Source organism: Myxocyprinus asiaticus, chromosome 24, assembly GCF_019703515.2.
Source record: "Myxocyprinus asiaticus isolate MX2 ecotype Aquarium Trade chromosome 24, UBuf_Myxa_2, whole genome shotgun sequence".
Classification (NCBI taxonomy): Eukaryota; Metazoa; Chordata; class Actinopteri; order Cypriniformes; family Catostomidae; genus Myxocyprinus; species Myxocyprinus asiaticus.
This window is the reverse complement of record NC_059367.1, coordinates 17,885,695-17,996,319: the sequence shown is the minus strand read 5'-3', so window position 1 is coordinate 17,996,319 and position 110,625 is coordinate 17,885,695. Positions and strand designations below refer to the sequence as shown.

Below are 110,625 nucleotides of genomic sequence, written 5' to 3'. Positions count from 1 at the left end.
AATCACAACCAGAAATTAATTGTTGTAGGATGCTGATAGTGAAAATGTATTAAACACAAACTTTACATTTAAATAATAAAAAGTGCTTTATACAAAGTGAATAACACTGAAAGCTTTATAGAATATACTTAATGTAAATAAGTAAACTTTCATTTGTATTTACAATGCACTTTACAGATGTACATAAAGATTATATTCAAATGTAGGGAATTTCATAGTCGTATATTATGTTGCTACAAATATCTGAAGATGTACATAGTGCAAAACTCTCAGGCAGATTATATGTTTTACAAAAACATTTGTCTTAAGTCAATTATTTTATATCTTCTGCTTTCGTGTGTCAGAAAAAAAATTATTTAAGATTTCTAAACATTACTTTTGCAAATAGAATAGAACCGCCCAGATATCAACATCACTGAGTCAGTATAGGACTGCATGAAGATACAGAAACAATTGAGACAGCCTAAACACATAGAATTGTGGCAAGTTCTCCCTAACCTTGAGAAACTGTGCACAAGTGTACCTTAAAGAATTGGTGCTGCATTCAAGGTATATTATGTGGTCACACCAAATATTGATTGGTTTTTTTTATGTTTATTGAAATTTGTATGAAGTTAAATCATAAATAAAAATTATTCATGGCAATATTTCTGAAAACATAGTCACTATACAACATTTTTCACATCTGCCTAAAATATTTGCACAGTACTGAAAATATTACCAACTTTATTTGAGGCCTGGCACACACATTATAATGTAATTTTCTAATTTCCAGTTCATTCAGATTCTCTTGTCTGACTTGGTCCTCTGAACTCAAGTGGTATGACTCATTTACCGTGCCTCCAACATCTGGAAAAATGGTGAAGAAAATCATTACTTTTCAAGTAGCATGAACATTAGTGTCTTGCATGGTTTTCCTAGTCAGCCATAGGAGAACAAAGTGTTAACACATTAAAATCTAATACTTTATATAAGCCATTCAAGTTTCTCATCATAAATGATTAACTCTACATACAAAATAACATTATTCTTACCTGTTAAACTGCTTTTTTCTTGGGATTCCTTTCTTAATTCCTTTAAACTAAACAAATAAATCCATTTTTTGCTATTTAAAACATACATATTTGTTTCCTTTATTACTTTCATGTCGAAAAGTTTTCATTACATAGAAATTAAGTTTCTGTATACCTGTATTATTTCAGTAAGCCCCATGTACTCACATCTGTGAATGTTATCCAGGATCAGAGTTTTTGAAAAATGATAAACAGTAAACCACACAATCAGCTCTAGTGAACACTCACTTTGTGTGCAGTAAGCAGGATGAGAAAGATCCATTTGAATATTTTTCACCTGAACAGTTCACATACACGGTATCTAATGAGCCAGTAGCTGCAGAGACAGTAAACATATAGATTATGAGTTGTGGATGTTTAGATATAATGCATAAAATTCAAATAACAACTCAATGAACAGATGCACAGTGCAGGGCCTCTTCATTTTAATCATTTCAAAGTGCAGCAATAAGAAAGTCATTGCTTTTAAGCAGTTAGACTTAACAAATACCTTCATATTTAACCAATAAAAATAAACAATGTTTCATGCACCGTATGTGTATTTTTATATAATAGTATGATCATTTACCTGTCTGTTTGATGTATTGTCCAGTGCTGCATTTAGAGTGTTCCACAGCAAAAGTGCAGCTGCCTTTATTTGTGTCAGTGCCATAGAATCCCTCCAGTGGTCCACAAACAGTATCTAAAGACTGAGTGCATGCTTTATTGACTCTTAAGCCTTGGCCTAAGATCGACATGAGTCAGTAAAGGTTTGTAAAGCATTCTGATATATATATATATATATATATATATATATATATATATATATATATATATATATATATATATATATATATATATATATATATATATATATATATATATATATATATATATATATATATATATATATATATATATATATATATATATATATATATATATATATATATATATATATATATATATATATATATATATATATATATATATATATATATATATATATATATATATATATATATATCTATATATATCTATATATATCTATCATGCATCAAATTAACTACTTTTCTTTTCACAGATATGTTTATAGTTGTATCTGAATGAGCTAATAGTACACTGTAAAAATTATTCTTAGATCAAGTAAATAATGTTGCAAAAGACACCAACGATTTACTTGACTATTATAATATAATTTTTTTCAAGTTAAAAAAACAAGTATAGCAGAATAGTAAATTTCTTACTGAAAGCATGAGATGAAGCACTTAACAATGTAAAACAATGTATAAAGTACATACATGGTTACATAGAACTTCTTTTTCTTTTTTTTTTTTTTTTTTTTTTTTTTTTGTCATTAACTGCATAAAAAAACAAGTAAAATGTTGACTACGAACACCTTTTTTGTTGTTAATATTTGCAGGGACATTTTGTTTGGAGCAACCTAAGTTAAGTATCTTGCAACTCTTCCTAAATACTTGCATTAACAGACAGTTCTTTACTATTAAGCTACAGCTTCCACAAATTGTTGCTGAACAACATCTAAAACTTTAACATTTTTTTAAATTCCTGATGAACAGATATAAAGACACTATCAAAGTGCAGGGAAAGCATTTTGTAAGGCCATTGGGTTCATCAATGAAAGTGAACTCAAGGCATGAACATATTGTAATGGTTATCATCTGTGCAGTGCTGATGAACCAGGGGCGGACTGGGACTAAAAAGTGGCCCTGGACTTTCTGGCCCAGAGTGGCCCACCAAACCCGGCCTGCAACACACCACACCATAACACACCGACTCGATTTAATTTTCTGGCTCAATTTCAAATTTTTGTGTTGAGAAAAAAATAAAAATAAAACAAAAATAAAAGACATTTCTATTGACTGCTAGTCATGACAACTGGCACCACAGTGCAAATATTGTCATAACTTTAAAACATATAAAACTTCTGTAAATGTGACGAGTGGAGTTTTTAGAGAAAGCACTAAAATAAGCACTTTATAGCTGAAAACTTTTTTCCCAACATACAGATGTTAGGTTATAATGTACATGAAAGTACAAGGGAAAGTGTGTATTTAAGGTGTTTTGACAAGTCAGCATTTCTTCAAAGTTTTGTAAAGATCTTAATCACCTTTCAACTTTTTTCTAGAAGTGCAAATAAACTGACTCCAGCCAGGTCTCCTAAGCAACCAAACTGGCCCGGTTGCTAGGGAGGGTAGAGTCACATAGGGTAACCTCCTCGTGGTCACGATTAGTGGTTCTCGCCCTCAATGGGGCGCGTGGTAAGTTGTGTGTGGATTGCGGAGAATAGCATGAGCCTCCACATGCGGAGTCTCCGCGGTGTCATGCACAATGAGCCACATGATAAGATGCACGAATTGATGGTCTCAGAAGCAGAGGCAACTGAGACTTGTCCTCCGCCACCTGGATTGAGGTGAGTAACCACACCACCACGAGGATCTACTAAGTACTGGGAATTGGGCATTCCAAATTGGGGAGAAAAGGGGATAAAAAAATAAGTGCAAATAAACTATTGTCTTAGTTAATATGAGGTTGTGGAAACAAAAAGTATAATAATAATATATTATATACTGTATGTATCTATAGCTATACAAGATCATACAATGTTGTTTAAAATAGTGAGATGACGAAAGTGTCACACAGCAGGAGACTGATGACAGTGCTTAATTTCATTACAATTACTCACATAAATGTGTAAATATTTATATCTAAAAAAAAATTAAAACAAAGTTGGCCAGAATATATACATTTATCAATATAAACAAATATAAATATATGTAAAAAATAAAATAAAATCTCTCACAGGGGGAGGGGAGAGAGAGTGGGAGGGCTCTTCTGCCCTCTGATATGCCGACATATGGTCCTCTGCCAGTTGGACAGCCTCCTCCAGTGACGTTGGGCGGTGGCACTGGACCCACTCTGCCATTCCTTTCAGTAGACAACGGACAAGCTGTTCCAGTACCTCAAGATTGATGATTCCCTCTGCGTCGCGGTCCTCAGCCAGCAGCCACTTCCGGCAGGCATCCCGGAGCTATTGAGTGAAGGCAAACGGGCGGCCGCGCACATCCATCTTCATCGACCGCAAGAGCTGTCGGTATTGCTCAGGGCTGCGACTGACCCGCTGCAGGATGGTCTTCCTCAGATCGTCATACACCAGGAGACTTGTCACTGGTAGTTGTATGCGCCACGAGCTTAGCTTCCCCGGACAACAGTGTGATAAGTCTGGCCGCCCCCTGAGCACGTGGCCAGCCCCAGATCTCGGCCGTCCTCTCGAACAAATCCAAGAAGGCCTCGGGATCATCTTCTGCCCCCATCTTCATAAGGGCGACCGGAGGCATGGGGGCTGCTGGGTCCAGGGTCAAGGCCGGGGCGTTGTCCTGGTGCAGTAGGCTCCGGATCGCATGCCGGTCCTCTGCTTGAGCTCCCAAAGCACTGCAAATGATGAAATCGAATTAAAAACGATGGACATAAAACTACTGATTTTAGTATAGAAACAATACAGGTGCTTCTCAATAAATTAGAATGTCGTGGAAAAGTTAATTTATTTCAGTAAATCAACTCAAATTGTGAAACTCGTGTATTAAATAAATTCAGTGCACACAGACTGAAGTAGTTTAAGTCTTTGGTTCTTTTAATTGTGATGATTTTGGCTCACATTTAACAAAAACCCACCAATTCACTATCTCAACAAATTAGAATACATCATAAGACCAATAAAAAAAAAAACATTTTTAGTGACTTGTTGGCCTTCTGGAAAGTATGTTCATTTACTGTATATGTACTCAATACTTGGTAGGGGCTCCTTTTGCTTTAATTACTGCCTCAATTCGGCGTGGCATGGAGGTGATCAGTTTGTGGCACTGCTGAGGCGGTATGGAAGCCCAGGTTTCTTTGACAGCTCATCTGCATTTTTTGGTCTCTTGTTTCTCATTTTCCTCTTGACAATACCCCATAGATTCTCTATGGGGTTCAGGTCTGGTGAGTTTGCTGGCCAGTCAAGCACACCAACACCATGGTCATTTAACCAACTTTTGGTGCTTTTGGCAGTGTGGATAGGTGCCAAATCCTGCTGGGAAATGAAATCAGCATCTTTAAAAAGCTGGTCAGCAGAAGGAAGCATGAAGTGCTCCAAAATTTCTTGGTAAACGGGTGCAGTGACTTTGGTTTTCAAAAAACACAATGGACCAACACCAGCAGATGACATTGCACCCCAAATCATCACAGACTGTGGAAACTTAACACTGGACTTCAAGCAACTTGGGCTATGAGCTTCTCCACCCTTCCTCCAGACTCTAGGACCTTGGTTTCCAAATTAAATACAAAACTTGCTCTCATCTGAAAAGAGGACTTTGGACCACTGGGCAACAGTCCAGTTCTTCTTCTCCTTAGCCCAGGTAAGATGCCTCTGACGTTGTCTGTGGTTCAGGAGTGGCTTAACAAGAGGAATACGACAACTGTAGCCAAATTCCTTGACACGTCTGTGTGTGGTGGCTCTTGATGCCTTGACCCCAGCCTCAGTCCAATCCTTGTGAAGTTCACCCAAATTCTTGAATCGATTTTGCTTGACAATCCTCATAAGGCTGCGGTTCTCTCGGTTGGTTGTGCATCTTTTCTTCCACACTTTTTCCTTCCACTCAACTTTCTGTTAACATGCTTGGATACAGCACTCTGTGAACAGCCAGCTTCTTTGGCAATGAATGTTTGTGGCTTACCCTCCTTGTGAAGGGTGTCAATGATTGTCTTCTGGACAACTGTCAGATCAGCAGTCTTCCCCATGATTATGTAGCCTAGTGAACCAAACCGAGAGACCATTTTGAAGGCTCAGGAAACCTTTGCAGGTGTTTTGAGTTGATTAGCTGATTGGCATGTCACCATATTCTAATTTGTTGAGATAGTGAATTGGTGGGTTTTTGTTAAATGTGAGCCAAAATCATCACAATTAAAAGAACCAAAGACTTAAACTACTTCATTCTGTGTGCATTGAATTTATTTAATACACGAGTTTCACAATTTGAGTTGAATTACTGAAATAAATGAACTTTTCCACAACATTCTAATTTATTGAGATGCACCTGTATATTTTAGGATTATTGAAAAATCTTTAGATATTGGTGGATCTGATTGGTGTATTTTTACCCACAGGATCATGGGTAGTATCTTTCTTCACCAGAATTCTGATATTAAACAAATTTATTTTTTATTTTTATAAAGATGAAATAATGCTGACTGATGGCTTCAGCAAAAGCATATACCATTAATTAACAGAGCACACAGTATGTCTGTATTTAAAGGTTCATCAGTCTTTAATAAAAATCAATTCCCTATATAGAAAAAAATGAATGGGATTTTTACTTCTAAATCCGGAAATTGGCAATTACCTTCACTATGGAACTATATTTGTACAAACTAGAATGGTGATAAAAAAAAAAAAAAAAAACGTATATTAACAACTTTGTACAGAATTACATACATTTGCATTTGTGTATTCACTTTGCCTATTTTGGAGTCTTACCAGGTGCACACATGGGATAGCATTGTTTGTCTATCTCATGTTCAGTACAGCCACATCCACAATAGCAAACCTAGTTAAGAGGGACAATAATAGTTATAATAACAGTAATTCTTAAAGTAAACATGGTCACATAAATCTTAAATATGCTGAGGAGTTGAGTCAGTTAATGTGAATATAAAAGAAACATTTCTCTGATTTCATTAGTACTATGCTGCCCAGTGCAGACATTGGTTGCATGGTCGGATGTTTTTATGCCTTACATTTTAAACAAAGAGGGTATTTTATAGAAGAGATAAGATGACTGCTGTTCAGGATTATTCTAAAGATCTTCAATTGGTCATGTGGACCAATTTCTTGCAGGCACATTGACTCTTTGGGAAACAAATTGAAACAAAAAAAAAAAAAGACATTCTAAAAACAGTATTTTCTCAAATTAATAAATAAACAAATTTTAAAAGACAAATGAACTATAACCATACAATAAATTGTTAACTTGTTTACAGACAGTAATCTTAATCATTTAAAACCATATCAATGATATCAACCTATCCAGGTTGGAATTAAAAGAAAAACTCTGAGAATTCCCTGTCATTTGATAACTAGTCATGATGTTAAGGAGACATAGAAATAACACATAGATACATAGGATCAAAGTGAAAAAGCAAGACAATTATTGATCAATATTTTTCAACTGACTGTACAATACCGTCAACACATACAGTGCATTCAGAAAGTATTCAGTATTTTTTTTAACATTTTGTTATGGTGCAGCCTTATGCTAAAATGCTTTAAATTATTATTTTTTTTCACATCAATCTACATTCCATACCCCATAATGACAACGTGAAAACCAGATTTTTGATAACTTTGCAAAGTTATTAAAAAGAAAAACTGAAATATCACATTGACATTAATATTCAGACCCTTAACTCAGTACTTATTTGAAGCACCTTTGGCAGCGATTACAGCCTCAAGTCTTTTTAGGTATGATGCGACAAGCTTTGCACGACTGGATTTGGGGATTTTCTACCATTCTTCTCTGCGGATCCTCTCAAGCTCTGTCAGGTTGGATGGGGACCGTCGGTGGACAGCCATTTTCAGGTCCCTCCAGAGATGTCCAATTGGGTTCATGTCCGGGCTCTGGCTTGGCAACTCAAGGACATTCACAGAGTTGTCCCTAAGCCATTCTTGCATTGTCTTGGCTGTGTGCTTAGTCATTGTCAGTACTCTGGACCAGGTTTTCATTAAGATATATCTGTGTTTTGCTGCGTTCAGCTTTCCTTCAACCTTGACTAGTCTCCCAGTCTCTGCTGCTGAATAACACCCCCACAGCATGATGCTACCACCACCATGCTTCACTGTTGGGATGGTATTGCGCAGATAATGAGCGATGCCTGGTTTCCTCCAGACATGACATTTGGAATTGAGGCCAAACAGTTCAATCTTTGTTTCATCAGACCAGAGAATCTTGTTTCTCACAGTCTGAGAGTCTTTTAGGTGCTTTTTTATGTGTCTTGCACTGAGGAGAGGCTTCCATCTGGCCACTCTGCCATATAGCCCAGATCGGTGGAATGTTGCAGTGATAGTCGTCCTTCTGCAAGTGTTTCCCATTTCCAAACATGATCTCTGGAGCTCAACCAGAGTGACCATTGGGTTCTTGGTCACCTCGACTACCAAGGCCTTTCTCCCCTGATTTCTCAGTTTGGCCAGGTGGCCAGCTTCAGGAAGAGTCCTGGTTGTTCCAAACTTCTTCCATTTAAGAATTATGGAGGCCACTGTGCTCTTGGGAAACTTCAATGCAGCCAAAAAAAAAAAAAAAAAAATGTTGTAGCCTTCCCCAGATCTGTGCCTCGACACAATCCTGTCTCTGAGCTCCGCAGGCAGTTCCTTTGACTTCATGGCTTGGTTTAGCAAAATTTCAAGTTTCATACCAAAGGGTCTTAATACTTTGGCAATGTGATATTTCAGTTCACTTTCTAATAAATTAGTTATCATAAGTTATCAAAAATCTGGTTTTCACTTTGTCGTTATGGGGTATGGAGTGTAGATTGTTATGAAAAAAGTATTATTTAAAGTATTTTAGCATAAAGATGCAACATAAAATATGAAAAAAATTATGGGGGATGAATATGCTCTATATGCACTGTACAGGCGGGCAGTGCCGGTCCTACCCCATTTGGCACCCTAGGCGAGACCCTCCGGTCACCCCCCAGTAATGTGCTAAAAATGTATGTATTAATTTTTACACAGAAAAGTACAAATTAATGTATAATTAAATATATCAGAAATGGGTATAAACTGAATCTGGCAAACATAAATAAAAAATGTTTTGGGAAGAAACACGTCATGGCTTCTTAAGTAGGCATCATAAACTGGTATCACCATATATAGAAATAAATTTAATGTGCGGAGCCTGGGTAGCTCAGCAAGTAAAGACACTGACTACCACCCCTGGAGTCACGAGTTCGAATCCAGGGCGTGCAGAGTGACTCCAGCCAGGTTTCCTAAGCAACCAAATTGGCCTGGTTGCTAGGGAGGGTAGAGTCACATGGGGTAACCTCCTAGTGATTGCTATAATGTGGTTCTCGCTCTCAGTGGGGCACGTGGTGAGTTGTGTGTGGATGCCGCGGAGAACAGCGTGAAGCCTCCACATGTGCTAGGTCTATGTGGTAATGCGCTCAACAAGCCACGTTATGAGTAGACTGACATCTCAGACACGGAGGCAGTCTTTGCCTGCAGTAGACAATCGTTCACAGACTGCACTTGAACGTGACGACTGAATGCAGCTGCAGGTTTTGTTTCAATGAATTGTAAGTAAATATCCACTTTCAGTGTTGTTTTTGTCTTCTGTCTTCTAAAGCATGTTTTACTGTGTGACGAAGCACTACAAACGATTCAGCCCGCACTTCAGATAAATTAACTGAGAAGAACCGACTCAAAACAGAGATTATTTCACACGTCCATTGGGCATCGCTCCGATTCACGAGCCCCGTGCTAGTGAGTCTTCTCTCACTGTTTTAGTACACTGTCTATGTGTTCCTTGGGGGGCGCCACAACACACTATCGGAACGCACAGGGCGCAATTGGCACCCGCTGCGCCCCCAAAGCGATGCCGCCCTAAGCACATGCTATGTCGCCTAACGGGTTGACCGGCCCTGCAGGCGGGGATACATTATTCAATGCTGAATGTTTGCATCAATAAAAACACTACAATGAATAAAATGACCAGTGGATATAGTCTAATTTAATTTACATTTCATTCCCAATGAAGACTTTATTTTTGATATGGTCTCGAAAACTAGTAAATCAATTCTTTTCAGTTTCACATTTGAAATGGCGTTTTTGCATGCCTATTTCAGTGCGTATAGGGTTGGCTTACCAAATTCCCTTTCTGCTTATACCCTGGAGACTGGCCAGTTTATTAGGACTACTTATCAATTTTACTGATTTAAACGATGTGAACCCATTATTCTGCTTGAAAGCTTCACTTTATTTAGTTGACCAGCTACTGGAAAGCTTGTTTCTAAAACAACCAGGCCAATTTAACTGTTACACTTGTGTAAAATCACCATGCAACAACTGCTTTATGCAGCACAATGAGCTAGTAGCTAACAGCTAGCGGTCGTGTTACTGTTTATGGTCAGTAATGTTTGTGTCGAGTTTAAGATGATGTCACGGCAGTAGAGGCAGCGCAACTATGATGATCAGCATCTAATCCTACCCACGTTGAGGCGGCACTAAACTGCAGTGGAAAAGCAAGCTGAGAGAAGCAAACCGAGCAGAGTCGAGTCGAACTGTAACGTGCAGTGGAAAAGTGCCATAAAGGACTGTGGTTATTTATATAATAATTTTTATATTAGTAGATACCATGTGCCCCCTTTGTTTTTCTTTTATATTTTTAAAACATTATAAAGTACATCTGGACTTTATATGTGTCAAACGATCATGTCTTGTGCATGTGCTCTTTATATGTACAGCAAGGTTTAACCATGGATTTAACGAATAAAAAATATTTGCACAACATAAAGTGAGATTTTGTCCAGTATATATATTCAATGAAATCAAGTTTCCCTATCTGTCACTCACTCAACGTTGTGTCGATGTAGTGACACTAGGGGTCACTCTTGGGAGCCCGAGACACCTCTGGTCTTTGATAAAAGGCCAATGAAAATTGGCGAGTGGTATTTGCATGCCACTCCCCCAGACATTCGGGTATAAAAGGATCTGGTATACAACCACTCATTCAGATTTTCTCTTCGGAGCCTAACGGTCATGCTCACTGAGCTGAATTACTACTGTTCATTCACCTCTGCTGGATCTGACGGCGCATTTCAGCGGCTTCTCCCTCCTCTGCACTGGTGCACTGAAGAGAACGCCCCTGGGCGCTTCGGCAGAAAAAAGAGAGTATATTTTCTGAAAGAGTTAATTTCTCTAAAAGAGTATATTTCTCTAAAAGAGTGACACACGGAACGTCTTTTTAAAAACACGTCTTTTTAAAGATGACTTTTCGATTGCGTGTTGTTCCTGGTTGCGGTCGTTATCTCTCAGCTTCGGATGGTCATGATGGCTTTTTTTTGTGTGGGCAGACCCACACGGATGCAGCGTTCATGGATGGTTCATGTTCTCACTGCGAGAACATGACCATGGCAACGTTGCGGTCACGGCTTGCTTTCGTAAGGAAGGCTCCCCGCCTCGGTCCTTCTACCTAAGGGTTTGAGGCCAGCGCGGCTAGCACTGGGGGCGATTTGGGGACCCCAATGTGATCGCCTCCGCCGGGTATCCCCCCGCGGACCTCCCATTCCCCAGCATGCTCATCTGCCCTCTTATTCGGAGCCCGCGAAGATGATGAGCTCTCGAGCGCAGCATCGGAGAGCGGGCTTGTCCAGTCGGACGCAGAAGCCTCAGCTGGGCTCCCCCCCTCGGGGACGATTGCCAAGTCACAGGCTGATGCAGAGATGACGGACATGCTTTCCCGGGCGGCTGCGAGCGGCAGGTTAGAGTGGAACCCTCCGCTCTCCCCTGAACCCTCGCGGCTCGATGATTGGTTCCTGGGCTCGCGGCGCCGCTCAAAGCAGCCACACCCGCTTCAGTGCCTTTCTTCCCGGAGGTGCACAAGTAGCTGACGAAATCGTGGGGGGCACCATTTACTGCCCGGCCCTGATTCCTCAGTTCCCCCGCCCTCACTACCCTCGATGGCGGGGCAACCAGGGGCTATACGGCGATTCCCCTGGTGGATAAGGAGCTCGCGGTGCACCTGTGCCCGCAGAGCGCCGCCACCTGGCGCAGACGCCCTAAGCTCCCGTCCAAGCCCTGTAGGTTCACGTCATCCCTGATGGCTAAAGCCTACAGCGCTGCTGGACAAGCCGCATCTGCCCTGCACGCCATGGCTCTCCTGCAGGTCCACCAAGCCAAGGCGTTAAAGAACTGCACGAGGGTAGTTCCGCCCCAGATCTGATGCAGGAACTGTGCTTAGCGACCGACCTCGCTCTCCGAGCGACGAAGGTCAAGGCGCGGTCTCTCGGGCGGACGATGGCCACATTAGTGGTCCAGGAGTGCCACCTGTGGCTCAACCTGGTTGAGATGGGTGAGGCCGACAAGACACGGTTCCTTGCTGCCCCCATTTCCCAGGCTGGCCTATTCAGCGACACCGTCGAGGACTTTGCCCAGCAGTTCTCGGCGGTAGAGCAGCAGACGGAGGCTATCCGGCATATCCTACCCCGGCGCGGCTCAAGATCCCGCACCCCGTCTGCTCGTTGCCAAGGGCGTCCCCCTGCAGTGACTGCACCGGTTCCGCCGCAGCCCGCCCCTTCGGCCCGGCCCTGGCGTGGAGCCCACCGCAGGAAGCAGATGCCACCCGTCTCACAGTCGGCCGCTAAGAACCCTCGGAGGTCATCAAAACGCCCCTGAGATGGGCAACCCAGGGTCAAAGAAACCCACTCACCTGGAGCTGGTAAGAAGACCACTCCATCCCCCGGTGGAGGGCCGGGTGGAGAATCTTTTGTTGCCTTTTTGTTTATTTCGCCGCATGCCCAAGTGGCTGCAATACCCAACAGTTCAGCAAAAGAGCGGTTTCCTTCTTCCCTGGATCAAATACCCAGTGTGCACGGTCGTCATCACGACTACTGTCCACGGGTTTTTCCTTGTGGGATTGGCGCTCCAGCGGTGGTCTTCCCACCCATCTTCCCGCCCCTGAGCACCCAGCTGTGGCACACAGCCGCCCCCGATGTGACAGTCCTGAGACCCCGACCGGGCTATGTGCCCAAGGTTCCCACGACCCCTTTTAGGGACCAGGTGGTGAACCTGCAAGCGCTGCCCCAGGAGGAGACAGACCCAGCCCTGTCGTTGCTGTGTCCGGTGCGCGCTTTACACATCTATTTGGATCGCACGCAGAGCTTTAGGATCTCTGAGCAGCTCTTTGTCTGCTTTGGCGCACAGCGGAAAGGAAGTGCTGTCTCCAAGCAGAGGATCGCCCACTGGCTCATTGACGCCATAGCTATGGCATATCACACCCAGGACATGCCGCCCCCGGTAGGGCTACGAGCCCATTCTACCAGGGGTGTAGCGGCCTCCTGGGTCCTGGCCAGGGGTGCCTCTCTAACAGACATTTGCAGAGCAGCAGGCTGGGCAACACCCAACACCTTTGCAAGGTTCTACAACCCCCGGGTGGAACCGGTTTCGTCCCAGGTAGTGGCACGCTATACAAGCGGATAATCCCGGGATAGACGGCCGGGTGTATCGCTGGCACATAGCGCCTTCCACCTCTTTTGAGCTGAAGACGTGCGCCATTTAGTGTTCACAAACTATGTTCCCTGGTTGACTTCCTCCGAGCCCTGTGGCAGTCGAGGTTTCGGAGAGACTCACTGCTGGCCCAGTACACGTGCTAACTAAGAGCCCTGTTCTGGGGTAGGTGCTCCGCATGTGGCGGTTCCCTGTAAGGTCAAACCCCATGCAATGTATATCTTCCGCTAATTTATTTCCCAGTTGGCAAACTGCATCTTCCTTGGGCAGAGCCCCTCTGCCCCAGTCTCCATGTTTGTAGTAACTCCTCCCCCGTTGTGTAGGATCTACCTTGAAGACTCTCCAGCAAGACCATGTGACGTATTTTTCCACTGAAATATCCCCCCCTCTCTGGGTGAGGTGTGGTCTCTGCGGTGTCCTCCCCTTGGGAGGGACACCCCCTGACTAGACCTGGCGGCCCAGTCGGATAATCCCCTTTCTTTTTTAGGGAGTGGAAAAAACAATCAGTCTATCATCAGCCCAATCAATGTCTTTGTTGATCCATTGTTTAATTCAAAACATTTAATCATCATTTAATACAAAAACATGAAAACATTTTCGTACATAAAAATAGAAAGATAAAAACTGATAAATTTGTGTATTTCCTGTTAATTCGAGATGACTTCAAGGATTTAACACTAAAAATGATTGTTCATACAAAATCATTTTGTTTAATCATTGACCCACAACACTTACTTAGTTTACTAATTTAACCACTTTTAGTTCTAAACATAAATAACTAATATTGGCATTATAGTCACTCATTTTCTGTTATAGCGTAATTTCATGTACAGCTGATTTGAAAAAACACCTGTTGTGAAAATTGCTATACAAATAAATCTGACTTGACAAAAATGTGCAAGAACATTGTATCATTAAAAACAATTGTTAATGTAAAAACGGATCAATTTTTGGTAAACTTCTCTCTCCACTTGAAAAAACAGGTGAAATTCTTCCACCACTGTCATCTGCAAATTTAACAAAGAAATTAAAAAGGCAATGTAAGTTACATGGACATTAGATTAAACAATTAGATGAACAATTAAATAAATAATATTCTACTGTACAAAGGCCTTTAATATCATGAAGTGTGCGCATCCCAACGTCTTGTGATGTTACGCGCAACAGCAAAAACAAAAAACATAAAACTCCTTTTCAGTAAATATAAATCTTCTTAAAAAATATCAATTAAACATGCATTAGATATTAAGACTTGTTTTGTGTGCTTTGTCATAAATCTTGTCAATGGAAGATAAAATAGCCTACACTTAATCCTCAGCAGTTTGGTTCTCAAATTAATGTACTTATTTTTACGGATGTTTAGGCTATATGCAACGTAAGTAACAAAATAAGTTAAACACATCATCACACATGATATGGAGTGATGGATAAATTAATGGATAAATGAATTTCCATCTATTTTCTACACTCATGTAAGGTCGTGGGTTTACCTAGGGGCGAATTAAAGCAGGGAAACATCTTGGTTATGTACAAGAGGTTTCACACAACCTAGTTGAAACCTCTCTACAATAATGCCAATATTCTAATATATGTTATGGTGTTTGAGCCCCGCCCGTTTTAGCGTGAAGTTGTCTGCTATAAAAGCAGGTTCACAGACACCATTTCCTCAGAATTTCTGACCGAGAACAAGGAGTGCATTGCTCGTAACTCAAGAACTCTGAGTCTTTTAGTGCTCTAAACAGAGAGGACTTGTGAAGAGAGAGACGTTACGTAGGTGGTAAAACCTTGCAAAATGTGTTTTGAGAGTACCATCCTGCTGCAAAACATATGTCTTGTAAGGATACACCATTCGTCCATGCCCATGAGAAGGCCATGCCTCTAGTTGAGTGTGCTTTTACACCAATTGGGCAAGTCTTACTTTGTGACTCAAGTCAGGGCAATTGCATCGACAATCCAGTGAGAAAGTCTTTGCACTGAGATGGACATTCCATTTGTGCGTCCTCTATAGCATACAAAGATCTGATCAGACCATCTGAACTGGCGTGTATGCTCAATGTATGTGTTTAGTGCCTGCACAGGGCATTGCAAATGCAATGATTGTTCCTCATCCAAATTAAATGGAGGAGAGAAGAAGGCCTGAAGGTGAACCATCTGCGCCCTGAAGGGCATGGTTAGGACCTTAGGCACATAGCCTTTTCTGGGTTTGACAGTGGCTCTTGAAAGACCACGGCCAAAATCCAGACACGAATTGTTGATAGATAGTGCATGTTAGTCACCGACCTGTTTTACTGAGGCCAGAGCCAGCAGTAGTGTGGTCTTAACAGAGAGCATGCGCAAATCAACAGAATCCAAAGGCTCGAAGGGGGGCCCTGCGAGAGCTTTTAGGACTAAAGTTAAGTCCCAAGTCAGGACTGTAGCCGGCCGAGGTGGGTTTAATTGTCTTGTTCCTTTAAGGAACTTTATGATTAAATCATGCTTGCCTATAGAGGCGCCGGCTTCATGTGTGTGATACGCAGATATATACACCAATCAGTGAACAGCTTCCATTTTAGCGTATAGAGGCATCTCGTGGATGGCGCTCTGTCCTGTAAAATGGTGTTCATGACTGAATGTGTCAGTTCTGGTGCGTTTAGTGCGCTCTGTTCAGGGACCACACATGCAGGTTCCACAGCTAGGGCTGGGGATGCCAGATTGTGCCTTGTGCCTGAGAGGAGATCCCTCCTCAGCGGTATGTCCCATGGCAAGCTGTACAGCATCTCTATCATTTCCAGAAACCATGGCTGGTTGGCCATTTCGGCACAACCAATAGAATCGTTTCTTTGTCCTCTTGGACTTTGCATATGACAGAGTGAATCAGGCATACCGGGGGAAACGCATATTTGTGTTTCAAAGGCCATTTGTCTGCCATTTCGTCTGCTCCCAGTGACTTTGAGTACCAGAGGGGACAGTGGTTATTCCCCACTGAGGCAAATAGATTGATTTCTGCTTTGCCTAATATTTCTCAAATCCTCAATACAGTTTGAAGATGAAGTCTCCATTCACCCGGTATCACCCCTTAGCGTGACAGTAGGTCCATGCCATAATTCAGGCGACCTAGGACATATGTTGCTATCAGGAAGATGAGATGACGCTCGCTCCATAGGAGGAGGCGACGCGTTAGTCTCAACAGTGGAGTGAATGAATTATGCCTTGGCGGTTTTATATGCCACAACTGTCATGATGTCGGAGCAAACCAGGACATGACAGTTCGCTATTTCTGACTGAAAAGACTTTAAGACCAGAAATAGTCTAATTTTTACTGCATTTATTTGAGTGCAAGACACAGAAACAACATTTTGAACAATATTGTGAACAACAATATTCCTTTCCCGACAAACAGTAGTGGGGAGATGGGGAACAGTATTTTGTGTCTCCAATTAAAACTTTTTTGGAGCAGACCCGGAGGGAACCACGGGCTCTGCTTTCCGCTTCAAAGGGTTGTGCCCATCAGTAGCACTTTTGCTGCGTGTGCTGATATGCAGGTGCCGGTGAGGCAGCAGGTATGGGGCTTTTAGTTGGGCGCTGGCTCAAAACAGAAGCGAGGACGAACCAGCTGTGATGTATTTGGTTTGGGCATAAAGTGTCCCATAGCCTATGACTACTGCTGAGTCGCGACGTAACACTAAGCAAACGTATTCACAGAGCTGCCAAAGAGGCCGGCTGGAGACACTGGAGCATCCAACAAAGTGGCTTTTTTCTTATCACTCATTTCTGTGAGGGTCAGACATATATGTTGATCCAGAACTGCCAGGTTGCCCATGGACTTGCCGATGGCCAGCGCAGTGACTTTCGTGGCATGTAACGCTAAGTCTGTAACAGTGATGAGCTCTTTGAATGTCTCTGGATCGAAGCCATGCTCATCTGAGACTCTTCAGTTTCCTCTGGGGGAGACCACTCAAGGTGAAGCCCTTCGACCTCCCTTGTAAGCATGCAGAGCATCTCCCTGTCAGTGGCACGTGCACATTCCTCGCTGTATAACTGTATTGTGAAATGAACGTCTCCTGAACAGACATTCAAAAATCATAATTTTTCATATGAATCTACCAAGGAGGTCTATAATACTTGGAAAAATCTTACTAATAACATTTGTGATTTAAATGTTGCTTGCAATAAATTTTGTTCCGTCAGGGAACACGGTTATGCTGCGTTCCATTCAAGTTGGATGTGGGATTTTCCTACTTGATATCGCCGAATATAAATGCATTCCATTCCCTGATATTCGGAACTGCAACGCTACTGTTAGCTAAGCAGGGGTTTGACTCTCATTAGAGATGTCTCCTAGCAACCCAACTGATAAACAATGCTGCAGCTAGCATTTGTGCTTCAGGTGTACGATTATCAAAAGAGATTATGTTTTATACACCTGTTTCTGCAGGCGTTTGTTAAACAAGCTTTAATATGTGGAATAATGTGGAAACGAACTCGTTTATCAATATTACTTAATAAAGTGAATGTTTTTCACTTACTTTGTATATCTCACTGAGTGTCAACATGTTTGTGTGACATCATGCCCCTGCATCTCGGCGAAATCGGGGTTGAAAATTTCTACACGAGCCACAAATTGTAATTCTGATTTAAAGATGCATTCCACTGCACTTTTCCTAGTAGGAAGTTGTAAAATCCTACTTTCTGAGTTGAATGGAACTCAACACTACCTTTCAAAACTTGATCCGACACTGAATGCTCCAGCAGCCTAATTTACCCTAAACTCCTGATGTTGCTATAACAATGCAAAAAGCACTTACCAATTTACTTGAAGTGAAAATCAGTCCTCCTTTCCTGTTTAATAAATTAATCAATCACACGGTCATGCAGAACATCTCCTGTTTTTAAATCCATAAGGATCTCTTTCTCAACAGCAATACCAGCAGTTATGACAGCTGACTTGTCAGACAGATCTCGCGCTCTTCGCTTTCAAATGACTTACATCACTTAAAGCGTGATTGCGTCACTCAAGGCCAGCTAGAAGGCCTGGACCGGGACATATCCTAAAGATCACACCCACCAAGAACAAATAAATCAATCTGATTGGCTGATGAATCTGACAATCTGACTTTAGTTGCTCATTCATTTGCACTGTTGAGGGATTCTGAAGAAATTCTGAAGGCCTGAGGGGGTGGAGCTCAAACTCATGGGCTGCTTTGGACATGCAATTTGTGAAACAGCTGTCACACTTTGTTTGTAAGCATCAAGGAATAAATTCTGACTGGATAAACTTTTTGTTTTTCTCTATTTGTTTGTAGATTAATTAAGAGTGGAAAGCAATTAAAAATACATAGGCAAAAAGGTGACTGAGAATGAAAGGATGAAAAATATGTATTTATTAGGCCAGCAGAGAAGGCTTTGCTGGCTATATATATTCTTACTTTAATTTTGAATGACCTTTCGAATAGCATCCTCTTCTCACAGTGCAAGGATGCAAAAAAGCAATTTGGCTGGCGCCCAAATAAAGCGTGTGCAAACCAAATGCACGCTCAAGTATTCACCTCATTTTTCAGCGAAAACTAGGGTGCCGCCATTATCAACCTTGAATGTGGACCACTTCCGGTATCAGCCACTTCTAGCTGTTTTAGCCATACAAAATACTACATTATGCTGCTTTATATTATAGGCTGGCATTATATGTCGTCATATTATTATCATTCATTATTATTTTCATAATCTCATTAGTTTTGAACGCATATAGTTTTACCGTATATCGCATTTTGCCATCGTTTTATCACACTGTTGCACAGTTCAGAATGAATGAGAGATCAGGTGCTGACAGGACAGTCCTCAACAAACTTTACACAACCAGCAGAGAGAAAACAGCCACTGGGCAAATGCTGCTTTACCTTTCTTTGCACCAAAATTGCAACTTGTTTCATCTTGGCAAATAAATGCATTTTACAATCCGTTCTTGTCAGAGAGCATTCTCTCTTTCTTAGCAATGCATAGTAAACTGATATGCAGATCTCGCATTCAGCATGAAACATCGCCTTTGGAAATAAAGGCATCATCGGAGGTTATGTAGGCAAATATAAATGGAGGTTTACATGGAGGCAAGAAACACAGCGTCTCGGTTAAGTAAGATGCAGATTTTATTACTGTCTCTTCAATACAACAACACAAAGCAACAAGTGAATGATTTACTTTTATTAAACTCAGCAAAAAGAGAAATTTGTATTTTAAAAATAATTTTGTAAAAATAAAAATAACTTTACAGATCTATATTGTAAAGGTTTTAAACAATGTTTTCCATATTTGTTCAATGAACCATAAACAATTACTGAACATGTACCTGGGGAACGGTCATTAAGACACTAGCAGCATACAGACAGTAGGCAATTAAGGTCACAGTTATAAAAACTTAGGACACTAAAGAGACCTTTCTACTCACTCTGAAAAATACCAAAAGAAAGATGCCCAGGGTCCCTGCTCATCTGCGTGAACATGCCTTAAGCATGCTGCATGGAGGCATGAGGACTGCAGATGTGGCCAGGGCAATAAATTGCAATGTCCGTACTGTCAGACGCCTAAGACAGCACTACACGGAGACAGGAAGGACAGCTGATCATCCTCGCAGTGGCAGACCACGCGTAACAACACCTGCACAGGATCAGTACATCTGAATATCACACCTGCGGGACAGACAGGACTGGCAAAAAGTGCTCTTCACTAACGAGTCGCGGTTTTGTCTCACCAAGTGTGATGGTTGGACTTGCGTTTATTGTAGAAGGAATGAGCGTTACACTGAGGCCTATACTCTGGAGCGGGATCGATGGAGGGTCCGTCATGGTCTGGGGCGGTGTGTCACAGCATCATCGAACTGATCTTGTTGTCATTGCAGGCAATCTCAACGCTGTGCGTTACAGGGAAGACATCTTCCTCCCTCATGTGGTACCCTTCCTGCAGGCTCATCCTGATATGACCCTCCAGCATGACAATGCCACCAGCCATACTGTTTGTTCTGTGTGTGATTTCCTGCAAGACAGGAATGTCAGTGTTCTGCCATGCCCAGCGAAGAGCCCGGATCTCAATCCCATTGAGCACGTCTGAGACCTGTTGGATTGGAGGGTGAGGGCTAGGGCCATTTCCCCCCAGAAATGTCCGGGAACTTGCAAGTATAAGGTGGATTAGATGCAGATATTGCATATATTATATGCTTTCCACATCTGTTCATTTTAATGTGTTCAATTCCCATATTCCATGATACTTTATACGAAATATAAAACCTAAAAATAACGATTAGAGAATGTTCTATATAAATAATTTTTAGGTTATCCCACAAAAACCACCCTGCAACATTCTGGGAATGTTAGTTTATGGTTATAAAATAAATAACCTTCTCAATTATGTGCTGGAAACTGGTTTAAGTTTACAGGATTGTGGGAATAAGTAACTTGGTTTGCTTGATGATACACCTTTTTTTTCTTTACAATAATCACAACTGTGACAGACACCACCGCCAGAAAGACTCCACACACACTGAAAATAAGAGGCAATATGTACAAATTTTTCCCATCACTGCACTCAGCATCAGCTGTGTCTGTTCCTGACTTGACTGTTATTTTCCCAAGAGACTCACACCTGTTAAAGAGAGAAGTACTCATGTTTAAATGAAATGGAGCCCTTTTCTCACAAGAGATATCGTTGTGTCTGTGAGAAGCTCTGACATACAAAGATATCTCTTGTGAGAAAAGGGCTCCATTTAATTTCAAATCTATTTAGGCAGAATTTAAACAACCAATGAACAAGTTTCATTTTAACAACTGGTGAAATGTCAATGTTGTAGGATACATAAGACTAACTTTGTATATAATTTGCAGAGAGTACCATCTGAATATGAACCAGCAGGACAGTCCCCACACACTGTATCTCTAAATTCTGTTCCTATAGAAACATAGGCAGAAATATACAGCATACACATTTAGTATATATTTCTTTGAAAAACATTACGATTTCAAAGTGATTCCAAACTTTTGAACAGAAGTGTACATCTTGTTCACATCTTGACTCACCGGTTTGGTTGATGTATTGTCCAGGTAAGCAAGTTGAATGTTTTCTGGCCTTTGAACAGGGCGGACCATGTGAGTCTACACAGTAATAACCTGGCAGAGGCTCACATACTGCATTTGATGTCTGTTTACATGCCTGGTTTACTTTCAGCCCATTACCTGCAAGTATAGCAAAAAAAAAAAAAAACATTCAGGCATTCTATATACAGTGGTGTGAAAAAGTGTTTGCCCCCTTCCTGATTTCTTATTTTTTTTTGCATGTTTGTCACACTTAAATGTTTCAGATCATCAAACAAGTTTAAATATTAGTCAAAGATAACACAAGTAAACACAAAATGCAGTTTTTAAATGAAGGTTGTTATTATTAAGGGAAAACAAAATCCAAACCTACATGGCCCTGTGTGAAAAAGTGTTTGCCCCACCTGTTAAAACATAACTTAACTGTGGTTTATCACACCTGAGTTCAATTTCTCTAGACACACCCAGGCCTGATTACTGCCACACCTGTTCTCAATCAAGAAATCACTTAAATAGGACCTGCCTGACAAAGTGAAGCAGACCAAAAGATCTTCAAAAGCTAGACATCATGCCGAGATCCAAAGAAATTCAGGAACAAATGAGAAAGAAAGTAATTGAGATCTATCAGTCTGGAAAAGGTTATAAAGCCATTTCTAAAGCTTTGGGACTCCAGAGAACCACAGTGAGAGCCATTATCCACAAATGGCGAAAACATGAAACAGTGGTTAACCTTCCCAGGAGTGGCCGGCCGACCAAAATTACCCCAAGAGCGCAGCGACGACTCATCCAAGAGGTCACAAAAGACCCCACAACAACATCCAAAGAACTGCAGGCCTCACTTGCCTCAGTTAAGGTCAGTGTTCATGACTCCACCATAAGAAAGAGACTGGGCAAAAATGGCCTGCATGGCAGAGTTCCAAGACGAAAACCACTGCTAAGCAAAAAGAACATTAAGGCTCGTCTCATTTTTGCCAGAAAACATCTTGATGATCCCCAAGACTTTTGGGAAAATACTCTGTGGACTGATGAGACAAAAGTTGAACTTTTTGGAAGGTGTTTGTCCCATTACATCTGGCATAAAAGTTAACACTGCATTTCAGAAAAAGAACATCATACCAACAGTAAAATATGGTGGTGGTAGTGTGATGGTCTGGGGCTGTTTTGCTGCTTCAGGACCTGGAAGACTTGCTGTGATAAATGGAACCATGAATTCTGCTGTCTACCAAAAAATCCTGAAGGAGAAAATCCGGCCATCTGTTTGTGACCTCAAGCTGAAGCGAAATTGGGTTCTGCAGCAGGACAATGATCCAAAACACACCTGCAAGTCCACCTCTGAATGGCTGAAGAAAAACAAAATGAAGACTTTGGAGTGGCCTAGTCAAAGTCCTGACCTGAATCCTATTGAGATGCTGTGGCATGACCTTAAAAAGGCAGTTCATGCTCGAAAACCCTCCAATGTGGCTGAATTACAACAATTCTGCAAAGATGAGTGGGCCAAAATTCCTCCACAGCGCTGTAAAAGACTCACTGCAAGTTATCGCAAATGCTTGATTGCAGTTGTTGCTGCTAAGGGTGGCCCAACCAGTTATTAGGTTTAGGGGGCAATCACTTTTTCCACACAGGGCCATGTAGGTTTGGATTTTGTTTTCCCTTAATAATAACAACCTTCATTTAAAAACTGCATTTTGTGTTTACTTGTGTTATCTTTGACTAATATTTAAACTTGTTTGATGATCTGAAACATTTAAGTGTGACAAACATGCAAAAAAATAAGAAATCAGGAAGGGGGCAAACACTTTTTCACACCACTGTATCTTGGCAGTTTTTCTAAAAACTTAGACAACCGCAATAATGTGTCTCAAAATAGGGATTGACAGTAGTCCTAAACCATTTGTCTGTCTAATAGAGCTGAAGATGAAACAGATAACAGTTTTACGCACTTGCATCACACACAAAACAGGGAAGACACTCTGTTAATCCATTGGGAGCATCTGTGAACCTCATCTCAGTGCATGACACACATGTTGTGCTTGTGCTGTCATCACAGTGCTTATAAACTCGCTTTCCTAGAAAACAAGTCAGACTGGAGTCAAATTGTATGGGGTAAACATTTTGTATAATGCAATTAGGGCTGACAAACCCAAATCACATCTAACTTTTAACTCTGATGAGTGTCACTGAATAACTAATAATAAGACTGTCAAAAAAAGTGACGTCAAGTGAAACATGTACTCGTCTTTTGGGACACAGTAGACTTTGGGACTTACTGTATCTAGGTATATGCACTGCAGTTACCTGGCTTGATATTAATGTAGCAAATGTATTTAATTTTAGGTCTTGTCAAATGTGCAGTTGTTGGGAGCTCCTCATTGGTGATTAAGTGCTTAAGTTTATCATGTATTCTCAGCTGCTTGACTTGGTATTTGCCAGTAAGGTGATTTGTGCATTATTTTGTTTTATTGCTTTAGTAAAATGTGACAAATATAAATGTATCCATCCATCTAGCGTGATGTTTGAGCCATCTGAATTTGCTATAGAGTGGGGAGTGGTCTCACCTGAATCACACATTGGACAACATTGTCCATTAATATCATATTCTGCATTGTTACAAACTGCCATACAGAACACAATGTCCATGAGGAGGAGAATTAGAGTTGATATTGGAAGAACATATTTGCCATAAATCCACATATCAGGTGATGAGTCACCACACAGGTAGAACTGATAAGTCAGGGAGTCATCGGTCTCATTGAGCTGAAAAAAAAAGAGACACTTTGATTTTTTTAAAAGCATACATGCTTTGATATGTGCATGCCTGAAAAGTATAATAGTTTTGCAGTGTTACTGGATCAAATTAAAGCGGTCATAGCAAGGGATCCCCATGTTCACATGGGTTTCCTCCGGATGCTCCGGAGAGGCGAGGAGCAAAGGAAAGCTTTCTTGGAAGAATCACAGCATTTTCTTGTTCCCAGACTTTGCGAAATCAACAAGAGAGAAACGTGATCAATTCAAGGAATGCAAGAAACTCTTACATCAATGGAAGGTCACTTTTGCACTGATGTTTCCGGCCAAACAGAGAATAGATAGCAAGGATGGCCGGAAAATATTTACATGCCCACAGCAAGCGATGTCTTTCATAGAGACAGTGGGGTGAGTACACTTTCATATGGCCCCAGTGAGTTTGACTCACTGAGGATACACTCGACTGTCTGAGGAAGCTGGGTGCCTTTTTTGTTTCTTTTTGTGTTGGTTCCACCTAGTGGCTGGAGTTTGTTTTATGGAATAACATTCCTTCAAGAGACTTTTGCATTGACGAAGGGTCGTTTTTACACTGAAGTTCTTGGCCAAATTGAGAATAGATACTAAGGATGGCTGCAAATTATTTACATGCCCACAACAAGCGATGTCTTTCATAAAATCAATGGACTGAGGAAGTCATGGTGTGTTTCTCACGTGCCTCCAAGTGAGCTTGTCTCACTGAACATACACTTGACCATCCAAGGAAACTGGGTGCCTTTTTTTGTTTATTTTTGTGCTGGTTCCGCCTAGCGGCTGGAGTTTGTTTTGTAGAGTGGAGTGGCACCCCTTCGGGACAGTTGTGGATGAATCTGCTCATTCTTTGTGCTTATGCCTCCTATTGGCTGGAGTTTGTTTCGTGGAGTATTTTTTGCAGGACATTGGAAGGATTAGGGCATATGCTGCACTTATGAAACAGCCGGCTCACTGAAGATTAATTTGACTGTCCGAGGAATCTGAAAGGATTATTATTTTTTTTGTGGGTGTGTGCTGGTTCCGCTAGCGGCTGGAATTTGTTTTGTGGAGGAACACATCTTCGAGACAGTTTTACGAATGAATCTACACATTCTTTGTGTTTATTCTGCTTATTGGCTGGAGTTTATTTTATAGATTATTTTCTGTTATGTAATTCTGTCTCACAAAATTTGTACAGAAGCACCAGACTTGAGCAATCCAACGGCAAAGCTGTCGCAGGGGCTCTCGTAGGCGTACATGGACTTTGAGTTTAGAAGGATGGACGCCGGTTGGCGCTGCTGTGCGCAGGGTTAATGCGCACATTTTTCTTTTTTCTGTTTGTTTGGTTCTGGGGGAAGTTCGGGGTCTGACTGTGGAACTAATGTTGGAATGTGGTTTTTATAATTTTATTTTTGACACACAAACTATTTTTTCTTACATGTCAAAATGTCAAATGTTAATATGAGTGGATTGTCTCTCTCCACATGGAATGTGAATGGGCTGGGGCGCCCCATAAAAAGAAGGAAGGTCCACCCCTGGAGTTTGCTAGTTCGAATCCCAGGGCGTGCTGAGTGACTCCAGCCAGGTCTCCTAAGCAACCAAATTGGCCCGGTTGCTAGGGAGGGTACAGTCATATGGGGTAACCTCCTCGTGATCATTATAATGTGCTTCGTTCTCGGTGGGGCGCTTGGTGAGTTGAGCGTGGTTGTCGCGGTGGATGGCGTGAAGCCTCCACACGCGTTGTGTCTCCGTGGCAACGCGCTCAACAAGCCAAGTGATAAAATGCACGGGTTGACGATCTCAGACGCGGAGGCAACTGTGATTCGTCCAGACTGAGGTGAATCACTACGCGACCACGAGGACTTAAAAGCACATTGGGAATTGGGCATTCCAAATTGGGAGAAAAAGGGTTTCTTCAAGAAACACATCTTTCCCCGCAGGAACCTGAAAAAATTGGAAAGATTTGGGATGGGCATGTTTTCTAGCTCAAGTAAGAGCAGGGAGTCATTACATTGATAAGTAAACATCTACAATTCAAATCTCTCAAACAGATTAAAGATAAATTAGGAGGAGTCTCAAGAAATTTATTGTTTAAGCAGAAATTCAGGGGCAAATGTTGATTTTTGCTAATATTTACGCACCTAACGTTGATAATCAGGGCTTTTTTATAGATCATGAAGGGATGTTTCAAGCCGCTGGCACCCCTTATGACATAATAATGAGAGGAGACTTTAATCTTTTGATGGACTCAGTCCTTGATCATAGTGAAGCAAAAGTGTGTAAGCCCCCTAGAGCAACATTGACACGTCACAGGATGTGTAAAAATCTTGGTCTTGCAGATATTTGGCGACTTTTGAACCCATCGGGTAGGGACTATACATTCTTTTCATCAATCCTTAAGATTTATTCTAGAATAGATTTTTTTTTTATATATCTAAGTCCCTCATTTCTTCTGTCGTTGATTGCTTAATTGAAAACATCTTAATCTCAGATCATGCCCTGGTGAATTTAAAGATGTTGCCACATATGGAGAAAAAGAAATCATATACTTGGCGCTTTAATATATCCCTGTTGCAAAATCCTGATTTCCAACAAATGTTAAAGACTGAAGTCAATGTTTATATGGAGACCAACTGGTCCTCAGTATCTTCTGTGGGCGTGGCTTGGAGGCACTTAAGGTGGTTCTTAGGGGTTGGATCATACAGTATGCCTCATTTACCAAAAAACCCAAAGCCCGAGAACTCGTGGAGTTGGAAGGGAACATTAAAAGTGCCGAGGCAGAGATGAAGCGCCAAATGTGGAGCTCCCTGTCTGTCACTCACTCGATGTTGTGTCGATGTAGTAACACTAGGGGTTCAATCTTGAGAGCCCCTATCACCTTTGCTTAAAATAGAAAAGGCCAATGAGAACTGGCGAGTGGAATTTGCATGCCCCGGACATACAGGTATAAAAGGAGATGGTGTGCACCACTCATTCAGATTTTTTTCTTCGGAGCTGAATTCATGATTGTGTTCGTCCTCTCACCTTTCGCTTACACTGCTGGATATTATGGCGCATATCAGCGGTCACCCTCACACGGTCGAGTGTTGTGCTTCCCGTGCTTTAGTCTATGGGTGCTAAAAGAGTATATTCAAAAGAGTATATTCCTTCTAAAAGAGCTCGCGCAAACGCTTACCATCTTTTTAAAGATGTTCTTCTGCATTTACGCTACTGGATGTGGCCATTATCTCTCCCCTCCAGACAGCCATGAAATCTGTCTCGAGTGCTTGGGGCGTCAGCACGCCAAGGCAGCTTTCATGGAAGGGTCATGTTCTCATTGCAAGAACATGCCCATGAGAACGTTGCGGTCGCGGCTCACTTCCTTCTTCATGAAGCAAGGAGCCACCGCGGATGCTCCCCAACCTGGTCCGTTCTGGGCTAATGCTAAGCCGGCCGGGTCGGCGAGCACCGCGTGTGATCTGGATGTGGACATGGGAGCCTTTCCGCCGGCTCAGCCCCCGCGGACCTCCCATCCCCCAGCATGCTCGTTCAACCAAGAGCTGATGAGCGATGCATGCAGCCCGCCTCAGGGCAGGTTTAAGTTGTCGTTCGTGGCTCGCGATGAGGATGAGCTTTCGGTCGCAGCATCAGAGGGTGGGCTTCTGCTATCGGAAGCAGACGAATCTTCCGAGCTTTTGCCCATGGGCGGCAGAACACAGGATGAGACGGACGCTGAGATGGCAACCGTGCTTGCCCGGGCAGCTGCGAACATCGGGCTCAAGTGGAACCCCATGATCATCCTGCAGGTCCACCAGGCCAAGGCGCTGAAAGATCTGCACGAGGGTAGGACCGACCTGAGGCTGATGCAGGAACTGCGTACTGCGACCAAGCTCGCCTTATGTGCGACAAAGTTCACGGCGTGCGCACTGGGCCTGACGATGTCCACTCTTGTGGTCCAAGAGCGGCACCTATGGCTCAACCTTGCGGAGACGCGTGACGCCAAGAAAATCTGCTTTCTCGATGCACCCATCTCCCAAGGGGGGCTTTTTGGCAACACCGTCGAGGATTTCGTCCATCAGTTCTCAACGGTGAGGAAGCAGACCGAGGCGATTAAGCACATTCTGCCGTGCAGCGACCCAGCCGCCTTCAGGCCTCCGCAGTCCCGCACCCCGTCTGCTTCTCCCCAGAGCCGTTCCCCTGCGATGCCGGCCCCTGTACCATCGAAGCCCATACGCTGGCCTCAGAGAAAGAGATCCTCCCGCAGGAAGTCGGCTCCACCTGCCCATCAGCCGGCCCCCAAGAACCCCAGACGGGCTTCGAGGCGGTCCTGATACGGGCAGCCCAAGGATGAGGCAACTACATCTGAACGGTCTGGCCCGGGTGATCTCTCCAGCCCCACCATCGCCCTTGGGCCAGCACGTGGTGAGTATTCCATCGCAGAGTGCCCGCTGGGCCTCGGCACCCACATGGTCAATAAAAGAGCAGTTTCCTCATTCCCTGGGCCAGCACACTCGTGACGGCCAGGCGCTGTAAGTCATCCGGTCAATCAGGCGAATGCGAGTACCTCCCGTTCCTTCGTTATCCATCGAGAGACAGCCAGCGAACAGGTAAGTGTGCTGGTCTCTGGGGTTGCTCACCCGCCCCAGTCACTGGCCACCGTTGCGGGATTGCGGAGCAGCACGTCCCCCCTGGGCTGTCTTCCAGGTGGGGCGCCTGCTCTGCCTTGCCGCGGACCACCCTTCCCGGGTATGGTAAGTCTAGTCATCCCCTTGGTGCCGCTGTCGTGGAGGCTGGAGGCCTGGTTAGCACTCTCCAGCCCCTCGCGGTGGCTCATCAGGATGATTCACCTCAGCTACACGATCCAGTTCGCCAGACGCCTGCCCAGGTTCAGTGGCATCCTCTCCACTACGGTGCGGGGCGAGGGTGCCTCCGTCCTCCAGGCGGAGGTTGCCACCCTTTTGGCGAAAGAAGTAATAGAGCCCGTCCCCATAGCCGAGTTGCGCAAGGGCTTTTACAGCCCTTATTTTATCGTGCCCAAGAGAGGGGGAGGGTCGTGCCCAATCTTGGATCTGCGTGTCTTGAACAAAGCCTTACACAGGCTTCCGTTCAGGATGTTAACGCAGAAGCGCATCCTGGCGTCAGCACAACATCAGGATTGGTTCGCAGCCATCGACCTGAAGGACACGTACTTTCACGTACCGATACTTCCTCAACACAGACCCTTTCTTCGGTTTGCCGTTGAGGGACGAGCATACCAGTACAAGGTCCTCCCCTTCGGTCTGTCCCTGTCCCCTCGTGTCTTTACCAAAGTCGCAGAGGCTGCCCTGGCCCCGCTAATTTCAAGAGGTTGAGGTGGTATCTTTGAGTATGATGAGTTTCCCCGTAGGTAAACCCTGTGTTTCCCCTCACCAGAGCTTTCTCTGCCTTGGCCACTGTTGCTGCGTACCCCCTCTGTAGATAGGGTCCTCTGGTGGTATCATTCCATATGTGAACTTCCTTGTTGATAAGTCCATGTGAGGTATTCTCCACATTAACCTCCCTCTGGTAGGATGTGGTCTCCGTAGTGCCCTCCCTCCTGGAAGTAGCCACTTCCCAGTGCTATTCTATAAAGTGCTCAGCGGGAAATTGCTTAAAAGCAAATCAGGAAAGGCTCCGCCGGTAGCCTCCTTGGGTAAGTGCCTCCTCCCCCCTTAAAGGGACTAGGGAGACGCCTTACCTAACTTACTGGAAGGTCACGACGTGGTTGAGTGCTCATGTCCACTCTTCCGTACCTCGTGACACGGATCAGCACCTGTGCCGTTTCCTATAGGAACCCTAGTGTCACTACATCGACACAACGTTGAGTGAGTGACAGACAGGGAACATCTTGGTTGCTGATTAGTGCCCAACCGATATATCGGTCAGCCGATATTAGCCTTTCACCGATATATTGTCGTATATTTTACCGAAAACTTTTTCAGAACATATAATGCAGAAAAGAATGCTTTAGAATTAGTGCTCCGACTCCATTGTTTACAGAGCTGACTCTGAGCTGAGATCAGCGGTGTCTTCTTGTTAAATTGCTAACTAGTTTGTGAAATACATACTGGAAAGTTAATAAAAAATTACCCCATCATTTTATATAACTAATATAATGTTAACCCTGTCCCTGACAACCATGTCACTCATGTTTATCACATCTGTTTGCGGTTAGCCAGCTATATTTTGTCAGTGCAGTCAGTAATGTAGCAGATTGAAAGGTAAACATCAGAGCATCTTTTTGCAGCTCAGCAGACAACAGTGCGGTGGTGGATTGTGTGTGGTGAGTGTTGATTTCACGCTTCACTGTTACCTAGTTGGTGAGACACGATGCTGGAAAGTAAATAAAGTCCATCTTTTACTCTCCGTGGCAACGAGCTTACAGCAAACTAGCTAATCACGTAGCTACTTTCATTGCTTGTCAGCGTGTAAACATGTATTCACCAAACTGTTTTGTTCAGGATTCACAGTTTGGTACCCACTTCAACCGAACAATTCCAGTCGTTGCATTTATAAAATGTTATATTTAAAAGTATGGTTTTCCAGACATTAAAATAGGATACGTAATAAAAGTAGATTTAATAAATAGTATATTTGCCCTGTGTAAATAATCATATATAGGAATAAATAAGGGGTGATAAATACTAATACAACAGGCTGGAAAAATAGACATTTATTCATTTTAATATCCTATACATATATTTTGAATGTGTTGAAACTTGATACCGGGCACCGTTAGAACGGTTTCATGCCAAAGAGCCGCTTAAAAGTAAGTTTTTTTTCTCTCTCTCTCGTAAATGTAAACGAGTGTAAATGCCAACATCATCATATGGACTGACTCGAAAGGATTGATGCCTGTCACGCAAAACATGAGCTCATTGATGTCATTAAATGAGTTTGCTTATTCCATCAGTTGCTCCTGGTCAGAGTCTTCCGTATATATTTAGTTTATATGCAGGGTTATGTCAATTTAATGGTGCAACGCTCAAATATTCAGTAGAGCGTAAACTGTGACTTAGTGCCCATTTACGCCACAACTAGGCTAAGTTGTAACGTACGTATAGCTGGTGCAACTGGCCCCAGATGTTTATTTAGCTTTATTTTAATGGTCAGCATTTGACTGATACTAAACAGTAATACCAATGTTTATTTAGCTATTTATTTTATTTTTATTTATTCTTTATTTAAATGGTCAGCAATCGACTTACACTAAACATACAGTACTGATGTTTATTTAGCTATTTATTTATTTATTTATTTTAATGGTCAGCATTTGACTGATACTAAACATACAATACTGATTTATATTTTATTTTATTTATTCTTTATTTAAATGGTCAGCAATTGACTTATACTAACAGTACTGATGATTATTAAGCTATTTATTGTATTTTTATTTATTCTTTATTTTCTCAGTGTTCATTTCTAGAATTTGTAATAATATATAATAGTAATAATGTCAAATGTTCTTTGATATAAATATTTGTTTAAGAAAGCAGCCTTCTGAGTACCTTTGCATAGTCATATTGGTGCAAAATCGGTGCACAATCAACATAGAAAAGGTCTGTTTTCATTCCAGCTCAAAATTCACCATATCGGTAATCAGTGAATTTTCCCTCTCTAAAATTGGTATCGGTCTCAAAAATCCCATATAGGTCAGAATCTATTGCTGATGTAACCTCTGTTCCCTGATGGAGGGAACGAGACATTGTGTCCCTCCTGCCACGGCGCTGAACCAGCCGCTATCATGGCCAGGACTCTCTATTGGCTCCTCAGCATAAATCTGAATGAGTGGTGCATGTAATCTCCTTTTATACCTGTATGTCCGGGGCGGAGTGTGGCATACAAATTTCACTCACCAATTCTCATTGGCCTTTTCTATTTTAAGCAAAGGTGATTGGGGCTCTCAAGATCGAACCCCTAGTGTCACTACATCGACACAATGTCTCGTTCCCTCCATCAGGGAACAGATGTTACATCAGTAACCAAGACGTTTTGGTTATTCAAGGCAAGAAAGTCATACTTTGAGTCGGGGGACAAAGCAGGGAAGCTTTTGGCTAGATATATACAGTGCATCTGGAAAGTATTCACAGCGCTTCACTTTTTTCACATTTAGTTATGTTACAGCCTTATTCCAAAATGGATTAAATTCATTATTTTCCTCAAAATTTTACAAACAATACCCCATAATGACAATGTGAAAGAAGTTTGTTTGAAATCTTTGCAAATGTATTAAAAATAAAAAAATTTAAAAATAAATTAAAAAAAATCACGTACATAAGTATTCACAGCCTTTGCCATGACACTCAAGATTGAGCTCAGGTGCATCCTGTTTCCACTGATCATCCTTGAGATGTTTCTACAACTTGATTGGAGTCCACCTGTGGTAAATTCAGTTGATTGGATATGATTTGGAAAGGCACACACCTGTCTATATAAGGTCCCACAGTTAACAGTGCATGTCAGAGCACAAACCAAGCCATGAAGTCCAAGGAATTGTCTGTAGACCTCCGAGACAGGATTGTATAGAGGCACAGATCTGGGGAAGGGTACAGAAGAACAGCAGCATTGAAGGTCCCAATGAGCACAGTGGCCTCCATCATCCGTAAATGGAAGAAGTTTGGAACCACCAGGACTCTTCCTAGAGCTGGCCGCCTGGCCAAACTGAGCGATCGGGGGAGAAGGGCCTTAGTCAGGGAGGTGACCAAGAACCCGATGGTCACTCTGACAGAGCTCCAGCATTTCTCTGTGGAGAGAGGAGAACCTTCCAGAAGAACAACCATCTCTGCAGCACTCCACCAATCAGGCCTGTATGGTAGAGTGGCCAGACGGAAGCCACTCCTCTGTAAAAGGCACATGACAGCCCGCCTGGAGTTTGCCAAAAGGCACCTGAAGGACTCTCGGACCATGAGAAACAAAGATTGAACTCTTTGGCCTGAATGGCAAGCGTCATGTTTGGAGGAAACCAGGCACCTATCATCACCTGGGCAATACCATCCCTACAGTGAAGCATGGTGGTTGCAGCATCATGCTGTGGGGATGTTTTTCAGCAGCAGGAACTGGGAGACTAGTCAGGATCGAGGGAAAGATGAATGCAGCAATGTACAGAGACATCCTTGATGAAAACCTGCTCCAGAGCGCTCTTGACCTCAGACTGGGGTGAAGCTTCATCTTCCAACAGGACAACGACCCTAAGCACACAGCCAAGATAACAAAGGAGTGGCTACGGGACAACTCTGTAAATGTCCTTGAGTGGCCCAGCCAGAGCCCAGACTTGAACCCGATTGAACATCTCTGGAGAGATCTGAAAATGGCTGTGCACCAATGCTCCCCATTCAACCTGATGGAGCTTGAGAGGTCCTGCAAAGAAGAATGGGAGAAACTGCCCAAAAATAGGTGTGCCAAGCTTGTACCATCATACTCAAAAAGACTTGAGGCTGTAAAAAGATTTCAAACAAACTTCTTTCACATTGACATTATGGGGTATTGTTTGTAGAATTTTGAGGAAAATAATTATAATAATCAATTTTGGAATAAGGCTGTAACATAACAAAATGTGGAAAAAGTGAAGCGCTGTGAATAATTTCCGGATGCACTGTAAAGCAGAGAGAGTCTTTTTCTACCATTCCCTCAGTGAAATCTGCTGGGGGTGAAATGTTTACCTCAACCATTGATATTAATAATGCCTTTAAAGAGTTCTATCTTGATCTCTATAGTTCCACGTCTTCGTCTACTGATGAAGCTATTAGAAAATTTGTGGAACCATTAGAACTCCCTAAATTGACGACTGAGAAAAAAAATTAGCTTGATTCGGAGATAACCTTGGAGGAGCTTGAAGAAGTAATTAAGGCCTTACCTGCAGGTAAGGCTCCGGGGCCAGATGGTTTTGCCGCTGAATTTTTTAGATCTTATGCTACAGAATTGGCTCCACTTTTGTTAGAAGTTTATATGGAATCATTAAAGGGGACCTATTATGCAAAATTCACTTTTACGTGGTTTTTGAACATAAATGTGAGTCGGCAGTGTGTGTACACAACCACCCTACAATGTTAAAAGTCCACCCACTCCTCTTTCTTATATTTCTATTAATCTAAAACAGTGTCTCAAAGTGATTGGTTTTCGTTTCGTAACGTGACGTCACGTTAGAGCAGGCCCCACCCACGACTGGTGAAGGACTCCACCCTATTATCATAGATCCTCCCCTGAGTGATCTACACACAGTCCGCCAATTTTTTCCACACTGGGGCAGCTACGGTGAGAAGAATAATGTCTCAGCTTCGTAAGCATCATAAGTGTTCTGTTGTTGGCTGTAAAAGTGAACATAAGGGTCTTCATGTACTCCTGGCATAAGAGCCACTGAAGACGCAGTGGACAAGTTTTGTTTTTGAAGCAAATGTGCCCCAAAACATACCAAAATTCGTGTATGTTTGTGCAAATCATTTTACACCGGACCGCTTTGTGAATGAGGGTCAATATAAAGCAGGATTTTCCAAAAATTTGATTCTCAAGCATGGATCAGTACCAACTGTTCATGTTCCAGATTTATATCCTGAAGATGTAAGTATTGCACTTTATATTTTGTGAATGTTTGCAAATCGCCTTTCCGAATGTGCTTGTTAGCTGATTCCATGGCTAACGCAGCTAAAGTTACCATTGTCTCTGATTATATTCACGGAGACCAGAGCTATGTCCTTATTTTTACGCTTACTGTCTGTATAATTCATAACCGCACCTTTATTATACACAATACAGTAAGGTGATTGTCTTTTTGAAAACTATTTATGTTTTCTGTGAACATAAGAGAGTTGTACTAAAAGTGGAATGTTTGCACAGACTGTAGTCTGATTTGTTGTTGCTGTACTATCTGAAGCACCAGCTGTAAAGGCACAGCCCTTTTCTGGAAAGGCGGCGGGAAGCAGCAGCTCATTTGCATTTAAAGAGACACACACGAAAACAGCGTGTTTTTGATTCCACCCAAAAAGAGTCATTTACAACATGGTATAATACATGATCCGTGGGGTATTTTGAGCTGAAACTTCACAGACACATTCTGGGGACACCTGAGATTTATATTACATCTTGTAAAAAGGGCAATAATAAGTCTCTTTTAAAGAATGGAAAGCTTCCCTCATCCATGACACAAGCCCGGATCAGTCTGATTCTTTAAATGGACAAAGATTCAAGCGAGTGTAAAAGTTACCGTCCAAATTCCCTGATCCAGCTAGATGTAAAAATTGTGTCAAAAATGTTGGCTAACCGGTTAAGTAATGTTATGATATCTCTTATACATATAGATCAGGTGGGGTTTATTCGGGGCTGTAGCTCTTCTGATAACATTTGGCATTTCATCAATATCATGTGGTCAGTAGTGAATGATCAGACTCAGGTCGCTGCCATCTTACTTGATGCTGAAAAGGCGTTTGATATGGTAGAATGGAATTATCTTTTTAAGATTTTGGAAATGTATGGGTTCAGGAGTACATTTATTTGTATTAAGTTACTTTATAGACACCCTGTAGCAGTGGTACTAACAAATGGATTAATTTCAGATTATTTTACTCTGAATAGGGGCACTCAGCTGGGTTGCCCTTTTTCCCCATTATTGTTCTGTCTTGCCCTGGAACTATCAGCAGCCACGATAAGAAAGGAGGATGATTTTCCAGGGGTGATGGCGGGAGGTGTGGCGCATAAGCTTCTGCTTTACGCAGATGATATTTTATTATTCGTCTCTGACCCCACTAGATCTATGCCTTGCCTCCACAGAATTATTAACTCCTTTTCAAAGTTCTCAGGATACAAAGTCAATTGGTCTAAATCTGAAGCTTTGGCTCTGACAGCGTACTGTCCAGTAACGGCCTTCCAGCTGGGTGCCTTACAGGTCATTAAGTATTTGGGTATTTTATTCCCAGCAAATTTGTCTGATTTAGTTAGAGTTAATTTTGACACTTTAATAAAAAGCTTTTTGACAGGTGGGCTTCATTACATTTATTGATGACTGGAAAGGTTAATGTTATTAAAATGAACTGTATTCCAAAATTCAACTACCTGCTACAGTCACTTCCTATAGATGTCCCCCTCTCTTATTTCAAGCAATCTGAGAGAATAGTGAAGTCCTTCATTTGGAATGGTAAACGTCCCAGACTACATTTCAACAAATTACATAGGCCGATTGACAAAGGTGGGCTAGGCCTACCCAAGATCTTGTTTTATTATTATGCATTTGGTCTCAGGCATTTGGCTCATTGGTCGCTTCCACCTGAAAGAGCCGATCTGTGGTTTTCTATTGAACAGGAAGTCCTTGTCCCATTTCGCCATTGTAAAGCCTTTCTAACAAACAAACCGGAGAAGTCACACCCCGTTATCTCACATTTGCACATGGTTTGGACAAGAGTGGCCAGAGTATTTAATTCGGACATTTATTTAAATGTTGCCTCAAGCATATGGCTGAACCCCAAATTATGAATCAATAAGTCCCCTCTCTGTTGGTCAGAGTGGATTGTGTGGGGGGTTACTACTCTCAGTGACCTGTATGAGAGTGGCGTGTTGAGATCTTTTGAGAATTTGGGTCATCATTTTGGGATTCCCAGATCTCAGTTTTATAGGTAATTACAGCTGCGCCACATGCTCTGTACTGTTTTTGGGAGTGGCACACACCCCCCTAGAGCGGCAGATGCTTTGGGAGAGCTGATTACCGCTTTAGGGAAAAGGTCATAAGGCATCAGTGTATCACTCCCTGCTAATTCAGAGTCTGGGGGATGGAGCTTTAACTTCTATCAAGAGATTATGGGAGAAAGATTTGAACTTGGTATTGGAGGAAGGAGTGTGGGCTAGGATTCTAAAAATATGTCAAGTCTGCATCTAGAGATGCAAGGGTTCGCCTTAAGCAACTTAAGATTTTACCTGGATTTTATTGGACCCCCTCTAGATTATATAGGCTTGGTCTTAAAGACACACCCACCTGCTGGTGATGCCAATCAGAAGTTGGAGACACAACCCATGTCTTTTGGGGATGTGTTAAGATCCAAGACTTTTGGTTAAAGGTTCAGAATTATTTGTGTGACATTTTCGGCACTCAAATTTTACTTTACCCCAACTTTGTATTTTGGGCGATGTTGCAGTTATAAATTTGGGGGACAAATATATAAAAAATTGGGTTCTGACTAGCATGATGATTGGCAGACAAATTATTTTAAGGGGTTGCAATTCGGACGGAGTGCCACCATTTCCGGAGTAGTGTGCGGAGATGGGGAGGGTGGCGGCTTTTGAGGAGATGACAGATAGAAGGCTGGGGTTGGGGGACTTGTCTTTCAGGAAGTGGGGTAGGTATTTGGCGGTTTTGGGGACTCTCGGGGAAGGGATGAGGAGAGAGAAGTTTAGTTTAATTACAGATGTTTATTATTAGGGATGCACCGATCCAATACCTGGATCGTATCGGCTCCGATACTGAAGCTTTTAGACGGCTTGTGTATCGGTCCGACGTACCCGATCCAAATCCGATACTGTGTGTGTCATGTTCATTACTGTCAAGCTCAGAAAATGGCATAAAAGAACCATAAAAACACAATTAAAGTAGTTCATATGACTCGTGCATTTTATGCTCTGTTAGCTCTGTGAATCACAAAAGGCTGCGTTTAATAAGTAAATACATAAAATGCATGCGCAACTCCAGCACGTCAGTGAATGGCGTTGCTCTGTTTTCACACGCGGTGCAATATTTGAGCACTACTCACGTACAACATGCATTTAGAATGGCACTGGAGGTGCTTTTTTTTATTTTTTTATTTTACCAGAATTCGAATAAGAAGCTAACTAAACTACTGTGAACTTGCCTACAAACAGACACACTTACAGGACTTTCTGGAGAGTTCAGAATGTCACAATAAAAGCATGAGGGTTTAAAAGTTAAAGGTGCACGATTGAGATATATTACTATATATCATTTGTTTATAAATTATAATAATATTTAAGTTGAATGGGTTCCAAAAAATAACTGTGTGAATGAAAAGTGAGCTGATATCTTACAAATAAATTGAACAAAAGAGAGATCTGAATCCTTTAAAGTCCAGATACAAGTTGAAAAAATTTTGCAAAAAAAAACAAAAAAAAAACAAAAAGGCTTCTTTTCTACTGATGACTTATACTGGAATTACTGTAAATTTTGCTGCTACATTATCCAGTATACTAGTTAACAATAAAGTTTCTTAATAAGCTATACATTTATATTGAAATAATGTGTAGTTAGAGGTTTATGTTTTTTTACATATTAAAGAGCACACCCAATTAGTTCCACACAATAATGTAAAGATATACAAAACTGATTATGCAAAAAAACAACAACACTGGTATCGGATCGGCCGATACTGAGATTTCTGATACTGGAATCAGATCGGAAGAGAAAAAGTGGTATTGGTGCATCCCTATTTATTATATATTTTATTTGTATCTATTTTATTTTGTGTGTGTGTGTGTGTGTGTGTGTGTTATTTTATGTGTCCACAGGGGTGCTCTTTGTGGTAGGGTGGGGTTGGTGTTTGGGAAGGGATATAGTGAGGGTCAAAAGTTAAATGATGATTAGGTGTGTATGTGTTGTGTTTTTCTCTGTTGTGTTATTTTCTTTGAATCAATAAAAAAATTTAATTGAAAAAAAAAAAAAACATTTAATGTGTGTAGAATTACTGCAAAAATGATCACAACGCACAGATTTAAGTTAAATTTAACTGATTGACTTTTATTTCCCCTGCAGTAATAGCGAAACCACTTTCCCATCCATTTTTTTGGGGTGGGGGTCGTGGAAGATGAAATATGCTGTTAAATATTAATTTGTTCACTCGATCTGAATTCCAGATAATCATCCAACATGCCATGCAGGTAAAATTTAGTGCTGAAGCCATTTTTAAAATCTGATCTATAACCGTTTTTAGATTACATTAGATTAAGACAATGAACTTTGTGACAGGATTCACTTATGAGGGTATTTTTGGAGCAAAACAACTGAGCGCCTGTGACACTGGAATTTGTCGTTGTAGCGATTAGCCACACGTGTGTATCAGTAAATTTGAAGTCACAGAGAAAAATGTTTTAAGAGTTGCAAACTTGCAGATTTTTTTTTCTCTCTCCCACAAACACAACACAACAGTTACACCTTCTCAAATTCTTCATTGCAGGTGCACAAATCCTATTCTACGAATCACAATTTAAGAAACCGCGACTTCAAATTTACTGATACACACGTGTGGCTAATCTCTACAACTACAAATTCCAGTGTCACAGGTGCTCAGTTGTTTTGCTCCAAAAATACCCTCATATTCACTCTACATGTAAAATAAAAACAATGATAAAATATGATAGTGTATGAGAGTTTTTAGTAAAACACCCGGCCACACCCTATACCTGTATTATAAAGATACCAATTTAGAGTAACCAAGTAGTAAAAGAGCATGCACACTTTTTTTTTTTTTTTCAAATATTTGACAATTTCAGCACGATGAAACATCAACAGAAAAATCTGAAGAAAAAAATATTATATATAAATGTTCATTACTTACTTATTAACAAGCTGCAGATTTTACTTTGTGCAGTCGTAGTTCTCATGTGTCGAAGCAGCAGTTCCCTTTTCCGGCAGCTAAACTTTAAAGGTTACATACACCCACCTCACGCCAACAGAAACTTTATAAAACATCCAATATGAGTCTCCATCATTCTTGAGTCTTTGTGCCCAAAGTACATATAGCTATAAAGTAAAACAAATGTATCATTCTTATTTGACAAGGAATCATTTGTTTTGCCTCTAATAATGAACACTGCAGTGGAGAGTGATTTTGTATAAACTACAACAGTGCTCAATGCATCCTATCATGAACAAGACGAACAGTCTATTAATGTATGCATTAAACTCACTCACAATGTCGACAATTTCTGGAAGCTTATCTAATTTGATAAGAAATCAGTTTACTTGCCCCTAAAAATGAGCATTCTGGACGGCAAAGTGTTATAAACTGCATCAAAACTCAATGCATTTTATCAACACAAAGATCGATCTTTAAATGTATTAATCAAACTCACTTAGAATGCTGACCGTTTCTGACACAGTTTTCCACGCATAATTGTTTTATTATATCCATGTAAGTTGTTACAGAAACATGAAATAGAACAGTGAAATCGATGACAACTCCACCGTCTTTCATCCAATCGTCTCCACTATCTCACAGGAGACAGATGACGTGAGCTCCACTGTCTTTTCTCATTGGCTGTCGCTGCGCGATATATTGCTCTGCATTTGCATCAAGTTCAACTTTTAAAAAAACAGATAGTCAATGTAAAAGTAATCCATCCTGTCTCCAGTGGTGACATTAATGTTGTCTAAAGCAAAATGATCAATTTAAGCACTATTAACTATAAAAGATCACTTCCAGTCAGGTGTTGACGAATAGCCGAATTTCCCCGAGTGCTCCCGTGACCTATGTGCGATTGCAGGTAAACTGACGCATGAGGAACGTGCCAACAGGCTTGTCACAGGTGTACTGGGGTAAATTCGGCTATTCATCAACACCTGAATGGAAGCGATCTTTTATAGTTAAAATGTGCTTAAATATAGTTACTTTTCACACACAAAGTGATCGAGTCACTTTAGAAGACATTATTGTCACCGCTGGAGACAGGATGGATTACTTTTATGCTGACTATGTGTGCTTTTTGGACCTACAAATGTCTAATCACTATCCTCTCCCATTCTAAGGACCTGTTGAGCCTGGATCTTTTTCTACAAATCTTCAAAAGTGTTTTGCAGAAGAAAGAAAGTCATACACATCTCAGATGGCATGAGGGTGACTAAATTATCAGGGAATTTTCATTTTTGGGCAAACTATCCCTTTAAGGACTGCCTTTGACTTTCTCAATGCTTCACTGTCACACCCCATTTTTGCAGCCAATCAACCTGAAGCTTTTGAATACACAGGTATTTTTCAATATTACTCCAAGTGTCTGCAGCATCTGCTATGTTAGGTTGTTTGTTAAAAACATGTTCTATTGTGAATGCATAGCAGAAAGAAATAGCATCCTTTAATTTCACGTATTTATTGTCACTGTGAGTCATTTGGTAGAAAGTGAACTATTCAAAAGTATATTAAAGTACCATGAACTAAAATAAAACAAAAGTGCAAACAGCCAGTGATAATTTCAAGCACACCGGATGTGTTTTTTTTTCAGTTCTTGAAAACATTAACTCAGCAGGGAGTCCCAATGGTCAAGTGATTAACACCTCCTGCTGAGAAACACTAATGTGTGCTCCATGCTCTCTGCCTGGCTGGTGATTTTTAATGAGGCTAACACCTGAAAATCATTGGAAAAATCGGCTAGTGAGATGCAGGCTTTACAACACTGGACAAAATACAGGTTCTCAACTTGAGGATTTACATTTGACTGCTTGATACACATTTTTTTCTTTACAATAAGCACGACAGACACCGCTGCCACAAAGACTCCAAATACACACAGAATCAGAGGCAGTATATAGGAATGTTTCCCATCACTGCACTCAGCATCAGCTGTCTCTGTTCCTGGCTTGACGGTTATTTTCCCAAGAGACTCCCAACTGTTAAAGAGAGAAGTAGTACTTAAACTAAACTCCAATATTCCCTCTTGTCTTTGTGATAAGCTGTTATTACTCTCTCATGATAAAGTAGCTCCTTTCAGCCACAGAATTCCTCAAACTGATGGTTAAAAAACATGCATTTTGTTTTAACAATCTGTGGAAAGACAATGTTGTAGAATAAATGATAATTACTTTGTATGTAATTTGCAGAGAGTACCATCTGAATGCCAACCAGCAGGACAGTCCCCACACACTGTACCTCTAAATTCTGTTCCTTAAGAAACACAGGCAGAAAGACACAATTAGTTATATATACAAAATTAAGGTGTGATCCCTTTAATTACAACTGAACTCCTTCACTTAGGATACCTGAATGCTGGTTGTTGCATTTCCACTTCACAAGTGTGTTAGAGTTTGACAGGTTTGTCATTAGCTATTCAAATCATTATTCAGTGCATCTAACTGAAACAATTACTCAATATTATGCTCAATAATTACTGTTTTTATTCGAATGGTTTATATAATATACCTGATAAGCAAAAGTAACTTTTGTTGTGCATAAAGTTTTCTGTTTTAATGCTACAACAGTGTTCTTTACGGAAACACTTATACAGTATATAAATATTAATTCTTCATCTATTCAGCAAAAATGTGCAGACTGATCCAACCCACCTGTTTGTTTGATATATTGTCCAAAGCTGCATTTAGTGTGTTCTACAGCTAATGCACAGCTGCCGTTATGTAGATTAATGCAGTAGAATTCCTGCAGTGGCACACAAACAGTATCTGAAGACAGACTACACACTTTCTTTATTCTTAATCCTTGGCCTGTAAAAAAATCTAATTAAATCAGCCTGTAAAAATTTAGTGAATTGACTGGGTTTATCCATGTAAGTTGATGTCGGACATGGAACACACATTGTATTGGCATCCACAGCACAATGCCAAAAAACATGGCTTCCTATAATTGAAAGATTCTCTTAAAGGCACTAGTTTTAATAATTTTTTTACTTAATTTTACAACATATGGGGCTAAATCACTCGTTATCCTGAGGTAAACTACAATACTGTATCAACTTGCTAAATCAGAAATAGACTTTGCTTATCACTCATAAACATGTAATTACACCCATAAAAATGTGAACATATTTTACCAAAAATATTCACTTCATTAAATAGTCTGCAACCTTTGAATGTATAATGCAGCTTTTAAAAATTTATTAAAAAGCCTGTGTTGGTGAAATATGTAAAAAAAATAAAAAGTACTGTGAAAAATACAGTGCATCCAGAAAGTATTCACAGCGCTTCATTTTTTCCACAATTTGTTATGTTACAGCCTTATTCCAAAATGGATTAAATTAATTATTTTCCTCAATTCTACAAACAATGTCATTATGGGGTAATGTGAAAGAAGTTTGTTTGAAATCTTTGCAAATTTATTAAAAATAATAAAAAAAAAACATTGTACATAAGTATTCACAGCCTTTGCTCAATACTTTGTTGAAGCACCTTTGGCACCAATTACAGCCTCAAGTCTTTTTGAGTATGATGCTACAAGCTTGGCACACCTATTTTTGGGCAGTTTCTCCCATTCTTCTTTGCAGGACCTCTCAAGCTCCATCAGGTTGCATGGGGAGTGTCGGTGCACAGCCATTTTCAGATCTCTCCAGAGATGTTCAATCGGGTACAAGTCTGGGCTCTGGCTGGGCCACTCAAGGACATTCACAGAGTTGTCCCGTAGCCACTCCTTTGTTATCTTGGCTGTGTGCTTAGGGTCGTTGCCCTGTTGGAAGATGAACCTTCACCCCAGTCTGAGGTCCAGAGTGCTCTGGAGCAGGTTTTCGTCAAGGATGTCTCTGTACATTGCTGCATTCATCTTTCCTTCGATCCTGACTAGTCTCCCAGTACCTGCCGCTGAAAAACATCCCTACAGCATGATGCTTCCACCACCATGCTTCACTGTAGGGATGGTATTGGCCAGGTGATGAGCGGTGCCTGGTTTCCTCCAGACATGACGCTTGCCATTCAGGCCAAAGTGTTCAATCTTTGTTTCTCATGGTCTGAGTGTACTTCAGGTGCCTTTTGGCAAACTCCAGGTGGGCTGTCATGTGCCTTTTACTGAGGAGTGGCTTCCGTCTGGCCACTGTACCATACAGGCCTGATTGGTGGAGTGTTGCAGAGATGGTTCTTCTGGAAGGTTCTCCTCTCTCCACAGAGAAATGCTGGAGCTCTGTCAGAGTGACCATTGGGTTCTTGGTCACCTCCCTGACTAAGGCCCTTCTCCCCCGATCACTCAGTTTGGCCAGGCGACCAGCTCTAGGAAGAGTCCTGGTGGTTCCAAACTTCTTCCATTTACGGATGATGGAGGCCACTGTGCTCATTGGGACCTTCAATGCTGCAGAAATCTTTCTGTACCCTTCCCCAGATCTGTGCCTCAATACAATCCTGTCTCGGAGGTCTACAGACAATTCCTTGGACTTCATGGCTTGGTTTGTGCTTTGACATGCACTGTTAACTGTGGGACCTTATATAGACAGGTGTGTGCCTTTCCAAATCATGTCCAATCAACTGAATTTACCACAGGTGGACTCCAATCAAGTTGTAGAAACATCTCAAGGATGATCAGTGGAAACAGGATGCACCTGAGCTCAATTTTGAGTGTCATGGCAAAGGCTGTGAATACTTATGTACATGTGATTTTTTTCGTTTTTTATTTTTAATAAATTTGCAAAGATTTCAAACAAACTTCTTTCACGTTGTCATTATGGGGTATTGTTTGTAGAATTTTTAGGAAAATAATGAATTTAATCCATTTTGGAATAAGGCTGTAACATAACAAAATGTGGAAAAAGTGAAGCGCTGTGAATACTTTACGGATGCACTGTATACTTACCAGGTGCGCACAAGGGGCAGCATTCTCCATTTATTTCATATTTAGTGCCAACACACCCACTGAAACATTGTTTACAGGTGCATATGAAAATATCAGCAATGGAAATAATCCATAATGTAACCATATTTATGTAAAGTGCAAAAGATTTTATTCAGTCAAACAATCCATGTAACCCTTTCACATACTGTGCTGTCTTCAACAAATTATGTAGATTACCAATCATTAGTCAAGCTGCATAATGATGATTTCAATCCAACTGATGGTTATCATTTGTGGTTTCAAACCCAGAGCTTTTGTCAGCTTAAAAAAGATGATTAAGCACATGCATTCTGTAAAGAGTTGAAATGAAAAAGTTATGGAAAAACGGGTAATTTTCTAGTCTAATTTAAAACTGTCTTTGGTTAAAATAATTTTCAAAAGATATTTGATAAGTAAGAAATGCTGAAAATCAATGATCTGGTCCTAGAAGACTCAGAATGTAGATCAAAGCTTGATCACAAAATATATTGTATATTATTTTAGGTTAAAAGTTAGGATTATGGTATTTGGGTCATTACCTCTTAACAATCACTACAGAGTTAATAAACATTTCTAGACATGTTATAGTGTCAGTCCCATACACATTAAACCAAATTGTGAAAAAAGACAGATCAAATCAAGTGTTAATCATATTAGCTATCCATGAAAAAATAAACTCGGCTGTTAGAAACTCAGACCTACAAAGACAGAGGTTTGTGCTGCTGGGGGTTTAATTAATTATTAATAAATGATGCTGGTGAATTAATAAAATGCAACTTGCAGTCCATAAATATAGCTAACAACATGGCTGGATTTAAGGAGGGGGGGGTGTAAAGGGGCACTAAGTGGGGCATCCTGATGCCTCCACCCCACTTGCGCCTAGACTTAGTGCATGCTTGCACAAATATAAAAAAACGTCATGGCCATGCCAACTGTCTTTGCATATATGATATGTCACATAGCGCTGTGCTTAAGACTTAGCGCTCTTAAAATAGGACCCATCATATCTGCTCTATAATAAAAAAAATCTTGTCAAGCTCTGATTAAAAAAAAAAAAAAAAAAAAAAAAGACAAACTCTCACTGTGACTTTTCAATTTATTTACAATTCCTTTTCATATTTTTAAATCTTTGACATTTTTTAAGATGCATCGCATACATGCACATTGTGTTGGTAGGACATCCTGCGAGTTCATCAGTTTTTCTGAACTACAGAATCTGGAGTGGAATTTTTTTTATTTAGATGAATAAGAGTTAAATAAAAGCTGTCTACACATTGCAGCTAATGAAAAACATTCCCTAAAACCAAGTTAGTGGCTAAAGATAAAAAAAAAAAAAAAAAGCCTTTCAGTTTAAGTTGGATTGAACTTTGCAGAAAGTGTCTCTACTTAAAAACAACTGGAAATATGATATTTAGAACTCTGTTTGTGCTCCCAACCACACCCAATCCTAACGTATTAAACAAATAGATTAGATAAATTATCAGAGAAAGGTTCACAGAATTGTATGAAAAAAGCACAATGAAAAATTGAGCATAAACTTGCAAAAAAAGAGCACAGGCAAAAGAAATGGATCTCACTGGTAAACATTAGTTCTACCTAGTAAAATGCTGAAAAATGGCATTTTTCTCTTGCTGCACAATCCATTTTAATATGCATCTCCAGTTCATGTTCCTATGATGTTATTTAAAAATAAAACCTGCCATCAACACACAAAACACCACAAACCATTTCCTGTTTCACAACTCTTTAATGCAGTTTGACAACAGCAAAGTGTCAGGTTTTCTGCGCTTTCTCTTCTACATACAGCTGCATCTGTTTTAGGACGTGAAGAGAACATCACATGTTTTTATAATCTTCCAGGCATATATATACATTTCCACTTGAAGTGACTAAGTACTTAAAAAAAAAAAAAAAAAAAAAAAACATATATTAAATAGAAGAATGTTACTTCCATTATTTTTTATATAATAAAAAATTTCTTAACAAGAAAATGGTGCCCTGCCTATGATTCTGGAATGTGTATTTTTTTTCACTTCCCTGTATTAGAAAATATTACATTCTGTATTATTGTTAAAATATGCAGTGTTACATGTGGATATCTCACCTTGAGAATATCAGAAGTCATAGTTTTTAGAGGAATTAGTTTTGCCTCTTCCATGTGAACTTCCTGTTCATCTGCTACAATCCATGGAAAATCCTGTAATATATATAATCAGATGAGACAAGGGATGTGCTGTAAAAGTTTTAGAACCATAACAAAAACTGAGATTTGGCTCAGAATACTTTTGTATCTATTTGAGACAACTGGTCTGGTCATCCCATCATTAGGGTTGCAATGGTATGAGATTTTCACGGTATGATAACTGTCTCAGAAAATACCACGGTTTCAAGCTATTACACACATTTTTGAACAAGGCTGAACAAACACTATTATAATTGAAACTTGAAACCATTTTTTTAAATTTAATTGATGTATAAAAAAAAAAGTCTCCCTTTTGAAAATAAAATAAGAATGCTAACAGAACTATAATAATAAACCGAATTATAAACATGATAAAAAAATAGCATGTAAATTTAACATGTTATATAACTAAAGCATGTTAGTTTACATGTTAGCATAGCATGTTAAATTAACTACTAAATGAAAAATAACATCAGCTGTGTGAGCTTTTAAAGTAATGTCCTACGATTATTAACAATTAACATATACTGTCTGTACCTTTAACTCAGTGGTTCTCTTCAGGACCCAGAATTTACTATGGGACACACCATAGTAAAAACGTAACCTGTATTTAATGTATCCTGGGTTGCATTTCCTTTTATGTTGCATAGTTTTATTCATGGTTTTCAAGTACAAGGAAATGCATCAAGTGACATTATTTTTGTTGTTGATGTCAACAACAAAAGCGCAAGGAAGTTTTCTCTCCCCCCTTTTAAAAATCGAAGAGCATTTTTACGTATATGAGCCCATTATTATCTTTGTTTCCTAATTTCAAACATAATTCAAACAGAACATACATATTACACAGGAGGAAAGGCTCCTCATTACCATTGGTTAGGTAGAAACTAGAAAAGTCTCACTAGAATTGAAACTGGTCATAACAGTTTTGAGGTCTGCGCTCCGCAATATCGAGGGAAGCCCGGTTGTTGCATGCGGGTGCCAGAGAGAATGGCAGATAATTAGCGCTAGCTTGTTCCGTTACACTCGTGCAAAAGTGCAGATGAGAAGCCTTTAGCTGATTGCGAGGTTATCTTTAAATCTGCCTTGGCAGTCCTAAATAGGCTATCACTTGGGCGGCCGCCGAAATATATTAAACGGGAGAACCATGGCATTGTTCTTTCCCTGCTGTCTGCGACCCAGTCCGAATAGACCTGCGACCACCAACTGAGAAACACTGCTTTAACTCACACACTCACTTATGTCAGACCACCTCGCCTCGCTTCTCTCTGACATTTTCTCTGCTGCATGTGTGTGTGGCGCAAGTTGACGAGTCTGACTGGCGGACGAGGAGGAAATGAGATGCGCACGCGCAGGTGAGATTCTCCGTCCGGTTGCATTTTTTGCTCAATACCATAGATAAGCAAATGTACATGTATGATAACCGTCAATTTTCATACTGTGGTATACCATGAAACCGGTAAACCGCTGCAACCCTACCCATCATGTAACCAAAACAGTTTCTATAATGGTTTCTAAAAACACTGTTCTAGAGAACTCTCTAAATCAAAAGTTGAAGTGAGATATGAACTCCTCACTTATAAACAGAACAGAAACAGAGTTTTGCCATTTGTAATGGTAACTTTAGTTCCTTGTTCCTGAAACACATTGGGTGCCTTTAATTTCTGCAATAGTGCATCCTTGTTTCCTCTCTTTTTTCATCCACAAGCCTTTTGAAACAGACCATAGTCTGCCATCATGAAGGACGTATCAATCTTCTAAAACCACCGCGAAGAGGCGAGGACCGATGAAGGAGGAAGCTTCCCGAGGATGCTTGAGCAAAAAAGCAAAAGAGCATCCTATGCGGAAGACTTTTTGGTCAAAGCACCTAACACACATATTAATTCTCCTCCACCTTCACATCTGACACAACAGTTTTAATTCATTACTTTAATAAATTTTACAAATACATCTTGTTTTGATTCCTCCATCTTCGTTTCCTTTCCTGGTATCCTAAAAGGGTGGAGCTAGGAAACAATGAAAGGAAGCAAGGAAAAGGAAACACGGATGCACAATTTTAGAAATGAGAAGTACCCATTAACAAGCCTCACCTTGATGACCTGAACCTTCTCCATGTTTCTTGTGGCAGCTTCCCTGGTGTGTACAAGCACTGTGAATGTGCATCCTAAAATAAGCAAAAAGAGACAAAAGTCTTTTAAAACTGGGAGATTTTTCCCCAAATCTGCTCAAACTATAAGTTTAATAAATGAGAGGTAATTATCAGGATAGTTTTGGTTCTGTTTAATTGCAAATATTTCGCTCTTACCAGAAGGATTGTTGTCTAGAACTGCATCACACACACTAATCTTCAGGATCACAGCTCTCAGCAGCTGTTCCACATGGGACAGCAGAGTATCTGAGCTAACAAAAACCCAACACACACACATATTCTAGCAAGACACAAGACATTCATACATTTCGCTTTGCTTTGCGAACTGATTCCTTATTCACCTGATGGAGAGCAGTGGAGGTTGTGAGATCTCAAACACAAATCTCTCCACTGGGTGGTGCTCTTTATCCATGATCACCACTACCACCTTCTCAGCCTCATTCTGCAGAGACAACAGTTGATATGTTTTATCAATTCACTTATCCTGCTCAGTCTAGACAGAGAGTCTTGTGACAGATTGTGATTACACTCTTTACCCTGTTTCATTTAAAAATACACAAATTAGTCAAACATAATGATACAACTCACCTTCTCTATTAGTGGCTTGACACAATGGAGAGTGTCCTGAATGTACTGGTTCAACTCAGGGTGGCATGACATCTGTTATATTAAATATAAGTGGTCACGTTATCACTTTATTAGGCTTTTTAGAGCTTTAGTACTATGCACTTGGACCAGATGAGATAATTTTCATTTTTGGGCGAACTATCCCTTTAATAAGTTCAGGATGCCCGAAAAGCAGTGTAAACATTTTGAAGTATTACCTGGACAGGCACGTTGTATTTCTTCCTCTTCTGAAATATGCCAGAAGGATAAACTTCTCTGACATAAAGAATGAGGTGAATCGCCACTTCCAAAAATTCACACAGAATGTCGGCAACAACTGCAAAATAAATTAATTAATATTACCAGAATATTTACAAAAATGTTATTTCGAATCAATCCTGTGCAGTACATTTGTAATTGAATTACTTTTTACCTTGACCAAAATTAAGGTCCTGCCTCGTCAGGGTGGTCATAGTGAGGTACTCTAAATAAATAGTATGCAATAACCTTTTAATGAATCGAAAAGCGTCTCACACATACGTTTGTAACATTTCAGCGATCATACATGGCTGCAGATTCCCTGTGATAGTATCTTACTGTCATACACCCAATGCGCTGATTAGAATAATATTTGTCTTTAGCCAACAAAGTAAATAAAGGTACATTAAATAAAATAGTGAAGTAACCCCTGAATTTAATCGCACTGGTACGCAACACACGCTATATGATCCTCAAAGGATGTTTCCAAATTTCTTCTGTTGTGAGGCATTAAGCGGTAATATGGTCTCAGGGTGATTGCTGCCACCTACCGGATTGGTGGAACGTAATATAGCGGTGGGGTTGTTGATTCATCCTAGTGACTCGAGTATTTTGAATCCCTTCACAAAAAGAGATTTGTTCAGATTCGTTCAATGATTCGTTCATTCGCCATTTCTGTACATATGACTGTATCAGAAAGCAGTTGAAACCAGGGGTTTTCAAACTTTTTTATGCCAAGGACCCCCAAATTTGGTGATCCCCTTGTGAGGGACCCCTTGTGTGACAAAAGTAGTAAACATAATATTATAAAGACTTCTTGTTTGCAAAATTAAATAATTGGCTTTTATATTGTCATTGAACTAAAGCGAGATTATCTGGAAAATATTTACTTCTTATTAAGTTGACAGTGTATTTTCTTTTGAAGTAGTACTGGATGTATAAACCCAAAGAGAAGCATTTTCAATTAAATTAAATTAAAATTTTAAAATAATACAATAAAAAAAATCAAATTTAGTGATAATAATAGTTATCATTATTACAAAATAATAATTATTATTATTGTGAAAAGCACTACATATATTTTTAAAGTATTCAATAACACAATAACTATTATTTCAAAGCTGCTTTACATAGTGAATTACAACCCTTATTTCTCACAAATAAGATTTATTTTTCATAATAAATTACATTATATGTGACTTATTTGTATTTCTTACTATGGCTGTCAAAACAATAAAATAAAAACAATTAATCAATGGTAATGGTAATACTGTCAAACAGTGTCAACATTTTTTACAGTTTCTTTATTTTATCTTGCGGTCCTCAGTTTGAAAACCCCTGGCTTAACCAACAGCATTTTTGAATGAATTCCATTTTTCGGATGCAGCATTCGTCTTTAATAGGTGGCGAAATATGTCTTTTATGGGCGCGTACGCTCAAGCAGCTCCCTAGTTCAGAAGTCAGGCACTGACCAGGGAGTCAGCCCTTTCTAGAGCTGTAATATTTTCAAATTTCGTTCCAGTGCACTAAAACGTTCGCTCCCTAAAAATGTATATTGTTGATTAATACCAGCTGCTCTTGAGTGCTCGATCTGCTAATCGTGCTGCTAAGGGAGTTAGGGAGCGAGATCAGCTAGAGGTTTTAACCACCACGCAATTGCGTAGGGCCCCGCCCCTGTAGGAAAGCTCCACAAAAACCGCTTGAGGGGTGACGCGTTGTTCTGTGTACACGCGCGAATACTCTGTTTTCTGCGCTCTAAGAGAGGTCCACCAGGTTGGATCAATTTTTTAAGTAAGACTTCTAGATCGGGTTTGAAATTTATAAAAAAAATATACAGGCCTTCCGAACTTGTTTCGCCCACGCGCTCTCACTCACAGATACGCGCGAACGGATGAGTTAGAGGCCGTTCATACCGAACGTTTTTTGCCCACGTCTGCACAGTTTTTCCGTTGTTTTTCTATGTAAACTCGCGCTGGACGAACGTCCATATCTGCTGCATCGCGTCTAGCTGTTTCTTCATTGTCTCACAGGACCGGCACATTTTTAGAAGGTGTCAACTTAAAAGAACTTAAGGTCTCAAAAACGCACTTCTGCGTTCCGTTTCATTCGTGGCGTTGTGTTTCATTTTTACGTCTACTGTAAAAATACTGTAAGGAATGTTGCCTACGATGTTTACCTAAAATACAGCCTTTTGCAACATGGTGAACAGTACACTGCAGCGTCAGAATATAAGTACCAGGTGAAAGTAAATTAAATAAAACAGACATATATTACTATTTTATACAACAAATCCTCAAAGCAATAATAATAACACTGTATAATGTTATAATGACAAACTGGACAACAATAAATAATTGTTGAATTTTAATAATAAGAAATAAAAACTGAATTCCAAAATGTTAGCAAGTATAATAGGTTTTGCACACCCTGTTCATAAAAAAAGAGTGTTTTGTAAAAATATGTGTAGGTAAATATTGTTGTTGTTTTTTATCACTGTATTGTGGAAAACATGCATTAATTATCTTTAACTAGATTTGTATGTCTATTTTGAATGTACTTGGCTACATGGGTTAATAGGATACATTTTAAATTATGATTTAAAATAAATTTTATGTTATTTTTTAAGCAAAATTTTTCGAAATGTTGGTCGGTTGCTTGGGGCCTCAGAAAACGTAAACCCGCCCCTGAACCAGATAAGATGCATCATATGTGTTATGAATGAGTCATTGATTCAACTGATTCGTTCTAAAGAACGAATCGTTCATGACTAAAACAATGGAAGTGAACAAGAAAAAATCATCCACTTCAAAGATTTGTTTACGAACGACAAACTACTATTATAATAACAATTTAACCTGCAAACAAGAGCAGAAAGCCTAATTTTGAGACCTGGATGTAGTTTTTATTGTACGCTTAATCGGAAGGCTGTGCATCAAATTAGTGTATTTGTGTAATGGTTAAATATTGAATCTTATAGTGTTCATGAGCTGTAAGGCAAACTGTACCTGTAAGACAAAAAGTTAAAGAATTTATTTTTTGATACTTTTAGGTAAATGGTGTTTTCTTACACTAAATTCAACTTTGTTAGTTAACTATGACTGGACTCAATTAACAGACTGCTGTTTTGAGTTGTTTATTGAGAAGTATTACAATTAATGGAGCACAATAAAGTTAACTGACTGAGGGTTGTGGTTCACCCTATTATTACACCTTGTAACAAGTTTTTTTGTTTTTTTGGTTCTTGATGTTATTTCCTAATTGCTTATCCCTCAAAAGTATAGAAAATGGCTATTATTCCCCACAAACTTTGCATTTGTGACCAGGACAGTGATATATTCAAATGTACCTATTTTCCAGAACATTCCAGATAGATTCAGTGCTGAGTAAACTTGGAAAAATTAGGAAATAACACCTACTACCCAGGAACAAAAATTGTGTTAAATAGTGTTATCGTAGCACATGCAAATGTTGGTATTTTTTTAAAAGTTTTGTTCCTCTGTTCTCCTTTGCCACTCTTTGCTAGCAGTATTTTTTGCTTTTTGTTACTGCACTGTTATAATGTTCATGTCACATCCACACCAGCTGATACATCCATTCACCACTAGAAGTCCTCATATCTCATATATATATATATATATATATATATATATATATATATATATATATATATATATATATATAAGAGCTGCTTACGTGTTTGCTTCTTTTTAAATATGTCATTCCGTAAACACCCCTTGTGCGAGGGACACATCCCGCTGTCAGATCAGCGTGAGAGCTGTGTTCGCTGTCAGGGCCACGCCCACGCAGAGACAGCTCTCATTGAGACAGACTGCCCTCACTGTGAGGGCATGAGTCTCAAGACACTTTGCTTGCGAATCGCCCTCGTTCGGAGACTCAGCCTCCTGTGCCCTCCCACCTACCTCTTCTGTGACTCCCAAGGGATCACACGAGGAGGCACGGCAGGGTCGCAAGGTTGAGCAGGATGAATTTGAAGTGGATCTCATGCCGGCACACGCCCCGCGAGCCCCTCAATCTCCATGTACTGCGTCTATGCCGATACAGTATGTATGTGACGAGCTTCGGCCCTCTGCAGGAGCGCACAGCCTCGTCATGTTCGGCAGTTCTGACGCTGGGTATGATGTTATGTCTCTCGCTGCATCTGGTGAGTGGTCAATGAATAACGTTGCTGCCCCTTCTCCCAGTGAGGGCGAGGAGCATGCACACAACACTGACAAGGAGATGCTTCACGACCTTTCAAGGGCGGTCGCAGAGCTCGGTCTCGAGTGGACTCCTCCAGAGGAACCTGAAAAATCTCGCCTTGTTGAATGGTTCCTACAGTCCTGACGTCGTCAAGCAACCACGTTCCGCAGATCTACCCTGTTCTTCCCGGAAGTTCATTACGAACTGACAAAATCTGGGCGGGCACCCTATTCAGCTCGCTCGCACAGCGATTCATCTCGCCTCAATAAAGTGGATCACGGGGAAGACAAAGGTTATGCCCAACTACCCCCTGTCGAAGAGGCGGTAGTGGCACATCTCTGCCCAGTGAGTAGCAGGGCGAGGAAATCACGCCCCGTTCATCCTTCCAAGCCGTGTCGACTGACGTCCGCACTGGGTGAAAGCATACTCAGCGGCGAACCAAGCTGGTTCAGCACTCCACGCGATGGTGGTGCTCCTAGTTTTCCGAGCAAAGCTCCTCAAGCAAATGGACGAGCAAGGCTATGATCCCGAGACATTCAAAGAGCTCTGCACTGCTATGGACTTAGTGCTGCGAGCCACGAAAGTCACTGCACAGGCCATTGGCAAGTGAATGGGCAACCTAGTGGTTGTGGATTGTCACATCTGGCTGACCCTCACAGAAATGCGTGATGCGGAAAAAGCTGCTCTCTTTGATGATCCAGTGTCTCCAGCTGACATTTTTGGTGGCTCTGTGGATAAATTTGCTGAGCGCTACGTCACGACTCAGCAACACTTGCAGGCTATGAGACATTTCATGCCAAAATTAAGCAATATTTAATACAACCGGCTCGAGCCAGCGCCTGGCTTTAAAACCCCATGCCTGCTGCCTCAGCATCGGCGTAAGTCGGTGGTAAAGCCATGCAAACAGTGGCCAAATGAAGGCAGCTGCATTAGCGCGAGGGGTAAAAACCCCCCTGCACAGTGAAGCACGCCTCACTAGCACAGTTCTATGAAGTGGAATGCAGAGCTTGCCGTTCGTTCCAGACCCGTCCCAAAGAAGTCCTGATTGGAGATGCACAATGCTGTTCCCCTCTTCCCCACTGCTGTTTGTCGGGAAAGGAATATTGTTGTTCAAAATATTGTTCAAAATGTTGTTTTTGTGTCTCACATTCAAACACTTGCAATTAAGAATGCAAAATAGAGTACAGCGCTTGTTGCTCAAGACACTTACACTTTTTCAATAAAGAGCTCTTTTCCACTTCGAAGCCCACTCATTATGCACAACCGCTTCCCAATGGTGAGCGATGCATTATATATTATAATGAACGAAATAAAATGCCCTCTGTCCCATTCGTGGACACGTGACAAGACCTTATGGGCATTTCCGATTTGGATCTAAAACAATCGAACATGGTTATATGATCCATTTGCACGTCGGTCGCCCCATTTCAATGGCATTCTTTCTTCCACGGTTCTGTCCGAACATGCGTCTGTGTTACAAGTCGAAATACACAATCTTCTTGCAAAAAAACGCAATAGAGATTGTTTCAGATTAATTAATAAGCCTACTGCGCAAATGCGTGACAAGCCCTCATGAACGTGTCAGACTGGGTGTTAAAAATGATCAATACATTTCAATTCATCCACCTCGCTTCACTAGCACTTTGCAATCTGTGGTCTGACCACAGGACCACAGACTGCAACACACACAGTGGGTTTCACAACTGTTATTCCTCATTCTGGAGAAGGACGGCGGGCTTCAGCCCATTCTTGTTCTGAGATGCTTGAATCGTGCACTCGCCACCACCCATTCAAAATGTTAACTCAGAAACAGATCTTATCGCACATCCGTCCTCAGGACTGGTTTGCGTCAATAGACGATGCATAATTCATGGACCAATTGCACTGTGTCACAGGCGATTTTTGAAATTCATGTTCGAGGGACTGCATATCAATTTAAAGTCCTAGCTTTCAGTCTGTCTCTGGCTCCCTGCATGTTCACAAAATGTATCGATGCGGGACTCGCCCCATTAAAAATGAATGGTGTGCGTGTTTGAATTACCTGGGCGATTGGTTATTACTAGCAAATCGGAGGCACTACTGAGCGAACACAGACTTCCTGCTTTGCCATCTGAAAAATCTGGGTCTGAATGTTAACTGGGCGAAAAGCACTCTTTTCCCCAGCCAGTAAATCTCCTTTTTAGGAGCTCGTCTGGATTCCGTGGGCATGCGTGCACCTTACGAATGAGTGAGTACAGACCATTCTTCGGTGTCTGTCTCAGTTTAAACTGGGAGAACATTACCACTGAAGTCATTTCAGAGAATACTGGGTTTTATGGCGGCTGTAACTGCCGTCATACCATTAGGTCTGTTACACATGAGACCTCTCCAGTACTGGCTCAAGCAATGTTCCACATTGCACCTGGAGCCCCGGGCGCATACGCATTGTGGTGACTCGCTGCTGTCTGGTTTCACTAGCACCATGGACAACGCCGGACTTCTACCAACAGGGTGTTATGCTTGGTCAAATTTTCAGTAAAAAAATTGCTGACCACGGATGCATCCAACACAGGTTTGTGATGTGTGATGAATGCCCGACTTTTGGCACCTGAACAGGTACGAAAATGGGTGTGGCACATTAACTGTCTAGAGCTACTGGCTGTCTTTCTAGCTTTGAGAACTTTTCATTCCGACATCATGAATCACCACATTCTGATTCGTTGGACAACAAAACAGTAGTGGCATATACAAATCGCAAGTATGCATTTCCCCAGTGCGCCTCCTTCATGCAAAGTCCGAGTGGACTTGGAAACAGTTCTATTAATTGCGCCAAAATGGCCCAATAAGTCCTGGTTTCCGGAGATGGTAGAAATACTGGACGGGCCTCCATGGGAAATACCGCTGAGGAGAGACCAGCTAGAGCTGTGAAGCCTACATGTGTGGCCTTTGAACAGAGTGCAGCGAACAAGCCAGAATTGGTCGGTTATGAGCACAATTTTACAGGATAGAGCACCGTCCATGAGATGCCTTTATACACTGAAATGAAATGTGTTCACTAATTGGTGCTTTTCACTAGGCAAAGACCCAGTAAACTGCCCCATACCCTAAATTCTTACATTTATTTAGAGCAATTGGACACAGGGCTCACTCCGTCAACACTCAGAGTTTATGTGGCGACTATAATCTGTGTTCCTCTGGATTATGTTGAATTGCATGCGCTTTCTCTTAAGACCGCATTACTGCTGGCTTTGGCCTCAGTAAAACGGGTCGGTGATTTACAAGCACTGTCAGTCGATAATTCATGTCTGCAGTTTGGTCCGGATCTTTCAAGCCACTGTCAAACCCAGGGAAGGCTATGTGCCTAAGGTTCTAACCACGCCCTTCAAAACGCAGGTGGTTCACCTTCAAGCCTTTTTCCCTCCTCCATTTAATTTGGATGAGGTACAGTCCTTGCATTTGTTATGCCCTGTGTGAGCGCTACACACATATGTTGAGCGCACCCGCTAATTCTGACTGTCTGACCAGCTCTGTGTGTGCTATGGAGGACTCACAAAAGAATGTCCATCTCCAAGCAAATACTTTTCAATGGATCGTTGATGAGATCGCCCTGGCTTACGAGTCGCAGGGTATGAATTGCCCAATTGGTGTTAAAGCACATTCAACTAGAGGCATGGCCTCTTCATAGGCATGGACGAACGGTGTGTCCTTACAAGACATACGTCTTCTCAAAACATATTTGCAAGGTTTAACAGCCTAAATGTAACATCTCTCTCTTTGCAAGTCCTCTCTGTCTAGAGGGCTTGCTATTTAGTTGGCCAAACATATACTTATACCCCTCTTTTTAAGTACGGGCTCCCTGTCATTTTACACATCGCCTGCATTCAGACCGTTGTATTTTCTGAAAGTCACAAGTACTTTCATTATAAATAAACTTCCTTCTCGACTGGGTTTGTGAAGGGGTTAATTCATACTATGTGACTATAGTTCATATTCCATTCTGAGCGTTCCCTTCCTGGCTCACCATGAGGGTCATTCACTTGCGGCATACTCATGTCGGTCATAGTCTCGTGGGACTGCAGCATCATGCTTCCTCTCTTTTGTGTTGTGTAGTGCGGCATGATGGGACTCTGTTCCCCATATGCATCAGCAGGACGCAATGTCAAGTGTACTGAATCTTAAGGGAACGTGAGATGAAGGGAACAAGACATTGTCAAAGCTGGCCACACTACAGACTTGTACAGAGATCTTTGAGGTGCGAGCTATGCACTCTTTGTCCCTCAGTCAGAAATTTCTGAGGAATGGTGTTTGCACGCCCGCTTTTCTACCGGTCAGCTTCGCGCCTAAAAGGGCGGGGCTCAAACACCATAGCCAATATTATAATTGCCGTTATTGTAGAAGGGTTTCAACTAGGTCATTTAGAAGGACACCCCCATATGCGTCAGCAGGACGCAATGTCTTGTTCCCTTCATCTCAGGGAATCGAGTTTACATACATAACCAAGACGTTTCTCTTGAACATTGCCTGTCCAGTTATCTTGACCACTTGCTCTCTCTTTGGACCTTGATATCTGGCTTGCCCATTGGATTTGTTCTGCCTAGAGCATATTTGCCTCCTGTGTTTCTGACCCTTGCCTGCCTTGACTGTGAGTTTGAGTTTGCTCCTTCCAAAAATATTATCTGCACATGGACCCTACCCGATCTCCAGTGTCTTCTGATTTATAGTTCATTTGCAATGGAGGTTTTATTTACTGGTAAGATGTTCAAAACAATATGATTGTGGTTGTTGATAAAAGACCATATAAAGCTACTGATAGTGTAAGATGCCTCCAGACTGAGTACATGATTGTACTTCAGAGGCCACTTGTGAAACGTCAAAAATGTAAAAAAAAATATTTTAATGTTACACCTAGATATAATAGGCATACTTAACTCAGGGAATCTGACTGGCAGTTTATCTCACTATTCAGCACAGCAGGAAGTTAAGGGACCTATTTCATTTATGACAGGCTGTGAGTAAAGGTTTACCAGACTGACCTCATGGACCCTGCTTTTCAGGAATGACATACTTAAGACAGTGTCAGAGACAAAGAGTTTTACTTACTTCCAAGTCAATGAGTCCTAAGAACCTGTGAGTATTACAATTACAATTAGATTTGCTGATAAAGCTGGGAAATGTGATAACCGTTATTTTATTGATAACATTAAATGGTCTGTAGATCTTTACTGGCATTCTGTTTAACGCTTGTATAGATCAAAGGTTCCTTACCATGAATAAATGTGTAACTCTATTAATGTGGTGAGTACAAACTTAAGGGACTTCAGGAAAACTCCTCAAGAGTGAAACATTTAAATGTGAATATGAGATCCAGCAGCTGTAGATAACTACATAACACACAGAATTTTTGCCAAAACATGTACATACAGTATATTGATCAATACAACCTTCTCCTCTTTTATATATTTATTTTTTTTCTTATCTACAGCTGACATTGAGAAGCAGTGAGTTGGACAGAAATGGGAGTCCAATGAGGCAAGTGTTCAGTACAACCGCTGGAATGAAGACAACATAAACATGCAAGTACCAAACAAGTCCAGACTGACTGGGTGAGAATTTACTTTCTGCTAATTTAGATCTTAGATCATTAATGTTTAAGAAATGTTCATGAATATTTTTTAGTTTTGAAGTCAGGTGCCATAACTGTTCGTAAAAAAAAAAAAAAAAAAAAAAAAAAAAAAATATATATATATATATATATATATATATATTTATTTTTTTATTTTTATTTTTTTTACTTGCAAACAAAATAAGCCAAAGAGGATCATCCTACAGCTCATGCACCTGTTCTGAACAAATCAGAGATTTTAACACACTTTGCTACAGTATGTATATTGTTGTTTATATTTCAGTTTATGTGACCACAATTACGTTTACCAAAGCCATTTATGGATCTCAAAATCTGTGTTAAATCTCTTTGATTGACATGAGTAGTAATTGATGTACATCAAATGACTCATCAATCACAGAAGCAATTCAAATGAGTTGATATTAAATACTGAAGTAACTGTCTTCGTACTGTTGTAGGCTATATAACAGATTTTGCACTGGATGGCTCGGGATTGCGGTGAAAGTGGTTGCATCTTTGTCTGTGATGGCAGTTATATACGTTATTGGATACATTACAGGATACTACATTCACAAATGCTGACATAGACACTTTACATATCTTCAACAGAAAACAAACTGGATATTGAATGAACTGAGCTGTTATACCTATGCTGTAACTTTCTATTGCTGTTCATTATAGTACCAGAATTCATAGAAAATTATGGAAATAGAACATTAACATAATATAAACATTTTTTTAAATGGTTTTACCTTACCTATCAAAAGTTTGCATATTGATGTATTTATGTTTCTCATTATCTTAAAAACCTTTTTAGCTAAAGGCTTATGCATAAATGATTCAGTTAGTCTTATAGGCAAATGTAAATTGTGCCTATGTACTAATTGCTATACAACTTTGAAATTCTTTTTTTTTTAACCCTTTAAGCTCTGAAGGTGTTTTTAAAGATTTCATGTTTCAGTGTCATACCCAAAATTAAAGGCTTATTACTGGACAAAAAAAAAAAAAAAAAAAAAAAACAAGGAGGGTCAAGTGTTTGGTGTCATTGTAAAGAAAACTTTCCAATTTTTTTTATAAATTCTGATACTCTCAGCCTAAGAAACTACTGAGAAAAAAAAGAAAAGGCAAAAATGTACTTTATTTTTCTTATTTGACATTATATATATATATATATCTGAGTGTAAATAAGGTGGCTCCGGAAAACTGCTTTTGTTTTGTTTCTATTCATGTCAACTGTATCTGAGAATAATTTTGTGTTGATACAACAAAGCAATCAAAAGTTATATCATTACAAAAATAATTTATCATAGTGTCCAAAAATGTCTCCATGTGTCCAAATCCTCTCCAAACAAATAAAACATAATAATTGTACATAAAAAACTAATTACACATGCAAAAACAACGACTATAGGTATGCATAGCATGCAGACATTATTTTAGTAATGGTATGTGATATTTTATGTTCCGATTATTGTTCATGAAGTTATAAGTGAAAACACGGCATACGAGCAACATGAACATAATTGTCAAAGACATATACTTAGCTATTACTCGTTATATTTTTTTTGTCTGCGAGTCAAACAAATAGGCTGGTTGTATTCTACTCTTTGAGAGCTTTACAACATATGACACATGGCTATTCGATCAGCTTGTTGTTTTTACTGATTGCTATAATGTGTACAGTGCATTTTATTTTTATTTGTATTATATGAACGTATAAACGGTACACTTCTGATTTGTCTGCATATTTCAAAGCACTTTTTCAGTTTTGGTCATAATGCCTGCATGCATTGTAATGTTGAGCTTCTAAGCTTTCAAACGATACATATTTTGTGTTGGTCAAGACTGTAGTTATTCATATTTTGACGATTTGTTTTTTTCTCGTGGGCCATCCGAGCTTAAAGTTAATTTAATTACATTTTAAAGTTTACTTAATACATTTGGACTACATTAATACTTTTTTGTAGCATTGATGAAACTGGGCAGGGGATTTTCATTTCCCATCATACTTAGACTGGATGGGGTGAACAAATACTGAAATTCCACTTACACGTGCTCACCTGGCATATACTAAAGATTAATAAAATAAATTAAGTTAGACCAACATTAAATTAAACATTACTAAATTTAATTTGACACACCTAATAGTTGAGTTAAACTACTTCAGTACATTGATTTGACCTAATCCAACTAAATAATATTGTCTGAATGAAACAGACTAAATTTGAATGAAATAAATTAAATTGCTTGTAAAAAATCTCAAATTCCATTATGTAAGGGCAATGACTTCATTTAGGCAGACAAAAAGTGCTCAGCATATATGGGAACATCTTCAGTACTGTTTAAGACACATGCAGGTGGCATCTCATGAAGTTGGTTAAGAGAGGGAAAGCACAGAGTGTGCAGAGTTGTATTTTAGGAAAAGGGTGGCTACTTTGAGAAGCTAACATTTTTTAAATGTATATTTAAAAACATGATTTGTTTAATGTTATGGTCAGCCTACTGTTATTCTAAAGTGTGGAAAATGCTAATAATAACACTGTGTAAAAAAATTGTTTTGCCTCAAAAGTATAGAAAATGGCTATTATTCCCCACAAACTTTTCTCATTTCCAATGAGAAAACGGGCAAATGTGTGTCTTTTCGTTCACATAAAGTCAGAAAAAACAACATATGAATCCAAATTAACATACTAAAGTAATATTCAAAGCTGTGCTGGTCCATAATGGTAACAAGTACCTGTCTCTTCCCCTGGCTCACTCGGTGCACCTCAAAGAGGATTATAACAGCATCAAGACCTTGCTGGACGCCTTGAAGTATGATGAGTATGGCTGGGAGATCATAGGAGACTTCAAAATGATGGCATTCCTGATGGGCCTCCAAGGCGGTTTTACCAAGTTTCCCTGCTATCTTTGCCTTTGGGACAGCAGGGACACCAAGGTGCACTACCACAGGTGGGACTGGCCAAAGCAGACTGAGTTCTCGGTGGGGAGGAACAACGTCAAGTGGGAGCCACTGGTGGACCCCCAGAAGGTGCTGATGCCACCACTGCACATCAAATTGGGCGTTATGAAACAATTGGTCAGAGCTCTAATTAAAGAGTCGGCAGCCTTCAAGTACCTTCAAGACTTCTTTCCTAAGCTGTCTTGAGGCAAAGGTCAAAGCCGGCATCTTTGTCGGACCACAGATAAAGAAGGATTTTGGATTCATACGTTGTTTTTTCTGACTTTCTGTGAACGAAAAGACACAAATTCGCCTTTTTTCTCATTGGAAATAGGTACATTTTAATCTATCACTGTCCTGGTCACAAAAGCAAAGTTTGTGGGGAACAGCCATTTTCTATACTTTTGAGGCATAAGCAATTAGGAAATAACACTTACTTCCCAGGAACAAAAATTGTGTTACATAGTGTAAACAATAAGTAGGTGTAAACTTTTTAAAGAGGAAATAGTCTTCCTGTAGTGACAGTCACCCTGGGGCAAAATCCATGCAATTTCATTCATTCTAAAGCTCATACAGAGATTCAGTGAAAACAAGGGAAATTAATACATTTATTTTATTGACAAGGATGAAGTGACTAATTAATATTAAATTATATTAGAAGTGAGGCAAAAACTTTTTGTTTCACAGGCACCCAATGTCCATGCTATTTGGTATATGATATTATGTTTATTTTTTTCCATAAAATACAATTAAACTCGTTGTTAATGAGTGTAAATGAGAACCATTAAATATGTTTTCACAGCCTTTGTGCTAACAGATAAAACTTTATGGAAAGAGTTTGGATTCAGTACATTTTGCTATTAGACAGGAAGAAAGAAATCATAATTTGAATATGGTTATCGGATGACTGTTAGATTGCTGATGTCGGACATCAGGTCAGTTTTTGATGGGTAGACCACTTTAAGGTTTCCCTCCACATCCATGACCTTCACTTGCAGAATGGTCAGTTCAGGGGAGGTCGGGTCCTCTACAGAATGACCTGAAATTGCATCCGTCTCTTCGTCTGAGCCAGCATCCTCCTTACGGTCAAAGGTCAACTTATTCAGTTCAGCCATTTTCTGAAACAGAAGGAAAATATTTAAAAGACATTCAAAATGTCTTCTTGATTTGTTCTGGATTTGATAGATGGAGTCAGGACTGTAGTGTATGAAATGTTGTTTCACCAGGTCTGTAGTACAATTTTTCAAAAATGAATAAAAGTGAACAATACACTTAATCACATAATAATAAGTACCAAACAGTGGGTGTACAATACAATACAATAATACAAAGTGACATATCAATAGTTGCAGGTGATTATGGTAGCAGCAGTGCAATATGAGATAAATGAGGTATTAAAGTGCTGGTAATAATTATTGTTCTAGAATAATTCACCGATACAGTAATGGTGTGTTAATGACAATTTTATGTTGTCAGTTATCTCAGTGCAACATTCCTCTTGTGATGGAAGTAGGTGCCAGGGCATTGAGGAGCCTGACAGCTTGAGGAAAGAAACTGTTGTACACTGTTAGACCGTACCGTGGTTTTTCTACAGTAACATACTGGCAACACTGTTGCCAGCTAGTTACTGTAAAAACCTGATAACGGTAAGGTACTGCAATTGTTGTGTACAGTAATTTCCTGATTACTGTAATTGGTAGCTGAGGTATATTACTGTAAAAATAGAATTTGTACAATAACTGTAAATAATCGCATATTTATTATTTCTTTATATTTTATTATTATATACAATTTATTATTAATTTAAATAAAACACATTCGTTTGCCTTTTTAAAAAAAACAATTATTGGAGCACGACAAGAATAGGGGAACTGGATAATGGCATATAGAATTACTGTATAGTAAAACATTAAAGGGATAGTTCCCCAAAAATGACAATTCTCATCTTTTACTCACCCTCATGCCATCCCAGATGTGTATGACTTTCTTTCTTCTGCAGAACACAAACGAAAATTTTTAGAAGAATATCTCAGCTCTGTAGGTCCATACAATGCAAGTGAATGGTGACCAGAAGTTTAAATCTCCAAAAAGTACATAAAGGCAGCATAAAAGTAATACAGACAACTCCAGTGGTTTAATCCATGTCTTCAGAAGTAATATGATAGGTGTGGTTGAGAAACATCAACATGTCCTTTTTTTTTCTATAAATCTCCACCTTTGACCAGCTCCAACCAGTAGGTGATGATATGCACAAAATAATAATAATAATAATAATTTGGAAGTGAAAGTGAAGATTTATAGTCAAATTGACTTAAATATTGATCTGTTTCTCACCCACACCTATCATCGCTTCTGAAGATATGGATTTAACCACTGGAGTCATCTGGATTAATTTTATGCTGCATTTGTGCTTTTTGGACCTTCAAAGTTATGACCACCATTCACTTGCATTGTATGGACCTACAGAGCTGAAATATTTTTCTACAAATCTTTATTTGTGTTCAGCAGAAGAAAGTAATACACATCTAGGATGACACGAGGGTGAGTAAATGATGGGAGTATTTTCATTTCTGGGTGAACTATCCCTTTAAGTAAAATACATCAATTAAAAAAGGTATCAAGGATAAAAATGTATACAGATTGAAGAAGTCACCGTCAGTCAGAGCAGGGCCACAAGGATCAAGTGAACACTCAAAGAAAATAATATATGATCAGTGTTAAAGTCATGAAGTCATCACATCCAATACTTCCCCAAATCTCCTTTAACTGTGTGGCTGTTCACACAAGACGTGTTCTTGTGCCCAAAACAGCAAGATGGAGCGCAACACAATAGTGAACACGTGGGTCTCAAACGTTGAACCGCTTTCAACGTTACATATAGTCTAAAAAACGCGACGCAAATAATAAAGCCGTATCAACACTTACAAATAACGCAGATGGAAAGCAAGAACGCGTCCTCTGCGAACAGCCCCAAAGAAAAGTAAACTTTATAATTACAATAACATTCAAATTCTATTCTTTATAATAATTTTTCTTGAATTACCTTCTAATTACTGCTTTTACTTAATTTTATGTTTTCCACTCGAATTCAGTGGGACTCTGCTCAGCTCAAATCTACAGCGTTTCGGGGTGTCGGGGCTTGTACTTGAGGTAAAGTTTGTCTCCCACCGTCGGGGTTGGAGGGAGGCCGAGAGAGAGACAAAGCCAAGACTACAATTATCGTTACAAATATACAGTTTATCTTATTACCAATACCGAACGTTAGAATTTCGAATATTATAGAGGCAAGTTTCATCTTTAACTTTACCTGCAGTTGTCTCTGTGTCATCCATTATAACTTGAGCGTAACACCAGGCGCTGATGGCGCATTTTCCTCTAGAAATGCTCCGAGATCAAACGGAGTCTGCCAGTGTGCGTGTTAATGCAAATAATTACCGGGATTTATGCATAAAAAAAAAGAAAAATAATTATATATAAATATGAACACAGAACGATGTACCTCAGGAAAAGACGTTGTGGGATTTGCACCGATATACATCTAGAGTAATTTGCTGTATTTAGTTACAGTTTGGGACTGTATTAATTTGATAAAAAGTAATTTACTGTTATTAATGAGTGACTTCACACCAAAATTACCCATGATGCAATGCATATTACAGTAAATACTGTATTATTATAGTAATTTACTGGTCATTTTACAGTTATTTACCCTATAAACTACAGTAAGGGTTAACAGTGTACAGACTTTTTGTATTGGCCCATATGCTACGGAACCTCCTATGAGATGACAGCAGAGTAAATAGTTCATGGGGGGGTGGGGTCTTTTGTGATGCTGAGGGCCTTGTTCACACAGCGTGTTTGATAGATGTTTGATAGATGTCTGATATGGGAGGGAGAGATCTTCCAATAATTCTCAGCAGTTTATACAATTTGTTGCAGGGCCTTGCAATCTTAATGTAAAGCAGCTGCCAAACCAGACAGTGATGCACGAGGGTATGATGCTCATGGGCGCCTGCAGGATTTCATCTGAGGGTACGCACAGAAATCTACCTTGTACAACCTTATATCTAGGGGAGTCTGGGGGCATGCTCCCCCAGAAGAATTTTTTTGCAAAAACTACACCAAACAAAGCATTCAATTCTGCATTTTGTTTCTCGAGTACGAGTAGCGTTCATGTAACTATTGGCTAAAACATTTCTTCCAGTAACCGTTCAGAACAGACATGTTCTCGTGCTAAAAAAGCAAAATGCACCACAACGAATAGAGCAGATCGCAGGTGTCTCGAGACGCATTTTTATCAGTTGAAGCTCTTTTTAACTTAAAGCAGCTTCTAAAAATGCAGCGCTCCCGTGAGAAATCCTAAAAACATAATGAAACATGACGCAGTTGTCAAAAGACATCCATCTAGTGAATGTTTACATGAAAAATGATTGAAAAATGGCATGAGCAGATGCAAAAACACGTTCAGTTTGAACAGCCCCTTGTTCACATGACACATCACTAGCTGAAGTTACCTCTCAGAAAGACAGACTTTTGTCTCAGTTGATTGTAGGTCACTGTATTCAGCGCTGTTTGTTCTCTGTATTCGTAAATATCCCGATGCTGTTTTACTGTGCGAGAAAACCGTTCCAAATGATTCTGTGAGAGAGCGGTCCGAAAATTATACTGAATCACGAATCGATTCAGACAGTTTCACATGCCCGTTTGGCCAATTCACTGAAAAGAACCGACTCAAAAGAATTATTCATTCGCAAACTGGTCATCGCTATTTCTTTTAAACTGCCATGGGACACACTCTTCATGATTGATTAAATATTCTGAGAGTAAATATTTCTCATGTCAGTCGGAGCGTTCATGGTACGCACCGTGCGTACGGCCATACAGCTTCAGGCGCCACTGATGATGCTCTAAATGGTTCCTCTGTAGAACATGGTGAGGATGAAAGGGATGAGGTTTGCCCTTCTCAGTCGCTGCAAAAAGTGGAGACACTGCTGTGCTTTTTTGGCCAGTGAGGTGGTACTGAGGGACCAAGTGAGATTGTTTGTGATGTGCAGACCCAGAAACTTGGTGCTCCTGACTGACTCTTCAGGGGACTCATTGATGTGCAGTGGGTGGTGGGCGGTGCAGGACTTCCTGAAATCAATGATTATCTCTTTTGTTTTGTCAACATTCAAAGACAGGTTGTTGTTGTTATTACACCTGTCCACTAGAAGCTCCAACTCCTCTCTGTATGATGACTCATCATTGTTGCCGATAAGTTCCACCACCGTGGTGTCGTCCGCAAACTTGATGATGTGGTTTGTACTGTTTTTGGCAGTACAGTCATGAGTCATCAGGGTGAACAACAGTGCGCTGAGCACGCATCCTTGCGGGGCTCCAGTGCTCAGTGTGATAGTGTTGGTCCAAATGTTGCCCATCCGGACTGCCTGAGGCCTCTCAGACAGGAAGTCCAGGATCCAGTTACAGAGCGAGGTGCTAATGTTGAGTGATCTCAGTTTCTCTGTGAGGTTTTGAGGGATGATTGTGCTGAATGCTGAACTACAGTCTATGAACAGCATTCTAACATGTGTGTCCTCCTTCTACAGATGGGACAACAGCAGATGAAGGGTACGGTATATGGCATCATCAATAGAGCACTTTGGTCAGTATGCAAACTGGAAAAGGGTCCAGAGAGGTGGGCAGCAAAGATCTGATGTGGCTCATAACTATTCTCTCAAAGCACTTCATAATAATTGGTGTGAGTGCCACAGATCGGAAGTCATTGAGGCAGGCCACAGTGGACTTTTTTGGTACTTGTATGATGGTAGTAGATTTGAAGCAGACAGGGATGACAGCCTGGCTCAGAGAGTTGTTAAATATGTCTGTAGAACATAAGCCAGCTGGTCTGGACATTCTCTGAGCATGTGACCAGGTATATTGTCAGGTCTGGCAGCTTTCTGTGGATTGAGTCTGATGAGTGTCCTTCTCACATCAGCTGTGGAAATGCAGAGTACCTGTTCCTCGGGGGGAGGTGTAGTTTTCACCTTGTTTATGAGTGTAAATGAGAACTATTAAATATAATGTTTTGACAGCCGTATTGCTTAGACAAAACTTTTTGGAAAGAGTTTGGATTCAGTACATTTTGCAATTAGACAGAAAAAAGAAATCATAATTTGAATACAGTTATCGGATGACTTAGACTATTAGAGGTGTAATTTTTAAGTTTATACTGTGTGCAGTTTAAGTTGTAGAACAAAACAGGAAAATCTGTTTGAGAAAGTTTAACCACAGAGTTTTTTTTTTTTTAACTTCAAAACAACAATCAAAACAATCAGCAACAGCTATTCTAAAAACCCATAAAAAATTCAAGAGAGAACCCAAGGCTAAAGTCAAAAATGTTAATTCTTGACAAGATTTTATGGGTAAAAACTGAACAGATCTATTAGCAGATGCAGATAAATGTCAATAAGCAGTGATTAAAACCCTGAGAACAGATTATCTTGGCATGCACTAGGTAATAGCATAATTGCTAATGAAAGTCAATAGAATGTGATGACACTGCTTGATAACTGGTTTTATAATTTTTTTTTTATAATTTTTTATAATTTTCTTTATTTATCACACATTATACATTTGCACATATACGGTGAAATTCTTCTTTTTCACATATCCCAGCTAGGCTGGGGTCAGAGTGCAGGGTCAGCCATGATACGGCGCCCCTGGAGCAGATAGGGTTAAGGGCCTTGCTCAAGGGCCCAACAGTGGCATCTTGGTGGTGCTGGGGCTTGAACCCCCGACCTTCTGATCAGTAACCCAGAGCCTTAACCGCTGAGCTACCACTGCCCACTGTTTAATGGCATTGAAAGTGTGATTATCCAGAGTGTCTTGAGAAGTCTTAATGTAAAATATGCAGTAGTTATTTGAGCTGTTGTAAAAGAAGAATATACAAAATTGGGACAGGTCATTTGTATCGTAAAGGAAATCTCGCTGCTGCAATCCATACCAAATCCTCAGTTTTATTTTCCATGTCACGTTTCACGGTTTTCCATTCAGCCAAGGTGCTTTGTCTTTTCTATTTTCTTTCTTTTCCACTCGTACCAAATCTAAGGTACCAAAATGTGTTCTAGATTCACCACACTATCTCACATATTAGTCTCATGTTCATACTGTACATAAATATGCTGCGTCACATAGTCTCATATATCTAAAACCACTTTTGCTATGATTTAGGATCATTCATTAAACTAAAAGGACAGCTCAACTTTTAAAATCTGTAGCACAGTCAGGGGCTCTTAAATTGCAGAAGTATTATGTGATGCTACATTGCCTCAGTGACACAGTACGCGTATGCATGTCTTTGCTGAAAGAGGAGTTAATTTCTTCCACAAGGGTATCAGCATTCAAAAGCTGTGCAGTCAAAGAGTAGAACGCTGTTAATCCGATCCTGCACTCTTTAAAACACACGCTCAAATCAGTGACCTCACTGTACAGCATGTCAGACCCACTCATACAAAATTATTATTTACAGCAAGTGGCGGTTCTAGCTTGTATGGTGCCCTGGGTGAACCCCCCCTTCACCCCCCTAAAACAAAAATTGTGGGCCCATACCTAAATCCGTCCATAGCAAGAATGTGAAAAAGAAAAAAAAAAAAAAAACACTGCTAGAATGACATAGTAATAGTATGTATTGTACAGATGCTTCTAAGATTTTGACAGCTTAGTGCCATTTAAGTTTTCTTGTTATACAGTTTCTTGTGTGATGTTGAATAAAATAAACCAAAAATAGACCAAACAAGTGAATCTGGTATATTAGTTCACACACAATCAGAGACACAAAATTAAGTGCTTGTTATTGGGTGATCTTACTATTATCAGTGCATCCATGACATCTTTACAGATCTGAAGACTAGTAGAGCTTGTCACTTCTATAAACAACTCACGTGTGGTCTTCTTTATCTACAGAAAGAAATGCATTTAAAAGCCTTCACAAGTTTTTATTCTACTTAAATGTGAAATATATGTCCAGAGCAATTATGGAAAATAATACTCTATACATTTGGAATTACTGCTTGTAATAATAATAACAATATTTATTACTACCCCCCACCACCACATTATTTGTATTACCTTTGTCCTGTCACTGTTTGTGATTGGTGGGAATGAAATTACATGATCCTCTGCATCAACCAGACAGGGGTAGAGATTTTTCCCTTCTAGTAGTTGGAGGTATCTGTGATGAGGAATGAAATAATACAGGAAGATGTCAATGAAATGCTGGAAAATGAATAATGTTCTGTGTCACAGATCAGTATTTGTACTTGCAGCCCATGCAATTACGTGGATGAAGTTACACTAATTAACCATGACAACAGGTTAGATGTCTGACAAATGAGGGGTATTTTTCAGTTCACTTAGCCAGGGTACACATGGTAAATAATGCAAATAGGGAGCACGATATGGTCCTTTTGCTTTCCATTTGGGTACAATTATAGTTTCACAGACTTTGCACAAAATCTGCAGCTCTTTGTTTTGACATACTATGCCCTTTTTGGTTTCAAGCTGTCGGTACACAACAATTGTCTTTTTTTTTTTAAACTAAATAATTGTCATTGGTAAAGGAATAAGTCACCCACAAATTTAAATTAAGTCATAATTTACCCACCATGTCTTCCAAATGTCTTCCTATATTGTATATTGGGAAAAATAATGAATATCCAGTTCCATCTTCTCAATACAATGGCAGTTGTTAGAAACTCGCTTTAAAGCTTTAAAAAAAACAAGAAGTACTTTATCATAAAAGTAGTCCATGCGGCTTGTGTGTCATATTGCATGTCACAGAAAGAAAGTCATAGGGGTATGGAAAGACATGAGCGTGAGTTAATTATGCAAAAAAAAAAAAAAAAATTGTTTTGGGTGAACTATTCCTTTAATATAATATAATCAGGCATATAATGTTTATTTATTATTCTCTCACTTGTGGAGTCCTGAAACATTTTGTCGTTTTTTCTGTTTTCTCTGTTCATCTGCTTCCTGCTGCAGTTGCCTCAAGAGTTCAGCTGCCTTTATCTCCTTACGGCCCAGAGGAACAATCTACACACACATTCAAAATACAACACAATTCATAAACATCATCATTTTCCAAGCTCTTAATGAGATATATATATATATATATATATATATATATATATATATATATATATATATATATATATATATATATATATATATATATATAGATATATAACAAGACAGGAAAAGCCTCAGCACAGTCACAATGATCTCTGCCAGGTGTTGAGTAGCTTTGTACTGCACAGTCTATTCTCTTGAGTATAAAAGCAACAAGCAATTCTGAGAATATCACATTGTCCTATTGCCAGTGGCCTCTGAGACAGGTGCTGAATTCAAAGTAAACACAAAGGAAAACACCAAGAAAAAGGACCATTAATTTATTATTAATAATTGATGATTATGGGACTTCTCTGTGTCATTAATCAGCTGGTGGCTTTGAAACCAGATTCCTGCCATACATAAAAACCATGTTGACAACACTTATTAAATATTCATTGTTTGCAGTTCGACTGTTATGCAACCAGTGGAGGTGCTCTGATTCAAGAGTTACACAACAAAGTAGCGAGCCATTTTTTCTTTGCAGACTGCAAAGTGCTATTACTGTGTAATATAAAGACCGTTTAATTTAACCAAATTAAGGTTTGAATATGAATGTGTCTCATATTGCCATTTTAGTCTTGTATATTTGATTTTCTTTGGTTTTAGAATTAGCAAATTAATTGTAAGGCTTGAAACATTTACAGATAATGTGAGAATAAACACCGCATACCCAAAGAGCAATATCCATCATGTGTCTCAAGATGGAGCTTTGGGGAGAGAGATTTATGTTTGTACTAGGGATGGGCATTTTGGTCATTTTGTCTCCTCAAGTTCACGGAGCAATTACCGCACGAGTACTCAATGAAAGAATGCTCATAAAGAGCATTAAGAGCGTCTCTCTGCTCTTCCTTCAAGTTAACATAATTATCTTTGTAAGCGTGCAACAATGTTTTCATCACGGCTGTCTGAACAGTGCCCCAGTCAGCAAATTTCCTTTGGCCCAAATAAACAGCTGAAATGTGGCCCAGCTCAGAAAGTGAATGATGGCCAAAACCTGGTACAGATATTGTTTGTCAGAACTGAACCAAAACAGTGCCAAAACTGCACCAGTAGAGAACCAAATTAGTAAAGCTTGTGTGGCCAACACAAAACACATCATCTACACCTAACTCTTTTGGTCCTAATCTTAAAAAAAAAGAAACATGTTATTTTTTTAATTTTCTGAATATATCAGTAACAGGATTTTAAAATACCAAAACTCCACTTACTTGAAGCTACTTGATGGTGTTTCAGGATATGGCAGTTGTGAGGAGAGAAAAGAGCGGGAAAAATGGCCACTGTCCAGTATTTAAGTTGCAGCCGCAGTGACAGTTTCACTCCTCCACCAATAAGAATTGAAATAAGATGCTACAACAACGAGAGCAACCAATGACATTGTTGAACAGGCTGAGGTGTGGACTCCCACACCTGCCTAGTCTACATGTTGTGGCAGCGGGGGCGTGGTCAAGCGTCCGTCCGGCATGGGGAGAGCGGCACAAAAGCAGCCACGCCACCAGCAAGAGAAAATTCACACCAATTCTAAAGCTTTGGCAAAATATATATGGTGAAAGTTTGGCCCACATGTGTTTAGCCATGCCAGATCTAGGTCAGACGTGACAGCTAACTTCAACATTTGGCCCAAAAGTTCTTGCTATCTGGGATATTTGCAAACGTGAGGTTGGTTTGACCGGAGACGCCATAACCACTGCATTTTTAAAACGCAGGGTTAATGTGAAAATAGTTTTGAAGACCCTGTATTCTGTTAAATTCAGCTTTGTGTCCGCAACAAACGCTAGCATTGCAGCCAAGGGCGTAGATTTGGCTTGAACATTGGGGGGGGTGGGGGGGGGGGGTTGCAGAGTGAAGCATTTACATGTTTCCAATGATCATGATATAAATATTGGGGGGGTTGTACTTGCTTATGATTACTGGGGGGGGGGGGGGGTTACCTCACCCCCATCCCCCTGGAATCCACACACTTGATTGCAGCATTGTTTAACAGTTTTAAATGGAGACAGAATTTGTGAAATGGATCAAACAAGGAATGGAATAATAAGTCCAATATGGACTGAAGCATACAAGAAATGGAATGGATTGACAAACAAGCTGCCATTTTTTTTCTTTGAATCGAAGGTGCTGGAACGGCATTCTAGCCCAATTTAACCCCTGCTCCTTTCATACCTTCAGTGTATCTGGTGGCCTGACATCATACAAAAGAGGGGCCTTTAGCAAGTCCAGGTCATGAGTCGCAATGGTTGCAGTTGTCCTTTTGGCACAAATCTCATCATGAAGCTTGGTCTGCGAACAGGTTTGAGAGAGAAAAGCAATTATTTGTACTGCTTATTAAAATGGTAACATACTAACATTTATGTAAGCTTGAAACAAATAACCAAATGCAAATATGGTTGAGATATTTGTAGGTTGACCAATTCAAACCTTCCCCACCTGAGCAGCTAGAAACCTCTTTAGTGCATTTCCTTGTCTGAGGTTCATGCCTTTCACGATGCAGCACACTATGTAAGGCCGGACGTCTTTTGCGCCTGGGGAAACTTTCACTGTAACAGCTGTGGGTGCTTCTGACACGTGCAGAACTCTCACAACCATCCGATTAAGCTCATCCACTTCATCTGCCTCTTTTTTGCCCTTCTGCTTTGTAGCGCTTTTCTTCTTGGAGATGTTACGGCCACCATCTACCTTCTCGTTCACCTCGCCATCCTGCTGCTTGCCTTTCCCTTTCCCCCTCCCACCTGCCCTCAGGTAGTCCAGCACTGATTTGGTCTGGCAGCCATTCACCATCTTCTCAAGCCTTTTGTCCTTCAGCTTGTTGCCTTTAAAATTTATCTCTTTTAGCTTGGGGCAGTCGGCCAGCTCGGATGGAAGCTCCTGGAGCTTGTTGCTGGAGAGATCTAAAACCTGAGATAAGAGACAGCGAGGATGCATAAAAAAAGCTGATAATGCTGTAAGAAATAAGTAAATGAATATCCTACAACATTATCATAACATACCACCCACAATCATTGAAATTACTTCAAAAAGTCACAAATAATTTAATAGGGTGATTCTCACTAAACCCATCAAGGAAATGTCCTGGTCATATTTAAACCCAAATATTTAGGGGGCAGTGGTAGCTCAGCGGTTAGCTCAGCGGCTAAGGCTCTGGGTTACTGATCAGAAGGTCGGGGGTTCAAGCCCCAGCACCGCCAAGATGCCACTGTTGGGCCCTTGAGCAAGGCCCTTGAGCAAGGCCCTTGACCCTGTCTGCTCCAGGGGCGCCGTATCATGGCTGACCCTGCACTCTGACCCCAGCTTAGCTGGGATATGTGAAAAAGAAGAATTTCACTGTATATGTGCAAATGTATAATGTGTGATAAATAAAGAAAATTAAATTAAATTAAATTAAAATCATTACAACATATGAAATTATATTTTGCTTAAATAAAATTTAAGCATTATGACATTATTTTCAGGTCACTTAAGCATACATTTCCCACCAATTCTCATTACCGCAACGAGTACAGATGTTTTACTTTTACCATTACCATTGTTTTCAATGATGATTTTCATTACCGTTACTGTAACAAAGTCATTATTTACTGTATTACAGTAATTATAATGTAGTACAATGATTTTTGAAATTAAAATGAGCAAAGGCAGTACCAGTGGAGCACTACTATGATGTATAAATATATACAATATAAATAATACGCCTACAGCATTTTTTCCCATATTGCAGTTATGAGAATATCATAACATCTTTTTTGAATGTCCTACAAATAGACATTTTTTTTGCAATTCACGTCATCATTTAAAATATATAGCCTAATTTCTACTTTGTTTCTGTTGATTTTGGAGTAAAGTAGGACCAGGACATTTTCTTGACACAGTACTACACTTGTACTTCATTTTAGCACGAAAAATAGGTATAACGCACCTTCAGAGCTGTCAGGTTACGAACCTCACTGCTCAGCTCCTCAATCGCGTTTTCTGACGCGATGATGCTGCTGAGGAGCTCCAAACTGGAGGACCATAAGTCCTCAGGGAGCCGAGAGATCGCATTTTTGGACACATTAATGCTGGCGAGTTTCACACACCGACTCAGACCATCCGGCAGAGCTGTGATACTATTACAGCTGACATTTAAAGTGTTGAGCTCGCTCAGCGCACAGATCTCCTCAGGCAAAGCCTGCAGCTGGTTCACTGACAAATCCAAGACTTTGATCGCTTTCAGATCGCCGATGCTCTGCGGGACCGATGTGAGCTTGTTCCTGCAGAGAATCAGGCTCTGTAGATGAGACAGGTGTCTGATGTTCTCATTGATCTCATGTAGACTGGGACACTGGCTGATCTCCAGGTAGTTCAGGAGTGCGAGGGAATACAGTCGCGGGTGAATTCCGCCGTCGCTCTGGATCTTTTTGTCTACCGTTGAACCTTGAAGCACCAGCTCACGTCTGTTCTCCTTTTCTGCCTTTCCTATTTCAGGCCAAACACTCAGCGAGCTGTTTTCTAAAGCCATGCTGTCCAACGCAACCCGGAACTGGAATACAACCCGGAAGAGTTCAAGAAGATGCTCATTTTGCATAATTTTTCCTCTTGAATTTGAAATAAATTAGCAAACATTGGAATTGTTTTGAGGAGTTTCATATTACTATTGTTAAATTACTTTCCACGCTGAATTGGGCTAATATACGTCAGACTCTAACATGACTCATTCTAAAGAACTACAAATACCAGCATCGTTTTCGGTTTAGGAGAGCTGCGCATGCGCACAGGTCTCAGTTGTCAAACGGTGGTTATGGAGATGAACAGAGGCAGCTGCTGTTGTTGGGTAAACTAACTCCTTTAAAATTTCTTATGAATTCTGCCAAATACTGAGCATTAAGAGTATTATAACGGGTGGTTATTCTGAGCAGTATCTGGCTGACTTGGTTGGTCGATGTAGATATTTTGTGCTGTTTTGAAAGAGTTTTAGCGTTCTTGTAAACAGTGTGGTTAGCCAGATTACACGCTAACGCTAACTACTTAAAATACAAACGTTGTTATGATAAACACAGTTCATGATATGCAGCAAACCTCTGAAAATATACGTAAGCTTTAATTAGAGACTAATCTGTAATTATAACAGGTTGCTATCAATTTGGCAATTTATTAGAAATTATTGTCTAATCCCTCGCATGGTGTTAAAAATGTGTATAAATTACATTGATATTGTCTAATAACTGTTCTCTTGTAAAGAGTTACCTCAAGAATGTTATATTTTGCCTTAGTTCAAGGGTAGTGTGATCCCAGTTTAAAGAACTGAACTAAGCATACCTGAACACAACACATTTTCACATGTAAAGGAATGCTGCCCAAATTACAAGTTGTTTTTTTTTCAGTTTATATACGTTATATTGGAGTTTTGGGCATTGTGTCAGTGTGTCAGGAGGAGTGCTTTGTGATATTTCCTATAGTATTCTGTCCACATGCCCATCAGAGCTCAGGAACGGGATGCCTCATAAGATAGGCTTCACTGTGATCAGCTGGTCTGGTCATGAAGAAAACTACAATGCCAAAAAGCTGATGGTCCATGCACCCACCATCAATGGCTGGAGATCCACTAGGTTAGTGAATCCTAAGTACAAGGACCAGGATAATCCTTTTGTCTTTAAACAGGATAAAAATGACTTATCGGACTTAGAAGTTGGAGAAATTGCTTCCATTTTGATTAATAATAACTTATTGTCAAAGCTTCTCATTTGTATTCAAGGTGTATTCATGGTTTATTTGACCAAAGATCATAATGAAGGCCATTACTTATATTTTTGAATGTGTTATGGGAGAGATTGATACTGAGAACAATTAAACGATGACTCTCCTTTTAATAACAAAATATTTCTGTACTGAAAATGTACTTTAATGAATATCTAATAATTGGTGCTTACTTTATCAAAGCATCATTATTATTATATCAATTATTATTATTGAGGGATGCAAACTACTCACCTTTTCAACTTAAGTCAATTTTCTGAAGCTAATTTGGTAATTTTGTTTGGTAAAATGTTCTGCATTTTTCTTATTAAATCACTTGAAAGGGTTACTTTAAGCTTAAACACATAAAGCTTTAAATACAACAAACAGATCAACTGAAAATATACATCTGGAACACCTGCTGTGATTTTCTCACCTTTTTCAACTCTTATGAGTGCATCCCTCATTCATAATTATTATTATTGTATATAACACCACTCACATTTTCTTCAGAAAATGTACCTATCTAGTTCTTTGAATATTATTGTTGTCTGTAGGTTCTGTCCATTCCCTCAGGAAATTACTCTGCAGTTGGTGGAGAGATGTCGCATCAGGAAGCTGCAGCTGCTGGCCCATCAGTACATGATCTCATCCAAGATCGAGTTCCACATTGGAGACAGACTGCCAGAGCCCACTTCACCCCAGCAGGCTCACTGGCTCCACAGACTGGGGTGAGAAAAGACCTAAACATCCCTGCTCCACTCTGTGCACACTATTAACGCCTGCACACAGATTCTAGAATTGTTCTGGGAAGTGCATGTATTTTGTAACTGTAACAATTATGCATTTATTTAGACAAAAAAAAAAAAAAAAATCCTGGATCTGTAATTTTTTTTAATTCACTTGTACTTGTGAAGAATATGCTCATGCAGCGTTATATTCAGCTTGCAAATCTTACTTTATTGAATGTGATGTGTCGTCCAGGTATGTGTCTCTCTCGGACAATGAGAAGACCGGTTTCAGAGCAAGAGAGCTGAAGTCAGTTCATGTCGATGCAGTGGGGGCTTACCTGAAACTCATCTTCCACAGAAACCATGCAAATCAGTACAACATCTACAATCAGGTACAAACAGATTCATGTGGGAATGAGGGTTGGTTTGCTCATTTGAATCATGTCTGTGTCATTTTATATTCACCTTCTTTCTTAAATTCTAGGTTGCATTGGTGGCCCTAAATATTTTAGGGGACCCTGTGGATGCAAATGATGTTGGCACATCGGTAAGTGACCGTTTAGGGAACGGAGTGCTACTCCTCAAATCCACCAGGTGGCGATGGTATTCAGTTCCTAATGTTTTCTTGGAAGACGTATGGAAGAATTTCTGTTAGCTTTATACATTTTTTCATGAATTGTTATTCCATCCCAAAACTTCACCAAAAGTGAATTTCATACATCCCTAATTATAAAACATATTTTCAGCTCTTAAATCTGATTGGATGAGCCACATTGGAAGCTGTTGTAAAAAGCCAATAAACACACCAAGGACTCCACATTAGTTGGATTCTGCATTAATACTACATTGATTGCTAAATAAACAAACAGCCTACACTTAGGCTATATTTTCTTTCTTCTAATTATTATTATTAGTAAATATAATTATTAGAAATTTGTGTTTTATCATATTGCTGTTGCTGTCAACTTTGCGTCATGTCTAACTACAAACTTTGACTGAGGTAAAATCATTGTAAGGAAAAGCCCCTTTTAGATTAAAAGCTTTTTGTCTGTTTATATATATATATATATATATATATATATATATATACTGATCAACCACAATATTAAATCCACCTGCCTAATATTGTGTAGGTCCCCCTCGTGCTGTAAAACAGCGCCAACCCACATCTCAGAATAGCATTCTATTCAAGAACCAGCTCATCTGGCACCAACAATCATGCCACGCTCCAAATCACTGAGATCACATTTTTTTCCTATTCTGATGGCTGATGTGAACATTAACTGATGCTCCTGACCCATATCTGCATGATTTTATGCATTGCAATGCTGCCACACGATTGGCTGATTAGATAATTGCATGGATGATTGTTGGTGCCAGACAGGCTGGTTTGAGTATTTCTGAAACTGCTGATCTCCTGGGATTTTCATGCACAACAGTCTCTAGAATTTACACCGAATGGTGCCAAAAACATCCAGTGAGCAGCAGTTCTGTGGATGGAAATGCCTTGTTGATGAGAGAGGTCAACAGAGAATGGCCAGACTGCTTTGAACTGACAAAGTTTACGGTAACTCAGATAACGTTCTGTACAATTGTGGTGAGAAGAATAGCATCTCGGAATGGTTGGTGATGTTTTGGATGTACGAGGGGGACCTACACAATATTAGGCAGGCGGTTTTAATGTTGTGGCTGATCGGTGTATATGTGTGTGTCTGTGTGTCTGTATGTGTATGTGTGTGTGTGTGTGTATATATATATATATATATATATATATATATATATATATAATATACACAGTTGTGCTCAAAAGTTTGCATACCCTTGGAGAATTGGTAATATATGTACCATTTTTAAAGAAAACATGAGTGAGCAGGCAAAACACATTTCTTTCTTTCTTATGGGATTCATATTCAACTGTAGGTTATAACAGAATGGCACAATTATAAAACAAAACATTGACCCCTGTTCAAAAGTCTGCATACCCTTAGTTCTTAATACTGTGTATTGCCCCCTTTAGCATCAATGACAGCATGCAGTCTTTTGTAATAGTTGTCTATGAGGCCCCAAATTCTTGCAGGTGGTATAGCTGCCCATTCGTCTTGGCAAAATGCCTCCAGGTCATGCAAAGTCTTTGGTTGTCTTGGAAGAACTGCACATTTGAGATCTCCCTAGAGTGGCTTGATGATATTAAGGTCAGGAGACTGTGATGGCCACTCCAGAACCTTCACCTTTTTCTGCTGTAACCACTTGAGGGGCAACTTGGCCTTGTGCTTAGGGTCATTGTCATGCTGGAAAGTCCAAGAGCGTCCCATGCGCAGCTTTCGTGCAGAAGAATGCAAATTGTCTGCCAGTATTTTCTGATAACATGCTGCATTCATCTTGCCATCAATTTTCACAAGATTCCCCATGCCTTTAGAGCTCACACACCCCCAAAACATCAGTGAGCCACCACCATGCTTCACAGTGGGGATGGTATTCTTTTCACTATAGGCCTTGTTGACACCTCTCCAAACATAGCGCTTATGGTTGTGACCATAAAGCTCTATTTTGGTCTCGTCAATCCAAATTACAGTGTGCCAGAGGCTGTGAGGTGTGTCAAGGTGTTTTCAGGCATATTGTAACTGGGCTTTTTTGTGGTATTGGTGCAGTAAAGGCTTCTTTCTGGCAACTCGACCATGCAGCTCATTTTTGTTCAAGTATCGTCGTATTGTGCTCCTTGAAACAGCCACACCGTCTTTTTCCAGAGCAGCCTGTATTTCTCCTGAGGTTACCTGTGGGTTTTTCTTTGTATCCCGAACAATTCTTCTGGTAGTTGTGGCTGAAATCTTTCTTGGTCTACCTGACCTTGGCTTGGTATCAAGAGATCCCTGAATTTTCCACTTCTTAATAAGTGATTGAACAGTACTGACTGGCATTTTCAAGGCTTTGGATATCTTTTTATATTCTTTTCCATCTTTATAAAGTTCCATTACCTTGTTACACAGGTCTTTTGACAGTTCTTTTCTGCTCCCCATGGCTCAGTATCTAGCCTGGTCAGTGCATCCATGTGAGAGCTAACAAACTCATTGACTATTTATACACAGACACTAATTGCAATTTCAAAAGCCACAGGTGTGGGAAATTAACGTTAAATTGCCATTTAAACCTGTGTGTGTTACCTTGTGTGTCTGTAACAAGGCCAAACATTCAAGGGTATGTAAACTTTTGATCAGGGCCATTTGGGTGATTTCTGTTATCATTATGATTTAAAAAGGAGCCAAACAACTATGTGATAATAAATGACTTCATATGGTCACTGTCCTTAAATAAAAGACTTTTTTTTTTTGCATGATCAGTCATATTTTCAAAATCAATGCCAAAATTTCACAATTTCTGCCAGGGTATGCAAACTTTTGAGCACAACTGTATATATATATATATATATATATATATATATATATATATATATATATATATATAATAATTATTATTATTTTTCATACCTGTGGCTTGTTGAGTTGTTTTATTTAGCAGATAGATGCAAATGTCAGAAATGTTTCCACTGTTTCCAACTGCACTGGGATCCTCTTTTACAACAACATACCTTTTAGCTGTAATTCAGCGCTATAAGCACACCACAGCCTCAAATCGTATCACTCATCAATATATCCAGTCTCAGCCTCCCCCCATCTCCCATTATTTGCCCTCTCTTTCTCTCTCACTCCCCCTCTTTCTTTCTCATGCTCTCTTTCTCCTATTACACTCACCTTGTCTTCCCCCTGCTTTTTTTTTTCTCTCTCTCTAGTCCTCTCCAACCTGGCTAACAATCTCTGCATTGTTAATCTCTAATCCCTCTCTCTCTGTCCAGGCTGGAATCTCTTTGTGTTATCCAGGCCTCTGTCTCTGGTCATAATAACTCTCGATTCTCAGGTTGAAATTAATATTTTTTTTAACCTTTGTTTATTGGCCAGTTATTAATAGCCCAAAACATTTTATCAGGGATTTTGTTGTGAGTGATTCACATAATGTGATGCGTTATTGTGAGGGCATTGCATTTAGAATTGGTCTGTATAGGCTTGCTAGTGCACTTGTTTGTTTTCAGCAACATCTTTGTCTTTGTTCTTATTCCCCAGCTCAACCGAGATCAGCTGATTGATCAATATCTTAACAACAGCCAATACAGCTCAGCCTTGGATGGCACATACACAGGGTAAAAACTGAAATGCATTACATACATAGAACAGACGTTCACTCTCTGTTTCCCACATAAACACTTTGTGTATTATTGTTGTCTTTTAGGCTTTCGAGTTATAAATGTGAATCTATCTCGCCGCTTGATGACTTGGCATTCGACATGTATCAGGACCCTGAAGTGGCCCATGTCATTCGTTTACTGGACCAGAAAAAACAGGAGATGGTTCGGCAGGAGAGATTTGATCTAGTGAAAAAATTCAAACAAGCAATTGCAGACTTGCTAAAGGTTTGCCTTCATGACTTTCGTACTTTTTTTTTTTTTTTTTTTTTTTTTTTTGGATCCCTCTTTGTTTTAACGTCTAGTATATTAATGATATGTTAAGATGAGTTATGAATCTGGAGTTAGGGGAAGAGGGAGTTGAAATGTATACAGGTGCATTCCAGGAGTGTTGGCTGTTGCACTCTTTTAGTTTTATGGTAATTATAGAACCAAATTAAAAGTTTCCTCTTAAAGACATTAGATCAGTGTAAAACAAGCACTCGTTTCTCTCTTGTTTATTTTTTTCTGTTAAGGTGGGAGAGCGTTTGGGGCGGTATGATGTGGAGAAACACAGTGCCATAGAACGAGAGGACTATGACACAGCCAAGCAGAAGAAAGAGGAAATGGATGCTTACAGGCTCACAGTCTACCAGCAGCTGGAGCTCCACAACCTGCTGGACACCAGTCAGGTATACATCCATCCATCCATATTCCTGCTTGTCATCCATCCGTCCGTCCATCCATCCATCCATCCATCAAACCAACCACTTGTTTGACATTATTCAGTTTTATCCTCGAAGCCATGATTAATTTCTTGTGTTGTGAGGACCCTGGCTCCAGTGAGATTAGTATTTTGATATGACTTTGTCCCATCTGAAAAGTGATTCTGCTTGTTCTCCTGAGATCAGTTGCTTAATTCTTACATGTCTGAGACGAGGAGACATATTTGTACAAGAGACAATAAATGGCCAGGACAAAGCATCATAGAGCTCTATTCTTGACTGACTTAACCAGGACCATGTGCTGTGATCGGCCCCTGTGCTCCGACAAACCATTCTCTGCTCTGTGTGAAGGCTTTTGTTTATACTGTCAGTGTGGGAGAACATATCAGCATGTAGAGATCGTAATCTTTGTTGGGATTTTTCAGACTTAGTTTCATAACACTTCTCTTTCTGCCCCATTTTCCCTTCACTGGTTTATAATGCTAATGATTAGATATTTTGACTGTTTATCAATAGTAATGATAAATACTGAATAAAAATAAAGAATTTGAAATGTCGTTTTTCTATACTAATTTTATACTGTAGATCCAAAGAATTGCAGAGATTTTCGACGGTGAATTTCTCTCTCCAAAAGCTGGAATGCAAAAACCCACATCTCGTCCAGAGGACTCACCCAGGAAGAAGAAACAAAACCAAGATGTGAAGGAGACCGATGCGCAGGACACCCCAAAACCAGCTACCCTTAAACACACAGTTGTTCCAATACCGCTGACTCCTCCACACGTGCCCAAGATTGATGTAAGTCTTGATATACACTGTAAACTGAGCAAAATACTAGTTTCAAGACCACTCTCTGCTATAAGCCTCAGTTATCTGCCATAATGAAAGATTATTTGCCTGGCCAATGCTGTAAACATAATGTAGCTCATCTTCACTAGTGAAATAATCCAGCTCCATCTTTACTGACACAAGGTGAGTCTTTGAAGACTTAATATCTGTGCATATGTGTGGCTTATTGTGCTTGTCAGGGATTTGCATTAGCCAATGTAGCCCACAGAGGGTTTTATGTTTCAACATTTAATTAAAAGATTTAAAGGTGAATTGAGTAATTTCTGCACCCCTTCTGCCCTGCTCCTCAGGTGGTCCACCCCAAACTCTATAGCAATTGTTAAGAAAGAATTTGACACAGACTGCTCAAACAACACCCTGTTTTACATTTCTTTTAGAAACTAATTTTTACAAAAATTACAAATTAATGTATACTTGTTAATTATGACGTATGATACATTTAATTCTGTGCTGAATGAAGTGTGTCATTTTTGCACCACTGGTGTCACCAAACTTAATTGCAAAAATAATTCTGGATACTCTCTCCCCAAAGTTGCGGCATTTTTGCTGTTTTCGGTTTGTTGGGATGCTCAAACAAACAGAGTAAAGTTTTAATATCTCCAGAGATCCATATTCTTTACATTTTTGGGAGAAATAAACCTACGACTGGCTAACTTACAGGTCACTCTTCATTAAGATGGGGTAGGGGAAAGTATGTAAACAGTGTAAAAAATTACACACTTCAACTTTAACACGTGTTAAATGACAGTGTATCAGTATTGTAATATGAGGAGCGATCATATAAGTTTGTGTGTGTGTGTGTGTGTGTGTTTCCACAGATCAGTTCCCTTCCTTATGACGAGAGGCCTCTACCTTCTTTTAGGAAGAGATCGAGTGAGCCTCCAGTCAGTCAGGTCGATGAAATGCCCCCTCTGACAGACTCAGCCACCCCACGCAGCCCTGGGGTCACAGGACAGCCAGAACCCCTCACAGAGAAAGCCCAGAGAGAGGCCAGTCTGCCCATTGAGATCTATGGAGACAGTCTGGTGAGACACACAGAATATACAGTTTCCAATTGTTTGATTTTGTGGAGTTGGTGATCATTGTACCCTTATTAATTTGAATAAAATGTTTAAAGGTCAAACACATATTAAAGAACAGACTACGTCATATCCAGATCCCATTCCCCCTCTCTCCCCCCTCCATCTTTCTTCCTACCTCAATTTACATATGCGATTAAGGCAAAAATCCCATATATATATATATATATATATATATATATATATATATATATATATATATATATATATATATATATATTAGAATGGAGCCTTTTATATAGCTATTAAAGAGGTCATAAATCTTTTTTTTTTTTTTTTTCTGAAATACAGCAAGTGATGATTTAGTTTCCCATAACCTTTTCCCACCCTCTTCTGACCATTAAAATTGGGTCATTTTGAATGCTGTTCCTTTAATACTTTTAAGTAATGGCCCTCTTCGAAGGTGGAATGTGTTACAGCTCTTGATGTGTTAATATGGGCAATCATGGGCAAACATGCTGGCAGAGAATTGAGGAAGTTTGGAACAAGGCATCTTTGCAGCTTAATTTTAATAACTGATCTTTTTGTGCTGCGTGCAGAGGATTTAAATTAAGCCGTTGTCATTAATTTCCACCTCTGTGAACAAAAATTGCTTGCCGCAGTTTAGATTGCGCTACTACAGCCAGATGAAAGCAGGTGGTCAAATTAATTTTATTTAAAAAAGATGTTTGTGTACATTTTATATCGATCATATCAGCTGTAATTCATCAAATAATTATCAAATGATGGAGAAGTGTTATAACCTGGCATATATCCATATGCATGGTGTTGTCAAGCACATATTAAAGAGATGATTTAGGTGTCTGGATCATAATAGTCAGTTATGCTTATCAGTCCTGCCAAAGTGTTTTAGATAACGGTGGTCTGCTGCATCCACCGCTATATATTATGCAGAATCGGCCTGCAAGATCAGAATTGCGAATGCAAATTACGTTCATCAGCAATTTTGTGGCCGCGTTTGTGCTGTTGCATGATCTGCATAAATCCTTTAGTGAATCAGGCACTAAACCAACCGAGAAGGCACGTACAAATTTACAGGGCGCAATTCATTCTTAGTGAATTAGTCTTTTATTTCAAAAGAGCAAGGATTTTTCCCAAGTTGACCCATTTAGGCCAAAAGGTCCAGAAAACCTAGTTTGGAATTATATAAAATTTGCTGTAAGTGTTTAACACCTCCCCGAGATCACCATCTATAACTGTTGTTTATGGTCTCGCAGCCCTGGGCAAACTCTGCACGATAAAGGTCAAAAGGTCAGCTGTTGTATACAGTTTGTGTGCTGTTTTTGGAATGTGATCCTATATTTCAGTTCCTCTTTCTCTTTAAGGTGGCAGGTGCCTATTCAAAAACATGGACCTACAGGGAGGACGCCTTGCTGGGAGTCTACAAGAAACTGTTGGAGGTTTCACCCGGAACCCCAAAAGCAGAACTGCGGAGCATGACGCGAGCAGCTGTGTTCCTCTGCAAGAAAGCTCTCACTGATAAAGTTTCATCTGTATGAGATCTCTTACAGAATCATTTTAACCCAGTCTCTTTTTCTGTCTTTATCGTCCCCTTCTCTCTCTCTCTGTCAGTTTTTTTTTTTTTTTTTTTTTCTCCTCTCCCTCTCCTTCTAATTTCTCTCATGTTCCCTTCTTTTCAGTTTCATTTCAGGCCAAAGACAGAACGGCACCATCAGTGGGGCTGATAGTTTTGAGTGTTTAGCAGGTGTCATGTTCTGTCTAGTATTGTGGTTTATCTGTAGAAGTGATACAGCTACAAATGAAGGATAAAGCCTGGCTTATCTCTCCCACGAGTGAACTCAGTCATAGGTTCGAGGGAAATTGTGAGAGGGCTGACTTTTTTTTTTAACAGTGGGCTTCCTGAATTAGACACAAGAGGGTCTGTAGAATGATGATTATTCATCATTTGCTGCACAGTAAAACACTTGTGTACTGTCCAAGGTCTAGTTTAGAGTTTAGTTTAAAAAGGGCAATGCATTGAGTTCTCTTTTAAAAATGAATCTTACTGTTAATGACATAACTCTTAATTATTATAGTGACTCCTGTCCTAACACCAAAGTACTTGGGATATTATGTATAATTAGTGACTAGAGTGTATGCATAATATTGACTGCATAGACTTCAAAAGTGAATTATGTTTAACAACATAATGAACTCTTACATAACCACAATAAAGCTCAGTAAATCTTAATAATGCTTTGCTGTCGATCTGTTTCTGCCCCTCAGGCTTCCTTAAAGGGCATCCATGTTTGTGGTCATGACGTGACAGCTGTTTCTTTATTGTGTTGTCACTCTTCAGATTAATCACACAGTGAAAGTCTCTGGCCTCAGCGTTGCATCCATAAACTCTTTTAAATGTTTGTTCTGTGAGTCTGAGCAATGTGCTCACTCCTGGATACATTCCAGAGACCAAATTCTCCCCAATGTTATTTAGTTAAACAAACACAGCACAGCATTTAACTGTGTGTTTTAGCTGACCACTTGGCGATCGAGCACCATGTGTTGCAGGTTTTGTCCGGTTATTACAGCTTAAAATTGGAAAAATTGCCACATACGATACTTTAGTAAAGAGGCAATATTTATTTTAAATTATTTTGTTTGAAAATTCATTCACATTTCTTTGGTTAGATAATAATTTGTAATGGGTAAACAGAGGTTCTTATTTGAAATAAATAAATAAATAAAAGATCATAAGCACGATGGACCCAACTCTCATATGCCAACACAACTCATAAAAAATAAAAAAAATCATAAGAGGAAATGAATCCTCTTATTGAAACTAATAGTTATATAAATGGGAAACTTGATTAAATAAATCACAGCATGTGACATAAAAAATATGTACTGTATTTGAATGTGTTTTATATATTTATATATAATATATATATATATATATATATATATATATATATATACTGTATATATAAATTTGTTTATGGTCTCTGTGTCCTGTCTCAGGTGTTTCAGGCATCCCTTAAGCTGCTTCGGATGATTCTGAGTGAGTTTATTCCTGGCCATCAGCTGGGCAGATCTGAGATCAGTCACTGTGTGGAACAGACCTGGAATAATCTGCTCTCCAGGACTGGAGACTCTGCCCTGAGACTTAGAACACTGGCCATCACCTTCATACAGGTCAGTACAGGCTTTTCTGTCCTGAAAGACTTTTTCTAAAAAGTGTAGGAATACACAGCTGTAGACTGAACACCCGATGGCATCAACAAACCCTGTAGGCTGTTGAAATATGTGGGTGATTCTTCAATTAGGGTCACTATGTACTACAGTACTTGAAATTATGAAAAATGAAACCCATTTAAACTATTTTTCATCTATGTTTAAACATTTATCCTGGAATAAGAGTCTGATCATGACCTTGATCAATCACAAGTGGATTTTGGAGTAATGCGTGATAGTGTGGATTTTTGAAACAAACACTTATATTATGCAGTATTTACTCAAATTTGCATTAACTTGAATAGAAAAAAACTTTGAAAACAAAAAAGTGTTGACTATCCATTGACAAATCTATCAGTTTTCGATTTTGGAACTGACACAAGAGAATGTTAACGCTTCTGTTAATCAGTCAGGAAAACTGCAAAATGGAAGGATAATTGCAAAATAGCCAAATATCGGCTGATTAATCAGCATGACCTGTACATTCGCCTATCAATATCCATGATATCCAACTTAATTTATTTTTGTGGGAAATATCAATTGTTTTCTAAAATGCTTGGTGTGATGGCAATGACCACAATATTGGGCACAGTGAGTCTTTGTTACAAAAAATTACAAATTGTACACATACTGTACTTTCCAAATAAATTGAAAAATGTACATGTAAATACCACAAATAAATTGTTCCTGTAATTGAAGAGTCACCTATATACTACTGTCAATCAGGCCACTTGGAATGAGTGACAATTTCAACAAGTTCAGTTTACTAAAACAGCTCTACTTCAAAGGCATCCTATGATGACCTGAATATCTGAGAATCTTTACCAACAGTCGGGATTGAAGACTGTCTGAAGGTACTTTAAATGTGTGGGAAGCCCATAGACATGCACTCAAGTATGAAAAGCATGCCTGAAATTTCTCTTTTACAGTAATTGTTATGTCAGATGTCCTCATTTCAGTCTTATTTATCAGATAAAATTTCATAAACATACCTGTTCTGACAACGCCAAAAATGATAATGACTGTTTCCTCATTACATGCTTTCACAGTGGCTTATGTATTATCATGGTATAACAACCTCACTATCAACATGGTAAGGTTTAAATGTATAGTATTGTGGAATTAGTGTATAGCTGCCAACAGGTTTATAGATTATACAGTATATACACATAAAACCTGTTTTTCAAAATCACAGTTTACAATCTTTTTGCCAGGTTGCATGTAAGGAATATTCCAGGTTCAATACAAATTAAGCTCAATGGGGCCAGTCCATAAATATTAAAATACTGACTGTTTCAAAAGTAAAGCCTGAAGACGTTAATATGATTTTAGTGTGATAAAATCACATTCTAACCTTTGTCTTTGTCAAGTTATATCCAATATTACAACTTCGTTGCGAAACCCTAAAAGGGCAATATAAACAACTTTAAAGCTCATAATAAGTTTTAATGTAAGAATTAATGTAAGTGCTTTAAAAAAATTATAAGCTTCACATTTCTGCCTTTTAAACTACACAATTTGGCCCATATTCACTGCCATTGTAAGTGCCTCACTGTAACCTTGATTTCTGCTTTTTGTTTAAAGAAAAGGAGGGATGAGTCAAAATGATTTTTTGTGGTAATCAACATTACTTCAGCAAAGCTGTTGATTGAGCTTAACTTTTTTTAATTCTGGAACATTCCTTTAAACTAGTTGCCTGTAGAATGTTGGCCCACTTGTGCTCTGTCAAACAATGAAAATGCTGCCAATGAGGTTGATAGACTTGTTGTTCAGGAACAAAACCCTGTGATCATGTGAGGCAATGCTGAATTATTTCATAATCTGTATCACATATAGTAGGCTGTCTGATAATTTATTGTTCACTATTAAGATCAGCAGGGTACACATTCCAGTGTATTATGTGATAATGAGGTATCTGTAAATCTCACATGTATGTTCCACACTTTTTAGTTTACATTGGAAGGTTTTGTTGATAAAAAGGATGACATTTTTTTTATCACTTTCTTAGGATCCTATTAAAAAAGGTTTTTAAGTAGAAAAAAATTTATTAAAGTGGTTTTGTATTTTTTTTGACTAATCCTTTTACAATTTACGGACAAAGGTGCTTTCTTCACCTGGCAACATTAAAAATTATTCTAATATGACCACAATAAATACTTTGTCTCTTCATGACTTGCTTGGTATTTTATTGGGTGCAGGCTGCAAAAATCTATGGTCCAAAATGATAATAAATAATAAATCTTAATGATGGCCACTTTTCCATAATTCTCAAAGTTTTCCTGTTAAAAAATGTTTGTTCCACACAAGCTTTCCAGAGGTGTTGGTTGTTAATGGGAAGTCTGTTACTTTGTCAGCATCGTGGGGGAGGGCAAGGATCAACTCTGGCTTCACACATAGTACTGACGTACCTTGTAAACTAAAGCGGCAGTTTCAAACAAGGATGTCTCTTGTAAATTTAAAAGCTGGTTTTGTGTTTTAAACATGGACTAAAAACAAAAGGTTTTAATTTCGGCTTGTTCTGAGCAGAAAGGTTTTTTTTGCTTTCCGGTTCCAGCGTTCCGCTGCCTCCATTCCAGTTGGTAACTGGTTAGAAAGAAATTAAAGAATGGTTACCACATCTCTCAAGAAAAAAAATGGACCCGGTCTGGAAAAACACACTCAAAATAAGGGACTTGCCTTGACCAAAATAAGTGCTGATAATTTTTTTTTTCCTTATTTGGGAATTATCAGCATAGAAATCATATGCAAAGTATACAGTAGCCTATATAAAATAATGTCTTTTTCAATATATGTGTTCTTAATTTTACAAATATCATTAATATTAAACATGTCATTATTATTTAATACATATTTCATTATTTTATTTGTTTTAATTACAGATCTGCTTCTCATTCAGAACCCGGCAGCATCAAATCTTGTGTGATGCAGCAGTTTCCTTCAGAATCATGTTCAACTAAAATGAGAGAAGCCTAATTTTTTGGGCAACAGGAAGTGGTGTAATTCTGTAATAAACCTTCGTTCCCGTTTTCGGTTATATTCTGCAAAAATGTTAGTTTGTTTTCGGTTTCAATCCTTGGAATGTTTTTAGTCCCTGGTTTTTAAAGCTAGGTTGTAGAGTTGTTTGTGCCTAGGGCATTGTTGTTGTTTTAAGTATGTTTTAAAGATCCGATAAAAGGAATATTAGAGTTTTGTGTCTTTTGTCAATCTGTGTTTACCTTTGAGGTCATCTATATGCTAGTGTACTAAAAGCTGACACTTTTAGGAGATACACATTTCAAATTTACAGTCATTCTCTTCTGTGAAAACAGACCAATGAAATTAATGACTTGGCTTGCAATAAACAGATGTCCAATCAAATACTCTCTAGAACGAGTATGTCCCTCTTCCGATACATTTTTAACTGACTAGAAAGTAGCAAATCATGGTTCATGAGTTGACTATTATGAAACTAAAGCCTATTAGTTTTTATTTTATTTTTTTTAAAGGGGATGAGCCCTTGGATATGTCCCACCTACAAACTTTCTTTATGGAAATGGATTTCGCTCATCCAACAAATTCACAGTATATTTAATCTTATTTATTTTCTTTTTTTTGTTGTTGCAGGAAATGGCTTTATTTAATGAGGTGAGATCTCTGCAAAATGTGCCTTTGGAAATTGTCAGACCCATACAAAGCAATCTACCTATTAGGCTGGCTCTTAGCAGACTGGAACTGCTGGAAAAGCTTCTAGAACAGCTGGGCACCAAAGACTCTGGCTTCACACTCGACAACGTCATGCGGGTACTGACCAACTTCTCATCTCTTTGAGATGATCTCACCCAGAATGGGTGTCAACCCACTCTGCTCAGTCAAGCAGAAAGCTTGATGTTTAAAGAAGGTTTGGAGTCTTTAAGCTAAAGCTTTAAGATACAGTAGCCTAAAGGATTGGAAATGGCTGGTAAGATTTATATAACCACATGATTCGCATTGATTGTTGCAATCTGAGGCAAGACACCGAATAGCATTAGCTGCCCGTTTTTGCCATGACTATTTAGCAGAAATCTGCGGTTTGTAGTTGGATGTACTGTATGTGCTAACCTAGAATGTACTTGAGCCTTTAAGACCACACACAAAATATCTGAGATTTGAAATTCATGAAGAATCTGTTTGGCCAAAATATCATCTGACAGGGTCTGAAGTTTAATTTCTTTCTCACAGCTATCATTAAGATTTCTGAGGGATTCATTAGACTAAAACAAGGCAGCCTTTGTATGACAGAGTGGCTCTTGTCGATGCTGTGTAACGTCTGTTACCATTAGTTACTTAAAGGTGGCACAAGGGCTGGTTGGGCTGCCAACTCAAAGCCACAAAGTCAAAGAGTTTCACAGAGTTACATATCCATGGTACAGTTTATAAAAATTATCCAAGCATTCTCTTTTCTTCTCTGTCCCAGCACTGCTACTTCAATTGCAGAAAGCTGTTCATTCCTAATTCCTTTCAGGGTCTCAGACAGAGTTTGCTCTTTTTATTTAGTTTTTCTTTTGGCATCTGTGCAGCTTGAAGAATGTTTGCAGGACAAACCATCAGCCCTACTACAACAGAGACTGTCAAATTTCACAATGAACTGAAATGTGAGGTTTGTCTCTGCTTTCCTATTGGGCTTTGATGCATTAAGACAACAGCATCTACTGGTTTTTATCTAAGCTTGGATGGTTTAGTTTAGTTCGTCACAACTGGGTTTCATGAGTCTAATTTATTCCTCCACATGGTAATGCAACAGCTGTGTGTGTTTAGTTACTTTTACATTTCTGAAACTTTTGAAAAGCTGGGTTACGATTCTATATCTGGAAAAAGATTGCTGGAAAATAAATCGTATGGACAGGATATTTAAGGTTTTGTTCACCAAAAAATGAAAATTTTGTCTTCATTTACTCACCCTCATGTCATTCCAAACTAGTATTTATTTTGTTCCATGGAACATGAAAGCAGGAATTTTGAAGATCCACGCAGCTTTTCCGTACAATGAAAGCATATAGTGACAATGTCCAAAAAGGACAGAAATATTCAAATCTGGCATGATGTGTCTTGTAAGGTTTTTTTTTTTCTTTCATTTTATGTTTGGAGTGACATTAGAGTGAGTAAATGTTGACATAATTTGAATTTCTGGTTGAACTAGTCCTTTAAAAGACATTTTTGCTACAGTAGCAAATGGGCCTTTCTTTTAGTTTTGCTCTCTTGAATGGTGATTTCTCGCAAAATGGTTGCTGTAGGTTACACACAGCGATGGCTGCTAAATGTCTTCTGCCTGCTGTGGTTTCTTGGGAGATGAAATGGGCTTCAGGGCACAGCATAGAGGCGACTGGGTTTCCTGTAATTAAAATGAGAGAGGATCCAGAGCCTGGGGGAACATGAATAGGATCTGTGTATGGAGAGGGAGAGAAAAAGCAAGAATGTGAGAGACATTTGAAAAAAAATATTTATACTGACTAGAGTTTATATACAGCCTTTTTCTCACATCAAACAGCAAATAGAGGGAATTGTAGTTTTTTTTTTTTTACATTTCAAAATTCACTTTTTATCTTATTTTCTTGCTCTAATAGTTTTTTTATTTTTTATCTTGTCACATCTATTTTAAAATCACTAGATAGTATTATTATAGAATACTGGGATATAGATTATTAATTAAATATGTTTGTTTATTTATTTTTTTTTAGTTTTTGACAGTTGGGTTGGAGCACAACGCTGCCTCAGTGCGATTACTCTCGGTGCGAGTTGTCCAGGCCATGTACCATCTTCATGGTAAAGCGGTTCTACATTATCTGCCACCCAATGACACCAGCACATGTAAAAACATCCTCTACAAGAACCTCTTTGACTCTCTTTCAAAGTTGGATGGAAATACCATTGACACACAGGTAAAACCAGTTTGGAGAGCTTAGTCAGACTTGCGTGTTATAATCTAAATGTTTGGAACTTTTTTTCTTTTTTTTTTTTTTTTGCATCGGCTTAAAGAATGTTGGAATATCACTTTAAAAATCATCAGTTTAAAACGTAGTGAATGAAAACTTTGGAGAGGCCATTGATTAACAGAACCACTGTTACCAGTCCTAGATCTTTCATTGGCTGTAATGACGCCATGCCAGTCAGGATGACATAAAGGGTATGAGTGAACAGCCAACATGACTGTACTGTTCCACAATTCACTCTCTTACTCACATTCTCCAGAAGCCAAAAAAGGGAGCAGAACAGGAAAAAGGTGAACAAGAGAAAGAGGAAATCAGGAGCTTACAGGAGCAGCTTGCAGTACTGAAGGAGATCAGTGTAGGTTTGAGTTTTCACACAAACACAATGAGAGAACAGATGTAGCCAAACATATTATAACATGGTGTTGGCAGAGTTAATGTGAATGGCAGAGTTCATTAATGATGTAAGTCTTTGTTTTAGGATAAAGGGAAGGAAAATGCCTGGAAAGTACCTGAGAAAAAAGCTGAAAAGGCGACTAAATCAGGTGTGTGTGTGTGTGTGTGTGTGTGCGTGCGTGCGTGCGTGTACATGTTTGTCTGGATCATGTACATCGTAACTGTGTTTTTGTGACAGATTAAGAGTCTCAATACATCAGTAACAAATGGTGGAATCATACAGATAACATCAACCCCCTTTCCCAAAGGGGTGAGCAGGACCCCCATTTTTACTGAGTATTATTAATACTAGTAATTGATATACGTTAATGACCTTTTTGCTACATCTGCCAATGATGGGTGAAATCAGAACATTTATTAGGTATAATGTTTTTTACTGTCCATGAAACTGTATTTTGTAATATTTCCTTAAAGCAATAGTTCACACAAAAATAAAAAATTATCTCATCATTTACTCAAACGAAAAAAAGAAAAAAAAAAAGTTTTTAGAAGAATGTCTCAGCTCTCTAGGTCCATACAATGCAAGTGAATGGTGACCAAAATTTTGAAGCTCCGAAAAGCACAGAGGCTTCATAAAGGTAATCCGTAAGACTCCAGTGGTTAAATCAATGTCTTCTGAAGCATTCCAATCGGTTTAGGTGAGAACAGACCATAATACAACAAACTTTTTACTGTACATCTTGACATTGCAGTTTCTAGGCATGATCACGATTTCAAGCTCGATTGCACTTCTTAGTGCGTGACGCATGCACAGAGCGCTAAATGGTGCTAGGTAGTGTAATTGAGCTTAAAATTGTGATTGCTAAGGAGATGTGTAGTGAAATTTTTTTATATTTAGGTCTTTTTCACCCAAAACCGATAAGATCGCTTCAGAAGACAAAATTGGAAGTAAATGTTAAGATAATTTTCAGATTTGGGTGAGCTATTCCTCTAAAATATGTGTTTTCTCCTTATGACAATGAATAATTTAGCCTTTTTTTTTTTATGTATTTTTGCCACACACAGTGCAGATCTTTGTGTTCACAGCATCATACCCTTGCAAGTCTCTCTGTGAAATGGCACCTGCCAAAAAACGTTAAGACCCATCAAAAAACATGGCTTCATATCAAAATGTTTGATGGTAAATTTTAAAATGTAAAAGTTAAAATACTTGTGATGTCACTTGCCTTTTCTTTAGAAGACAGTTTGTAACTCTTGAATTTGATTATGTCAGGGAAGAAAAAAGGTTCATTGACATACTATCATTCTTACTTTGATTTACACAGCATTAATTTATTTAGCATTTCCTAAAATGTGGTCAGTATCTTTTTATTTATTTTGATAAGGGTTTATTTATTTGCTAAAGCCAAATTCCAGGTTAGTTTTGGACCTTGCTTGAATGTGCTTAACGTGACCTGTTTATGCATCATAAACACACATTAAACACCATGTTCCTCTCTGTTTCAGCAGGTGTTAAAAAGGGAACCCAGTCTGTCTCTGCTGATGTGAAAGGCAGCCAACAAGCTGCGGCTAATTACTTAGACAAGTAAGCTCTTATCTCTTTATCTCTCTAGATTCTTACCTGAGCAGTCTGTAATTCTCACAGTCTTCCTGGTAGACATGGCTGACTTACCATCATTGTGTGCTTCCAGTCAGTGAAGTCAGTGGAATGTCTATTTACCAAGAGTCCAACCATTTATTGTAACTGCAAATGTCGCTGTGTGTGAAGCTGTTATAAATTTGATCAGATCTCACCCAGACTTCTGGGCAGTGATACTGTAATGAACAGTGCTAATGGGGCCTCATTTAAGCAGTTTGTCTGATGTGTTGGGAAAGAGTGTAAATACATTCTTTAGACTGTTGAGTGGGAAATAAAAAAATCAGATGATGCTGGTTGTGTTTTGTGTTGCAGTCTATGTATTTTCTGTGGGGAGAGAGATGAGTCGTTTACGGAGGATGGACTTGACCTGCACTACTGGAAACATTGTCCAATGCTGCAGCGCTGCCTTCGGTGTAGACAGGTATACACACACACACACACACACACACACACACACAAAGTGGGGTTATGAAAATGCTTCTAGTTTCTAATTATATCTAAATATCTAATTTAATAACATTTTTCCATTATAAATTATACTACCAGCATAACAATCTGAGTAAAAAGTTGCATTGAAAAATTAACATGAATTTCCGAATTTCTACTTGGTATTTGGTATGTCCCCGTTTTTTGCTTTAATGACAGAATTTGTGTGCTTCTGTGGAAGCAAAAAAATCTGACCTTTTCTACAAAGGTGTTAAAATGGTCAGTGTCACAATTTGCTTATTTGATTAGTGACCTAGAAATAGATAATAAAATATTTCTTTGTTTGAATTTTTCAAAATCCTATAACTTTGTTTATTTTAATCCCAGATTGTCAGTGTGGACTCAGACTTTTGAACCCCACTCTACATACACACCGTTTCTCTCTGTCAAACACACACACACTAACAGAACTCCCTCTAACACATTGCCTTATTTTATACTCACAGAGAGTTTAAAGCCTGTATGTTAATTGAACTTAATTTAAATATTAACTAATAATTAATTTGGTTGACCTCCTCGTCACTCTTCATAGTTTTCTCTTTGTTAGTACATCTGTGTGTGTATGTGTGTGTGTTTATACTCTATAGGTCGTGGAAATTGCTAGTCTGACAGAACACTTGCTAACAGAGTGTGAGCGGAGGGCAGATTTTACCCAGTGTCCTCTCTGCTCTGAAGCCCTCCCTCAAGACAAGTTAACTGAGCATGCTCAGAGCACGGCTTGCAATCGTGAGTCCTTTCTGTGGTCACACAGTTGTTGTTTTTTTGTTTTTTTGCTTTATTTTATCAAGCTTGATCATCAAGAATTCACTCTCAGTGCTATTACAGATGTATCACACTCATTCATAAAATGCTGAGAGAGTTACAGCCACTCTTGTAACCTTAATCTGATTTATCAAACAAAAATTTTACACGGTCAGATTATGCTGCTGATGTATTATTTGTTAGATCAGTGTCCTGTGTTATCTTCATAAATGCCGTATTTCTGGATGGGCTGCATTTTTCCTGTGGGAAATGTTAAAAGTAGAGTTTTGTTTCCTGGTGATGGAGGTTTTTTTGTTGTATTTTTCATCAGCACCAGCTTCTGGAGAAAACTGTAATCACTGTCCTCTTTGCCATGAAAACCTTGCCTCAGGAGAGGAGGTGAGAACACACACACACATTTGTTTTTCTATCATGGCAGGGTCTTTCTATTGTTTTTAAACTGTGCTCATAAATGAACCCTTTTTGCTTTAAAAATGTAATTAATTTATTGCAACACGAAAAACATAAAAGACATTTCCAAATTCAAATTGCACTTTAAACTAAATGAAAAAAGCAATAAAATAACAGTGTGATAAAAAAATCGTATTTAACCACCTCCCCAAATCCAAACATTTACGGTCTCCAGCGGCTCCATTTGCCATCACGCAAGCATCCATCAATGACACCAGGTGGAAAATTACTAATAGCCTACAGATTAAGAACTAAAGACAATTATAAAAGACAACAATAATAATCATAATAAACAAGCCTAATAAATTCCCTTGTGTTCCCAAAATAATGCTGCCAAATGTGTGTTCTTATCGAATTTGTGTTTGTACTGTGTTTTGGTAATACAGTTAATGCTGCCTAAAGAAAAGAAAATAGAACTTAATTTTAGGTTCAAGGTGAACATGTCTTGTATTACTTTATGATTTAATCACTTTCGTCTTTGTTTCTTTAATACAAAGATATATATTACTGAACCTGCAGAGTTGCATTTTACAATGCATGCTAACCGAGTGGAAATAACGTGAACTAAACTTGCAGCACCTCCCGAGATAATTTGCAGCATTCTCACAGACGACATTATTCTTGTAAACAGTTTTCAGATGAATGAAAGAGAAAAAAAAGAGTGAAAATTCTTCACATGCACTTGTTCCACTAGACTGAACAAACAGTGAATCAGACACAAGCATTGACTTGTTTCTTCAAGCGCATATCTTTTTGACTAACAGCATTTCTTGTCATGTGTCACTCTGAGACGTCTTGCAGGTCATCCGGCTGTTGTGGGTAGATGAGCAAAATTACACACACATGAAATACATTTGGACGAGAAACTTGCAAACTGGATTCAGCCTCGTCGCATTTTGCGGGTGGCGGGTGCTAGTTTCACATCCTGGCCACTGTTTAATATATTTGGCAACTTCCCAGATCCATGGTTTTGCCATTTCACGATATTGTCGATCATCATCAGTTTGCAATCGGCATCGGGACCTTTGTAAGACATCGTCGATATCCGATTACGTCATATCGCCCAGCCCTACTATACAAAAGAAAAATAAGGGCAAACTGGTTCAGATACACTGAACAGTGTTTAACGATGATCAGTATTTTAAAGGAATTCAGTACTGACATTTAACAAACTATTACGTAGCAGGATACATGCAGTTATATTAAGTATTTTTAAAAGTCTTTAACACATCTAATTTTCATGGAAGCAACTGATCTGTTTCATATAAAATAATTCTGAGGACATTATGTTATGCCAAAATAGATACAAATTACTGTGCTGGAAATGCAGTAATTCATGGTTTTTATTAACAATATGTTTGGTTTTATTTTTAGATTAGGCAGGGAGTGTATTGGTTATTCTTGACTTCTAACAGATATTCAGTGCAGTATTAACTCTTTTAAAATGGCTAGAAAATTGTAAGTACCTAACATTATGTTATTGGTTAAAGGATGTTGATTTCACAGCCTGCTGTGACAAAAAAGGAAGACTTCACCAGATACACTACAAACTCACATGAAGTTTCCCAAGTTCATTAAGTTTAATAGGGGAAGAGCTGATATTACACAAGGTTTATGTATATACTAACCCTTCCTAACACTACTGATATAAAATGTAGCATGTATGACAAATCAAGGTTGCAAACAAGTCCTACAACGATACTGTAAATGATTTACTCTAGTATTAAAGTGAGTGTGGCCACCTCTCTCTCACACGTACGCACACACATGTTCCTCATATAGCAGTGTAACAGTGCATGTCTTGTGTGTGCAGGGTTGGAAGTCTCACCTCATGGGAGCAGAGGGTTGTAAACAGAACTCACGTAGGAGAGTGGTACAGCAGAGCACTCTCACACACACACAAGGTGATCATACATCTCTCTCAGCTCAATGAGACCTTTACAATCCCACACTGTCCCCTACAAGCCCCACTTTGCCCCATAACGCCCCTAATGATCCACACTGCCCCTGCATTGTCCCACATAATCCCAACTGTTCCATTTATTCAAAAACACTGTCTTTTAAGCTATTAACTGACTTGTTGCCTAAGCTTTCGGATGCAGCCTATATGTAGCCAAGGCTTTATTCAACCTGTCAAACAACAAAGAGATGCTTGTTACTGAAAAATATACACAATGTATCTTCTAGCCTAGGCTCAATCAATAATATAGTGTATGTAATTTGCTAACAATTTGAGTAGAACTTAATGTAATTTAATCGAAATCTATGGTAGTGACGTTCAGTGGCGTGGCAGAATTTTGAGCATCCTTGTGAGTCGTAGCTAGGAGCTGCCGACAGAAGCAGAGCAGCGGCTCCAATATGTGTTCAATGATAGAAAACAATGGTACACTAATGGCGGTTAGGTTTAGGGTTGGGGTTTGGGTTAGGGCATATGTTTAATACAATATGTATTACTGTGCACTGTATCATGACATTTACAACTAAAAACAACTCGCTTTACAACTTGCTTTTGGCACCATTCTGTGGACATTTCACCCCGAAATTGGAGCTCACACGTGCCCAAACATTCAACAACACAAAGCTTTGGCCTCTAGGGCAGTGCTTCAAATTTTGGTAAGCACAGACCGATTTTTAGCTAAAGAACTTTTTACCTACTGTCACCGATTTCTAAGTGAGATCAGTCTGGACAGCAGCACATCTGTTTGGCAAATATGCATGTGAGCTACCTAACAGCCAGACTACCAATACTGCAGAAAGACTATCGTAAAAAAAATTATTTTAGCACCAACTTGGTACCAAAGTACTTTTGACTAGAGGTTGACCAAAATATTTTTTTAATGCCCAATGCCAATATCCATAGAGCAGGGTTTAATGCCGATATATCACACAGTTTGATATAATAGTGCATAAATTACACATAGATTTTCTAAAAAATTAATTTAGTTTTTTTTTTTTTTTTTACTCAAACTTTCACAATTTGTTTTTTGATAAAACTTTATAACAAAATTTTTTTTTAAATCTTTAAAAAAGTAAGATGGAAGAAAGCAGTTTTTTTCCTGGTTTCTGTTTAGTCTTCCTATTTTAGTAATTGTTTGAACTAAGAAAATGTAATACTTTATTAAGAAGGAAATAACAACACTGCACACAATAGTAAAGCAATAACGACTTGTTTGGTGCATTAGCAATTGCATTTTCTCACAAAAAGACAAAATAATTAATGTACAGTACATACATTGCACAGTGAATATGAGATTTACTTATTGCACACTTGAAACACTTTTAATTTGAAGTTGCTCTATCGCTTTTGTGCGGATACAGCGAGAGCAGCAATCTACTGATTGCTTCCAGCTGACTCAGCCCAGATCACCTGCCTGGAGTGTTACGGACTGACCGTCGCACAACATTTGTGAGTCAGAGTGCACTGTTTTGATCCAGGCTTTTATAAAACACACTTAAGTGGATTATGTATGAGCACTTAACAGGAAGAAAACGAAAGTTGTGCAAGTTTTGTGAGGTTTGTGAATGAAATCTGTTTAAATGAGAAATCTGCATATTTGCAGATGATACACATCGATCAGCCACAACATTAAAACCTTATATCATGTAGGTCCCCCTCTTGCCGCCAAAACAACTCTGACCCTTCGAGGCATGGACTCCACAAGACCTCTGAAGGTGTCTTGTGGTATCTGGCACCGAGATGTTAGCAGCAGATCCTCTAAGTCCTGTAAGTTGCGAGGTGGGGCCTCCATGGATCGGACTTGTTGGTCCAGCACATCCCATAGATGCTCAATCAGATTGAGATCTGGGGAATTTGGAGGCACCACCTTTAACTCTTTGTCATGTTCCTCAAACCTTTCCTGAACATTTTTTGCAGTGTGGCAGGGCGCATTATCCTGCTGAAAGAGGCCACTGCCATCAGGGAATACTGTTGCCATGAAGGGGTGTACGTGGTCTGCAACAATCTTTTGGTAGGTGGTACGTGTCAAAGTAACATCCACATAAATGCCAGGACCCAAAGTTTCCCAGCAGACCATTGCCCAGAGCATCACACTGCCTCCACCAGCCTGCCTTCTTGCCATGGTGTATCCTGCTGCCATCTCTAACCCAGGTAAACAACGCATATTTTATGTGCTTTCAGCGGTGGACAGGGGTCAGCATGGGCACTCTGACCGGTCTGTGGCTACGCAGCCCCATACACAGCAAGCTGCAATGCACTGTGTGTTCTGACACCTTTCTATCATGGCCAGCATTACGTTTTTCAGCAATTTGTGCTACAATAGCTCTTCTGTGGGATCGGACCAGACGGGCTAGCCTTCGCTCCCCACGTACATCAGTGAGCCTTGGGCGCCCATGACCCGTTCACCAGTTGTCCTTCCTTGGACCACTTTTGGTAGGTACTTACCACTGCATACTGGGAACACCCCACAAGACCTGCTGTTTTGGAGATGCTCTGACCCAGTTGCCTAGCCATCACAATTTGGCTCACAAGTCGCTCAGATCCTTACGCTTGCCCATTTTTCCTGCTTCCAACACATGAAATTCAAGAACTGACTGTTCACTTGCTGCCTAATATATCCCACCCCTTGACAGGTGCCATTGTAACAAGATAATCGATGTTATTCACTTCACCTGTCAGTGGTTTTAATGTTGTGGCTGATCAGTATATTATTGATATTTGCCTTTTTATTACAGTTAACAGTTACAAGGAACTGTTGAGAAGAGAGAGAGACAGTGAAAGACCTGAGCACTTTAAACATCATTCACTCATACACGTCTGTTGCGGCTCCGATATGCAAACCGTTTAAATGAGACTGTCGCACACTGTTCTAGTATTGTGGTAACACGATTGCACAAGATGACAACAAAACAAACTGTGTATGGTCATTTACATGTCTCAGACAGTTTCCTCACATACAAGCTGGTGATTCTCGGTGCCGTCGCAGCTTAAAGGAATTGTTCACCCAAAAATGAAAATATATTGATAATTTACTCACCCTCAGGCCATCCAAGATGTATCGGAGTTTCTTTCTTCTTCAAAACAGAATTTAAGTTTTTTAGGATTTCATTTCAGGCCTCCTCATTTAAACAATGCAATTGAATGTACTCCATTTTTTGACGGTCCAAAATGCATATTTAGGGTGCATCAAAATAATCCACACGACTCAATTTTTAGAAACAAAACATTACTTATATACTTTTTAACACAAATGTTCGCTTCCTTACATCTCTCTGACGTGCGCTCATGAGAGGGATGATGTAAGCTCGTTGGTAAGGTCACGCTTCACGTTGAGGAGGAGTCAGGAAGCGCGTCATTGTTTAATTTTTTTTATTATTATTATTTGGAAATGTTTGTTTTTATTGTATTTTTTTTTTTTAATATTGTTTTGAAATTGTTTTGGACTGTTTTGGTTTGTGAACGGCACAAGTTTCTCTTGTAAACAATGACGCGCTTCCTGACTCCTCCATGTGACGCGTGACCTTACCAACGAGCTTATGTCATCCCTCTCATGAAGCGAACGTTTGTTGTTAAAAGTATATAAGTATTGTTTTGTTTCTCAAAATAATCAATCGTTTGGGTTCAGAAGAACTTTATTTGTCGACTGGAGTCGTGTGGATTATTTTGGATGCACCCTAAATATGCATTTTGGACCGTCAAAAAATGGAGGACATTCGCTTGCATTGTTTAGAGGAGGAGGCCTGAAATGAAATCCTAAAAGTCTTAAATTCTGTTCTGATGAAGAAATAAACTCTGATACATCTTGGATGGCCTGAGGGTGAGTAAATTATCAGCAAATTTTCATTTTTGGGTGAACTATTCCTTTAATAAACTAATCTTCCAAACAGGAAAATGTATCTACCAATGCTGAAAATATAGAAGTACAAAATATCGGCTGATTTCTCGGCCATGGCAATTTATCGGTCGACCACTACTTTTAACATCCCTAGACATACCTCTGCACTACACATCCTCTAGTGTACCACAATGTCCCATCATCCCCACACTGCCTCATCAAAACCTGTACTGCCCCAAAACAAACACCCTGTGGATTTGACCTGCACTGCAAAAGCAGACTCTACATGACAATCCATGTTTATCGACAACAACTAATTTACTTCTTATAAATGTTTGTGTGTTTGGGTTTCTCATATTCTCTGGCCTCAGGAAAGATAGTCAGCACAGCTGTAGCGAAGACAACAATGGTGATTTCCGAGTCTAAGGCTCGAGGGCAGGGGAGAGGCAGTCGCATCCCTGCTCCTGCTTCCAACAGAGGCACCAAAATTCCCCCAGGCAAGATCTCTACCCACTGACTACAACAGGCATAGCACAGGGACTACATGCTAACTTTAGTGGAATAAACCTCTTATGACTGTTTCACAGCAAAAATGTGAATCTACTTCATATCAGGGGTTGCCGGGTATAACATAAATTATTGCACTTATTCTGTACTGGTTTAGAAATGTTCCTACATTACACGATTAACTGTCAGCATCATTATTCTGAGCACAAGCTGTTATGGGAGACACCTGATATAAAATTTACCCATAACTAAATGTAACAGAATATATGTAGGAAGCTTGGAAAATCTAAAATGTTTGTTGATAATTTATGAACAATGAGATTCTTGACCAGAGAAACAGGTTTATGAGCAGGTACTCTGCTCTGTGTTTACCTTTTCTTTTGTAATCTGTTTTAAAATTCTAGTATCTTGTTTTAAACTTGTTTTGTTTAGTATGTGAGCGTGTGTATTTTATGTGAACATTTTGTGATTGTAGCACTTTGATATTTAATGGTTTTTAAAGCATCACTAGCACCATAGCTAAAAGTGTCAAGTATCCTTTTAAAACAAACAAAAAAATCTATTATAGATTTGGATTTACAGAGCTCACAGAGACTATTTATATGAGTCTAATTTTATTATCTCTGATTCAGATAATGCACTACATTTCCTTTAGTCCTCACCACATAATGATTGCTTGTACAAAAATGTCATTTTTCTTGATGGGGGCTGAGACTCAAGTTGCACAACTGCCTTGGTGTATCCAAGAAAATCATGACTTACTGGTACAGAGACAGTGCCAACACATGAGGCCACTGCTGGCAGAATGAAGAGCCAACTCAAGAAAACATGTTTGATTTACAAGGGTGACACTATAGACTTAACAATTCATTGGTCTTTGCATTTGCTTCAGTATTATAACTCTTAGCATCATTAGGCTTTTCCTATAGAAAGGGCTCAATCTTATTTGTAGTTGCTGGTATGTAAACTGTTTTGTCTGGTGTGTGAATTATGCTCCAGTTATGTTCTAAATCACAGGGTGTGATCTGCAGCCTGCTATTAGTAGTTGTATTCATTCAGTGAATGCTTCAGTCCATATTTTGCATTTCAAGTGAATCCCTATTTTTATAAGATTCAAATCATTTAGATTGACAGACTGAAATAATATGAAAGGTGGAGCAAGCTGATTCGGTGCCTAATAATAAGCCATCATGAACTTTTAAATGTATATGTGTACAATGAGGAGTGAACGCAAGTAGTTATTCTGAATTTATGAGAATATTTAAGTAACGATAGAGTTAAATTGAACTCAAAAACCAAACCACCTTAAAACACTTTGTGTGACCTCAGTACAGAGATGTCACAGTGGTTTAATTTTAAGAGTGTGTTCTGGTGTCATGCCTGACATAATGCAGTGTATGTAGCTCACACTTCACTGCTGTGGCATAAAACATACACAACAGATTAAGGGATGTACTGCATACATGTTTCTCTCATGTTTGGATATGTTGCTGGTCTAAGATGTCCAATTTTTAAATATCAATTATATATCAATATCAATTTTGAGTCAAACTAAGCAATTGATTTAGAGTGTAAAGTGTTTTATAAGTGGCAAAAACATGTCAATTCATTTGCACAAATGGGTGATGCGTAACCACATGGTATTAATTTTGAAAAAAGTCTTAATATATATTAAATATACTGTAGAAGATACTGGTAGTATATTATAGGATTTTTTTAATGGAGTAGAGTTTGTTTTTTGTGATTGCTATAATCAGTATTTATTTTAGGCATAAATCATCTAAACTATAGAATAACAGATTTAAAAAAAGCACAGCAGAGCTTTTGTCTATCACAGTAAACTGGTGCTAGTAAGCAAGGAAGTACTGAAAATAATGCACCAATTACAAATTTGATTGCTCTCCAGGATGTGGTTGTGAGCTACCTTTATGGACTATGAATTTAGTGGCCAATTAGCAAATAATTGTCCTTGCATTTGCTCCGCTTTCCATGCATTCTAAACAGGATAGGTGGGCTTATGAATTGCACTGCTTTTCCTCAGAAGCACAAAAGCACAGTTTACAGCTTTAGTGTTGTATGTAAAGGTTAAGATGTCTGCACATAGGGGGCCTGGGTAGCTCAGCGAGTATTGACGCTGACTATCACCCCTGGAGTCACGAGTTCAAATCCAGGGTGTGCTGAGTGACTCCAGCCAGGTCTCCTAAGCAACCAAATTGGCCCGGTTGCTAGGGAGGTTAGAGTCACATGGGGTAACCTCCTCGTGGTCGCTATAATGTGTGGGTCTCGCTCTCTGTGGGTCGCGTGGTGAGTTGTGCGTGGATGCCGCGGAGAATAGCATGAAGCCTCCACATGCGCTAGGTGTCCGCGGTAACGCGCTTAACAAGCCACGTGATAAGATGCGTGGATTGACAGTCTCAGACGCGGAGGCAACTGAGATTCGTCCTTCGCCACCTGGATTGAGGTGAGTCACTACGCCACCACGAGGCTTACAGCGCATTGGGAATTGGGCATTCCAAATTGGGGAGAAAAAAAAATGTCTGCACATAGACAACCAGACACTTATCAAGAAATTTAATTTTGATAGTTTTGATTTAATTTATACTGCTATTTTTAAGTGTAACATTTGTAAGCTTACAGGAATACTTTTTCCCATATTTTTTGTATTTTGAATTCTATTACTACACATTGATTTCATGCCCAACAAATCTATGTATTGAAATCGATGGAAACTAATATTTGCTTTGACTAAGTTCTGTGTTTTAATAAATGTAATTGAATAAATTTATTGTATGTTGCAATCATTCTTTAATGTATTTATACTACTATAGACGCTTTGTAAAAGTTAGTTGAAATAGAATAATATAAAGCCAAACCAACTCATTGATTAAACATCATGAGGTGTTATTGGTTATTACATATTTTGAATATTATGGAAGGCTGAATATTAATTCCGCTACATAGTTTATTTTTCCGCATAATTTTTTTTCATCAACCACTGTCATAGACCATTGGAAATTCTTGATGATAAAAAATAATCAAGAATAGTTATAGCAGCTATAAAAGTTGAATTTGTAAAATTACAACCATCTTAAAAAGGGTTAGACTGTCAGAAATATATATATATATATATATATATATATATTTGTCATCTCAAATTATCCTAATCATAAGTCTTGAGTCTTAACATGGCTTTCGGTATTTAGAGACATTCAGTTTCCCAAACTCTCCAACAGCAATTAACTTTCAGTATTTTGAGCTGTGAACTGCAGTAATTTGTATTAGCCCATTTGTTTGAATGTTTGTATGAAAAGAGAGAGGATATTACACTATAGTGTTGGCTATTATACACTACGTATATCAAATATCCTCTTTAGACCTACCTATATATATATATATATATATATATATATATATATATATATACATTATTTTTAGGGTATTTTTGTTACGACATTAGTGTTTGATGCATAAGAGGCATATACATATTTTTTTAGAAAATAAAAATTGTATCATCTTGAGTAGTGTACAAAAATTGAATTGCTGGGTACAGATTGTATTTGTTCTCTATGGAGAATAACATGGCACATATGCATCTTTTGAACAAGAACAACAAGTGTTTAAATGTAGGTCTAATAATAAAAAGAAACATTAGTAAATTTGTGATTTATTGTATCTGGTAAAAATGGATAACAATATATAAGCAGTCATAACAATCGTTCACATTATCATAACACAACGTTGTTACAAAAGAAAGGATAAAAATAAAAGCTTTCAATAATAATAATTAAAAAAAAAAAAGGTTCATATTAAAGATAAGTTTTCTCTCTTTCTTTATAAATGCCCATATCGAGTTGAGTTTTAGAACACAACTTGTCTGGCACAGTTGAGGTCTTCGTTTTGCACAAGTTTCCACATTTTCAGAAGCTCGAATGGCCCGAGTTTGTGCACTACAATGAGGTTACGGAAGAAGCACGGCTCTCTGTTCAAGGGAGTCACTTTGCGCTTCATGATCCCGAATGTTCTAAAGCCCAGATGCAGCTCAGGGGTGATATTTAACTTCTGAAGACACATGCCCAAAAACACATCATCAATTGGATAAAGCTCCACGTTTTCAGAAACTACGAAAAGCCTCTGAGCCACCTGAGAGGACATGAGAAATCCTCCGCCACCCAAATATGGTGGATAGGGTTGATCATACAACTCTTTGGGAATGAAATATTTACTCTGACGGTTTCTAATGGGTTTGGCTTTGAAAATGGTGTCTCCAACAATGAGGTTGACCACCTTCTTCTCCTCTATCTTAAAACCAATTAATTCCACGAGGTTTTTTGTGTGGACAAACACGTCATCATCTCCTTTGAAGATAAAGGGGACTTTTCTGCAGTAGATGTTGAACCACCTCAGAAAATTGACCTCCTTCAAGGTGAGGTTAAAAAAGGTGTCCAAGAAGTCCCACTGCAGTATGTCCCCATAGGTTCGGTCTTCATATTGAACCAGCGCCTGTAAATTTCGTGAATCTTTGCCAGTCGATGGAGTGCCTAACAGGAATAACGTTTTGATTCTCATGCCCTCGATGACCTGTTCTTTACCCCACGTCTTACGCACTGCCTCTCGCCGGTCGTGTTCTTCAATAACCGATTTGACCACGACCAGAACATCCACTTCACCGCTACACTTCTCTGGGTGATTCAGCAGCATGGGGAAATATCTGCAGTGTCTGTGGAGGACAAATGGGTGGAACCGGGGGTTCAGATGACGAAACCACTCCTCGGTTCTTAATGTAGAATTTTCTGTACAGTTAATAGTCTGCACGTCCCAAGTTGTTGGCATGCGATTGGTCACTGGTGCCAAGCCACTTTCACTCGTTTGGGCTGAATCTCCAACGGCCCTTATGCTGTTTCTTTTGAATGACTCACATTCAGGGCCACATAACTTGGTTTTCAACTCGACCTTGAGATCCCTAATGTTCGTATCCACTGTTATCAATTTCTGAAGCATCAGCAAAGTGGCAAACACCAAAGTCAAGCTGACTGCAGTCCTTATATTCTTTTTCTTTCGAAAGAAGATCTCCATAACGCCTGAGCAGTCAATTTGAATGGACAGTCAATTTCTCATGAAAAGTGAATGAACTCGCCTTTTATTAATATTCCAATAGTTCTGGAAATATAGGGTTTAGGGAATAATCCATGAAAGGTAATGTTGATAAGGCTGAAAACTTTCAGGCGCCTTTTTCCTCCTGTCAGACAGTGTTTTCTCTGTCATCGCCTTATAAATTGCTGCAAGTCCTGCTCTCTTTCAGTTCCATCGTTGAACTGCTGAAATAGGAGGCAGGCATCCTTTAAAACAATCGGTTGTCTGCCCTCCTCTTTCCTCCACCCTCACGAACTCGACCCACACCAACCTGTGACGGGCTCTCTGGTTACACATGACAGCTGTGCAAGCCTAGTGTGAGGTGACCAGTGTTATAATTATACAGTGTAAAAAAATTTAAAAAACATTTTTTTTTTTTTTTTAAATGTACTGACATTTACCGTAAATAATTACAGATTTATTTCTGTCTTTTTCATATTAAGAGAATATACCTGAATACAGAAAAAAAACAAGTTTTTCAATCAATCTGCTGTAAAAGTACAGTTAAAGTCTGTAACTTTAAATTCCACCGTTTTATAACACGACTGTACAATTTTTTTTAATTTTTTTATTTTTTTTACGGTTTTGAGTGTTTAGTAGATGTGTTTTTACACTGATAACAGTGTAAAAACACAGTTATCAGTGTAAAAACACTGACCAATAATTTTTTTTTCTGCTCTGTGCACATTTATTTAAAAACACAGAATTTTTTATTTTTAAGCATGTTTGCTGTACATTTTAAGTAATAAACACATTATAAAACCTAAAGAAAATCAATTTTACAGAACTGTTCTATAAAATTACTTCCAATACAGTGTAATAAAAAATACGACAACTGCAACTTAACAGTAACTTTCCGTTTTCTAACATTAAATGCTTGGTAAATTTATTTAAGTTCCACATCAACAAAGACATTACATTTAACCAAAAAAAGTAGCTTAACATCTGCATTTGATCAAACCTGGACTCATGGTCAAATATGAATGATTTAAAAGTAAAAATATATTTGGACAGGGATATTTTAATCTCTACGCTCTAGCACAATACTTGTTTTTATTATAATGCACTGGTCCTTCATACACACACAGAAACACACACCGGGAATAAAATAATAAAGGATATTTTGATTCAAATAATTTAATAATGTGCAATCTTTTCCAGAAATGTTTTTTGTTATACTGGTTGAAAGTCTCTTCACATCCTGATAGCAATCAATAATTTAAGTGGTCTAAATGTAAATATATATATATATATATATATATATATATATATATATATATATATATATATATATATATATATACTGTATATATATTATTTTTAATGTGCTAACTTTGCAGTA

At 39.3% G+C, this 110,625-nt stretch overlaps 5 protein-coding genes and 1 long non-coding RNA gene across 12 annotated transcripts in view; 1 reads left to right on the top strand and 5 right to left on the bottom strand.

The window, feature by feature from the left end:
• The window catches only part of LOC127414882 (uncharacterized), a 2,357-nt gene extending 566 nt beyond the window's left edge, over nucleotides 1–1,791 (bottom strand). Inside the window, exons 1-4 of the long non-coding RNA XR_007892865.1 lie at nucleotides 1,642–1,791; nucleotides 1,189–1,389; nucleotides 1,035–1,081; nucleotides 1–849 (exon numbers count right to left, since the gene is read on the bottom strand). The exon at nucleotides 1–849 is cut by the window's left edge and continues 566 nt beyond it. This is a non-coding gene — a long non-coding RNA (uncharacterized LOC127414882). The remainder of the gene's footprint in view (nucleotides 850–1,034; nucleotides 1,082–1,188; nucleotides 1,390–1,641) is intronic.
• Nucleotides 1,792–19,417: 17,626 nt separating this feature from the next.
• Nucleotides 19,418–40,334, bottom strand: LOC127414869 (tumor necrosis factor receptor superfamily member 14-like). Of its 2 annotated transcripts, XM_051653227.1 has the most exons (7): nucleotides 40,188–40,334; nucleotides 39,671–39,855; nucleotides 23,933–24,131; nucleotides 23,318–23,443; nucleotides 21,363–21,518; nucleotides 21,153–21,234; nucleotides 19,418–20,931 (listed from the first exon to the last, which is right to left on the bottom strand). In XM_051653227.1, the coding sequence occupies exons 3-7, from the start codon at nucleotides 24,066–24,068 to the stop codon at nucleotides 20,691–20,693; spliced, it is 741 nt and encodes a 246-aa protein (XP_051509187.1). In that variant the 5' UTR covers nucleotides 24,069–24,131; nucleotides 39,671–39,855; nucleotides 40,188–40,334; the 3' UTR covers nucleotides 19,418–20,690. The 2 variants fall into 2 exon arrangements, with proteins under 2 accessions (XP_051509187.1, XP_051509188.1); XM_051653228.1 differs by lacking the exon at nucleotides 23,318–23,443.
• A 5,374-nt stretch (nucleotides 40,335–45,708) lies between these two features.
• On the bottom strand, nucleotides 45,709–50,333 carry mad2l2 (mitotic arrest deficient 2 like 2). Its single transcript, XM_051653233.1, has 8 exons — nucleotides 49,994–50,333; nucleotides 49,779–49,897; nucleotides 49,543–49,614; nucleotides 49,296–49,396; nucleotides 49,111–49,205; nucleotides 48,896–48,969; nucleotides 46,731–46,823; nucleotides 45,709–46,438 (listed from the first exon to the last, which is right to left on the bottom strand). The coding sequence occupies exons 1-8, from the start codon at nucleotides 50,031–50,033 to the stop codon at nucleotides 46,400–46,402; spliced, it is 633 nt and encodes a 210-aa protein (XP_051509193.1). The 5' UTR covers nucleotides 50,034–50,333; the 3' UTR covers nucleotides 45,709–46,399.
• A 12,822-nt stretch (nucleotides 50,334–63,155) lies between these two features.
• LOC127414856 (leucine-rich repeat-containing protein 47-like) lies at nucleotides 63,156–76,240 on the bottom strand. The gene is made up of 7 exons (XM_051653208.1): nucleotides 75,619–76,240; nucleotides 74,133–74,600; nucleotides 73,869–73,985; nucleotides 71,515–71,630; nucleotides 70,668–70,770; nucleotides 70,407–70,496; nucleotides 63,156–63,679 (listed from the first exon to the last, which is right to left on the bottom strand). Exons 1-7 carry the CDS (start codon nucleotides 76,198–76,200, stop codon nucleotides 63,458–63,460), a joined length of 1,698 nt encoding a protein of 565 aa, XP_051509168.1. The 5' UTR covers nucleotides 76,201–76,240; the 3' UTR covers nucleotides 63,156–63,457.
• A 109-nt stretch (nucleotides 76,241–76,349) lies between these two features.
• LOC127414851 (centrosomal protein of 104 kDa-like) lies at nucleotides 76,350–106,917 on the top strand. 6 transcript variants are annotated; one of them, XR_007892863.1, is made up of 23 exons: nucleotides 76,350–76,512; nucleotides 77,138–77,287; nucleotides 77,972–78,145; nucleotides 78,399–78,537; nucleotides 78,630–78,692; nucleotides 82,258–82,334; nucleotides 82,424–82,604; nucleotides 82,892–83,047; nucleotides 83,666–83,878; nucleotides 84,748–84,954; nucleotides 86,334–86,501; nucleotides 87,967–88,140; nucleotides 91,783–91,959; nucleotides 93,873–94,073; nucleotides 94,384–94,479; nucleotides 94,603–94,666; nucleotides 96,024–96,102; nucleotides 96,469–96,577; nucleotides 97,230–97,368; nucleotides 97,715–97,782; nucleotides 99,668–99,758; nucleotides 101,729–102,244; nucleotides 104,018–104,160. XR_007892863.1 is itself a non-coding variant. In XM_051653196.1 (22 exons), the coding sequence occupies exons 2-22, from the start codon at nucleotides 77,175–77,177 to the stop codon at nucleotides 104,161–104,163; spliced, it is 2,832 nt and encodes a 943-aa protein (XP_051509156.1). In that variant the 5' UTR covers nucleotides 76,449–76,512; nucleotides 77,138–77,174; the 3' UTR covers nucleotides 104,164–106,917. The 6 variants fall into 6 exon arrangements, 5 of the variants coding, with proteins under 5 accessions (XP_051509158.1, XP_051509156.1, XP_051509154.1 ...); XM_051653196.1 differs by lacking the exon at nucleotides 101,729–102,244 and having other exon boundaries at nucleotides 76,449–76,512; nucleotides 96,027–96,102; nucleotides 104,018–106,917; XM_051653194.1 differs by lacking the exon at nucleotides 101,729–102,244 and having other exon boundaries at nucleotides 76,449–76,512; nucleotides 104,018–106,917.
• An 893-nt stretch (nucleotides 106,918–107,810) lies between these two features.
• On the bottom strand, nucleotides 107,811–109,450 carry LOC127414859 (UDP-GlcNAc:betaGal beta-1,3-N-acetylglucosaminyltransferase 7-like). The gene has a single exon (XM_051653212.1). It carries the CDS (start codon nucleotides 109,224–109,226, stop codon nucleotides 108,012–108,014), a length of 1,215 nt encoding a protein of 404 aa, XP_051509172.1. The 5' UTR covers nucleotides 109,227–109,450; the 3' UTR covers nucleotides 107,811–108,011.
• Between the last annotated feature and the right edge of the window lie 1,175 nt (nucleotides 109,451–110,625).

Coding starts and splice junctions, on each gene's coding strand:
- mad2l2 (XM_051653233.1), bottom strand. CDS start 50,033: ATGACCACCCTGACGAGGCAGGACCTTAATTTTGGTCAAG. Junction 49,206..49,295: donor CCTCCACTGCTCTCCATCAG/GTGAATAAGGAA, acceptor GGTTTTTGTTAG/CTCAGATACTCTGCTGTCCC. Junction 48,970..49,110: donor TCTAGACAACAATCCTTCTG/GTAAGAGCGAAA, acceptor TGCTTATTTTAG/GATGCACATTCACAGTGCTT.
- LOC127414856 (XM_051653208.1), bottom strand. CDS start 76,200: ATGGCTTTAGAAAACAGCTCGCTGAGTGTTTGGCCTGAAATAGGAAAG. Junction 74,601..75,618: donor GTAACCTGACAGCTCTGAAG/GTGCGTTATACC, acceptor CTCTTATCTCAG/GTTTTAGATCTCTCCAGCAA. Junction 71,631..73,868: donor GGCCACCAGATACACTGAAG/GTATGAAAGGAG, acceptor ATGTGTGTGTAG/ATTGTTCCTCTGGGCCGTAA.
- LOC127414869 (XM_051653227.1), bottom strand. CDS start 24,068: ATGTGGATTTATGGCAAATATGTTCTTCCAATATCAACTCTAATTCTC. Junction 21,519..23,317: donor CTGTTTTGTGTGTGATGCAA/GTGCGTAAAACT, acceptor CTATACTTGCAG/GTAATGGGCTGAAAGTAAAC. Junction 20,932..21,152: donor CTCTGCAAATTATATACAAA/GTTAGTCTTATG, acceptor TCTCTTTAACAG/GTGTGAGTCTCTTGGGAAAA.
- LOC127414859 (XM_051653212.1), bottom strand. CDS start 109,226: ATGGAGATCTTCTTTCGAAAGAAAAAGAATATAAGGACTGCAGTCAGC.
- LOC127414851 (XM_051653194.1), top strand. CDS start 77,175: ATGCCTCATAAGATAGGCTTCACTGTGATCAGCTGGTCTGGTCATGAA. Junction 78,693..82,257: donor CAAATGATGTTGGCACATCG/GTAAGTGACCGT, acceptor CTTATTCCCCAG/CTCAACCGAGATCAGCTGAT. Junction 88,141..91,782: donor TGGCCATCACCTTCATACAG/GTCAGTACAGGC, acceptor TTGTTGTTGCAG/GAAATGGCTTTATTTAATGA.